General features: G+C 38.1%; 2 protein-coding genes and 1 long non-coding RNA gene across 7 annotated transcripts; 1 reads left to right on the top strand and 2 right to left on the bottom strand.

The window, feature by feature from the left end:
* Window positions 1-34,084: 34,084 nt before the first annotated feature.
* Window positions 34,085-75,171, bottom strand: LOC124094484 (uncharacterized). Its single transcript, XR_006852256.2, has 3 exons — window positions 74,992-75,171; window positions 62,010-62,115; window positions 34,085-36,988 (listed from the first exon to the last, which is right to left on the bottom strand). It is a non-coding gene; the product is annotated as an uncharacterized LOC124094484 (long non-coding RNA).
* Nfe2l2 (NFE2 like bZIP transcription factor 2) lies at window positions 74,618-102,656 on the top strand. Of its 3 annotated transcripts, none has more exons than XM_046447227.1 (5): window positions 74,618-74,809; window positions 99,180-99,446; window positions 100,092-100,181; window positions 100,397-100,585; window positions 101,089-102,656. In XM_046447227.1, the coding sequence occupies exons 1-5, from the start codon at window positions 74,765-74,767 to the stop codon at window positions 102,310-102,312; spliced, it is 1,815 nt and encodes a 604-aa protein (XP_046303183.1). In that variant the 5' UTR covers window positions 74,618-74,764; the 3' UTR covers window positions 102,313-102,656. The 3 variants fall into 3 exon arrangements, with proteins under 3 accessions (XP_046303183.1, XP_046303185.1, XP_046303184.1); XM_046447229.2 differs by lacking the exon at window positions 74,618-74,809 and adding an exon at window positions 75,222-75,360; XM_046447228.2 differs by lacking the exon at window positions 74,618-74,809 and adding an exon at window positions 75,717-75,976.
* Window positions 102,657-106,337: 3,681 nt separating this feature from the next.
* Hnrnpa3 (heterogeneous nuclear ribonucleoprotein A3) lies at window positions 106,338-115,788 on the bottom strand. 3 transcript variants are annotated; one of them, XM_046447231.2, is made up of 11 exons: window positions 115,599-115,754; window positions 113,686-113,808; window positions 113,449-113,595; window positions 113,158-113,368; window positions 112,759-112,848; window positions 112,580-112,675; window positions 112,406-112,486; window positions 111,778-111,918; window positions 110,908-111,030; window positions 110,751-110,818; window positions 106,338-107,971 (listed from the first exon to the last, which is right to left on the bottom strand). In XM_046447231.2, exons 1-10 carry the CDS (start codon window positions 115,668-115,670, stop codon window positions 110,766-110,768), a joined length of 1,137 nt encoding a protein of 378 aa, XP_046303187.1. In that variant the 5' UTR covers window positions 115,671-115,754; the 3' UTR covers window positions 106,338-107,971; window positions 110,751-110,765. The 3 variants fall into 3 exon arrangements, with proteins under 3 accessions (XP_046303187.1, XP_046303188.1, XP_046303186.1); XM_046447232.2 differs by lacking the exon at window positions 106,338-107,971 and adding an exon at window positions 108,701-110,658 and having other exon boundaries at window positions 115,665-115,788; XM_046447230.2 differs by lacking the exon at window positions 106,338-107,971 and adding an exon at window positions 108,701-110,658.
* Between the last annotated feature and the right edge of the window lie 338 nt (window positions 115,789-116,126).

The raw sequence follows: 116,126 nt of genomic DNA, 5'->3' as shown, positions 1-116,126 counted from the left end.
TATGTTCATTCAATAAACCAGGTAAGGAAGTAAATTCAACTAATTTGCAAGTCGTCAACAACAACAAATAGAGGTTTATAGCTATCTTAGACCTGGAAGCTGTAACAGTTTCTCATAACAGATTCACACTTTGGGTTTCAGTTCACATTTTAAAATGAGAATCTAGAGGTTTTCATTTGTCAATCTCTCAACTGAAGTAACTAACCTCAGCACATAGCTCCTCACACCCTCCATATTGTTCTAAGACAATTGCCATTAGGTCCCCCATAGTCTTGTCTTCAATGCCCATCTCAGCCTAAGGTTCAAGAGTATTAACTTTTTTAATATATTTATTCTTTTAGTTGTAGTTGGACATAATACCTTTATTTATTTAAAAAAAATTATTTTACGTGGTGCTGAGGATCAAACCCAGGACCTCGTACATGCTAGGCAAGTGCTCTACTGCTGAGCCACAACCCCAGCCCCTCAAGAGTATTAATTTTGTAAGCTATCTCACTACTACCGGCATGGGCTTCCAGAGTCCTAACTCTGAATGGTAATTGGCTCCTATTATCTTTAAGCATAAAGAATCTAGATAACCAGATTCTCCTCATTTCTCTAAGAGTCCGTTGTTTATAACTAATTCCCCATTACCAGTTTCTGCACATCAAGATTCCTAGTTGCAAGCATTAAAAATAATTCTAGGTGGTTTAAACAGAAAGGGATTTGTTGGGAATGTCTCACAAAATCCATGAGAATGTTTTTAAAACGGGCCAGAAAACTGGAACCAAAGGAGGCTAGCAGTAGAAAAATGAATCAAGGGTGACCATAAGAACAACCTAGTTAGAATGCTTCCAGAATTTGGTCAAGAACTATTATAGGAAGAATCTAAGTAGAATGCTCCTAGTGACCCTGTCATCTCCAGACATTCTCTTTTCCTGGATTATTACTGTCATCACTGGCTGTAAATAACTTGTTGGACCCTGCACCTTTGCTTCTCTCCTTCTGGATTCAGTGTCAGAATCCTTTAGTTCCTATATTGAGAAGAGTACTGGGATATTAGGTAATCAACACACACACACACACACACACACAGACACACACACAAGTCCTGGGAACGATGGGTGCTTGGTTTTGTTTCTGAATTTGCTATTCTGTTGTATTGGTATGTTTTTATTTTATTTTTTTGCCACTATGAGATTGTTTAAATTTTGGCTTTTTTATCATTTATTTTTAAATCTGGTAGTTCAAATCCTCTTCCTCCACAAAAGTTTAAGTCTTTTTTTCTACCTTAATTTTTCTGCATGAATTTTAGAATTCTTTTTGTCAAATATCCAAAATCATCCCATTGGGATTTTGGTTGAAACCATAGTATGAATTTATTCAGGGAATAATTTAAATTTTTATATATATGTTTGTTTTTTAAGTCGTAGATGGGCATAATACTTTATTTGTCTTTATGTGGTGCTGAGGATCTAATCCAGGGCTTCACACGTGTTAGGCAAGCACTCTACCACTGAGCTACTATCTCAGCCCAAAATTTACTTCTTTTTATCTGAAAACATGGTATAACTATTTAATCCTTGCTTTCTACTCTTGAGTAATTTCATAGATCTTTTCATATAGATTTAGCACATGTATTAAGTTCATGTTTTTGTTGTTATAGAAATTGGGATTTATTGGGGAATGGCCAATAAATTTGAGTTTTTTCCTTTGAAAAACTTTCAAGGCCCTCCTTTTGGCCCATGCAAAATCACAAGGTAATATTTACTGTGCAAATAGCTCTATGGTTCTAATTTCCCTATTAAGATGTAAATCCAGGCTGGGTATGTGGCTCAAACGGTAGCGCGCTTGCCTGGCATGCTTGCGGCCTGGGTTCGATCCTCAGCACCACGTACAAACAAAGATGTTGTGTCCGCCGAGAACTAAAAAAAAAAAAATATGAAAAACTTCTCTCTCTCTCTCTCTCTCTCTCTCAAAAAAAAAGATGTAAATCCATTGAGCTGAATTCTTCCTCGGTTTATCCAATTTCCATTATGGGATTAAACCTTAGACTTTGTAGTATAAGATTAAATTTGAAAGTTGTAAACATAAGAAACGTATTCCAGGGGAATAAATTCAGGAAAAAACTCAAGCAACAGGACTGGATAAATTGGAAGATAGAGGCTGCTGCACTAGTACCACAGTACCCCCTGGTGGACACAAGGAAGATTGGTTTTGTTTATAGTCAAGAATGGCTTCGGTCTCATCCCCAGGCAATTAGAATATGGAAATCCCTTAGTGGTCAATTAGGTCAACATCTCTGACTTTCAGATAAGGAAACTAAACAAAAGGGAGAAATTATTATCTCAAGCTCACATAACTAACCCAAGGCTAAAATCTAAGATCATAGCTCTCATTTTTTTCTCCCCCTCTCCATTTCTTTCTTTCTTCTGTTTTCTTTTTCAACATGTACTATGTATGTACTATGAAGCAAGATGCTAAGAAAAAAAAATTAATTTAGTCTTTATCTTCAAGTCTACTTTTCTTTTAAGCCTAATTTTTTTATAAATCTTCAGGGAATGAATTTGTTGGAGAATGACAAGAAAGCTATGCAGGAGAAAATTCTCTGATTAATCATCTACAAATTGACTTGCAATGTGATAGTTAATAGTTGAGATTTAACTAGAAATACGTTTGCAATTCTGGAAACCTCTTGGCCAGGTTCAGACCATTTTGTGGAGAGAGAAGATTTTTATTTTTAAGTACCAGGGATTGAACCCAGGGTTGCTTAACCACTGAGCCACATCCCCAAACCTTTTTTGTATTTTATTTAGAGACAGGATCTTGCTGAGTTGCTCAGGCCCTCGCTAAATTGCTAAAGCTGGCTTTGAATTCATGATCCTCCTGCCTCAGCCTCCTACGCTGCTGGAATTACAGGCGTGCACCACCATGCCCAGCTAAGACTTATTTTTAATTGACCTGCATTAACCTTTATCTTATTTCCTTTTTACAGATTCATAATTGTGAATTATTTTGCAAAAAATGAAAGATATTGAAGTGTTCAAGATATTGAAGTGTTCGTGTGTACACACCACCTATTCCCAAACATTATCATTTATGGGTACCACCTCGAGCAAATTTTTATTGAGGCCCTACATGTCAGGCATGTAGCAAGCACTGGGTTTAGTATGATAAAACGAACAGATACGATCCCACAGTTTCTGTTTTAATATAGTCTCCTATGTTTGTGTGTATAATTTTCTAAATTCTAGGAAAACTTTTTCCCATTTCACTTTGGCAAGTTATATTTTTAGGTTATAAAAATCAGGGAATATTCAAACATTTTCTAGAATTAATCTGCTACACCTTAAGGGGAACAAATAATAAGGACTAGGAACAAGATAGAACTGAATTTGAATACCTATTCTTCCCTTTATAAGCTATGGGACAAACTAAATAACTTCTCTGAGCCACAGTTGCTTCTATAAAATTAAAATAATGTTTCCCTTCTAAAGGGTGATTTTTTTTATCACATTTATTAATACATGAACAGAGACATTACTTCCTGAGTGAAAGCATAAATTATATATTCCTTTCCTAAAATGCAGAAAAGTTATCAAAAGAGAAACAATATTGTTCACTTCATTTTATCTAAAATAATTTTCCAGAATCAATATAGATAAATATTTATGGCCATGACATTCTGATTTTTTAAAAAAATAGATTGAAATGATTTAACAATGGATGCTACTGCAACAGCCTTTCTGTAAGGCTGTTTTCTTTTCCCATAGATCAGTGTGGTTTTCCTTCATAGAAATTAATCTATTATTTCAGTTATGATGAAAAAATGTGGTATCACCATTATTTATCTTTATAAGGAATCTTTCAGTAATTTGTATGTAAACTTATCACTTCCACATGTATAATGGTTACACAAAGACAAGAGTCATGTTTTACTCAGCTGTGTCTCCCCTCCCATTAGTACCTTACTTAAAGTTAGAGCACACTAAATATGTACTAAATAAAAAGACCATCTTCCAATATGCTACTCAACAAATCTGACTTGTGCTATAGGTAAACTTACTTTGTTCTCCCTAACAAGTAGCAAATATCAAACAAATCCCACCTCTATCATATTCCTGCTAGTAAAAAAAAAAAAAATACAGTACAGTCACATGCCACATGCCCATGTTTAGGTTAACAATAGATCACATGTATGACCAGTGGTCCTAGAAGATTATAATGAAGCAGAAATTTTGTGACATTGTCACTATCATAATGTAGTGCAGCACACTACTCCCTCATGTGTGATGATGCCGTACAAATAAAAAACCTACTGTGCTGCCATACAAGTAAAAGTGTAGTACATTATGTACAGTGCATAGTGCTCAGAAATGATAATAAAGGGCTATATTACTGGTTTATAATTTACTATACTATAATTTTATCATCATTTTAGAGGAAAATTCTTCTACTAATAAAAAAAATTACTATAAGACAGTACACCGTGTTAAGCTACAGCAGCCTCATACATCTGGTGTTTACCACAAGATACGTCAAGTAATTAACCTATACCCCCTAAGTTTGTGCAAGCACACTCAATGATGTTCTCATAATGACTTATCCCCATTGTTAGTGACTGTAGCTAAATTCCCCAATCCACTCAGCCCAAAACAAAGCTTAGAAAATGTTTGGACACAGAGAGAAGAAATAGAACAGGACCAGGGAGGACTGGTATGTTTGTGAATGCTGTGCATGCAGCAGGCCAACTTCCTTTCCCTCTTATAGTATCTCCTAAAGTATGCTCCTCACAACACTAATCTTATGAAAAGCCCAGGGTTTTAAGGTCAAGTACATTTGGGAAAGCTTACCCAGCACTTTGCTCTCTTAAAAGTTCACAGTGCACATTCATAAGTTAAAGACTATAAAGAAAACTGGCTAACACTGTTTTCTGTAGCAGTCCCCAAATTTATTTGTCCAACATTTCAACCATAGACATCTTGCAGAACAAGTAGGTTCTGCAGAACACAACAGACTTCAGGAAACTGTCCCTCTGTGTTGAAATGACTTTTTCTTCTCATTAATTCACAAAAAACAACAGTAACAAATGCCTCTATTTCATCTCTGAATCTTTCAATACTTGGAACGTGAGCATTTTTCTAGCAATGTTTTAGTTATAGAAAAATGAGGCCATGATGTGACAGTTAAAAGCTACCAGAAAGTTTACACAACTGGATTTTACATATTTAAGAGGTCAATTTGAATCCAGGAAATGGCTTTCCAGCAATGCCTAAAATATTTTTATAACAGTCAAACAGGTATCCAAATCTTGTTTTGTAACTGGGCAGGATGGATAGAGAGAAGAAAAGCATTATATGTTAGTCACCAGATCTCCCTGATGTTTTTAAAAGTTTTATACAAATACATATTTGATATCCATTTCCTCTTAATTCCATTTGAGGACTTCCAGTTTATTTTTGTGTGTTTTTAATTCTTCTCTCTAGATGGCACCACAGATGAAAAAATGACAGAAAAGCTCGCTCGGAGCAGGCTGGCTTTAGCAGAAGCAAACTGTCACCAACTGCCCTCCTCCAATTCATCTCTCCTCTCCTCTCCTCTCCTCTCCTCTCCTCATCCCTTCCCTACCCTTCCCTTCTTTCTTCTCTTTTCTCTTCTCTTCTCTCTCTGTCTCTTCTCTCTCTCTCTCTCTCTCTCTCTCTCTCTCTCTCTCTCTCTCTCTCTCTCTCTCTTTCTCTTTCTCCCCTTAAGAAACAGAACCTAAGGTATGATGGCTAAGGTATGATGGCTAACGTTTATCTTTTTCCCAAATAGATTTAATTGGCTATCTAGGGATGCAAAGAATTAATGACAACTGATAATCAGTGGATGAGGGAGCTTACCAGCATCTCTCACAGGCTAGCTGCATTTTCTCTATCTTAAAAATAATGTCAGCAACATTCCTAAGTCATGCAGCATACCATATGAGCATGATCACTTGCATCATTACACTGAGCATCAGATAGAGCCAAACACTGAGACACCTCCTTTGCTTTAAGTATTGAATTTAAGATCTGTATCATTCTCTTTACTGACCCTCTTGTCAACCCATGTTTTGAAGCCACTGTAAAGTGATCCTTGTGTCACTAGATGCTGCACTAAAGCTTAGGAAGTTAGCATGAAGGTAACACTTCATTAAAAGTGCACAATTTATAGTTGAATTAATAATGCAAGAGAAAAGGAGTGGAACAGACTTAGAAGACCTTTATACTTTATATCAGAGCCCCACTAGGGATGTTTTTTAAAACCTTACCCTTCAGTGGTTCATTGAATCTCTTCATTAAATAATAAAATGGGATCTACCAACCAAGATGTTCTCAAAAAAATCTGCTGACAGGGAAAAAAAACATAAGGAAGCTGGCCCCTGCAATGTATGGCATTTCAAGGGCTCCAGAGTACTCAAAAAACACTAAATTGTTCATGTGTAATGAACTGGACAGCAGCTAAAAGGTGACCTGTGCCTTTTAAACAGTAAAACAAAAAATCACCATGGGAAGATAGTCCATAAATACACCAACCTAAGTCCAAAATAATAAATTAGTGGATTTGGTTTATATTTAAGAAAAAAATCAATTTGCAATGTAACAGAGAATTTTTAAATTCTCTGTTGCTTTTCTTTCTTTTTTAATGAAAGTGATCATTCCAGAATGTAACTCTAAAATCAAATCTTTCCTTGAGTGAGTACCTTTAATAACTCATGTGGGTTGAAATTGAGTAATACTATGGTGGATCAGCCTGTCTTTCCCAAAGCAACTCCTGGTTCTCCAAGACTACTCAATGCTTTTTCCTGGGCTCCAAGTTTAGAGACAAAATCAAGACCTAAAATAAACAGGAAGAGAGGCATTAAGAAAGCACAGCACAAGGGGCAGAGAAGAAAGCTAGGATGTTAAATATCACCTAGCCCCAATCTGCATCCATCTCAAGAATCATGCCACCAAGGGCTGCTGACCAACAGCCCTCAGCTCTGAGTCTATCCCTAGAGTCAATCCTCAGATGATTTCTTCCAGAGACTCAGGAGCGTTGGAGTAATGGTACACCCAGGACAAAGCTGAATCCTGAGAGCTGGAATCTTCTCCTCTTCCCATTAATTTTCCTGTGTCCCTGCAGCCTGTCCAAACCACCATCCCCCATCCTTGATATGTGCTCAAGAGAAGGGCCCTTCCAATGAGCTATCTTCTTATGAATTTTCATTCTCATGTTTGACTCAATTTCCCTTTCTTATCTGTGAAAAAGTGATACTATAAGAAATAGGTGTTTGGTTTCTATCCTTAGTTCCTGACACACAAATTCCTAAAACCCTCAAAGTCTCCAGAGTTTAAAAAAAAAAAAAGTGTCTTTTGTATGGTAATGAAATGACTGGTTGCTGGGGCCCCGAGTAGTCTCAGAATGGAAGCTGGTCATGGTCACAGTAAAATCCATGCATGATTAGAGGATTGGGACTTTCAGCCTCACCCTCCATCTCTGGAGAGGGGAGAGAGGCTGGGGTTGAGTTGAGTCCCATGGCCAATGATGTAATCAATCATGCCTAGGTAATAAAGCCTCCATTAAAATCCAAAATACATAGTTTGGAGAGCATCCCTATTCCTGAACACATACAAGTACCTGAAGGGAGGCATGTGCCTCCCCAGTGCCTTACCCTGTGCATCCATCTGGCTAATCATCCATATCCTTTGTAATATCTTTTGTAATAAATGGGTAAACACAAGTGAAGTGTTTTCCTGAGTTCTGTGAGTCATTCTAGCAAACTGACTGATCCTAGGAGGAGGTTGTGGGAACCCCCAAAATAGCCAGTCAGAATATGACTAGCCTCTTGCAATAAGCATCTGAAGTGGGGGCAAACTTGCGGGACTGAGCCCTCAAGGTACATAGTGTCAGAATTCAGTTGAATTATAAGACACCCAATTGATATCCGCTGGAAAAAATTGGTTATTGGTGGAGGGAACCCCGTATATTTTGGTGACCAGAATTATTGTATAAGTTGAGTTTGTGAGAAAAAGAAAAGCAGTTTGGATTTTTCCTACATCTCTTCACTCCCATTCCTCCCAAACTGTTCCTCTATGGCCTCAGGAATCCCATTTCATCACCAAACCCTGAGACTCCCAGCCTCTTCACTGAACATTCTTTAGCTTTCTAGCACTAAGAACCCTAGCTTTCCCACAAGCATACTGTTTCCTCTACAGCCCTCGCAAGTGGAGGCTGCAGGGTTGTATCTTTCCTGTCATACAATCATTTCCTAGAGTCTTGAGTTCTCTGCCCTCTGAGTCCCAGGCTGCAGACTCATTATACCAAACTCCCTATTCCAGTTGTCATCTACTGGCCACCTGGTCATACCTCTTACTTTTTAAATCCTACCTTTCTTGGTTATTCTTTCTCATTTCTATTTTATCTTAAACTTCTTCCTCTCTTCTGAATCCTTCCTTCGTTCCAAGAAGGAAGGAAGGGAGGGAAGGAGGAAAGAAGGAAGGAAGGAAGACAGTCGCATTGCCCATTATCCACAGTCCTCTCTCCCCTTATCAACTGTACTTCTTAGAAAAGTCATCTCCATTCACTGTTTCAACTTTGTCTCCTCCCACTCACTCTCCAAAATTGCTCTCTCCAAAGTAACCAATGATCTCTGGGTAGCTAAATTCAAAGGACTCTTTTTGGTTCTCTCTTCATTGACCTATGTTAATATTTGACATATGTGCCTCCACCCCACCTTTCTTTTTTTTCCTCCAGGGCTGGGTATTGAACCCAGAGCCTCATACATGCAATACAAGCACTGAGCTACATCTTCAGCTCCTATTTTTAATTTTTTAAATTTGAGACAGGGTTTTACTAAATTGTCCAGGCTAACTTTATGCTTGCGTTTCTCCTGCCCCAACCCCTCAGTAGCTGGGATTATGGGCATGAACCACCACACCTGGCCTCCCTTCTTGATACTTTCTTTTGCCTGAGTGTCTATGGCACCATCTATAAACAGTCAGATATCTCACCAGCTCTGACCCTTCTCTGGAGATTCAGACTCTATTATTTCCACAGGTATCTTAAACTGAACTCATTTCCTCTTCAAAAACACTTCTCTTCCTGGATTCCTCCTGGAAGTGGCAAACACTAGTATGGACTTGTTGCTACATCTAGAAACTTGTGTATCATTCCTAACTGCTTTCTCTTCATCATCTCTCACATCAAGTTGCATCACCAATAGTCCTTGATCCTGTCACCTAAATACCTCTCCTACTCTGGTTTTTATCTCTTTCTCCTCTGTTCCCATCACCCTAAATCCATTTTCAGTCTTCCTTTCAAACCATTCTCCATGCAGTAGCCATGTGATTGTAATGCACAAGGAATCTCACAGATAAGAGTCTGTAAACACTCAGGTATGCAAAAAGGTAACTTTTATTTTTTTCCTGGAGTAAATTTGATTTCTGAATCTGAACCTCCAGCGTTTTTCCTGGCAGACAACTTAATCTAGGTTTTCTAAAGTGAGTTCACCAATTTTGTCTGTCAACTAAGATTACATAAATATTTCAGTTCAGAATTGATTTTCAGGCCTTCTTTCCCTTTCTTGCCTGTTAACTCTTAAAGGCTTCTCTGGCTGGGGCCCAAGGGAAGTGGGGAAGAGGATGGAGGTGCATGTGTGATTGGCTGCATGTTGTGATTGCAGGGTGAGGTAGAGGGAAGCCATCCATCAAGTGTAATCTGAGGTGGTCCTAATGCTAGTCTGAACTGCTAATGCCATTGTTGTTTATCCTCTCAACATAGCAGGGCCCAGTGTGTCCTCTGGGATATTGTATCCTGCTGATTCTGATAACAGGTGATGGGCTGGTTGGTTACACATATGGTGCTTTAGCTTCATCTGTCAGAGGAACAGCCACATCTCCTGCAACCCCAATAAGCAATCTAGGGACACCCCATCCTTTTGCCTAGCACATCATCTTTCACAGCAGGCCATTTCTTCTCCTTCACAGCACAGAAGGAAAATCCAATTCACATTTATGCATTTGCATGAATTGATTTCCTCTCACTGGTTTCATCTCTGAGTTCAAGTGCAAAGCCTTTCATGTTTAAGTTTTGCAATGTAGAGTCTGGATCTCTTTCAACTACAGTCCCTTCGTAATAATTAATATGTTTTCCCTTCTACTGACAAATGAGTCTGGCAGAATGTTTGTGTTCCTGTATGAGCATGCATTTGTGGGCATGCATTCGTTTGCACAAGTGTGTGAAGGTATAGGGTGGGGGCTGAGGTTCAGGCTGGAAATCCAGAGCCTGAGAAGAAAGATGAATGAAGAGAGTGTATTTCTTAATACTTCATATATCATCCCGTCATGTGTTCTTTCTAAATCACAAATCTAAACAAGTCCTTCACCTGCTTAAAGCCATCTGTAGCTTTTCACTGCCTTTAGGATAAAGTTTAAACTTTAAAACTTGATATACAAGTTAAGATCTGTCTGCAGATTACCTCTCCCATTTCATCTCCCTCAATTTCTTCTCTTATTTCAGTTCCATGCTCCCTCTTGCCTCTGGACTTTCTCACATTCCTAGAAGACTCTCTCCAACTTTTCCCTACATCTGGCTAATTCTTGCATGTTCCTCTGATCTCAGGTTAAATGCCACCTCCCCAGGAAACCTTCCTTGGCCTCCTTTTAAACCCTGACAAAATGTGCCCCTGATATGTGCTCTCATAATCTTCTCATGTCATACCACTTTTAATATTTATTTTTTTCCTTTGTTCTATCATTGGACTACAAATGCTTTTAAGGCAGGACTGTGTCTGTTTTGATCAGTGTCTACTCTCCAGTACCTAGCATGTGCTGACACCTGATAGGTGCTCAATAAGTGTTTGTTAAATAAAAATTAAATAAATGAATAAAAAATAAATTGAATGTGCAAGCCAGATATTAGCCAGCTTCATGTGGTGCTTATTACCTTGTAGAAGGACTCAATACTTTATTGTTTCACCCACAGCAAGTCAACTCCACAAAGTAGAGGTGGCCAATGTAGACTTGGCTGAAGATTTCATAAAGATAATGGTGGTTTAAATAGCACATATTTTTATTTATCTATAACAAGGCTTTTAGATGTTGGATCTTCCTCTTTTGACTTTCCCTTCCTCTTGCTCCCCACCTCCAACTAGTTCTCTACTTCCTTTCCCTAAGCAAATGTCACATTGAGAGGACTATAGAAGACCAACTGGAAATAGATGAGGCTAGTATCAGGCAGTACCATTTAGAAGAAAATTGAATGAGGCCAGACAGAAATGGTGGCCTGAACTAAGAAAATGACAAAATAAAGAGAGTGGGGTTAAGAGAAGTCTGGGGAGGCAGAAGAGAAAGGAAAGAGGATTATAGGGTTCATCTCATAGGAAAAATAGAAAAAGAAAGAAGAAAGAGAGAAGGAAAGGAAAGGGAAGGGAAGAGAGGAAGGAAGATGATGATGGTTGGAAGATGGAGAGAGTAGGGATTGAAAGAGTCATAGGATTAGTATTATTAGTAAGGGGACTAGGAAAGACAATTATGCTGAGGGGCCTGCCCTTCCAGCATTGATTGTGGGAATTTTGAGGGTTCAGAGAAACCCCTCTGGAGAGGGTTTCAGAAAACTGTGTCTGCTTTATTGCTCCACAAAAATAGCTTTTATAATGGGTATGTGCCAATTAACATAAAACAGTCACAATAGGCCAGAATCACAGCATACCATATTATAGGAGTCCAGACACCGAGAGTTTCAGGAACTGCCATGTAGGCTGAACTTGTACCGACAAGGGAATAACTTCTTGTCAAAGGAGCAAGGAAATGGTGCTTGTCAGTGTTCTGACAGCACTTCATCCCAAAACATAGCGTTCTATGTTAGAACTTCCCTGCTGCACAATGAGCAAGATAAGCATTCCTCCATGAGGGTGCAGAATCAGGCCCACCCACACAATTAAGTAAGGAAGAAAAAGTATAAGGGTTATTACCTCCTAAGGGTCTGAAGTTAGAAAACAAAATTGATATGGGCACTAGTCTACACAATTGTGTGATTTTTCTATACTAACTTGGAATGCCTATAGTAAGAGCTGAGAAAATAGGTGGTGGATTGATCCAAGATTTGGAATGTGCTGAGAAGATGGGGCAGAAGGATAAGAGGGAGAGGGATTGACAATGCCATGAAAAAAATATTCAAAATGATGAACAATGGCACTAGGCTCCATGGTGATAGAAGTGGGCCAGGGTGGTGCAGATAGATTGGGAGAGAAGGGGAGGGTCAAGAAACTGGACCTGGGAATATGGCTCAGTGGTACAGTGCTTGCCTAGCCTGTGTAAGGATTCAATCTCCAGCACAATGAAGAGAGAATGGAAGGGAAGGGATGTTTTGCTGTAATGAAAAATAAGTAAGAAAATTAGAACCCATTTTGCTTCTGTCTAAACCATATCCAGGATGTCTTGGGCTACCTCAGAATTCCTTGTCCAAATGCACCCACCACTACTTCCAGGGTCTGCCTAGATTTCTTATTTTGTAATAAGAAATACAAAAGGAATACAAAACAGAGAAGGGCCTATTTATGATTGAAGGGAATAGGAGTCCACGGGATCCAGGACCCAAGAGGAAAATAACTCCCCAAAAGGATAAGGTTTCCTTCTTCCTCTGAAGTGAGATAGGAGAAGAGGTGTCATCTTTAAGTATTTCTTGGTAGAGAAGAAAAAGGAAGAGGAGGGTGACATTGGAGTATTTTGATTTTTTCCATTAAGCAAGAAGGGAAAGTCATATGCAGAAGTGGGGTTGGGGCTGGAGGGAAATAGAAAAGATTTAGAAAAATAGCGGTGGGGAATATTACAGGAAAACAATTTTGAAAAATCAGAGAATTGCCTGGTAGTATCAAGCGCTCAGCTAGAACCAATAAGTTAATACTGTCTTGGATCAGATATTTAAATTTCTTCCAATAATATCTTCTGTTTGGGAGCAAAAACAGAAAGTATATAATGAACTTAATTCAGGGATGTTGACTAGAAAGACAGGAATGAATGAAGGACCAAGGGAATGAGGGCACCTATCAGAGCTATTGCTGAAATCATCAGCATGAGCAGATAATCGTTGGCACTATGAGAAGAGTGGAAGGCAAGGGAGCAGGGGTCATAAGAAAGAGGACAAACAGGAAGTTCAGTGGCCCTGATAAAAACAGCATTACGATCTTCCAGGTATTTTCTTCATAAAGTAAAGAGGTGAATGCCCCTTTAAATCATTAGCTAAATCTGGGCAGACTCTCAGGCAGGGCTGATCTGCTTTGCCAAGAATTGATAAACTTCTGTGACCCCTCCAGGGCAAGTGAGGTGTGCTCTACCATTCCTGTCTAGACAAGTTGCTCTGGCCTTCCTCCCTTGTGCTGCACCAAGCCCCAGGTATGTGCCAGGATTGCGTGTCTTGTGCTAATTACCACATTCCAGAATGTGGGGCTCTTGCTGGTTTTACCTTTAGGCTTTTAGAGCACCCTGCTCTGACCCTCCTTGGTTGTGCTCCTTACCACAGGGTGAGGAGACTATGGGCCCGAGGGGATGTAGCCACTTAGAACCCATTTTGCTTCTGTCTAGACCATACCCAAGATGTCTTGGGCTATCTCAGAATTCCTTGCCCAAATGACCCCACCACTACTTCCAGGATCTGCCTAGATTTCATCCCCAAACCCACCCTCCCCAGGGCAGACCAGGCTTCTGGTACGTGTAATCAGCCTGACTGTGGCCCAGGGTATCATATGTACAAAGACACACGGAGCACTGGGGTGCCACACGCATGCACAGAAGGCCCTTCTCAGCCAGGATAGGAGGACAGGGGACAACCTCAAGTTGGGGTCCTGCCCTCACATGTCTGGAGATCGTGGTGCAGAACTCCAAAGAATACAAGAATTGTACATTCACTCCTGGTCTTCTGGTCTTTAAGAAGACAGTTATCAAGGTAGGAAAACATAATTTGTTTTAGCAGTTTGATTTATAACTTTACCATAGTTATCGTTCACATGGAATATGGGCCTCCATTTGTACTCTTGCCCTTGGCCCAACAAATGTTAGGGAGAGGCTTGGCTCCTGCAATGTATTATTTGGCTGTCATGAAGAACAGCCCTTTGAAATTACCATTCTAAGTTTACTTGACATAATATTTAGGTCTGAATTGTATTCCAAGATAGTAAAAAGCAAAAATCCATTAAAAAAATCTGTTTGGTTTCTAAAAACATTTGGTAGCCTAAACCCTTTTCCCTACTTTTATATTGATTAATTTTTGTATTATTGATGTTATTTTCCCCTGTTTTTTTATTTAAATGATCTTTTGGTATCATTTGATACAGTATGTTTCCCTGTTTTTTAATGTTAATATTTAAGATACACATCTGAGTTTCGAATATCAGCTAAATAAACATCAGAATATATCTTCAGTACACTCCTTTTAATCTTAAGGATTATTGATCACACTTTTTCACAAATTGCAGATGCTTACTGTTAAATTCTTTCTGACCAGTTGAATCTTCCTTCCATTTGCCCCTTGACAAGCCCTCTACTACATCTAAATCTCAAAAGAGATGACCTTTTGGGAGAATCTATATGGTAGGACCTTTTCAGTAGAATTTGCCAACAAATCCCAAAGACTTATTTGGTTGATACCAAATCAGGAAGTAGGAGGCTCAGTTTTTGAAGATGGAAAAAGAGCATTTGTCTAAGCTAGAGAAAAATCTAAGCTCTTGGCTCAGAGAGCACATTAGACTGTTTGTGGACTGACACAAGGCAAGGTCATCTCACTTTTCTGTTCCTGAGCTTTGATTGCTTTAAAATGTAAGTGGGAGGCAGGAAAGGGAGAATTTATTTAGCTTACTGTTTCCCAAACTTAGTAAACTGTGGAACCTTTTTCTTTTTCAGCCTGGACTTGGTAAATGTTAAACTAACTCAGTGGTTCTCAACAGGGGTGTGTGTGTGTGTGTGTGTGTGTGTGTGTGTGTTGGGGGTGGGTGTGTGTGTGTTGGTGCCTTCACACCCCATGGGGACATTTGGCATTTAGCAATATCTGGAGACATTTTGGGTTGTCACACTTAGGGAGGCCATTTTAGCATCCTACAATGCTAGGACAGCCCTCCACAAGAAAGAATTATCCAACCCAAACTGTCAATAATACTAAGGGATTGAGAAACTATGAACTGTTTCTAAATCTTCTTTCAACACTAAAATTGGAATGGGGTATTTCCTGTTTTCTGAAGACACAAAATTTTATTTTTCTTTTAGTCAAAGTCAACTGTGGGTCTGAGTGTGTTTCCAGAACAATTTTCTTCCATATGTTGGCGCTGTATTTTAGTTCCTCAGTTCTTATGGCATCTTCTATCCATATGTGTTTCTACAATTGCCTTGGCAAGGCGAGAAGCATATAGAACCACATGCTGTAATGATTCTATGGATGTGATAGTGTCTCCCTGAGTTTTGTTTTTGTTAATGGGGATTGAACCCAGGGCCCCCTCATGTTAGGCAAGTGCTCTACCACTGAGCTACAACCCCAGCCCCCTTTTTTTCTTCAAATAAACAATTTTACTGAGTTATAATTTATGTACCATATAATTCACCCATTTAAAGCATAAAATTCAATAGTTTTAAAATATTTGTATATATGTGCAATTATCACCACAACTGAAATGTTAGAACATTTTCATTACCCAAAAGAAATTCTGTACCCATTAACAACCTCTCCCAATTTTCACCCAATACCCCTGTCCTCCCCGTAGGCAACTATTAATCTATTTTCTATCTTTATATATTTGCCTATTCTGGACCTTATATGTCAATGGAATCATATTAATATATGGTCCTTCGTCATTCTCTTCTTCACTTACCATAATGTTTTCAAGGTTCATCCATGTTGAAGTTTGTGTCAGTATTTCCTTTTTATTGCTAAATATTCTATTGTATGAATATCACATTTTATTTATCTGTTCATCAGTTGATAGATATTTGGGATATTTCTGTTTTTTAGGTGTTGAAAAGCAAAAATAACACTGCTATAATCAGTTATGTACAAGTTTTGTGTGGACATATATTTTAATTTCTCTTGGCTTATACATCTAAGAGAGGAATTGCTAGATCATATGGTAACTTCACATTTAGCTTTCTGAAAAACTTCCAGACTGTTTTTCATGCGACTACACCATTTTACATTCCCAACAACTATCGATGTATGAAGATTTCCATGTCTCCACGCTCTCACTAACACATACTATTATCTGTCCTTTTTTATTCTAGCCATCCTAGTGTATGAAGTGGTAGCTCCTTATGGTTTTGATTTGCATTTTCCTGAAGGCTGATGATGTTAAGCATCATTTCCTGGACTATTTGTTTCATCAAAAAAAAATTTACCAGAAGAAATTTTTAACATAAAAAAGGAAGCTTTATTTCAAAAATAATAAACAGTTTACAAACCAGACTTTGGTACAAAATGAAAGCATGCTCCAAGGAACAAAGAAAGGGGTTGACTACATAAAGTTCCTACCCAGTTCCTACTGCAGTCTGTTATATAAATGAGGGATGCAACTATGAAGGAAGCACTTGGTCCTGATAAGTTGGTCATAGTTCATTGGTCAGGTTCCAGTAGCAAAATAGGACTTTACGGAGGCTGTTTATCTTGGCAATTCAAACGAGAACATGCCCAGGCAAGAGCCTCAAAGTTTAGTTTGCAGTACTGAAAACACAGAGTGTGATCAGCCTCCATTCTAAATTTAGGCCCAATTAGCCACTTGGGACCCTTCTTAGAGATTCAGCTGTTCTTAAAGTTTACAGCATATCTTCTTTACATAAATGTCTATTCAGATCTTTTGCCCATTTTTAAATTGGGTTATTTGTCTTTTCATCATTTAGTCATAAGAGTTCTGTACCTCAAGATTCAAATACTATATCAAATATATTATTTAAAAATATTTTCTCCCACTCTATATAGTTTCTTGTTGGTATCCTTTGAAATGTAAAAGTTTTAAATTTTGATGAAGTCAAATTTATCTATGCTTGTTTTTGTTTCTTGTGCTTTCTTGTGTTGTCCTAAGAAACCATTGTCTAATCCCAATTAACAAAGACTTATGCCTATGTTTTCTTCTAGATTTTTATCATTTAAGTGTCTATATTTAGTTTTTTGATTCATTTTGTGTTAATTTTTATATTTGGTGTGAGGTAAACTTTATTATTTTGAATGCAGTATCCAGTGGTCCCAGAACCTTTGTTGAAAAGACTATTCTTTCCCCATTGAACAATTCTGGGATTCTTGTCAAAAATCAACTGACCATAAAAAATCATTGTGACAGGCTGGGGTTGTAGCTCAGTGGTAGAGGACTTGCCTAGCACATAGGAGGCACTGGGTTTGATCCTCATCACCACATAAAAATTAGTAAACAAAATGAAGGCATTGTGTCCACCTAAAAAAAATTTTTTTAAATCAACGAGAATGTGTATGAGCGTTTAGAAGGCCACTTCTCAGCTGGGCGTGTTGGCATACACCTGTAATCCCAAAGGTAGAGAGGCTGAGGCAGGAGGATCTCAAGTTTAAACCAAGCCTCAGCACCTTAGTGAGGTCCTAAGCAACTTAGTGAGACCCTGTCTCAAAATAAAAAATGCTGATGTGGCTCAGTGGCTAAGTGTATATGGGTTCAATCCCCAGTGCCAAATAAATAAATAAATGGTAGAGCACTTCTCTGATATATATGTAAAGGAATATGTTATAGATCACATCCCAGATTACTATGACTCTTTTAAATACAAAAGTTTTGAATACAAGCTACTTTAACAATTGTTTACTTCTTTCGAGTCAGAAAATTCTATCTGCGGCAAGAAGCAATCTTTCCCTTTGGAGGTATTTTACCCAGACATGAAACAAATCTAAATAAACTAGGGGAAGAGGATAGAAAAAGGGTCTTCTGATTTCTAGTTATGTATTCTAATTTCCCTTTTTGTGCTCATTTTTCCTTTCATCTGGAAGAGTAGTATTAATTGTGTGTGTGTGTGTGTGTATGCGAGCACATGCACGTGCATGCTCATGTGCACACACACGCTAGGATGAAACCCAGGCCCTCACACGTGCCAGGTAAGTGCTCAACCACTGAGCTACATTCCAGCCTTTTAACATTTTTATTTTGAAACAAGTTTCCACTAAGTTGCCTGGCTGGCTTCTAGCTTTCAATTCTCCTACGTCAGCCTCCAGTAGGCAGGAATACAGGCCTGTATCACTATGCCTGGCCCCACCATAATTTTTTGTACAATTGATAGAGATTGATCATTTCTCTAGTATTTGGGCCTAGAATATATTACCTGACTGAGAGATCTCTTAACTGCACTTCAATATGTGGAAAGAAATGAAACATAGGACTCTAATTCCACAAATAAGGTAGAGGGACTCTTTCCTCAAATGAGGTAAGGCTTAGAACGGGAACAGTTTTGGGGTTTTTGTTTTGTTTTGTTTTGCTTCTTTTCCCCCTTGATTGTGCTGGGCAAGCACTCCACTATCTCCAGCCTAGATAGAAGCATGTTTTTGCTTAAGATGGTTTGTGGAAAACCCAATTGATTCCAATTCTGGCTTATAGTATTATTCACTGTATTTTGTTCCTATTTATAATGATGCATGATAAACTTAATTGTGTTCCATCATTTATATCATTAATATTTCCTTTAGGTTTGAGTGCTGTGAAAAGTTCTCCTTCAAAATTGTACAGGGATTGAACTTGGCAGTGACTTGAGATAATTAATTCATATGTTGGTCGTTAGCAAGGTCCAGTAGTTAAAGTCTACTTTGAAGTAAGTTATTAACTCCAATAAAAAAAAAGCACTTTATCAACTTATTTACTCTACTTGACAGATGAGATAGGGAAGTTACTGACTGTATGACATCACCTCTGTACTTTTACCACTGAACACCAGGGTCAAGTGAACATCTAGGTTTTTCAAGGACATAGTTTAAATCTAGAATAAATCCATTAGGTTAGTGGGGGTGGCAGAAGGTGCCCTTGAATCACGTTACCTTTGTAATACTGTCTCCGTTTTGTAAAGTCCATTTTTGCTCTTTTCAAAGTCCTCAAACTTCTAAGCTAAAGACAACTAACCACAAGGCAGCACCCAGATTAACAAACAAAATATTACCAGCACCTCAAAGCCTCCTCTGCGTGCAAACTCTAAGAATTACTGCTCTAGTCAGAGCTCAGTTGTGACACTCTCCTTCCCCAGGGTCCCACCTTTCCCTTAAGGGCCAAAGCCTCATACTGTGTGAGTACTCCCAAATCTGAGAGCCTCACAAGCACCCTGAAGAATGATGTGACTTAATTTGTGAAAAGGGTCATGAAGGGTGTATCCATCATTTATATTCCTGGCGTACTCCCTAAACTGCTTAAAGCAAATGAATTCAGGTCCTGGCCAAAAAGGAGTGGAGATCAGTCATTGCCTGAAAGCACCAGCTTATTGCAGCACTCCAGCATATTCGCACAGAAGGGTGAATGAGGTGGATTCTAGTGTAATTACCTTTGTGTAATTGAAAACTAAATCACTGAGGACTGCATAGTTTAAATATCCATTTAAATACTTTCAATTTTATTGCACTTATTTTTGCAAGACATGCCACTACCAAATAGGCTATTCATTTTTCTAGTGGATTAAGATCTGAATAGGTACATTAAAAACTACCACAGCTCAAATAGATGCCCTCTTTTTCCAGAGATCATTAGAGAGAGTTTTTCTTTTTTTCTTCAATTCATCTTACAGGACCTGTAATAACACAAAAGAGATCAGATTTTCTGTGAAATGTAATTTAGACAAGTCTTTAAGTGGTAAAACAAACACCTGTGGTGCATTGCCTCTAGTCCTCAAATTTTTAACATGCATAACAATCACCTGGAGGGGTCTCATTAGAATGCAGATTCAGACTCCATGGGTCTTGGGGCCAAAGATTCTGTAATACTAACAAGGTCCCAAGTAGCTTGTGCTGCTGGTCTGGGTCACACTTTGAGTATCAAGCATGGGCAGACTGAAAGTTATTCAGCACTACTGTGAGCCTGGATCTGAGATCAGGTTCCTGGAATTTATAGAGTATTTCTAAGGTCCATTATAACTACAATTCCACAATGCAATAATCCCTTTTCACCTATTAAATAATTTTCTTTAGGTTTCTGATTCTCATTTAAATCTGTTATTTTAGGTGTTGTTCTTTATGGGGAAGCAGGTAAAAATTCTCATAGTTGACATGTTTTGTTTTTCAATCTCCTACAAATCTACCTCAATCCATGGGAAATAATAACATGGTATGGGCTGGGAGCATATGCTATATACTTGAGTCAGCAATGCAGGGCTTTGGTGAGATAAGCAAGTGTGAACTTGGGAGTATCACCAAAAGAAAGGGACAGCTAATCCTACCAGAATAAGGAGTCCTTCTATGAATACCTTATTCAGATTAGCTACAATTTGGAAGAGCGCACACCATGTAATAAAAACTAAAAGCATTGGTACTATTTACTTGTGAAGACAAAAAAAGATGAATGGCAATTGAAACCAGCACATCCTCTGAAGTAAATAGCTTTATAGTATGCCAGATTAGATTTAGCTTCACTCTAAAGCAAAACTTTCTCGTGATAATCATGATCTTAGGTGTAGGATTACCAATGGTAATTTTTCAAACATTATTAAAATCAGCCATAACCCCCTACTTGGTTGCCTTTCATTTGTGCTATAGTTGATTACCTATCTGTTGGGATTCAGTAAAGACACCACTCCAGATTTTGAATATTAGGAATCATATGCTTATAAAACCATTAGAAGAGCTGGAAGAACAGAAGTCGGAGGGCTGCCCTTAGGCTTCCTGCACAGACCTCACAGCTACAATTTAGAGGTCAGGAAGTGTAGAGACCACTACTGGCATAACAGCTACTTCTCACCAGTGGAAGTGGTGGGAAAACAGAGGCACAGAAAGTCTGGTTACTAAAAAATCACATTTAATGTAGGACATATAGCAAAAATTGCAATGAAGGGCTGGGGATGTGGCTCAAGCGGTAGCGCGCTCACCTGGCATGCGTGCAGCCCGGGTTCGATCCTCAGCACCACATACAAAGATGTTATGTCCGCCGAAAACTAAAAAATAAATATTAAAAAAGTTCTCTCTCTCTCTCTCTCTCTCTCTAAAAAAAAAAAAAAAAAAGTAGCAATTTGCCCTCCCATCAGCAACATATGAGGGCTCCACTTTAAAAAAAAAAATTGCAATGAAAACTAACAGGGAAAATAGCTTCTATATTCCTTTCTCTTCAAAATCTTACATCATTACATATGGTTAACAAAAATCTCAGTTGTTTACAGAATCATGTTAGCAGGGCAGTCTAAGAATGACAGTTGTTTTAACTATAAATCAAATTTTATTGAAATACAATATATTGGCATGAAAGTATACCCATATAACCATTCTGATTTTCACTTTCAGTATTCAATAAACTACACAGGATGTTCAATGCTTTACAAAGGCTATGGGTTAGATGTTTTTGTTTTGTTTTTTGTTTTTGGCAGTACTAAGGATAAACCTGGCGTAACTTACCACAACCCAGGGGTGCTCTACCACTGAACAACATACCCCCAACCTGTTTTATTTTTTTATTTTGAGATAGGTCTTGCTAAGTTACCAAGTCTGGCCTTGAACTTGCCCAGGCTGGCCTCAAACTTGTGATTCTCCTGCCTCAGTCTCCCAAGTCACTGGAATTACAGGCATACACTATCACACCCAGAATGTTAGATGATTTTTCCCAATTGTAGGCTAACATAGTGTTTTAAACACATATAAGGTAGACTAGGCTAAGCTATTGACATTCAGTAGGTTTCAACTGAATAGTATTTCCAACGTATGATGAGTATATCAGGATGTAACCCTAATCATAAGTCAAGAAACCTCTGTACAGAGTCCCCCCTTAACTATGGGTGATGTGTTACAAGACTCCCAGTAATACTGGAAACCATAGATAGTACCAAACTCTGAATATATTATGTACTTTCCTATACACACATACATAAATGTAATATCTTTTCATCTTATCACACTATAGCCTTAACTTTTGCCGTTTGATATGCAGTGGCAAAACTGCCATGAATTTCTTTGTCCTTCTTTGTCTTTATAATTTCACAGATAGAAGATTCATTCTGGGGCTGGGGATGTAGCCAGATGCTGATCGAGAAAGTTCTTAGAATGATCCCCAGCACAACAAAACAACTACAAGATTCATTCTTCCGTAGGATCTTAGCCTCAGCATAAGATTTTTTTGCTGTTTTTACTAAGTTAACAACTTTTATCTTTTCACATAAAGAAAACAGTTCACTGCTATTCTGTCATTTTCAAATTTCCAGCCAAACCTTTTCACTTTGGGACATCATTAAGTAAACTAAAGGTTACATGAACATAAACACTGCAGCACCATGACAGTCAATCTGATAACCAAGATGACAATTAATTGCCTAACAGGTGAATAGTGGATACAGTATAGATGCACTGGACAAAGGGATGATTCATTTTCCATGTGGGATGAAATGGGACAGTGGGAGCTTTCATCATGCTACTCAGAACAGCATGCAATTTTTATTTATTTATTTATTTATTTTTAATATTTATTTTTTAGTTTTTGGGGGACACAACATCTTTGTTTGTATGTGGTGCTGAGGATCGAACCCGGGCCGCACGCATGCCAGGCGAGCGCGCTACCGTTTGAGCCACATCCCCAGCCCAAGCATGCAATTTTTAAATGTGTTAATTGTTTCTGAAATTTTCTACTAAAAATTTTTGAACTGCAATTGACCATGAGTCATTGAAACCAAAGAAAGGGAAACATCAGGTAAGGAGAAGGTAGTTTTACTATAGTCTTACTACTAGTAGATGTCCCACATCCCTAATCAAAACTTGGTATTTTTCAATTTTCAGATTTTAGCCATTCTCTTGAAAGGTTAATACAATATATTGAAATTGCATAATCATTTTAGTTTTTATTTTCCTGATGTTTAACAATAAATGATTTTTCATGTTTATTTGCCTTTTGGATACCCTCTTCCTTGAAATGCCAGTTCAGATCTTTTGCCTAAATTTCTATTTTATTGACCTGTCTTTTTTGTTGTTCTCTGTAGTTTTTTTTTTTTTTTATACTGAATATGAGTCTGTTGTTGGGTATAGATGTTAAGAATGGCTTTTTCCCTATATGGCTTGTTTTTTCACTTTTTTATGCAGTTCTGTTTATCAGATGTTTTCCTTCATGGTTCACTTATTTTGTGTGTATTCAGTTTAACATATTTTGCCGACTCCAAAGTTATAAGGGTATTCTGTTTTCTTATGAAAATTTTATTGCTTTACTGTTTACATTTAGATTTACAATTCATTTGGTGTTGACTTTCATGTATGGTGAAAAGTAGGAATTGGATTTCGAGTTTTCCAATTCCTGCACCACTGTGATTTAGAGATGGGTTGAATATAGAAAGTGGTGAAAATGAATGCAAAAAGCCATATCTAGCAGAGTTAGGTGTTGTTTTTACACCATAAAACACATAGCTTCAGTCTGCAGATGTAACTTAGGGATAAAGCCCTTGCTTAGAATGTGTGAGGCCCTGGGCTTGATCCCTGGCATGAGGGGCATGTGGAGTAGCTCCAATTTGTGAATTTTTTCCCCCTTCAGTTTGGGGGACAGAAACCAGGGCCTTAGTACGTGCAAGGCAAATACTCTACCACTGAGCTATACTCTCAACCCTGTTATCTTTTTTCCAAATGTGATCTCCTAATACACAGGTGCTATGGTATATGCCTGTAATCCCTATGATTTGGGAGACTAAGGCAGAAGGATTACAAGTTTGAGGCCAGCCTCATCAACTTATTAAGACCCTCAGCAACTTACCAAGACCCTACCTCAAAATATAGAAAAGAAAAAAGGGCTGGAGACATAGCTCAGTGATAAGCACCACGGGGTTCAATCCTCTGTATCAAAAATAAAAATTGTTATCTTCTGTGATTCCCACACTGCATACTGGCACCAGTTCACCTCCTGCAGCTGCTTTGCCTCTTCTTTCTTATCCAGCCTCTTAGAATGTCATCAGTGCTGCCCAGAGCACTGTGTTCTTTTTTAGAAGTTATGGCAAGGATTGATCTACTTTCAAATAAATTAAAGGAAGAGCAGGGTTAGAGTTGGAGGAAAAGTGTGAATGTCAGAATACTTTTAAAGAAATGTAGCTGTGGACAGAGGGTATAGCTCAGTAGTACAGTGCTGGCCTGGCATACTCCAGGCTTTGGGTTTAATACCCAGTACCGCAAAAACAAAGAAATGTAGACTTTATTACCTATTCTAAGAAAGTAAATAGAAGGCATTGTTTTTAAAGGTTTGAAAAAAAAAGTTGGCTCTCCTAAATGAATGAAATAAGCTCATCATCCTGCTTATCACCACTTACAGGCATAACCGCCCCCTGTAGGGGTTTTTCCCCCTTTCGAAACAATTGATGTCTTCTCAATCTTATAAGAGAAGCTATGCAAAGGAGGAGGTTTTGAAACAACTTCCTAACTTCCCTACAACCAGATTTTCCCCCAAAGGGTCCTCTAGAAATTATGAGGAGCCTACTAAGACAATAAAATGTATCTGGAGTAAAGTTATTAACCACCTTGCGCCTGAATCCCTGCTCTTTCCTTTGACATTTAGATATATCCTTTGATTCACTAATAATAATAGCTGAAGTGGGTTGTGAAATATGACTTTTTTATTATCCAACTCAATTTCTATTTCATGTCCCCATATATCTGGGCCATTAGGAAGTCATTTCAGGGTATATTTATAAGTTGTATCACATAGTTTTAGGATTTAATTGCCAAGGACTCTGGAATGGGGCAGGCATCTTAGTCCTTAATTGGTTTATGATGATATGGCCCAAACTGATATACATTGTAGAATTCCCATGGCCCCTTTGTAGGCAGGGCCTTATATTGTTTGGGGGTTACTAGAAGTGTAACCACCTGCACAGCCCTTAGGATCTTGCCAATTCCTACTTGCCAGACAGTCTATCATTACTCTATGTTCATTGTCTTATTTAATCCACATAATAACCCTATATTATAGTTGCTGTTATTATTCACATTTTATAGATGAGGACATTTAGGTTAGGTAATATAGCCAAAGCCCTCGTATCTCATTAGTGGTGAACCTTTCGCTGTGGGTTGATTCTCTTTACTCTTTTGTGTGAATGCTCATTAATAATCCATTGGTCCACCCTTGCTCTGCCTCTCAGATTTTATACAAACCTCTTATTATCATCTCAAAGAATTCACCTTTACAAAGATCCATTACACGAAGGCATGTCATCTTAGTTAATCTTCTTCAATTCATGAATCAAATATTTCTGGGCACTGGGTATACGTTCTATACAAGTTCTGATGGCTGAATGGGATAGGGAGAAAAAGAAGTACAAGAATCATAGGAAACACAAAAGTTAATTTTTCTAAGTTATCTCTCTTATTCTAATGGAATTTAAGTTGGTTAGAAAGCTGAGTCTTTCTGTCACTCACCCATTGATTTGATGCTTAGATATATGAAAACCTGTTTTTGTTTTTGATGGCCCTTTCTTTTGGGTCACCTCCTAAAGTGTCATAAGTTTCCTTTTACACTCATCTAAAGGCTACCAAATCCAAAAAAGGGCCCATCTGTTACCACTTGTGTTCAATAGGTCTCAAGATTTAGTTTTCCTATTTGCTAAAACACTCAAGGCTTCTACTTCCAAGATGAAATCTTGAGAAATTTGGAAATGCTATTTAAAAGTAAATACAGCCTTAAAAGAGTTTATGAACCCTGTACCTAGCCACTACATGTAGTTTTTGTAGAAAAATTTTTCTACTTCTAAAAAAAAAAAATGGAACTCAATCTGGATACAAAACTTAGTTAAGAAACATGTTTCAAATTCCTTGCATTTCTTGTGTCTTAATCATTATTAACCTGGTCACTTAAAAGTAGAACTTCTGATTTATATTTTCTATAGTCTTTACTCTTCCAGACTGCAGCAGATGTTCTGTCCTAACACCTGTTCTTAATTTGAACAAATATGTGCTTCTAGCCAGTCCAGGGCAGAGAGAGCTCTCTGGTAGGGATTAAGACTTCAATAGCAGTGTTTTATCAAGTTCTAACTACACTTAAAAAAAAAAAAAAATCTGAAATCTCCTAAAAATTAACCCCTAATTGGCTGAAGGTAAGATGATCAATTATGGGAGCTAGTTTTCCTGAAATTTATCTTAGATTTCAATGACTATGACTTTAGTCCTAAAGAAGGGAAAACCAGAACTATTTTCACCATTCTTTTGGGTATGTCTGGCCAAACACTTCATGATCCTGATGGAAAGCAGAATGTCAAGGCTTCAAAAGAAAAGAAAAGGAAAAAAAAAAAAAAAACATTAAATTCCTAACTCCACAGAGTGGTAAGTTCATCTTGTTGCTTCCCTTCTAGGTTAAGAGTCATTTCAACAGGATGAGTTTCCTGTACACCTCACCTGTTGGAAAGGAAGAGTATTGAAGTGAAAGATAACTGTATACTTTGTCTTGAGCAATTTTAAAACCTCCATCCACCATGGTTCTGTTATCTGTAAATGGGGTCATAGTACCTATTTAACAAGGCTGTTGTAAAAGCACATGAGATATGTGAAAGTGCTTTATAAATTTTAAAGCTATACAACATTACAGATTTTTGAAAATTTATTTTTATGTTTCCTTTGATTTTTAACCTAGAATGTACCTGACCAACCATAATGACTACATTATATTTTAAAACCATTACTAGCCTGGCATGGTGGTCCACATCTATAATCCCAGCCACTTAGAGGCTGAAGCAAGATGATTGCAAGTTCAAGGCTAGCCCTCAGCAACATGGCAAGACCCTGTCTGGAAATTTTAAAAAATAAAAATGACTTGGGATGTAGTTCAGTGGTAAACAGTCCCTGGATTCAATCACTAGTACCTAAAAATAAAAAATAAAACCATCACTAAATCTCAGTGGTAGTGATATAATAGTCACAATAGGAAAAAAAAAAAAAAAAACAGGAGGGTGGAGTGAGGTGTGTTTGTGTCCATGCCATATACCAATTTTTCTATATGCTCCAAGGGGTTTGTGAAGGCTGCCCAGCGTTCAGAAGGAAAGGAGCACAGATCAGCTGGGGAATCTACCCAAGTGTCAAAGAATCCATATTAATCTTACTGCCAAAATAGCTGTCCATCCCAACCAAGTCATTTCATTATTTCTTAAAAAATAACCATTGGCTGGGCATATAGCTTAGTGGTAGATCATGTGCTTAGCATGTGTGAGGCCCTGGTTTGATCCCAAGCACTATTTTTTTTTTTTTTTGCAGTGCTAGGGATTGAACCCAAAGCCTCAAGCAATGTTAGACAAGTGCTGTACTACTAAGCTATACCCCCAGACTGCCCAGCACCACCAAAATAAAACAAAGCAAAACAAGTTTTTATTGCTAATACTTTTCAAAGATTTTTTTAGTTGTTGATGGACCTTTATTTTATTCATTTATTTATATGTGGTGCTGAGAATTGAACCCAGTGTCTCACACATGTGAGGCAAGCACTCTACCACTGAGCCACAACCCCAGCCCCATTTTTCAAAGAGTTTTAGAGATTTTTTTCTCTCTTCTGTAAAAGTAGTTAAGATTTCTTAAGGTAGCTGCTAAGATAAGAATCTGAGATAGCTTTGTCTTAAGAGACAAGGTGAATTCCAATTTGGAAATAATAATGACCTAGAACAGATGCCCCTTTCCATTTTCACGCCAATAGAATCTTTAGGCTGGACTCCACCTCTTAAAAAAATTTTTTTTTAAAAGCCAGGATATGTATGGACTCAGGAAGGGTGGAGAAAGGAAATGGAGAGTGACTCACTCCAGTTTGTGGAAGGATTAAGCATACACCTCCACAAGCCTGATGCTGGGAACTCCCACTTTAGAAGATGAGGCAGATCTTGACATGAAAGCAGTTTACAGTGTCTCAACCTAGAAAAGAAGCTAAATTCATTGTTAGCTTCTAGATTGCATAGTTAAAATGCAAGAACATGCACACCCATGCTTACTTGCTTACTGCAGCACTATTCACAATGGTTAAAATGTGGAATCAACCCAGGTGCACATCAATGGATGAATGGATAAAGAAAATATGGCATATATACACAATAGAATATTATTCATCCATAAAGAAGAATAAAAATCCCATTATTTTCAGCAAATGGATGGAACTGAAGGATATTAATTAAGTGAAATAAGTCAGACAGAAAAACAAGTACCCTAGCACATTTCAAAAGATGTTTCTGTCCTTTAATGTAGTAAATCTATTAAAGGCAATATCTAATAAACATTTTTAATTTAAAAAAAAAGAAAAACAAGTACCCCATGTTCTCTGTCAAATGTAGAAGCTAAAAATCGTGGACTTGAATGTAGAATAGTGATTACTACAGCTTGGGTTGGGGGAGAATGGATAAAGGAAAGCTGAATTTGATTAATGCATGCAGTATACATGTGTTGAGGCTAAGCTCTTTTAATATGTATGACTCATACATGTTAATAAAAATATTAAATAATAATAAAATAAGGTGTAAAAACAGCAAGTGCCTAGTATTTTCAAAGACCTTAACAATGCATGTATAGTAGGAGCTAAGTGGTGTGGTTCAGTGATAAAGCACTTGCCTAGCATGCATGAGGCCCTGGATTTCAACCCCAGTACTGCAAAAAATAAAATTAAATTAAATTAAAAGCACATTTTGAGGCAGGAATGTAGCTCAGTGGTAGAGTACCTGCATAGCATGCCCAAAGCACTGGGTTTGATCTCTAGCACTAGGGGAAAAGTATTTATATCATTTCAATTTTATAACTCTATTTTTAGGAAGCATTTAGGCATGTATACAAAGATTGAACTACTAAGCAGATCATCTGAGCTGTGTTCATCATACAGAAACAATAAAAGTAACCTAAGTGTTGAACAATAAGAGCTTAATTAAATACATACATACAATGATATATAATATAATATATGATATAAAATGTATATATAAAATATAAATGATATGATAAAATATCATATCATTGTATGTATGTATTTAATATATATGTAAATGTTTATTAATGTGATAGGATATCTAAAATGTATTAAGGACAAACAGATGACCAATCAATATGTGCTCAATGATTCCCTTTTAGTAAAGTAAATATGTGTATGCATGCTCTTCTGAAAGCTCTTAAAGGGCTTTGGGCTCAAGATGATAAATTCAATTCATACTTTTAAATCCCTCTTTAAGGGCTGGGGATGTAGCTCAATTGGTAGAATGCCTCACATGCATAAGGCCCTGGGTTCAATCGCCAGCACCACAAAAAAAAAATAAATAAAATAAAAAGAAAGGAAAAATCCCCGCTTACTCTCCAAATCCCTTTAAAATGATTTAAAACACACATATAGACAGTCACAAAGAACATAATTATAAAAGTGCAAAAAGAAATTCCCCTAAGTTCACCCCACCCTATCTCTTGTTCTTGACTCCATCTCTGGAAGTGGGAAGAATGCTGAGGAGTAAGAATGGGGAAAAAAGATTTTTACTTTTTATTTTAGCTTTTTGTGCTATAATATTCCCCCCTTATCAGCAGAAGATATGTCCCAAGACCCTTAGTAAATGCCCCAAACCTCATATAGTACCAAACACTATATACTATGTTCATTCCTATATACACATGCATATACAAATTTAGTGCCTTTTTTAAATTATTTTTTAAATTATTAACTTTTTTAATTAAATTATTAACTACTATGATAGTTTAATTTATAAATTAGGCACAGTAAGAGGTTAACAACATAACTATAAAGTAGAACAATTATAATAATACTATGCTAAAGTTACTAAAAACTTGTGAATTCTTTATTTTTGAAACTTTCCATTTAATCAGGAAGTAAAATCACAGTTAAGGGACAACTACTGTATTTGAATGTTCTCATTCTGACTATGTATTTTTCAAACTTTAAAAGTTATTGGTGAGGGGGGCTGGGGATGTGGCTCAAGTGGTAGCGCACTTGCCTGGCATGCGTGCGGCCCAGGTTCGATCCTCATGCACCACATACAAACAAAGATGTTGTGTCGGCCGATACTTGAAAAATAAATATTAAAAAAATTTTAAAAAAGTTATTAGTGAGACATTTAAATTAAAATATAAATTAAAATTAAAATTTAATTTTAAAAATTAAAATGGGCTGGGGCTGCATCTCAGTGTTAAAAGTGCACCTGGGTTTAATCCCCAGTGTGGAGGAAAAAGCTATTGAAGGCTAGATACAAAAGTAGGAATTCAGTAGCAGTACACTATTTTGCATTTAGCTTAAGTAGGATTCGCATTAATTGGAAAGGATAAAAGGCAAATGAGAAAGAATAAGGGAAAGAGAAAAAGAAGGGAAAAAAAGAGAAAGAACAGGAGAGCAAAAGAGGACATTTAAATGGTATGATGAGTTATGTTTTACCTCCCCTTAAATTAACATGAATTTAGCCAAAAATAAATCTGAAAGGAATGATGTAAATATGATCCATTTCTGGCCCCATGTGCTTTTCATATTTCAAATATCTGCTCATGCTGAATGTGACTCTAGTCTTAACAGAATCTTTTTTGTTTGTTGTAAATGTTTGTTAATAATTAAATAAAATGGCTTATAATTACAATTTTTCTTTATTGCTTAACACACAAAACAACATTCTATTTTGACACTAAGTGATTTGAGGTATTTTAAAGGATGATTCTTAGTGCTCTCTTTTGAACCTAGGGCCTTGCACATCTTAGACCATAGCTCTACCACCAAAATACATCCCCATCCTATATTCTCCTCTTAATTTAGTAATTAAGTCCCAAGGAGATGGAAAACCAGTGCAGAAATTAATAATCCTTGGTAGTATTGAGGTGTTTTTTACTCTCTCTGTGTCATCAGTTTTCTATTTGGATAATGAGGAAGTGTTCCTTTTGTAACAAGAAAACTCTATGTTGAGTATCCCTCATCTAAAATGCTTGAGACCACAAGTATTTCAGATTTCACAATTTTTCAGACTTTGGAATATTTGTACAAACTTCACCAGTTGAACATTCCTAAATAAAAAATCTGAAATCCAGAATTTAGATTTTGGAGCATTTCAGATTTCAGATTTTTTGATTAGTCAGATTCAAACTGCATTAAAGGGAGAAGTAAAAAGACAACATGTTGAAACAGTAGCTGCAGCTCTCAGTGTACTTTCCTCTGGCCTGTGTACACCCAGCAAATCTCAGTTTCCTTCTGCCGTCCCAAATGGAGCACTTTTTAGTGACAAAACACCACAGCATCACAATTTTGCACCAACTATTCACCCAGATACAAAACTCAATCTCACTCTGTGCCAAATAGTATTTGTCACTAGCCCCTCGATTGTTTTTCTCTTTTTTCTTGTATAAATGCTTCATGAATTAGAAACGTTAAATAGGCTACAATTTTATCATATAAATTAAAAAACCATCCAAGAAACTTTAGATAGTATAGAAGAACTCACATATGGATGATTAATCTGTGACTCTGCCTACAAAATTGAGCAATCAGGGTTGGGCTGCCCCCAAACAACAACTCTGAATTCCTGAAAGACAATCAGTCATTTCTCTCAGAAGCCTGTGGGTAAAACAGATCCTCTGGATCTTTTTGAAGACAAGGGGTAAGAAGCAGCTAAGTCTTTCCCACTTGTAGGGGGACCAAGCCCTGCAGAAATCTGTCCAGCCTGGGAGCCTAACCAGGTTGTGAGATTAATAGTCCCAATCAGTATTAAGTAAAAGGGCAAGACTGTATGTTCTCTGTGGAAGATTGACACTTGGATAGATGCATAGTTATAAGCAAGGGACCCAGTTTTAATACCTTTAATCTAATATGTTCTTTTAATTTTATATATTTAGAGTGGAAATAATACTGTTTATTCTGCAAATTAAATGAGAGGTTCCCTTTGGGCATACATAAGGAGTATGCTATCGTCCTAATGTGTAAGAAAGGATTTAAAACAGTATTAAGAAAGAAAAAACCCAAGCACGGAGTCACCAATCCTAGTGGCTTGGTAGACTGAGGCAAGAGGTCATAAATTCAAAGCCAGCCTCAGCAATGGTGAGGCGCTTAGCACTTGATGAGGCCCTGTCTCTAAATAAAATTCAAAATAGGGCTGGGGATGTGGCTCAGTGGTCAAGCGCCCCTGGGTTCAATCCCTAGCACCTCCTCCCCCACCCCCCACCCCACCCCACCCCCCCAAAAAAAAGAAAGAAAGGATAAAAAGTAACATATCCATAGCATAGTTGTTGGTCCTTTTAGTGTAGGAGTAGTGTCAAATAGTTGCCACTTGCCCAGTATGAAGCCTAGAAACATCTTCATGTTCTCCTTCAGCATTTTGCAACTTGTTAAATTAATACCTTGGCAACAAGAATAGCTTTTTTTTTTTTTTTTCAAGAAATCCATCTCTAAGAAAACACACACTTGGAAGCTATCAAAGACAATAAGCTTGCCTAGCTGGAGTGAGTCCATTGGCAGAGTTGGCATGGATCAGCCTTAATCCTTTCTCAGGGCACTGAAGCAAAGTACACAAGAAAGTACCTGTCAGGGGTTCCCAAGTGAATTCCATTCTGCCTGACCATCCATAGAAGACCATAACTACTTCCCCTGTCATCTGTTTTGTAGTAGGCCCTGAGAAAACAATTTAGAAGATCTCAAACTTTGGAATATTTGTACAATATTCCAAAGCACAGGTCCAGATAAAAACTCTGAAAATATTTCAGATTCACTGAGATGCTTCACAACACCCCTCCCTAGGCCTCTTTCTTTGTCACCTCCAAGATTTGAAACTTGCTGCTAAGCCACCACAGCAACCTCCTTCCCTGATATCACATTCACATTATCAAACTCAACACATCTTCTCTAGAACTTTCTTCTGTCCATTGCACCATTTTATCCAAAACTCTTAGGTACACTAAAATTTCCTTCCAGCTTGGATTGTGCTTGGCAATTCCAGTGCCAGCCCTACCCCTACCAAGCCTGCTGGGTTGGATCTATCCTGAATCTCCACACCACCCTCACCTAGTCCACTCTATCCCACTGTCTTCTTCACTCGCAGAAAGCCAAAATATAAATACTGCCATTCTACACCACTTTTTTGGTCTTTAATCAAATATTGTAGAATTTTGACATGTCTCTTAGAGTTTACAATATTTTTAATGATAAAAGAGGTAATTGAGGGCATATTTTATGCTCCTTCTGCCTCTTTATTCCTTCCCTTTCACTACTTCTGAGATAAGTATTAACTGGAGAGTTACCAAAATGATCTGGAAAGAATGAACTAGATGTACTTAGATTATGGAACCTGCCCTCTCAGTGGGGAAGAATTGGAGTCCTAATCCACCAGTCTAACTGTGATGTCCAATTTTAAGTGTTAAGCATTGAAAATAAGGACAGATATGAAAATACCAATCCCTTCGTGAGAGTCAGATCAAATGCAATCATGGATAGAAAAGTGCTTTGCCAACTCTAAACTATTTTTAAAGCAATCAATCATGTTAACAATCATTATAATGATTCTTTTCAAAGAGATGTAGCCAAGACTTCAATGAATGGAAAAGTCTGTAATCTACACTTCCTGCTGCTTCTCCTACATCCTATCCCTAAAGCCTGACACTTAACTGCCTTCTACCAAATCCAAATCTACTTCCCCTTCCTTACCCTACATTTCCTTATGGTGGAAACTTCTCCACTAGCTGTTAATCTCATTATCAGATCATAAAAATTCACAAAATGTGTGAATGAGGATTAATTATCTGGAATATAAATTTCAAAACTTGTTAATTGAAAGGATTTTATATTGATGGAATGTTGCATAGAAAGAAAAAGGAAATTGATTTTTTAAATTTCAGGTTTATCTTTCATAGTCTAAATGAACATATGGTAGAGTCAGCAAAAATGATACAAAATGTACAAAGTGTTCATAGGTGCATTATTCATAATAGTGTAACCAAATGTGATGGGTTTGCTTTTGGTGAGTACTGCTGCAGTCTGGCTGGGCACAAAATCACGAGCCACTCAAGCAGGAACAAACTTTATTTCTGAAACTCCCGCCAATGCCACGCACTCTCCCGGGAAATATGCCAAACCACACACGTGGCGTTCTCCCGGGCCACACTACCCCAACAGACAAATCCCTCCTCCGGAAATCCCTCCTACCGTACTTCCCCAACCAATGGGAACTCTCCGGGAATCCCGCTAGAGCTCCAAAGTAGCAGGCCTAGGCAGACAGCAGGGGTCTAATATCCATTTGAATGCAGATCTTAACATAATCATATCATCTCAATGGCTTGCTGGCGTTACCTTTCAACCAAAAATGCCATGCATCATTACTACTTGGCTATGGCTCCTAGCAGAGTACAAAGCCAAAAAGCACACCAGGAGGTAAGAGAGTGGAGATAGTTTATTGCCTGCATCAAGTAAGAAAAGCACTGGGGTTATCTGCAAAGCAGTGCTCTCCCCAAACAAAGGAAGCATGAGGATTTTGTTTGGGGAATCTATACATATTCATATAGGAAAGTACATGTGGTGGGGGACAACAGTTCTGGGCATGCTCAGTTCAAGGTCCTACAGCACATGTTTAAGAAGGAAAAATTACTGGACAGGAATGTTTCTGAGTATGCTTAGCTTAGTATAGACTGAGCCAAGTTTAATCTAGGTTGCCTAAAAGAGTGAGTCAGTGTGACTGGGTGACCTTGGCTGGTTCTTCCTAAGTTTTTCCAAGAGTTTTTGCTGCAACAAAAACAACTTTGAAGGGTCATTAACAGTCTTTTAAAGAAGTGGCAGTTTTCTCCTCTGTAAATGTAAAAGTGCCTGCCTTGCTTATTAGCTAACAATAGCCCCCAAACCAGAAACAATCTGAATGTCTATCAGCATTAGAATGGACATTATGTGATCTACTCAGATAATGGAACACTACAAAGCAAAGGGAATGAAAGAACAGAATTTTATGTAACCATATACATTAATGATAGCCATGATAGCCAGACACAAAAGAGAACACACTATGAATCCATGATGCTGCAAGGCAGGATAGTGTTTAAAAAAGGAAGGTGGTTAGAGTGACAAGGAAAGAGCCACAAAAGCACTTTGGGATGGCAATAGGTTCTATTCCTTGATTTGGGTCTTAGGTACATGGTATGTTGATTTTTGTGGAAATGCATTAATCTTTAAACTTCTATACTTTTCTGCATGCATGTTATACTTAAAAAGTTTACTAAAATTAGTAACATATTTATGGTAGAAAACAATAGGTATTTCTTAGAATATAAGAAATACTTAGTGTTAAAGAATTATTTTCAAAATAAGGCAAAATTATTACTACAGAGAAATATAAAATGAAAACATCGAATTTTTTATTTAAGACATTAATTAATGAGGGAATCACTAATATGCTAAAATCAATGGGAATTTGATTTATGAAGATTTATATTATCTACTAGACAAAATTAATTTGTGTTGGCATCACAGAAACAGAAATCATAGCTATGGACAGGAAGCATTTGCATTATTATCAATTTTCTATATATTAATCTTTTCTCTATGAAGTTGCAATATAGTCTAATCAAGGACTAGTTAAAGACATTGAAAGCAGGGCACAACCAGAGGAATGTTAGTCAGAACATGCACTAAATTTCAAAAACTTTTTTTTTTCAGTGCTGGAAATGAAACCCAGCCTGGCATATGCCAGCAAGAACCCTACCACTGAGCTACAATCCCAACCCCTCAAAGATATAAATTTTATACAATAGAGTAAAATTTAAACAACTATAATTCTATTCAGGGATACCTATACATACACAATTTTGTGGCATATTTTTAAATATTATGTAAGAATTGGCTTATATCTGTATCAAAACTTAATTTAATTAAACTTTAAAAATTTAACTGCTTTTATGCTGAATAGTGATATTTTCTTTGTTTCAAAAAGTTTCTGTTCACATTTCTGGTTATTTCCTTAACATACTTTTAGAAGGAAAATTACTAAATCAAAACACAATGATTTTTAAGATTTGTAGTACTTATTGCCAAATATTTTAGGAATACTTTGGAGCACACAGTTGGGTTGGAGGGTAGGAGGAAGGAAAACAAGCTGCTTGCCTACTTCAGGAATTATTCCCACCCATAAAACTTCCGCAAGTAGAATTAATGTATACATTCTTGCAACTATCCACCATCTGTCTTCTTCTCTTCTTTTGCTTTGGACTTCGAGCAAAAATCCAGTCCATGTGTGAGGGAAAAGCGTGGGTTAGCACAGCAAACCACAAAAATCTCAAATTCAAACCAAATCCAAGGGTACAAGAGGTCTCTCTGCACTGATGGTTTCAATCTATTAGGTTATAAGTCCCTTAAGGAATTTTCCAGAATCTAACTCAAGATTCACTTGCTCTATAGGATTTCCTATGATTATACATATTTTCTGATCTGTTTTGCCAGTCTTGATTTAAAGTATTCTATAAGCCACATATATTTTACTATGATACCTGACTTATTCAGTTATTCAATAGTATTTATCAATTTCCTACTAAGTGCCAGGTGCTGTGGTATAGTAGGCCTGAGGTAAATTGTGCACAAAACAATCTTATTCCTGTCCTGTGGGTTCAGAAAGTATGGTTTTCATATAATACAGTACATAAAATATACCCATACACATGGAATGAACATCATATATTTTAATGTCAGGCTGTTAATTATTTGGTTGTATCGGTTGACAGTTCTTAGTAGGTAGGTCTCTTCCCAAGTAGATAAGATGATCCTTGAAGGCAGGAGATTGAAGGCAGTCTTCAATTCTCTGGCATCCTCCAACGCGCTGAGTGCTTAATAGGCACCCAATAGAAAGCAACCCAGTTGAAACATTGGTGCCTCCCTCATATGCACATGATTCAAGCCTTCCTTGTAGCTCCTCAGTTACTCTTAGAATCTCTGTGGGAATAAGTAACAAATGATTGTGAAACATGAAATGACATGTCTGTGATAAGGTTACATTTTATATCATCACCAATAGGTGGCACCATCATTTTTCAATTATATTTTATATTGTTATAGCCCCAAATCATAAGTATTTATGGTGTTCATTCATTAGATGTTTATTGGACTCCTTTTGTGCGGAAGTTGCTCAACTGACTGCCACTAACGGAATTAAAATAAAGGCCTTGTATTTCCACTTTCAGGTTAATCCTTATTTTAAAAAACAACAACTAAACCTCGATTTATGATTCAAAAACAATTTCACAATTGTGTGTATATGTCCTCACACATGCCAATGCAGCCTAAAATCTGATTTTAAAAGGGAGAGAAATGTGATGGCACACACCTATAATTCCAGCAACTCAAGAGCCTGAGGAAGAGGATCACAAGTTCAAGGCTAGCCTAAACAATTTAGAAAGACTCTGTCTCAAAATAAAATGAAAATGGTTGGGGATATAGCTTAACGGTAGAATACCCCTGAGTTCAATTCCCAATACTAGGGGGAGGGAAAGGTGAATCAGGTGGGGAGGATACAAAATTAAATAAAAAGCACATCATAAAAATCTAGATTTTGGAGGGTCTATTGGTGGAATTTAATCTAAGTTGGTTTAAATTAGTTAAGACAAAATTTACTATTTCTCAATGAAAGAAACTTTGTTCCCTTTGGGAAGATAACAGAAATTTGATCCAGGCAGAGCAGAAATATTTCAACAGCTTCCAAGCCTGTACAATCCCATCTGGAGATAATAAAAAGTCCTGTTCCTCTGTGTTTATTTCAAGAAGTTCATTCCCTGGAACAAGCTGAGGTTACAAATGTAGAGTACTTGCTAGCTGAAGAGGGATGCCACTTGAGTGTTACTCAGGAAGTCTACACTGCCCTAGAGAACTCCTGAGATTTCTTAGACTAGGAAGAGGGAGGCCCCTTTGCCCTTCCTTGGAACATACCCTTTTCCACAGGCTGAGAGCATGAGGGCAAAAAGAGATGGAGAGTGGTGGGGCAATGGAGCTATAGTATTTGCAGCAAATACCATATAAAAGACACTAATTTACTCAGTAAGGAGAAAAAAAAGAATTTGTAATGAACTCTCTTCCTTTTCTCAGAACTTTAAAGTGACCTGGGTGTGGTGGCACATACCTATAATCCCAACAACTGGGGAGACTGAGGCAGCAGGATCACAAGTTGAAGGCCTGCCTTGGCAACAAAGCAAGACTCTCACAATAAAAAGAAGGGATGCTGGGGATGTAATTCCATGATAAAAAGCCCCTGGGTTCAGTTCCCAGTGCCACACAACCTACAAACAAAAACTTCTTTAAAGTATAATGGATGGCATTAGGAATCAGGGTTATTACCATCCAGGAGCTTCCTGTCTAATAAACCAAAATAGTGTCTCATGTAGTAGTAGTTAGAAGTCTGAACTCTGGAGGCTGACTGCATCTGTATCATTTGAACCCACTTACTTACCCTTGGATAAGGATGAACTCTCCGTGCCTCAGTTTCCTAACTTGCAAATTGAGGATAATAGTACAACTCATAAAATCAACAGGAGAATTAAACAAGATTGCATTAAGATTTGAACAAAGGAGAGCTGGGGGTGTAGCTCAGTGGTAGAGCTCTTGCCTGCCACACACAAGTCTCTGCATTTGATCCCCACCATCAGAAAGAGAAAGGGAAAAATGGTATTTATTATCACTCATACAAATAACTTCATACATAGATGAATGTTAGGTTCATAAAAAGGAGGTTTGAAAAAGAGCTATGAGAACTCAGAGACTAGAGAAGTAACTTCTAGTTAGGTGGGCAGGACAGAGCAGTCATTCATGGCTTTATGAAAGTGACATTGGAACTGAGCTTTGAAGAATGAGAATGATTAGGAAATTCAGGAATAGAGTAAAGGAGCCTACTCTAGGAAGATGGACTCTAAACTTAGGTGGCAAGGAAGGAAGCCAAAAGGAGTGGAGCGTTTGGAGCTCAATAAGAAGTTGAGCCTAACTGCTATGAAGGCTACATGGGAGGAAAAGAGAAAACATTTTGGTTGTAAAGAAGGGTTGGGATTATGAGCAAGGCATTATTGGACAATAGGGTTGGACTTTTTACTTTGGGCTGTAGGAAGCCACTGGAGCTTTCTGAGCGGGGAAGTGGCCTGAGCACCACCATACTGTCAGAACTGCATTGGTGGCCATGTGTTACATTCCTCAAGATGTACAAAATATGTAGAATCTCTAGGGGGAGAAACTTGAGTCCATTTGCAGGCATGTTGAGTTTAAAGTAGGGAGGCAACCAATAGTGACATCCCAGAGGCAGCTAGAAACGGGGACCTTGAAAGAAAAGCTCAAGGCCAAGATGATTTGCAGATGCCCTGCAAAATTATGCCAGTAGATAGAAAAATAGGAGTTTGAATGAAATGACCAAGAAAGAGCAGAGAAACGACAACAAGATGACCAAGGAAGTTGGGCAGGCATGCAGGTCTATAATCACAGTGACTGAGGAGGTTGAGGCAAGAGGATTGCAAGTTCAAGTCCCGCCTCAGCAACTTAGATTCTCTGTCTCAAAATAAAATTTTTAAAAGGACTGAGGCTGGGGCTGGGGATGTGGCTCAAGCGGTAGCGTGCTCGCCTGGCATGCGTGCGGCCTGGGTCCGATCCTCAGCACCACATACAAACAAAGATGTTGTGTCTGCCGAGAATTAAAAAAAAAAAAAAAAAGGACTGAGGCTGTAGTTCAGTAGTAAAGTGCCCATGGGTTCAATCTCTAGTACTATAAAAAAATGACCAAAGATGATATTGGGATATAACTTTAGGGAAAAGGAGAAGGAAATGGAGTTAGAGGGAAGACTTGGAAGAGCAGAAATGCAGAACAAAGAGACAACTTCAAGAAAGAAGAGAAAGTCATCAATTTTAAATGAGAGGATGAGAACAAAGAATGAGGGGGAATTATTAGATTTGGTATCTAAACGGCCATTGATGATCATTCAAAGAGCAATTTTAGTGGAGCGAGTCAACAAGAGGCTGGTTGAAACAAGCTAAAAAGAGAGGTAAGTAGTCAGGCAAGCCTGAATTCAAACTCCTTTCCCTGTGTATTAATCTCTGACAAGAGATATGCATGAAGGGAAATGTGACCTACCTTTACACTCCTCTGCAAAACATGTGAATTCCCTAACTCCCCCTAATGATTTTAGAAATTCAGAACAAATTTTAAATGAAGTAAAGCAATGAGGAGGCCCAGCTTTTATTTTAACCGCAAGCCCTTCTCACCCCACTAGTTAGGAATCTTTATGATACTTAGTTCAGTGTGATGGAAAATTGCTCAGGCTCAGAGAGCAGTGAATTGTAGTTGGAGACATTGCAGTATAACCAGTTCATCTAATTTCACTATCATCTGGACAGCCACAGACTGCAGCCGGAAATTAGATGGTGTGTTATATCCCGAATTGGGATTAGCAAGACTGGCTGGGCAGGGGCATTGGAACCAGGGGTACTGGTCAAAACCTTGCTCAGTGACTCATTTATGGTTTGGATGTGGTTTGTCCTCCAAGAGTTCATGTATTGGAAGCTTGGTCCTCAGTGTGGGGTGGGGGTGTTGAGGTGGTAAACCTTTAAGAAGTAGAGCTTAGTAAGAGATCATTATGGGCCATTCCTTGCTCTCTGGCTCCTTTTTCTAGTGGTGTGATTTCTTCTTGCTTGAAGTCCTGCCATTGTGACAACCACAACCATAAGGTGATGCAAATAAGGGGGCCAGAACTAGTGTCATTTTGTTTGGACTTTCAGCTTCTAAAACATAAGCTAAATAAACCTCTTCTCTTTATGAGCACCCAGTCTCAGGTATTTCTTTATAGTAACAGAAAATGGACTAATACAGTCTCCCTATGGAGTCTAGGCTCAGAAAGGACTGTATAGTTTTGTATTTACCTCCCGGACTGCCATATAGTACTACAAATTGGGTGGCTTAAAAGAACAGAAATTTGTATTCTTATAGTTCTAGAAGCTAGATGTCTAAAATCAAGGTGTTGGTAGGGTTGTTTCTTCCTGAAGTCTCTGAGGGTAAATCTGTTGTCTCGCCCTTTCCTAGCTTCTAGTGATAGGTGGCTATCATTGGTGTTCCTTGGTCATTGATTTATCACTCCTTCTTTACATCATTTTCTCCTTATGTCTCTGTGTCTTCACATGGTCTTCTTATATGGACACAGTCATGTTTGGCCCATCCTACTCCAGTATGACTTGATCTTAGTTAATTATATCCAAGTGGATATTATTTCACAATAAGGTCATATTCCAAGGTCCTGAGGACTAGGACTTCCAGGGGTGGAGCACAATTCAACCTATATCAGGCCTGATAATAGAAAAGAATAGAGGGAGAGGAGGAAGAATGGGGGCTGGTGAAAGTGGCAGGAAGTTCAGAGAGGAATTTCTGAACACTGGGGAAACTGCTTTTGACCTCAAATGGATCTGAGTTTGGGATGACTATATTAGTTCATAAATTAAATTATGCCTCTAACTTGAGACCATCTTGGGAATTGACTTGGTACTCCACTAACAGTCAGTGTAGGTGGACACAGTCCTCTGTAAAGGACTGATTAGAAGTGAGAGGCCTAAGTACTTGTCCTAAAGCTATGAGCTATGCAAAGCTCGTCATGTTTACATGGTTTGTTACTATTTGGGGTGACCTGGGGTTTGGGAAGCCGATAGAAGTTAAGGGAGCCTGACTCCCAGCCAACTCTTAAACCTCCAAGTTTCTAGCTTATCCTTTTATCATGCTGCCTTTTAAGATATATAAATATATTACTCAAACCTGTTAGTTGGAAATTGAACCAAGACTACATGATCTCCAGGCTCTCAGATTCACTTTATGCCTCTATGCTCACCAACAGAATGGTCTAGTATTTTGTAGTATAGTGGTTTGAGCATTTGAGGACAGCCAATAGCAGCAGCAGTCTGGTGTAAGTGAAATACACATACATTGCTGTCCTTAGAAGAGTGAATAAGAAGCTACACACAATATAATAACACAACCTGTGTTACAACCAGCTTATACAACTCACACACACTGAAAGATACATATTAGCCAGGCATGGTGAAACATGCCTATAATTCCAGGTACTCTGGGTTCTGAGGCAGGAGGATTACAAATTCAAGGGAAACCTTGGCAACTTAGTGAGACCCTGTCTCAAATAAAATTAAAAGGGCTGGGAATAGGAGATCGAAGATGGCAGACTAGAAGGAGGCTGCATTCTGTGTGGCTCCATGACCTGGGATTCAAGTAGTGGGAATACTGTTTCTCTGCGAGTTATTAGAGGATTCCTGACAGCTGCTCCCACACAGGATTCCCAGCCACTGTGCCAAGCAGGACCACCAGCATCAGCACCCACCAGGACCTCTAGCTGCCCACCCATGCAGGAATCCCAGCTGCCACTCCTACACAGGACCCTGGCTGCTGCCCACATGCAGGACCTCTGGCCACTACTCCCATGTGGACCCCCATCTACCAACATGGGGCTCCCTGCTTTGCCTCCGTCTTGGGACACTGCAACCACTGCCATAGTCCCCTACACGTAGTAGCCTGCACCTGGGGACAACACACAGGGTCTGGAGACAGCCACCAGCCACAACACTGCATGTCACAGAGCTGCACCTCTGAACACGCCTCCCAATGCCACCCGGGCCCTGCCAGACACAACACCATATATCTGAAAGCAGCCACCTCCATCTTGGGACATCTTTGTTGCCATCTTTAGTTGGGGCAACTTCCAACTCCTACCGGCTGGGGCCTAGAAGCAATATCAAGATACCTATAGTCCCCAGCTCCCTACTCTCCCCCTACAGCCGCTAACCTGGCATAGTGTTTGCGGCTACTGGCCAGTCCATAGCCAAAACAGTTCAGTCCTGAACTGCCAAAACAGCTCTCCACTATGGGTATGCAGCCCCCAGAGCAGAACCCACAAGACCTCTGGAGAGAAAGGTTCCTGATTGGGAAGTAGAAAGAGAGGGGTGAGTGAGATATAGTTTAGAGACTAAATTAGAGACCAGGAATTGTGAAGTCTACAGGCGATTTAAGGAGATAAGACCAGACACCCACATCACATGAGCAGACCCCAGAAGAGATCCTTGGGGTACAGTCTCCCATCAGGGAAGGACAAATGCTATCCACACCTCTAGGAGCTCTGTCCCTCAAGACCAAACCTTCTACCCTAATAACCTTCACCATCTGAGGGTAGAGTTACCAGCAAACAGCAGACAACCACACATATTGGATGAGAAGGGAAGCATCCTTGCAACTTCCTTCAAAAAATTTTTTCTCCCTTTTCTTTTTCTTTTCTCTCTCTTCTCCCACCCTCACATCAGCAACATCTGTGAAACCAAGTACTTTTCATGAATTAGGTTACTGAGAATATTATTGTTGCGTTGTATATTTTTTGATCTCCTATTTTTCCTTTTTTTTACTTTTCTTAACATTTATATTTGAGTTTTTTTGGTACTCTATTGTCTTCCCATTTACTTGTCTCCCCAAAATCACTTTCTCTCTTTCCTCCTGCTACTAGCCAACTTCTTTAGATTACTCTTTCATGCTTCCTAATATCTAATAACTATATCCTCACCTTCTATCTCCTTTACATCTCATCCTACACCCCACCTCCTGTTCTCTCTTTGTCCACCAGCAGAAACTGTAGATCCTTTTGCAAACTTATTGTTTATATTGTAGATAATAATTGAACTGTATATTGTGACAAAACCGTAAACATCTACAACTATTTGGTTTAAGGCTGTATATTGTTTGTATTGGGATCTGTTAATATTGTTCTCCCCATTAAAGGAGAGGTATTGAAACCCTGCAGAGACACTGTAACCCTATAGGGTAAAAACTGTAACACCTCAGATCCTCAGTGCTAGAAGGGAAGACACATGAACAACATGAAAAAACAAGGGAAAGTGCCCCAAACAAACCACAGTACTACATTGTCAGAATCCATGGCCAGCGCAACAGAAGAAACGACAGAAAAGGAGTTTAGGATGTACATAATTAAAATGTTCTGTGAATTAAAAGATAATATAAGAGAGCAAACACAGGCATCAAAATATCATTTCAATAAAGAGCTACATAAGCAAATACAGGAAGCCAAAGAACACTTCAATAAGGAGATAGAGGTTCTGAAAAAAAAAAAACAACAACAGAAATTCTTGAAATGAAAGAAATAATAAACCAAATTAAAAACTCAATAGAAAGCACCACCAACAGATTAGATCACTTGGAAGACAGGACCTCAGACAATGAAGACAAAATTTATAATCGTGAAAATAAAGTTGACCCTACAGTGAAGATGGTAAGAAACCATGAGCAGAACATTCAAGACTTATGGAATAACATAAAAAGACCAAATTTAAGAATTATTGGGATAGAGGGAGACATAGAGTTACAAACCAAAGGAATGAACAATCTATTCAATGAGATAATATCAGAAAATTTCCCAAACTGAACAATGAATTGGAAAATCAAATATATGAGGCTTACAGGACACCAAATATATAAAATCACAACAGATCTACACCAAGGCATATTATAATGAAAATGCCTAGCACATAGAATAAGTAGAGAATTTGAAAAGCCACAAGAGAAAGGAATCAGATTATACATAGGGGGAAAACAATTAGGACCGCTACAGATTTTTCAAACCAGACCCTGAAAGCTAGAAGATCTTGAAACAACATATACCAAGCACTAAAAGAAAACTGATGCCAACCAAGAATTTTCTCTACCAAAATTAATATTTAGATTTGATGATGAAATAAAAACCTTCCACGGTAAACAAAAGTTAAAAGAATTTAAAACTAGAAAGCCTGCACTACAGAACATCCTTGGAAAAATATTCCACTAGGAGGAAATGAAAAACAACAATGAAAATCAGCAAAGAGAGGTATTACACTAAAGGAAAAAACATTCAAAGGAAAAATGTAGTCAAGTTAAATAACAAAAATAAACAAGAATGACTGGGAATACAAATCATGTCTCAATAATAACCCTAAATGTTAATGGCCTAAACTTACCATCAAAAGACATAGACTGGAAGATTAGATAAATAAATAATAATAAAAAAAAAGAACCAACAATATGCTGCCTCCCACAGACTCGTTTCATAGGAAAAGACACCCACAGACTAAAGGTGGAAGGTTGGGAAAAAACATACCACTCTCATGGACTGTGGAAATAAGCAGGGGTTTCCATCCTCATATCAAATAAAGTAGACTTCAAGCCAAAGTTAATCAAAAAAGATAAAGAAGGACATTTCATACTGCTTAAGGGAACCCATACATCAACAAGACATAAAAATTATAAATATGTATGCCCCAAACAAAGCATCCACGTTCATCAAACAAACTCTTTCTCAAGTTCAAGAGCAAATAGACCACAACACAATAATTTTCAGTGACTTTAACACACTTCTCTCACCACTTGATAGATCTTCCAAACAGAAGGTAAACAGAGAAACTATAGAACTCAATAATACAATCAATAACTTAAACTCAACAGAGATATATAAAATATTCATCTATCAATGAGTGAAAACACTTTATTTTCATCAGCACATGGTCCTTATCTAAAATAGACCATATATTATGCCGCAAAGCAACTCTTGGCAAATACAAAAAAGTAGAGATACTACCCTGTAATCTAAAAGGTCATAATGGAATGAAATTAGAAATCAATGATAAAATAAAAAATAGAAGCTACTCCAACACCTGGAGACTAAATAATATGCTATTGAATGAACAATGAGTTGCAGAAGACATCAAAGAGGAGATTAGAAAATTCTTAGAGGTAAATGATAACACTGATACAACATATCAAAAATATCTGGGACACATGAAGGCAGTACTAAAAGGAAAGTTCATTGAATGGAGTTCATTCCTTAAAGGAAGACAAAGTCAACAAATAAATGACCTAACATTACATCTCAAAGCCCTAGAAAAATAAGAAAAAATCAACACCAAAAGCAGTAGAAGACAGGAAATTATTAAAATTAGAGCTGAAATCAATGAAATTGAAACAAAAGAAACAATTGAAAAAAATGATAAAAACCAAAAATTGGTCTTTGAACAAATAAATAAAATTGATAAATCCTTACCCATGCTCATAAAGAGAAAGAGAACGAAAACTCAAATTACTAACATCTGTGATAAAAAAGGAAATATCACAATGGACACTACAGAAATACAGAAGATAATTAGAAATTATTTTGAAAATTTGTATCCAATAAATAGAAAATATCAAAGGCATTGACAAATTTCTAGAGTCCTATGATTTGCCCAAACTGAATCAGAATTATATACACAAGTTAAACAGATCAATTTCAAGCAATGAAATAGAAGACTCCATCAGAAGCCTACCAACCAAGAAAAAGCCCAGGACCAGATGAATACACAGCTCTACAAGACCTTCAAAGAAGAACTAATACCAATACTCCTCAAATTATTTCATGAAATAGAAAAAGAGGAAACACTTCCAAACTCATTCTATGAGGCGATATCACTGTGATTCCAAAACCAGGCACAGACACATCAAAGAAAGAAAACTTTAGACCAATATCTCAAATGAACATAGATGCAAAAATTCTCAATAAAATTCTGACAAATCAAATACAAAAACATATCAAAAACATAGTCCACCACAATCAAGTGGGGTTCATTCCAGGGATGTAAGGTTGGTTCAACATACAGATTTCAATAAATGTAATTCATCACATCAATAGACTTAAAGATAAAAATCATATGATCATCTCAATTGGTGCAGAAAAGGCATTTGACAAAATACAGCACCTCTTCATGTTCAAAACACTATAAAAACTCGGGATAACAGGAACATATCTCAACATTGTAAGTTTTCTATGCTAAGCCCAAAGCCAACATCATTCTAAATGGAGAAAAATGGAAAGAATTTCCTCTAAAAACTGGAACAAGACAGGAATGCCTTCTTTCACTACTTCTATTAAATATAGTTCTTGAAACTCTAGCCAGAACAATTAGACAGATGAAAGAAATTAAAGGGATATGGATAGGAAAAGAAGAACTCAAATTATCACTATTTGCTGAAGCCATGATTCTATACCTAGAGGATCCAAAAAAAATCTCACCAGAAAACTTCTAATACATTAATTCAGCAAAGTAGTAGGATACAAAATCAACACCCATAAATCAAAGGCATTTCTGTATATCAGTAACAAATCCTCTGAAAGAGAAACTAGGAAAACTACCCCAATTACAATAGCCTCAAAATAAAATAAAATACTTGGGATTCAAAGAGGTGAAAAAGACCTCTACAATGAAAATTACAGAACACTAAAGAAAAAAAAAAATAAAGAAGACCTTAGAAGACAGAAAGATCTCCCTTGTTCTTGGATAGACAGAATTAACACTGTCAAAATGACCATACTACCAAAAGCACTAAACAGATTTAATACAATTCCAATAAAAATCCCAATGACATTCCTCAGAGAAATAGAAAAAGCAATCATGAAATTCATCTGGAAAAATAAGAGACCCAAAATACCAAAGCAATCCTTGGCAAGAAGAGTGAAGTAGGTGGCATCACTATATCAGACCTCAAACTCTACTACAGAGCAATAGTAACAAAAACAGCATGGTACTGGCACCAAAACAGACTTGTAGACCAATGGTACAGAATAGAGGACACAGAGACAAACCCACATAAAAACAGTTATCTCATACTAGACAAAGGCATCAAAAACATATATTGGAGAAAAGATAATCTCTTCAACAAATGGTGCTGGGAAAACTGGAAATCCATATGCAACAAAATGAAATTAAACCCCTATCTGTCACCAGCACAAAACTCAACTCAAAGTGGATAAAGGACCTAGGAATTAAGCCAGAAACCCTGTGCCTAATAGAAGAAAAAGTAGGCCCAAATCTTTATCATGTCAGATTAAGCCCTGACTTCCTTAATAAGACTCCTATAGTGCAAGAAATAAAATCAAGAATCAATAAATGGGATGGATTCAAACTAAAAAGCTTCTTCTCAGCAAAAGAAACAATCAGTGAGGTGAAGAGAGAGCCTACAGAATGGGGGCAAGTTTTTACCATATGCACATCAGATGGAGCACTAATGTCTAGTATACATAAAAATCTCAAAAAACCAAAAAAAACACAAAAAAAAAGAAAGAAAGAAAGAAAGCAAATGACCCAATCAACAAATGGGCCAAGGAACTGAACAGACACGATATACAATCAATAGACAAATGTATGAAAAAATGTTCAACATCTCTAGCAATTAGAGAAATGCAAATCAAAATTACTGTAAGATTTCATCTTACTGCAGTAAGAATGGTAGCTATTAAGGATACAAACAACAATAAGTGTTGGTGAGGATGTGGGGGAAAAGACACATTCATACATTGCTGGTAGGACTGCAAATTGGTGCAACCAATCTGGAAAGCAGTATGAAGATTCCTTGGAAAACCTGGAGGAACCACCATTTGACCCAGCTATCCCATTCCTCAGTTTATACCAAAGGACTTAAAAACAGCATACTACAGTGATGCAGACACATCAGTGTTTATAGCAGCACAATTCACAATAGCTAAATAGTGGAACCAATATAGATGCCCTTCAACTGATGAATTGATAAAGAAACTGTGGTGTAGATACACAATGGAATATTACTCAGCATTAAAAGAGAATAAAATCATGGCATTTTCAGGTAAATGGATGGAGTTGGAGAATATCATGCTAGGTGAAGTAAGCCAATCCCCCAAACCCAAAGGCTAAATGTTTTCTCTGATATGTGGATGCTGATCCATAATGGGAATGGGGTGGGGAGAAGCATGGGAAGAATGAAGGAACTTTGATTGGGCAAAGGGGAGGGAGGGGAAGTGAGGGGCAAGGGGGTTGGAAAGATGGTGGAATGAGATGGTGTGACTCTACTTTGTGTACAACCAGAGACATGAAAAATTGTGCTCTATATGTGTACTATGAATTGAAATGCATTCTGCTCTCGTGTATAACAAATTAGAATAAATTCAAAATTTAAAAAATGATAATTACATATTTTATGACCAATTACTATTAGATTCAAGTAATTTTTAAAAATATGTGTACAGGTTATAAAAAGGGGGGGGTTATGGATATTGTTCATTAGTAGAGCACCCCTGGATTCAAAACCCAGTACTCACCCCCTGCCAAAAAAAAGAAACACATTCAATTAAATAGAGAAGAATGGTTGCTTTGGTAAGAGGAAATAGTTTGGAAGGAGGGACAAATACTAGATAGATAGATAGATAGATAGATAGATAGATAGATAGATAAAATAAGAGAGGGACCTTGAAGAGACTAAAGAGGAGGAGGTACTTTGGAATAAGGAGTATAATTAATTCAATCTCCCAAACTTGAAGTTAAAAAACAATTTTAAAGGCTGGGGACTTGGCTGGGGTGAGGCTCAGTGGTAGAGCACTTGTCTAGTATGAATGAGGTCTGGGTTCCATCCCTACCACTGCAAAAAAAAATGGAAAGGAAGAAAAAATATTTTAAGTATGCAGAATGGGTTAAAACTGTGAATCTGTGGGCTAGGGTTGTGGCTTAGTGGTAGAGCGCTTGCCTAGCATGTGTGAGGCACTGGGTTCAATCACCCTGCCCTCTGGTACCATATAAAAAATAAAGAAATAAAATAAAGGTATTGTTTACATCTACAACTAAAAAAATAAAAATAAAAAACAAACTGTGAATCTACTAGGAGCAGAGAAAAGACATAAGCCCATCTGTTTGGCTATCCAGAATGTCAATTGTTGCAGAAGACTCTCAGTTCCTTCTTTTTATATACATATATTTTATTAGTTGTAGATGGACACAATACCTTTATTTTTTATTTTTATGTGCTGCTGAGGATCAAACCCAGTGCCTTCCACATGCGAGGCAAACACTCTACCACAGAGCTACAACCCCAGCCCTCTCAGTTCCTTCTTAAGAATCAAGCATACGAACTTGTCAGCCAGGGTCCTTGGTCTTGGAAGTTCTCACTCAGACAGCAGTCCACCACCTGTGATCTGGATCTCTGATTTAGAAGAGGATGAATTCTAGGGAAGGATGTTGGAGAGGAGTCCCATGCTGGCACAGCCCAGAGGAGTCTTTACACACACACACACACACACACACACACACACACACTGTTTATAGAGACTAGTTAAATGATTTATACTGTAGCACTGCAATGGGGTGAGACACACAAAAAAAGAGCAATCATATCTATATGTATTAATGTATATCATCAAGATATATTCCTAAGTGAAAAAAGCAGATTTCAGGAGCTGGAAATTTAGCTTAGTGGTAAAGTGCCTAGGATATAGAGGCCTTGGTTTGATCCCCAGAACTGCAAAAAGAAAAAAAAAAATTGTAAAATTGTGTGTGTGTGTGTGTTTTCAGATAGCAAAATAGGGCTGGAGGTGTGTAGCTTAGTGATAAAGGACTTGCTTGCCTAGCATGCATAAGGTTCTGGGTTAGATCCCTGGCGCCCCAGAGTGAGGGGTGCAGGGGGAACTATTGCCGTCTGGTGTTGTAGTTCAGTGGTAGAATGCTTGCCTTGCAGGCGTGAGGTACTGGATTTGATTCTAAGCACCACATAAAAATAATAAAATAAAGATATTGTGTCCATCTGCAAGAAAAAAAAAGTATTTGAAAAAACTATTGCAAACTAATATATATGGCATGCTATATTAATATTTTTAGAAAGAAATGGATCACATATGCACTTGCATACACAGTTGTTTGTTATCTACAACATATTTGTTATATATATATATATATATATATATATATATATATATATATATATATATATATATATATCCATAGAGATATATACAAGAAGCTGGAATTAGTGGTTATTTCTGTTGAACAGACCTGGAGGATGGAAGGTCATGACATTCATTCACAAACATTTAATGTTTGTGGTGGGTGTTATGAGCTATACAAAACTAAAGATATTGCTATCATTTCTTCCATCAAGAACATATGAAGGGGAGAAAGACATACATGGTTAACTACATCACAAGGCAAAAGCTGATTAGTGTTATGCAAAAACTGTACATACCTTTTTGTACTTTAAAATTTACTATAATCGGCACAAAATAATTTCATGATTTAAAAAAACCAACTTTATGTTAGAAAGCAACAGTTAAAAAGAGCTAAAGTAGGGCTGGGGATGCAGTCCAGTGGAAGAGTGCTTGCCTAGCATGCATGAGGCCCCAGCACTGTCAAACAACTAAATACAGCTAAAGTATCTTTGTACTTAAGGTTACCAATTTTCATCACAATAATGAAAATACTTATAGAAAGTGTACTAATGCCTTCTTTTCCTGAAGAGTAGTGACATTTATCTGAAGGTTATGTAACAACAGCACTTACCAGAGTTCAGCAGGATGGGAGTTTTGAGATTTCATTCAGTTATGATGTCAGATTTCCTGTTGTATTCGTGGCTCTTCATTCATCCTCTGTGACCAGTGGCCCAAGTCTGCATGACCACTGGGCAAGATTCTCTGCCACGGGTCAAAAGCCAGCTAACTGGTCCCAAAGAGGGGGAGTCTTTGTTAATGGAGAAATGAAATGCCTGGTTCTCCCTAGGGATCCTACCCACTGGCTGTGTTAGAATAAAGCCTTATCTAGGGAGAGGTGATGACCAGGCTTGTAGCAAAGGTAATTTGAAGCCCCAGGCCTCAAAGATAACTGTGTCTCTAGCCAGCTCTGAACAAAGAGAGTGTAGTTTCTGGGGAAAATACCACTACTGCCTGCATGAGCAGCTTCCAGGGTTGCAGTGAGGTTTCAGTCTCTGGGTACAGTCAATGGTTCCAACTGCTCTGGTGGTTTGAGTAGCAAATGTGTATGTATGCTGAAACCATTTGGGGAATGTGTGTAGCAATAAGCAAACAGGCAAAACCTACTGCTTTGAGATGTTTTGTAACAGCTGTGTGCTCCCTACAGAACAGACTTTCCTCATTACCTAGGTCCAGAGCATCCCCTGATGTTAGAATGCCAGGGCCCACAGAGAGTTTGAGATGAAGAGGGACTAGTACAAGTGGCCAACTAGATCAGGCAAGAAAAGGGCTCAGCAGCTGAGATGATACGTTCATCTCAGAGTATCATCTCAGAGTATCATCTTCATCAGTGCAGAGTACCCATACAGGTATCAACTCCAAGTGAGAGATTCCTCCAGCTTTCTAGGTGAATGTGCTTCCGCTGTGCAAGTCAGACAGACTTGAATGTCATCGTGACTTGTGCTTATGACATCTTTGCCCAAGAGGAGAACTTTTATGTTCTTTGTAATATGGAAGGAAAGATATTGACTGAGCCACTCCTTCATGCTTTGAGACATCTCATCTATATGTATATGCATACATACATAATACGTATAACTTCTATTACAGCAATATGTTCTATAATTATTATTTACTATAGTATGGTGTTAGGATAGGGTAGATAGGTTACATCAACACAAAGCCCCCAAAATATTATTGACTTGACATGATGAAAGTTTCTCATGCATCACGATCTAGTGTAAACTGGGAGCTTTCCCGGGTGATACCTCCAAATGGTGACCTGGGAATTCAAGCCCCATTGATCTTAAAAGGCCAACATCTTCAACACTGGCACAGGGGAAGAATAGAGTATATATAAGACCACACAGCAGGATCTGTGGCTAAGTCTGCAAGCACCACCCATTATTACTTCTGCTATATCCTGTCAGCCAGAATCCAATAATATGGCTCTATCCTAACTTTGCAACAAAGGCTGGAAAATGTCCTTTTTGTATGCCAGGAAGAGTAAATGAAACTGAAAAATATCTGGTCAGCCTTTGCTACAAGTTCCTACAGGTTGGAATTAACTAGTATTTTTTTCTAATTATGTTTGGCATTTGGTACTATTATGTAGGCTGCCTTGCTGCCTCAAACAGTACTCTGTGACATCCCTTTCCTCACTACACAACTGAATTGTCAGGAGAGGTTTTATTATCCACATTTTATGGGTGAGGATCTTGAGACTCAGGGTAGTTTCATGACTTGTCCAAAGTCACCCTCTAAGTGACAGAAATTTGCTTCTATCATTCTCAATTAATAATCTTTCCACTGCACCATGAGGCCATCCCCAGAAGTTCAAACCAGATGCAAAGATTTCAGTGTACAAACTCAAGTATGCAAGAAAGATTTACTTATTCCTTTGTCAATCAACCTAATGTATGTTTCAAGTCTGCACTCTATATTGGGAGGTGTCATTCATGACTTCCATCATTTCAGTATTTGTCTACCTTTACGAAGGTATCTATGTCTAGGGTGGGAGTGGAAAGGGTGGTTAGTGTGGTTAGGTAGTGCCAAGGTACTAGGAGATCTATTTGTTTTTTAAGTCTGGTTTTGGAGGAGGCACCAACCAAGATGTCTATGGTTTTTTTCTAGTCCTTCTTTACTGACAGTGTTAAGTCTGTGCCTCCTTTCAGTTCACAGTAATGTTCAACAGCTCCCTGCTACCTTGGGGCCCACTCCAGGTGTTGGGAAATTCCGTAGGCCATCAGCACACAGCCATTTTTCTCCCTAGGCTTGCTACCTCCTCTTAAAGTGAGGTAGTAGGGAAGGACCTACTCATGCTTTTTTTATCCTCTGGCTGTTCATCCATCTTTCCTCCCATTAGCAGAGGGAAGTGTTTCTAATCTTCCAGGAAAGCCCTACTCTCCTCACACCTTTTTCCTCCAGAATACTGTGGCTGTACTTCAAATCCTGTCTAGACCTCAGAGAGGTTTTTTAACATAACATACAACTCACAAAAGTTATGTTGTTCTTGTTTTGCTTTTTATCCTAATATATCATTCCCCCACCTTGAGGCAATGCAACAATGGCCTGCTGTCCAAGGCATGGAGGCAAGGAGGAGGGGCAGGGGAATACCAGGAAAAAACCATTTCTCAGTCACATGTGTATCACATGTAACTTCTCCAGGTCCTCCTTGTGAAGCAAATATCTGTGTCATTGTTCTGAATCTAACAGTGAAGAGAAGCACTGATGAGAGTTATTCCATTTGGAAACTAACAGATTAGGCTTCTCCTGCTGGATGCGTCTTTAAATCCCAGCTCCGTGCACAAACCTAAACCCCTATGGCTCCATCCTTCATGGCTTGATCCTACTACCTTGGTGATCAAGTTTTCAGTTAAGAATTGGGACCTGAAAACTTACAACCATGAAAGTCTGTCCATGGACAACTGACTCTTCTTTCTCTCTCCTTTTTTTTTTTTTTTTTTTTTGCAGTGATAGGAATTGAACCCAGGGCCACTATGCACATGATAGACAAAGTGCTCTACCACTGAGCTACATACAAGCCCTAATTAATCCTAAATGTGAAAACAATGATTTGTTTCTCTGGCTATTTAGCTGTTTATCACCTCCCCTGCCTCAGTTGTGAGCACATGCTCTGGAATAAGTCAATGGGGTAAGCAAACATGTTGGTGTGGAAAGACATCCACACTGATGAAGGGACAAGAGACAAGGAGGCATTATGTCTCAGATGAGAGGTCACACTGCTTATTAAAGCTGAAGGAACTTACACCAATTTATAGGCAAAGAGATACTTCCTTAAAGCAAAACCTTGTTTAAAAACAACAACAAAAACCGACTTTAAAAAAATCTAGTTTGTACCAAACCTTATAAAATGGATTTTTAAGATCATTTAAAAGCACACTAGGCTTTCAAAAGATGTTTGTTTTAAAGAGTACAGTTGGCTTTTAGTCAAAACTGAAGTTTCGGTAATGCACAGTAACAATTGTAATATAATTATTGGCCACAAATGCCAGGTGCCCAACCAAGCCTTTTCTACCATGTAAAGAGCCAAGCCAAGTAAAAATGCCCTGCCTAGCCATACCCAGAAGTTCAAAAGCTCAGTCTTTGTCATCAGTGAGGAATTAATTCAAAAAGCAAAGCCATTATTAGGAACAGCCAGGCATTCTGTTGTAAACACCTTTTGTTAATGCAAGTTGAGAACTGAACTTTCTCACATTTGAAAGAGGTTAGCTTGAGAGGGAGAGTTTAAGCCAAGCCAAGTTCAAAGCTCTTTTCTCTTTTAAATTTCTGACATCTGGGATCCACACAGTGGGAAGAACTGGCCTTGGAGTCAGCAGAATCCCCCTAGCCATCATTTGACTTAAGGACTATAGTGTCCCCTGTTGAACAGATTATTTTATCATCAAGGGTATAAACTGGAAAAGATTAAACATAGGAATGTTATAGGGAACAAAAATATAGAGACCTAAAGATGCACTTCCTCATTATATGTAAGAGAGTTATTTCCTAGAATCCTTGAGCTATAAAAAGCCCAAGAGCCTTTGCTTAAGTTAATAAATTGTATTTGCTTAGATGAAAATACTACAGCAAATCTTTTGTTTCCACTCTTTTTATTGCTTCCTGTTAGTTATTGAGAGAAATCCATTGTAACTTTTGTTGTACTCTGATAATGACAAGCCTGTCATATTTGTGTGAGCTTCACAATGCTTACACATTGTATGTGCATACAGTTAAGTTGAATAAGATGCGGTTGCTATAAACAGATGTTAATACTGAAGATGGGGCCCAACAGTAGAGCCAGATCGAAGGATAAAAGACCTTTCTGTGCTTTGCAACTGATTGTTTGGACTGGGAAAAGGGATGAAATTTCAGTTCTTCAAACCACCTGAAAAACCTATGGTATGAACATATTCTTTCTTCACCTGGGATTAAGAAGTTCCACAGTTTATTAAGGTAACCAGATTTTGTTGGTTTGTCCATGTCTTCTGTCCTAGTAGAGTTAGGCCCTCCTAGGTTCAGTTGATGAAGTCTAAAGATCCTGCATGCTTCTTAACTAGTAACGATGGTGGTGTCCATATAGCCAATGAGTGAGCAGGGACTGTGTGCCAGGGACTGTCTGACCACCTTCTATATCTTCTCTCACTTAGTCCTCCTAAGATTGGTATCTATCTACATTTCATACAGGAGGAAACCAAGAGAAGAAAGCTGGTTATCAGGCTGAACCATGTAGAATTGCTATTTTTGTAGATTGAAAAGGTCAAATATCAGTAAATTCATATGATTTAACCAACTACTTGCCCACTGTCATAAAGTTAGTAGGCGTTGATTCCAGGGTTGAACTCTCAACTTCTCCAGAATGATAGCTGCTTATTTGTATTTTTAGATGACAGACACAGGCTAGGAGCAAATGCATTAAAAAAAAAAAAAAAAGAGTGCTATCAATAGACTACTTCCTTTCTTCTGCAGTCTCTGGTTTCAACTGCTGACTTTATTCAGGTCAGAGTGTGAAAGCTGGCTCAAGTTAGACAAGACCGCCCTGCCTATGGCCTTTTCCTTCCCTGCTGCTGAAACCAGCCCATCAAACCAAACCAAATTTCCTGGTCTGGCTGCCCCCAAACCTGCCTGCCTAAGACTATCTTCCTCCTGGGGTGGCACAGAGCCACATACCCCATCCCCAGCAGAACTTCTCACCAGGAGAGCCACTTGGCTATGGCCACATCCTTCCTCCCTGAGCCATTGTTGAAATGCAGCTGTAAACCCTATCAACCTCTCTCCCATTAAGTTTATCAGGTTATGTGGACTCAGGACTTGGAGCAAATGAATTTTCTCCAGGAGATAGGCTGTAGATGAGCAAGGTCAGGAGCATGAGAACAAATCACAGACTCACAGATATGATAGTTACCTTAGAAACTATGTCAGCCAATCCCAAATGGATACAGCCAATCTTATTTTATAGATTAGAAAACTGATATTCAGGTGCCAAAGCCTAGGTACTTTGATTTTAGGGTGACTGGCCATCCTAGTTTGCCTGGGACTGGGGTGTTTTCTGGGGTGTGGGAATTTCAGTGTTCAAACTAGGAAAGTTCCTGATAAACCAAAACAAGTTAACCACCCTGTTGGACTGGCAGCTAAAAACTCTTTTGCCTCTCTGAACAGGTCAGGTTTCAGCAGACCCTTGCACTGAAGTCCCCAAGCTGCTTGGTACAAAAATTCTGGATAGGAAAATGACCATTAAAATGGTTTTGCTAAGCTGGTTCCCCTAAATAGTCTTAAGGCATAGACTTATATGGCACGTGGAAACATTGTATTGGATCTGACTTAAGACAGACCAAACTCTCAGCCTCTCAGGCCACAGAATTTGGGAGAGCTAGTTACATAGAGTCAATCTCAGAAAATAAGGCTGTGGTCTGGTGTATTCATTTCATGGAGATAAAGCCTTTAGGGAGAGCGTTGTTGCTGTCCCTGCTATGTATGGCGGCATAAAAGCTAGGAATGGAGAAGTACTTGGGAAGGAAACATATCAGCAGGGTACCACGTGCTACCCTTACTTCCTTTTTCAGAAGTTTTGTCATATTAATCCTGCAATAAGCAATCATCGTTGACTAACTCTGGACTTTTTTCCTTAAACGTCAAGCACCTAATTTTTAAAAATTTCTTGGTTTTACTTCTCCTCCTGGGCTACTTTGCCTCCAGTACTTGGTTGCTTAGCAGTTGTTCCCTCCACAGCCTCTTCTGCTTTCTGTACTGTGGGATCCAGGCTCCAAGTCATGCACTACACCAAAGAATACCAAGACTCCAGCCAGGCAAAACTGTCAGAAATGTTAATATTTTTTTCAGTATTCTTTTTCCTGCATGCATTCCTTTAAGCTACCCTGAACTCCCCACCTCCACCCCACCCTTACACATACCTTACAACATTTAATTTTTTCAATAATTCACCCTTGTTTTCAGCCACCATTGAAATGTCCTTAGTGCTAAAGTAACAAATTTACTGATCTGATTAATTAATCTCTGCAAATGGGGGTTAAAATTAAAATTCAGTTGGAAGTGAATCTCAGCTGTGACCAGTAGAATTAACACCCCTCCTGGGCTGTCTTAAAACTTTTCTGAAACTAATTCTGGGGGAGAAATTTTGGAGTTGGGGGAAAGGGAGGTAGCTGCAGGGAGCATAGTAGAGGATTATTTTGGGAAGCACTTTATGACAGGGGTTGACAAATTTAGCAAAGAAAAATACAGGAGGACCAGTCAACTTCAAGTTTCAGATAAACAACCATTTGTTTATCTTATTTGACTTATATGGCACATGGAAACACCATATTGTTGTTTATCTGAAATTAAAATGTAACTGAGGGTTCTGTATTTTGTCTGCCAGCCTCTCTGTAATCCATGATATCTCCCAAAAATGTAATCTACGAATAAAGAGCCAGGATTGCTATGGAGTCTGGAACAGTTTCCAAACATCTGGCAGAAAAAGAATGAGCCTATCAGGGAAAGCATCAAGTGGTGAAATCACTACCCCCAAAACCAGGTGTGTTGATGCAAGGGGGCATCTGAGGCAGGACTGAAAGGATCACTCTTGGAGACTGGCCAAGGTGCCAGGGAAGTGGGTGTGTTTTGCTGGATCCTTCCCAGAAGATATAGTGTCTGGTTCCTGGGCTGAAAATTGAGCCATGTGATATCCATCCCACTAAAACATAATTTTTAGGTCTGAGGAAAGAGTGAAAATGTTTTTAAAATAAGGTAATAAATAGAGGGGAAATTATGTTCAAGAAGCTCAATCCTAAAAGGGAGTTCAGGCTCAGGAAATGCAATTTAGGCCTGCTAACATCAGATCAGAAAAATGCTGATACTAGCTATGCAAAAATGTTCAAGATCATATAATTTTCTTTCATTTTTTCCCCCAATAAACAAAAGTAATGCCATTAACTTCAAGAAGATTACTTTTGCCACCCATAACAATCTTTTTGTTTTCAATTAATGAAGAGAGGTTGTCTTGTTTTCTGTTACTGGCATCTATACTGGATACATTCTGTCTGTGCCTCCAGATCTACTCCTTTACCCTTCCCTGTCCTACCATGGGCTCTAGGAAGCTGACTATTAGGAACTCCCTTTCCCTCTGGTTTCTGGTTAGGACCAGCTGTTGGAGACATGAACAAGGGATTGAAGGACCAGAGGACAGAAAGGTCAAAATAACAGAATATTGTTGAGGGTATTTATTTAAAATGTTCATAATTTCAACGACCTGATAGAAAGCACTCAGTAAAACAGGAACAGATGAATACTTCTTTAACATGATAAAACACACTTAGCCAGAGTTCTACTTGATGGAGAAATGCTACAGACTGAAGTTGGAAATAAGACAAGAGTGCTCACTGTCACTATTATTAGTAAAATTTTACTGAATGTCCTAGAAATCATAACAAGACAAGATAAAAACTTCAATGGAACTGGGGGTGGAGCTCAGTGGTAGAGCCACACTTAGCATGCACAAATCCATGGGTTCAATGTGAAGGAGAAGAAGAAGGAAGAGTAGGAGGAGGGACAAGGAGGAAGAGGAGGAAGAGAAGAAAAAGACTTCAAGTATAAAGTGGGAAAGGGAGAAAAATACTTCTGTTACTTACAGATGATATGACTATGTTTTTTCAACCCAAGACTCAACTGGAAAATTAACATAATAAGACAATTCAGTAAAGTAAAAAGATACAAAATTAATATAGAGAAACTGATAAATCTCATATATACAAACAATAACCTCCTGGAAGATAAAAAGATGAAGGACTTTATCTAATGTAGCAAGAAAAAAAAAGGAAAATACTTAGAAATAAATTGAACAAAATATGTATCAGCACTATATGTAGAAAACTTTAAAACTGGGGCTGGAGTTGTGGCTCAGTGGTAGAATGCTGGCCTAGCATACATGAGGCACTGGGTTCAATCCTCAGCACCACATAAATGTAAAATAAAGATATTGTGTCCACCTAAACTTAAGAGGTAGGACATTTATTAAAAAAAAAAAAGAAAGAAAGAAAAGAAAACTTTAAAACAAACACCCCAGAATTCAAATAATTTTTGAATGAGCAGAAAGACATATCTAGGTCTCAAATTTTCAAATTATTAAAAATCACATCTTTAAGTTGATTTAATATTTTTACTCAATCCCAATTTTTTTAATATTTATTTTTTTGTTGTAGTCGGACACAATACCTTTGTTTTATTTATTTTTATGTGGTGCTGAGGATCGAACCCAGGGCCCCGCATGTGCTAGGTGAGTGCTCTACCGCTGAGCCACAATCCCAGCCCTCGATCCCAATTTTTTTAAAAAATCAATTTATTTTCCTTTTAAACTTGATAATTCTCAAATATATATTGAGGTCAGAGGAAGAATACCCAGGAAATGTCTGAAAAGGAGAGAAATATATATGTCTGTGTGGGAGAAAGTGGAATTCTTAGTCCTATTAGATATTAAAACACAATAAAAAGTCTCAAGAGGGGCATGCCTATAATTCCAGCAACTCCAGAGGCTTAGGTAGGAAGATCACAAATTTGAGGCTAGACTCAGCAATTTAGTGAGGCCCTCAGCAACTTTGCAAGACTCTGTCTCAAAATAAAATATAAAAATGGCTGAGATGTGACTTAATGGTAAAGCATCCCTGGGTTCCATCCCCAGTACAAAAAAAAAAAAGCCTCAGTAATTAAAACAATGTAGAACTGGCCCATAAATGTCCACAGAGATTAACAAAACAGATGAAATTGTAGACCCAGATGCATACAGGATTTGAAAAGAGTGACATTGTAAATTACCAGGTATAACAGAGGGCTATTCAAGACATGGTACAGGTGTAACTGGGTAGCCATCTGGAATAAAACTGGATGTATGCTTTATACTGTATACTAAATTACGAAGACATCATACCTTTAAATACAAAAACTAAGTAACTAAAATTAGTAGAAGAAAACTATGAGAAAATTTCTTAATAACCTGGAACGTTCTTATAATTGTGACTCAAAGTCAAAAATTTTTCATGTGGGGGAAAAAAGGAGAAAGAGAGAAAAAGAAAAAAGAAACTTCACCATAATAAAAATCAGAAGATAAATGACAAACTGGGAAAAGTACTTCCAACTCATATCACATATATTAATATCTTTTATATACAAAGCACTACCAGAAATATGTAAGATTTAAAAACCCCAAAACCAAAAAGAAAAATAGACAATGAATATGAAGGTGGTCATTTATATTTTCCAAAATTTAAAAGTTTGATAGTTTATCTTATAAATTTATAAATGGGTAAAACTTTAACAAGGACAATTTGGCAAGATCTGTCAATCTGATAAGTGTACCTATCTTTGACCCACAACCCCTTTTTAAATTAATATATCAAATGAATGTACTTGACACATACAATGCCCTGGTAAACAGCTGGATTAAATAATTCCACAATGTATACATGTATTGTGATATCACATTATACCCATAAATATATGTGATTATTATCCGTTAAAAATAAAATTAAAAATTAAAAACTGACCTAGGTACAAGGTTATTCATTGCAGCATTACTTGCAATAGCAAGAGTGGAAACAACCCAATGTTTATTCATATGAAATGAGTTAAATAAATAGTGATTCATTCATGCAGTAGAATATTATGTGGCCTTAAAAAAATTTGCATAGGAAGAGAATGAGAATGTACTATGTACCGTATTGATATAGAAAAATCTCCAAGATATTTTTAATGAAAAATACAAGGTGTAGAAAAATATATATTATGTGGTACCTTTTATACGTAAAAGGAAAAAATAGAATATATATTAGTATTTTCTATATGTATTTGTCTGAAATTACTTTAAGAATTCAGTAATAGTGAATTGGGAGAAGAAAACAGAGGAGACCTATGAATGGAAAATAGTGTAGAGAGAGACTTTTTAATTCATTAATTATTATTGTAATTATATATATTTATGGGTACAGTTTGATAATTTGATACATATATACAATTTGTAATGGTAAAATCCAGATAGCATCTCCACTTTCTTAATTTTTTTTACCTTTTATATTTTCAAAATGTTTGAATAATGAATATGTATTTTAGCTTTTTCACCACTGTGAACAAAAATAAAAATCTGACAAGAACAATTTTATAGAAGGAAAAACTTATTTGACGCTCACAGTTTCAGTGGTCTCAATCCATAAACAGCGTACTCCGTTAGCTCAGGGACCACAGTGAGGCAGAACATCATGGCAGACAGTATGGCAAAGGAAAGCAGCTCAGGACCTGGTACCAAGAAGGAGAGAGAAAGCGGGGCGGGGGTGGAGATGGCACTTCACTCACCAGGGACAAAGTATAAACCCCAAAGGCAGCCTCAATGACCTACCTCCTCCAGATACATTCTTTCTTGCCTACAGTTATTTTCAGATAATCAGTGGATTAAGCCATTGATTAGGTTATACCTCTCATAACCTAATCATTTCACCTCTGAAGTTTCTTGCATTGTCTCACACATGAGCTTTTGAGGGACACCACATATCCAAACCATAACAGTAAGTATTATTATTAAAATATTAAATGTATAAAAAGTCATATTAAATAATCAAGTAATACACTAATATATAAGGTAGGAAGTAATGTCCCATAACGCTAAATCTACCACTCAAGAAAATCAATGCCAATAGTCTGCTATATACCTTAAGGGATTTAATCATTGAAAAGCAGATAAGAACTTTAACATTAAAATTATTAGGCAGAGAATGTACTGTTTTCTGGTTCCCTAAAATCATGTTCTGGCATTGACAAATACACTTAAAGACAAGAAGCTGAGATAAATGATCTTCCTCAGGCTTAGAGTGAGTCACTAAGCTTATATAACATATCCTGTCTACATTGTCTATATGTCTATATTGAATGGGTTTAATTTTATGTAAAGTTGGAATAGGAAAATAATTCTGAATTATGTAGCAGTTTGAAAGTGAATTGTAGAGGTCATTATCTCTAATGGGTTAAGTATTTTGTAGATTTGAAATTAAGACATTAGCATTCCAACAAATGAAAATGTTTATGCTGTCTGCTAATTATTGGCAGTAGTACTACAGAATTCAGCCAGCAAGGCTCCTTAGTTACAAACATAAAGAATTATTCCTTGTTTTCCACTGCCATTATTAAAAATATTTTTTAAATGGAGCCTTATATTCCATGAGTTACATTACAGAGATCTTCCTCTGGTCAAGTTCCTGCAAGTTGGAAAATTCCTCAGTAGGTAGAAAATGAGTGTTAAAAATATTTATCAACAAAAAGATATACAAGAAGAAATATTCAGCCTCCCCATTTCAATATAAATACCAAAGTCTCTTGCTAAACCAGTACTTGATATTTTCATACATGTGTCTTAATGAAGCACAACAAAACAATCACCCATCATCTCATAGCAGAGTGTTGATGTTGAAAGAAACCTTAGAAATCAGCACATTTACTCAAGCAATCATTCTGTCAACTAATTAAACTTTATTGTTTATGGAGTGTCTCTGTATAGATAAAGTTAAAAGTAATAGGACTGAGAAGATGAATACAGTCTCTAGCTCTTAAGGAGCTGAAGTCTAAGCCAACTCCTTTATTTTTATCTTGAAGAATCTCTCAGTGTCTCAAGTTCAGACCAGTATTTCTTTTCATTATGTCAAATATGCATTTATAAAAAGAACTAAATATTTTGTATTCGTAGATTGCCCATTATTATATCAGCATTATTCACAGTTTTTATTTTCAGATAATTGATTCAAAGGCTCTAATTACTCCTCATCTTCATAATTAACTTTAAATACATTATACCAGTTAGCCTCACAATGACCCTTGGACTAGGAAGAGTGAGGGTAAACAACTTTCCTAGGTTGTGTGATGTACTTGGAGCTAGTATGTAACTGTACCCAGATCTTCCCATCTCTAAGGCTTACAACCCCCATACACTAATACACAGCAGGACTTGTCAAAATGTAGGCTAGAGAAACTATAATTTGTATTAATACGGTAGGAGTATGTGATGGTCATTTGATTAAAAAAAAACTAAATTACTTCACAGAAAATTTCTTGGAGATAATCAAACTAAGTGTAAACAATGTATTTCTGCAAACACAACCTGTTTTTCTGAGGATCATGAAGACCAAGACGACAATGGTAACTAAGTTTTCTTTCTTGCTTTAATAGGATCAATGTATAGGTGAAGTTACTGTTTTTTCTCACTGTATTACTTTGGTTTTTCGACTTCAAATCTTCTTATAAGCTTACCTTTTGTTTGAACTGCTTTGCTGTATGTCTTTTGACTATCCGTTTCAAGTCTTTTATCTTTAAAGATATTGCAGTATTTTTACATTAATTATTTTTTTAAAAAGTTACCTTGCCTTTCTACTTTCAGACATATTATTGTAGCTGTCCTCATGACACACTCTCTTCTATTTAAGCCTCTGGGAAGCAAGGTATTCACTCTTCAGTGAATGAAGAATGCATAACTCTCTTAGAGAAGGGTACAACTTTTTAAATTATGAAGGTGATCTGTAGTAAAATAATAATAATAATAATAATAATAATAATAATAATAATAATAATAATAATTTGAGTAAGGTCCCATGATTCAATCTAGTACTGATTGGCAGTTAACTATGAAAACCTTGGACCATGGAATCAGGCCATAAAATTTGAATCATGTTCCTTAAGAGTAATATTCTTTAAATTCACCCATGAACTACTAGCAATAATATATAGGTCACATGTTTCTTGGGGCCCTTATAATTTCTCCTTTATGCATTTACAGATTCAGTCAATGGTAGAGGGTTAATGGTAAGCAGCAAGGTGGAAAAAAGAAAGCATTTTCCTCAAGCTTTCCTAATATCATTTTCTCTGGTCTCTGGTAGATCTCCCCTTGCTATGCTTAGAACCACTTACAACCACAAAAAATACAAAGATGCCATTTGCAGAAAAGGTAAAAAAAATAAACATATGAATATCTTAAATTGAATTTAAATGTAAAAATTATAGCATAGTTTATATAGCTTTATTATATCCCAGTAGCATAAAATTATGCTTCACCCTTCAAATTATGTCATATACTTAAGTGAGGTCAGTGGCAAAAATTATAGTGTAGATCATGATTCCTACAATGTTTAATTATTCACAAACCATTGGGAGGTATTTTGTGGCCTAGTTTTGTCCAGTGAAAAGAGCAAAGGTTTCTGCAATGAGCTAAAGCCAGGATTTCACATGAGTTCTGCCATGGAACCTTAGCTAAGTTACTGAATCATGGTGCTATGTAACTTTGGCCAAGTTCCTGAGTCAGTGAACTAGACTTTATCACCTATAAAATGGTTATTGTAAAGATTGGTAATGACATATATAAAGTATCTGGAAGTAGAGCTTTGTATATAGTCAGTGCTCAATAAACTCATTTCACAAGAGACACTTCACATAGTACACATAATTTTTTAAAAAATTGAATTGATAATAAGATCAAGTGTTGGTATTATCTGACCTTCCAATTGGAATGAGCAATTGAAAAGACATATTTACTGCTGCTGCCAATGCAGTACTTAACTCCAGGAGGCTATAGGATTTAAGCTTTAGCAAGAAATATTTCTATAATGTTCCTTTATGAAAAAGTCTTTAGTGAAATAAAACAAAAACCAAAACCAAATTTCTTCCACCTTATGAATCAGTATTGTCACAAAACACCTACTGCAATGAACTCATCAGGGTATTTATAGATGATTTTGGACAATTTAATTAAAAATGTTTATAGTAACAACTAGGATTTCAAAGGAAGAACAATTGAGGAAGAATAAGAAACAGGTAATGGCTGTTGCTTCTCAGTGCAGTCCGGGAAACATGAATGGGTCCATCAGTGCATGGTAGCAGAGGAAATTCTTTTTATTTTTTTCTTGCTAAGGATTGAACCTAAGACTCGGAACATGCTAGCACATGCTATACCACTGAATTACACTCCCCAGCTGCAGAGGAAATTCTGAGGTACCAGTTGAAAATAAAAACTTAGTATTTTATAGTTTCTGTTTTTAAGAACTCAAATTTTCATGAAGCTGCATATTTTATATTTTCTGAATATTTTATGTCATCTTACCATTAGCTAATGATATTTTCTTACCATAATTCCTCTTTGATTATCTAATAGCAAAGTTGTTAACAGTCAAGCTTATTGTAGAGATACAACTTCTCCTCTCAGACAATGTATAGAAAATATTACATTATACATTAAAATCATGGTGCCATAAAAAGATAACCAACATCCTTAGACATTAGGAAAATGCAAATTAAAGCCACAATTCTGTATGTATATGTGTATATGCATGTATATATGTAATTAGAATCTGTATAATATTGGAGATATATGTGTGTGTATGTATATGTATATATAATTGAAACAACGATGCCAGCTTGTTTTAGAAATGTTGGGGAGGATCTTGAACTCCAATAGACTGTTGATGGGAATGTTAAATGGTATAACCAACTTAGGAAAAAGGTCTCGCACATTCTCATAAAGTCAAACATATGCTTATCATATGACCTAGCCATTTACTTCAAAGAGAAAAGAAATGTTTGTTCATATGTACATGGGTGGTGCATGCCTGTAATCCCAGTTACTCAAGAGGCTGATGCAGGAAGATCACAAGTTTGAGACCAGCCATAAGACCCTGACTCAAAATAAAAAATAAAAAAATAAAAAGGAGTGGGGATACAGCAGCCCTGGGTTAAATCCCCAGTACCCCCCGCCAACACAGAGAGAGAAAGAAGAGAGAGAGAGTGCGCGCAAAAGAGACCTGTACATGAATGTTGAAAGCATTACTTGTAATAGCTAGAAAATGGCAACATTTAAATGTCCATCAACAAGTGCACGAATAAACACGTTCTGATACATTCACACAACGTAATACTATTTAATGAAGAGGAATGAAATATAAATATATATATATATATATATATATATATATATATATATATATATATATATAATGTAGATAAATCTCTATTATGCTGAATGAAAGAAGCCCGATAAGAGTCTTTATTATATGATTCCATTCATGATTAGAATATCAAACAATTCGTAGTTACGAAGTAGATCAGTAGTTGTCTGATGATAGGAAGCAAGGTTCTTCTTCCTAGAAGCAGAATTAAAATTGAGGCAAAAGCAAACTTCCGGCACGATGAATTTATGCATTATCTTGATTTTGGTGATGGCTTCATGAATGTGTGTTTGTGAATTTATGAAACTCTATACTTTAAATATGTGTCATTTATTGTATGTCACTTATACCTCAAAAAATCTGGGATTTTTTTTCTGTTTCCTTAAAGAAAATTTGCCTAGTAAGTGTGAAGCGCTGGTTTCAATCCCCAGCACCAAAAAGAAAGAAAGAAAGAAATATAAGAAAAAGTAATAAAAGAAAAAGAAATTTGTGTCAATTTTGCATAAAAGCTTAAAAAGAGAAAACTCTAGTCCTCTGCCAATATGCTGAATAGATCAACTGTCTTCATCTTTGTTACTTCCTTAAGATAGTCCATTATGATGTTTTATTACTGGACTGTAAGGACCTTGAAAACAGAATGTGTATTTAACTCAACTTGGTCTTCATTGAATCTTCAACATAATTCCCCTAAGTATTCAACTATTGTTTTTTTTAAAATGAATAATAAAATGTCTGGATTTGGGGGGGAGGCACTATTTTAAATACTTCTGCCCAAATATTCTAATTAACCTTGTATTTTTTTGGAAACATACCTTAGACATGGCACATTTTTAAGAACTTTAAAGTCAGTGACTGTTCAGCTACTTATCACTGGCTTGCCCATAGATAAATTATCTAGTATATTTGGACCTCAGTTTTCTCATTTCTAAGGTGGGGGTAATAATGTACCTGGACCTTTGGTTTTCTGAAACAATTAAATGAACAAATTTATGCAAAACACATGATCCACAACACACAAGACCCAGCAATCAACAAATATTTGTTGTATTTGTTTGGGTTGTTGTTGCTATTCAAAGCCCTAATATGTCATAGAGAAGTAAAAATCTGAAAATTAAGGTTGGGATACAGAGTAAGCATATAATAAGTGTTAGCAGAAAAAAAAGGCAAGTAAATCAATATATTATCCAATACAAATTTTTAAAGTTTATGAACTCCTGAAATTGAAATATTCTATCTTTCATCAAGAGAAAGAAAATGTGATGAATAGTTGCCTGAGTCCTCCCTGAAGTGAGGGATAACTCTAAACTGACATTAAAGTTAACCTGTAGGTTAGGCTTTTTAGATGCACACATCTAGAGGAATTTAATCTATTGGAAGAATTGCAAGGGTTGCAATAGCTTATAGTCTTGTCAGTATATTGTATGCCTTATTATTAGACCTTTTCATTAAAAGATAAAAATAGAATCCCTGCCATTAAGTGAAGGGGCTCAGGTTGGAAATGACCCTCCCAGCATTCACTTGGAAGTTTTTAAATTCAGAAATCCTGTTCTTGTATTTGTTTGCAAGTTTTCTCTCTAGTGAAAAATACATTATCATTCTGTCCACAGGGAATTAATTAAACAGAATGTGGAAAAATGTAATCTTTAGGGAGCTTTGCTACAAGTACTCTCTGCAAACACAGCACAAGCCAAGAGACTATCTAATGATACCTGACATGGAATGGACTAAGCCTGGGCATTGGATCCAGTGATTTTCAGATAATAATTTTCTTGAGCTTTAAGCAAGTCATTTTATTTTTTTGTCACTATCTGATTTATAATATTGGACCAAATCACATCACTTTGATTTGCAGGGAATATGAAATATATACAAAAATAATAATTATTGTTAATAAATTGGATTATTAATCCCTTTCAAAACCAATGTGCCAATTTACACTTTAGGTATGTCTCGGTATCAGATTTATCTGCAAAAGTCCAATTCAATTTGTTGTGTGAGAAGAATATAAAACTAGGAGTCAGGAAACATTATTCTACTTCTGGTTCCAGCAATAGCTAGTTCTGTTACCATTGTTAACCACTTGACCCCCCAGTTCCCTCAAATTAAGAAATAGTAGCTTAGATTAGAGTAGGGAGGAAAAATACCCGATAAGTGCCACCAATCCTGTACAATCCTGTAACTCTGTGCCCATGGTAGACATTGTTATTCAAACATTGACATTTTCTACCAAATTGGGAAACTGCTTCTGAATACTTCTCAGCAAAGCCTCATAGGCAGCTACTACCTATAGATCAGAGTTATCAATCCAAACAAAAATTACTTGCCATATCTGGGTCAGAAATCTTAAGTTTCCTTTTGATTCTAACATTATTCAAAGGGCAAATCAAAAGTCCATGGAAATAAAAAAAAATTAATTGTAGATGATAAATAACTTGGTGAATCTTATTTCTCTTTTCACTTCTCAGCCTTCAAGCATGTTATAAACTTTGTCTGCAAGGCTGGTTTATGAGGATGTTTTGCTCTTTTTTGTTTTTTAAACTTTTAGTTGTTGATGGACATTTATTTTAATCATTTATTTATATGCAGTGCTGAGAGTTAAACCCAGTGCCTCACATCTGCAAGGCAAGCACTCTACCACTGAGCCACAACTCCAGCCCTGTTTTGCTCTTTTGTTCATTGCATTTTTTTTAGAATTTATTTATTTTTATTGTTTTTTTAGAACCAATTAAATTTAGTTGGTTCTTTCTACATGACAGTAGAATCTATTTTGATATATTTATACAAGCATGAGATATATCTTATTCTAATTAGGATCCCATTCATTGCATTCTGCTTTTTGTTTGTTCAAAATGAAGTTTTTCTTCCCCTTAATTCTTTTATGTGCGTGGAGGGGGGAGTGCTGAGAATTGAACGTAGATCCTCACACATGCTAGACAAGTGTGTGGATTCACAATTGAGCCACACTCCAGTTCCTTTTCCCACTAATTTAAAAGTACATTCTGTAAAAGATTTGAATAATTAAGAAAAATACAAAGATGAAAGTGAAAATTATTTAATATTCTACTCCCAACACTAATATTCATAAATCAACTTTCCAGACATAGTTCTGTACCTAAGCATTTTTCTATGTTTTGTTTATTCTCCCTATAATGGCAGTGTTATATATGGAAAACTTTGCATATGATTATGAAGCTGCAGTTCTTAGTCTCTACTCATAAAATTTCTTCTTTGTCTGGGAACTACTATTCTGAGTGAAACTTTGCATATAATGGCAGTAAATTGGAAGAGGAAAGAATTTTCATACCCTTACCATAACTACAATTAAATGTGTGGATGAAATCTCTAGGCTCCACTCAAATAAATACAAGATGGAAAGATCTGCAAAGCATGTGAATGAAATTCAATTTGAAAATAAAATAGATCCAGTGGTTTGGGGGAAAGATAAGTATTCCTTCCCCACCCCTGCACCTTATCTCCATGATGCTGCTGCTGCTGCTGATGATTAAAATAATACATGTTTATTTAGTAAAATACAGACAGGCAAAAAATTATCAATTTACAACTAATTAGATTAATAAATAATTACCACTTGGGGGTACAGACAGCATTTTTCTTATGCAAAAATATTTATATATTTTTATTACCACTTGGGGGTACAGACAGCATTTTTCTTATGCAAAAATATTTATATCAACACACATAATTCAAAATAACTCTTTTTAAACCTCCATTTCTTTTTTCCTTTACTCACTGCATTGCAGTTCCTGAAGGGCACTGTTTCTATTATGAACAGGAAACTGCACCAGTTAAAACTGGCTTTGTAGATATGCAGCTCTTTATAGCTGTAGTTTGCATAGTGAGGTGTGCAAAGTTTACACATAAATTACTTTGGACTCTACTATACTGGAGTTCAGTTTATTCAATGGGCAGTTTTCTCCTGAAGTTCAAATTCCCTCAGCAGACAGTCAGCAAGAATGTTATATAACTGGTGTAAATGAAGTCTTATCAGGGTCAGAACCTTAATATGCATTTATATAAAAAATCTACTTAATTGATGGAATGTCTGTATTCTTTAAGTGTATTTTAATAAGGAGAATATCTCACTATCACCTATCTAATGGTATTATACTGATGTGTGACATGATGAGGTCATTTGCTTTGTATGTAGCAAAAAGTATGTATTATGGGAAAGACAACATCCTCATTGCCAGGGAAGTCAATTCTTTTCTACTGATCTGAGATGTTATTAAATCACCTTAAAACATGCTCACAGTAATGCTTAACAAATATAAAGCAGGCTGGAGACATCCTGCTTTTGCTATTCAATATATACTACTTTTGTTATCTAATGCTATGAAGTAAGCCATCTCAAAACAATTTATTATACTCCTGCACAGTTCTTTGGGTAGATTGGGCTCAGCCAGTCTTCCACTGCTTGCAGTTTCTCATATGTGGTTGCAGTCTGACATTAGCAGGGCTGGAGTTCTGTTTCCCGACTAGGTGGGCTAGAAAGTCCAAGATGCAGCGGGGTGGGGAGTGTGTGTGGGGTTGTGGCTCAGCAGTAGAGCGCTCACCTAGCACGTGCAAGGTGTTGGGTTCAATCCTCAGCACCACATAAAAATAAGTAAAATAAAGGTATGGTGTCCAACTACTATATATATATATATATATATATATATATATATATATATATATGAATGTGTATATATGTATGAAAAAAAGAAAGTCCAAGACATTCAAATATCTGGTCCTTGTGTTCACATAGCCTCTCTCTCCACTGGGAGTTTCATCCTGTGTGGCTTCTCCTTCATGAAGGTAGTCAGATTTCTAATATGATGACTAAATTCCAAGAGTATAAAATTGAAAGCTGTCAGGCTTTATTCAGGCTTAGGCTGGGACCTGGCATAGTGGCACTCCTGGCCTCCAATAACTTAAAGCAAACCCCAGGGCCATCCTTGATTCAACGCAGGGGTACTACTCATGTGCTTCAGTATTGGGAGGGGTGGGGGTTTTTTTGGTATCATTTTTGGAAATTTACTTCCCAATATGCTGTATGAAGTAAAATTTCAATTATAATTCCAAGAGTATGAATATTTTTTTTGTTCCAACAAGGGGTATAACTGAGGAGGAATGATAGAAGCAGCAGCCTTGGTTCTTTCTTGGGTCTCGGAACTTGACAGATGAGGGCAAGAGAAGCAGGTGGAACAATGGGTCACTGCATCACCGTTATCCAAACTTTGTGCACTCAGAAGGCTTCCTTCTTGATGCTTACCTTTCGTGAGATTTGGGGGCAAGGTATCACAGTTCTGACACTTCTCAAGCATGTGTGGAGAGCTGTCTGTCTTTTCAAAGACAGCAAAGAATTAATGAAAATGTACAGGGATCAGTAGAATGTGATACCAATTAGGGGAAAAATAGTAGGGCTAGGGGTGTAGCTCAGTGTAGAATGCTTGCTTAGCATGCAGAGGTTCTGGGTTGAATCCCAACACCACACACACACACACGTATGCACACACTCATGTAATTAAGAGCTTGGCAGTACATTGGCTCTCATGGACACCAGAAAAGGAGAGAAAAAAAGAGAACCTCTTCTTTCTTGCTCCCCTGGTGCTTCTCAACATGTAGTTATCTGTGCCCCCATAGCACAGAGTGCAAGTTTAGAGGGCAAGGAGGGCCGGGGTTCTCCTTGGCCCTCTTTGAGGAGACAAGAGGACAACTGTATTTCAATATTTTCAAAGACTGGGAACCTCCTTGGCATGGGTGGTCTGAGACTCAGATTTCCTTTTCTAGAGCTGAACCACCATTCAATGTCAAACAGATTTTCATGTTTTATTTTTCTTTCTTTGGCATGTTCAAACTTATCATATTCCTCTCCTCCCTTTGAAAATATGCACTCTACAGGTGCCTGAAATAATATACTCCCAGCAAATTGTAGTTTTGTAAAGGTAATGGTTATTTCATTCAGTCTAAACTCAGTGGAAATGTTGCTTAACAAGGAAGTACCAAAGACTTTATGAATGCCTTCAGGATAGCCACTGAGCATCTCCTACCTCCTGGTTAGCTGTCCACCGTCTCTGATGTAGTAGTTTTAATAAGTGACCTGAATGGTTAACAATGTACTGTTGTTTCCTTTGACCCCAAAACGTCATTTTACTATGATGTCTGCCTTCTTCGTATGAGGTTTTTGTAAATAATTTCTCCCAAACTTGTTTTCAGTGTGGGGATCATTTTGCAGGATTTTTACCCAACAGCTGAGGTTTAATTCAAGTTGGAGAAGCCTGCTTCAATTACAAGTAATTACACTTCACTTATCTAAAAGAATATTTGAACATGTAAACCTACATGTAATTCCTGGGCGTGTCAAATTATGCAACCAAGGGAAAGTAAGCTCTTGCAGGGTTCTTTTTTGCGGGGGGGGGGGGGGGGGGGGGGGGGGCTAGGGGCGGGGCGGGCGCAGGGCGGGCGTTGATCTGCTACAGTCAGGTTTTGAATGAAAGAGTAAAACCACTGTTGGTACTATCTGCTTCACCTGGTTTTGAATAATTCCGAGAAGCTAGAAACTGCAAAGTAGGCTTGCTCCAGAGTTCGTGTGTTGATGTGTAAGAGAAAAAAACCCAAACCATCTAGCCTCTTTTAAAACTTGTAGGAATTCACACTATTCTTGTTTTCGAATACTTTGTTATCCGTAGGCAATGATTAATTTTTAAATGTTTTAAATATAAAGACGTAATACATATTCACAGTAGAAAAACACATTTAAAGCAAAGAGAAAGAAAAATAATTCATTATTTTACAACTATTAATACATAAGATACCATTCTTCATCCCTAGGCACAGGTTTTTACAAAACAGGTCTATACTATATCAATCATTTAAAAAAAATTGTAGTTGTAGGTGAACAGCATGCCTTTATTTTTATGTGATGTTAAAGCTTGCATCCAGTTCCTCACCCATGCTAGGCAAGCACTCTGCCACTGAGCTACAACCCCAGCCCCTCAATCATTTTATAACTTTATATATTTTTTAACTATATCGCGAGTACTTGAAAATTCCTAAAATTTTGGCGTGTTGTCCTGTTGAAGGACGCCATCTGTGGTTTGTGCGTGCTTTGAAGGGAAGAGAAAGGTCTTCGCGTTCCCGCTCAGCTCTTGGTGGGCAACCCTGACCCACCCAAACACCATTCGTTTGCCCTCGGCAACCGGAGCTCAGAGAGTGCGAGCGCAAGGGAGTAAATCGAGGGCGTTCAGGGTGACTGCGAGCACGAGCTCGCAGCGTGGCCCACACCTCCCCTGGGCAGGGCTCTGGCTCCAGCTCCGGAGCGGACCGAGGGCCAGAGGGCAGTTGGCGGTACGCACCGCCGCGGTCCAAATCCTCGGCCCCCGCCTCTGGGCTGGCGCCACATTTGGGCGGTGGGGTGAGATAAAATGGGCAAGGTTCTGCAACTCCAAATCAGCGAGGCGCAGCTCCGATACCGGCGCGTTTACAGGGGCTCCGGGCGTGTTTGTTCCAACTGTTTAAACTGTTTCATGCCAGAGCCCAAGCCACCTTCGTCAAACAATTCTTAATCTCCCGGGCAAGAGGGCCGCCCTTCTATGCGGGGAAGGGCAAATTGAGCGCGGGGACCCGGGGTCGAACACTACCTCTCCTCAAGCCGCTCCAAAGGACCCCAGCCCGCCGCCCCTTCGCGCCCCCGGACACCAAGCTTCTTGCGTCAGCCGGGGCGGGGGTGGGGGATTTTCTGCAGCCGCGCCGCGGGGGAAGGAAGGGCCCGGGATCTTGCCCCGCCCTCAGGGGGCGGGAGGCGGAGCGGGCCAGAGGGCTGGCCCGCAACTCGGGACGAGTAGCCGAACGGGGAGTGCCGAGGGCCCCCAGGAGCTGCCGCCGCCGCCAGTGCTGCCCTGTCCGCGCCGCGCTTTGGCAGCCGGGACAGGGTCGCCGTCGAGGAGCCCCAACGCAATCTCCAGCTCAGCATGATGGACATGGAGTTGCCGCCGCCAGGACTGCCGTCCCAGCAGGTGCTCCCTGGCCCCGGGGCTCCACGTTGGTGTCGGGACTGGGGCTGGGGCGCGAGGGAACCACGGCTTGGGAGGGACAGCCAGAGCCTGGACTGCAGCGGCCGGACACTGGAGCCGCTGCACGACCCTTGAGTCAGTGAAGGGAGTGGGGACGCCGCCGGACGGTCAGACCGTCAACGTACCTGCGGCCCCTGAGGATGGCTGGGTGGAAGTGTGGGGAGAGGTTCGGGGGCTGTGCCAGCGTGTGTGGGAAGAGGAAGCGTCTACGTCCGCTCCCTGGCCCTCGAAGCTGGGACCCCGAACCCTGGCCTGGTCCTCGAGTTTGAGCGGCCCAAGAGGCTGCGGGGCAGGAGGGGGCGGACGCTGGCAGTCTGAGCCGGCGCGGCCCGGCCCTTTCCGGGGCTGCGCGGCTCCCCAGACTCGGAGCCGGCAAAAATGTGCCTAGTCACGGGGCCGCTCTCGGGGGAGCTGAGGTCTCCTGCTGGTGTAGGCCTGGAGCCCCTCCTCTCCCGCCGCGTCCCCCTAGCCCCCGGGCCCCACCACTTAGGCGGGTACGGGCTGTGGCACCGCGCACTCACCCCGCTGGGCCGTCTGTGGGCGCTACTTTGCCAAGTAACCTAACCAGTGGATCCATGGGATCACGCGTTGGAAGCTTTGATCTAGAAAACCCAATCCCCGGAGGTGGGGGGGAGTCACGAAGTGCCCTGCGCGCTGGAATCCCTCGACGTGCGGCCGGCGGTCTGGAGGGGTGCCGCGCGCGTTTCTTGGCGCTCTTTTGGGTCAGGGGAGAGGTTTGGGCTGGGAACTCAGGGTTGGCCCCTTGCACCGCAGCAGAACGTGAGGGCCAGTCCGCGGACTGTGAGGTTTGAGTGGGCAGTGACCGGGATTTCTTGTTCGGGGTGCGGTGCCTCTCTGTGTCGATCCTAGCATTCGTGGCCTTGGCCTCAGTGACAGTGGCCGGTTGGCTGTCACGGCGGCCCTCAGTTGGCCCTTTCCTGCTTTATAGCGTGCAAACCTCGCCGCGCTGGGGCCAAGGGACAAGTTGGAGCTGTTGATCTGTTGCGCAATTGTTATTTTCCCCTGGGTGGCTTTGTCTTTGGATTTAGCGTTTTAAAATTGCAATTTCAAAATGTATAAGGCAGGGTATTCTGTTCTGTGCTGTCAAGGGTAAGAGTTGTGAGTGTAGATTAGAATTTCTATTGCTTTTAGCCTGTTACTAAATTTTTATTCCTTTCAGCTATTTATCCCATGAATCCTTTATATTTTTTATTTGAGAATTTGCCTCCTCAGTTTCTTATCGTGTTACCTTTTCTTTGTAAGGGCAGAGGATGGGATACTGGTGTTTCATAATATTTTGATATTGTTTTGTACATTATTATAAAAGTAAAAAAAGTTTCTGTTCATACTTTGTAGGAACTTTTAAAAGAAGATTGTTCTTTTGTCAATGGTGGGGATAATTGAGTTTGTAGGGGGAAAAATTTATAGGACAGTAAATATGTTTATGCTCTTAAATGTAGAGTTTGAGACTGATCCTGAAGAGGTTATGTAAGCTTTTAGGTTACTGACAGCTTATTAATTGTACATTTTTTTCCTTTTAAAATTATTTGTCTTGAACTTTTCCTCCCAGAAATGGTTGCGATCGTATTCTCCTGGTTCTGGTTATTAGGAAGAAGTATATTGTACATTATGATTTTTTGTTGTTCGTTAGTAATCAGTAGGAATGTTTGAGGAAAAGATAGATGATGTAAATGAACTTTGGTTTTTAGTATTTTTTATTTACTGTGTAGTATTGCATTCCATATACAGAAGTGCATAAAATATGTACTCCTTTCTCATAAGTACGAATTTTTCAGTTATGTTTGCAAAGATGGAAAATTGGTTATTTTTATCAAACACATCATTTTGCATATTTGAAGACAATGAAAAAATGAAGTAAAATTGAGAATCAGTTTCATGTTTATAATTGTGATTCATATTAAAATCATTTCAGTAAGAAAGGTTTGAAGAGTCAAAGATTTGAACAAAAGGGTCAAAGAAACTATCCAGGTGTGAAGTGGGTATTAGGTATTAATGGTATTACAGGTTTTCACTCTGCAGAGGATGTGTTGAGAAACAAAATAGTAAGAAGAGCCAGACCGATTCTATATCTTCATTAAGTAGAGAGAGAACCATCAGTTATTTTTCAAGAGTGTCTTGGAAAGATAAAGCACTTTTGTAGATGAGGGATGAAGTTGATCTTGGGTTAGACTGATAAGATTATATTTAAAAGTCAAGCATAAAAACAGGACAAGCTTCTCATCTCTTGAATGAATGTTAAGCAAAGAACAGTCTGACTTTAGATATGTGGAAAATCTCTTGGGACATTGTGGAAGCCCACAGGTAGGAGGATAACTGCACAACTCACATCAGTCTCTCTGCATTAAACATAATAAGGGCCATTTAAAAATATCACTTATTAACTTGGGTCCTTAAAAACATTGCTGGGAGGGATGGGGATATAGATCAGTTGGTAGAGTGCTTGCCTTGCATGCATGAGGCCCTGGGTTCTAATCTTCAGTACCAAAAAAAAAAAAAAAACCCAAACATTGCTGGGAAACCAACAGCAACAGGAGAACTCCCAGTCTTTTTTTAGGGCTATGGAAGCATTGTAAGCCAAATGCATCATTTTTCTTAATATTTATTTTTATTCAAGATGACTTACACTTAACAAAGCTGCATGAGAAAGGAGTCTGTGACTACAGAACAGATGCTTTTTTTTTTTTTTTTTAAGCATATCCTTCGTTCTGACTGAAAACAATTATAGGGAGTTTTATATATATATTTCTTTTTCACTTTTTCTTTAAGCCAGGTTAACCTTTCCGTGTTTAGGAAGAATTTGGCACTAAGATGATAACAGATTAAGTTATTGGACACCTCTGTGTGCTAGGCAATATGATAATTGATTCATAAATAATTTCACAGTGACTTCATGGGAAATACTGTTATCTCCAGTTTCCAGGTTAGGAAAGAGGCACAGAGAAAGGTCCAGTACTCTAAAGTGACCCAACTGTTGAGTGGCCCAGAGAGGATTCAAATCTATGTAGTCTGACACAGAGCTCAGAATCCCCACTTTCAATTCGAACAAAGAGGAGTTAACCTTGAAGCAGGAGGAAAAGCCCACCCTTAACAAATCGATAGATTAAGAAAAACTAGCAGAAGAGCCTGGAATGAAAGATTCATATTTGCATCTTTCCCACTTACCATGGAGCGAGGTGGATCTTGTTAATTTCAGTGAGAGAGAGTATAAGCCATCAATGAAATTGCAGCCTGTGATCTTTTTCAGAAACAAACCTAGGTAGATTTCATTAGAGAGGCAGGACTGTTTTAATATACTAATGGTTTTATAAGGCAGTTTCAACAGTGTTTGAGATTCTGCCTTACGTTTTTCAGTGACTGTTTTCCTTTTTTCTTAATCTCAGCCTTTGCCTTTGTTGGTTGGTATATTCTCGTATTCCATTGGCTCTTTTGTTTTGAAATAGTGATCAAAAATAAGTTTGAGGGGGCTGGGGTTGTGGCTCAGTGGCAGAGCTTATGCCTGACATGTGTGAGGCACTGGATTCAATTCTCAGCACCGCATATAAATAAATGAATAAAATAAAAGGTTCGTCGATATATAAAAAAATTTTTTTTAAAGTTTGGTAGTGAGGATGGTGAAAAGTGTGATTGACAGAGTTAAATCAGGTTTAAGGAAAGTGGGTAAAATTGGGGCAGGGGGTAGGAATTTGAGTTGAAAACAGCTAGCAGAAACCTGCTGGCTCAAACACTAATTCCCTGTTTTGGCACTTCTGAATTGAAGCAAGCATAAGGGCTCAAGTCTGTTTAGTTTAAGTTTACTTAGAGCTTTGAGAACAGTACATTTTAAAATTAAACACTTTATTTCCTAGTCCTTATTGTTAAGCAAAGTGTTTTCAGAATTATGACCTGATTTGCCTGAATCGAGCATGCTGCAGAACTTATGATCCATGGATGATTTATTTGTCTAAAAGTTGATGGGGGTGAGTCCCCAGGGTGTTTACCTGGCCCAGCCACTTCTGAAAGTTGATTGAAATATGTTGGACATCAGGGTAGAGGAAGCAGGTTTATTAGATGCAGTAATTAGCTTGTCTTTGTCTATGACTGTAAAAATGCATCTGTATTTCAGGTTTACTATAAAGTGAGGAATAGAGGTTGTGTGTGTGTGTGGTGTGTGTGTGTTTGTTTTTTGATACTGGGGACTAAACCAGAGGCACTTTACCACTGAACTACATCCTCAGCCCTTACAGTTTTGAAACAGGTCTCACTAAGTTTTGTAGGCTGGCCTCAAACTTGTGGTATTCCTGCCTCAGCCTCCTGGATCACGGAGATTGCAAGTGTGCGCCACTATACCTGGCTATAGTTTATGTTTTGATGATCTGATTTCTAGAAATTACTGAAATTTTTTTGCTACTTACTTTTAAATAAGTATCAGCAAATATTTATTAAAAAGACTGAGATATAGGCCAAGCCTTCTTCAATTGATAATGGTATGTTTTCTGGATATAAAAGCAAAAATATATTCCAGTATATAATATTTATATTCCCAAACAGTGTTGGAAAATACAAATAATATTCTTACACTAAACACCCCTACAAAACAAAATAAGACTGTTAAACAAAATCCCGCCTTGTCTAAAATTTGATTTTGCTGTTTGAGTGAGCCCCTGCCACAATAAACACCTTTTAGCTATTTGTATTAATTTTAAGAACTCTTGAGGGTAGGAAGCCCTTTCAGTTCATTGTTTTCACAGCATGTATACCATAATACCTAGGTGTTACAAAGCTTCATATTTGGAAATTTTTGTGTACTTTAACATGTGAGTTTGCCTGGGACTATTGTAATGGTGGAAGACATATCCAAGATATAAGTCAGATTTGGATCACCAAGTCAGTCTTTCAAAGTACCTGTGGATTGTTGACTCTTGAATGTTTTTATAGTCCATCAATAGTTTGCATTCTGAAGAATTTGTAAAAAAAAAAAAAAAAAAAAAATTCCTTGGCAATGTTGAGTGGTCATTCCTTTTTCGTAAGTTTGGTGAGACTTTGAGCCTGTAGTATCCCTAGTACACTAAAAAGATCTGACCTTTTTGAATAAAAGGAAAATGATTGGGTAGGAAAAGAAAAACATCAGATTGCTTTGACTTTGATGCCTCCTGAGTGTAGCTCTTTTTTTCCGTATTACTTGGGCAGTTCTTTTTAATGGCCTTTGAAAATCTTTCTTGATTCTTGTCTTACCTGTGTATCTAGGATTTTTTATTTCTCTACAGCTGCATTTTAATCTCCTTGAGAGGTGGACACACAATTTAAGTGAGGGATCATTCACATGCCTTATGATTCACCTACTTAAGCTAATTCAGTGGTTTAGTATATTCATAAAGTTATGGAATCATCACTATAATTTTTATCATCAAAAGAAAACCCTATACTCATCAGCATTCACTTCCCATTTTCTCCAAAGTCCCTTAGCCCCCGGAAACCACTTATTATTATTTTTTTCTCTATGGATTGCCTAGTCTAGATGTTTCATATGAATGGAAACTTACAACATTGGTGATATCTGCCCTTTGTGTATGGCTTCCTTCACTTAGCATAATGTTTCCAAGGTTCAGCCATGTTGTAACATATATCAGTGAGTCTTTCTTTTTATTGCTGAAGATTTCATTGTATGGATAAACCATATTTTAGTTATCTACTCATTTTAGGTGATGGACGTTTTAGTGATTTCCACTTTTTTGTATTTCTTTTTGCTTCCTATAATAGTGGTTCTTAAGCTTTGCCATATTAGATTTACCATCAGTATTCAAGTACTGATGCCCAGACTGTGTTCCACATTTTTGGATTCCCTGGGGGTTAACTTGGGCATTGCTGTTTTAAAGTTTTCCATGGGATTCCAAGGTACAGTCAGGTTCTAAAGCCAGTGCTTTAGGGGACCTAGCTTAGGACTTGGTACCCATTGAAAATATCTATATAGTAACTTAGCAAAGCTGATGCCTTACTTAAATCATGAAAATAAGTTGGTCACTGGCCTTCACAACTTTATGATTGCTGCCTAAATCTGGGAGGTGTATTTCAAGGTGCTTGGTGAATGTTTGAAATTCAGTAGATATAACTTGAGCTCTTTAAATTCCTCGCGAAGATTTCAGTGATAATCTTATTATAAAAAGGTTTTCCCCCAAGTGAGTCAGTAGAATTTTTCCTTATTTTCTTGGGAATGTGGCCTGTGGGTAGATTACTTGGGGATAGCATATAGAAAAGATTGGATGGAATACTCAGAAACTGGGATTGGGTGTTGTCTGGAGGCCAGGCCAGGGCACTGCCTGCCCTACTCTAGGGCTCTGCATTCCTGGGCTTCCTTATTGTCGTCCTCTATTGCAAACAAAACCTGTAAATCTCCTAGGCAACTTTTAGCAACTCCAGTTTTTGGAGTTTTATCTGCCAAAAAAAGTAACTATCACTTGTACTTACCTGTATGGTGTTTGAGCTTACATATTTGGAACTGGGGGTTAACCTCCAAATTGTGTGCATATTGTATGTATTGGAGGCAGGGTACAGCACAGTAGTTTTGCTTGAGAGACTTGGGTGTGGTGTGTTACCTTCTGAAGCTGACTTAGCCCCTGCCCTGTATACTGTCTTTGTAAACCCCCACCACCACCACCAGGTTGCCAGATAGAGCTTTGAGGCCCAACTGTCATCTTCTCCATCACCCTTTGGTGGGGTGTGTGTGGTCACCTCAGAAAGCTGCTGAGCTTTTAAAAATTCTACTGGCAGTAGCTTGAAATTCTTTTAATATGACCTTTTTATTTCTTTAATATTTCAAAACTATGTTATTCTTTTATTTGTTCTTGTGACTTTTGTATCAAATGATTTCTGTAATAGGTGTTTAAAGGTCCTCAGGACAGAAAGATTTCATTGTTAACATTTATTCTTATGCAGTGCAGACTTATATTTTCTTGAATAATTTTTCCCATTAAATGCCTTTTCCTATCTTGTCAGGAATATAACTGGCAGTAGAGGTGGGTTAGTGCCTCCAATGTCTCTGAGAGAAATGACCTGAATTTGAGGTCTGTACTGACTGTGTGTACAAGGGGGCTGGCCCACTGATAAAGGTGTATGGAATTGTCCTTTGTTTCAGCTCTGACAGTTCTTTCTCTGCTCTGCTTAGGCACAGAATTAAACTATTACTCGTGGATGCAGAATCCAACCCATTACTTGCCTAAGAGCTTAGAACAGAAGGGGAAATGAATACAGTGCTTTGTTGATTCCTTTGTGTAGGACAGGCACAGGGGTGTGACTGCTACTTTGGGCTCTCAAGAGTTTTTAAAGAGCTGTACTCTTTGTTGGTTTGTTTTGTAGCCAGGGACCTTTGCTGCTGTGACTAGAGAGTGTTGAAGAACTATGGATTTTTTTTTTTTTAACCTAGTCCCCCTCCTGCCCTTTTTGACCATTAAAATCCTGGTAATGAAAATCATGAAGAATAAAAATTATTATATGTTACTTGTGATAGAAAGAATTACCAAGTTTGGAAGAAAGTGTTTTTGTTCTTGGTAGTCCTCAATGAAACATAACAAGATATACAATCTCAAAGGACTGGAATGGGATGAGTTAGTTTCTGCTGCTGGGTAGGCCCCACTGACAATGTATATGTTGTTGTTCTCTTGCTGATTCCCAGATTGAGAATGGCCTGTGGGTCCAGGGTCGTCATTCTTCAGACAAGAGTTTGTACTCTCTAGAAACTTCTTTACCAGGCTCTATGTTTGGGGGAATCCTCAGGTAGTGGCTTCCCAGCTGTGATCTAGGGACTACCCCGCCCCTTGCACAGGTGGGGTGAGGCATCCTAAGGAAAGTGGGGCAACCTCGTATCTCTTCTCATTGACCCTGACAAGTAAAGTCTGATCTCCAGAGAGGACTCTGTAGGACTCTGGCTTTTATGTCCCTCAGGTTTCCAAAGTTCACTTGATAATGGTATAATTGTGCTATAAATTATAGCTCAGTGATTGTATGTGCTACAAAATATAATGGAGATTAAGGAAACAATTATGATTTTATTTTGGTTCATGTTACCAACTCACTGCCTGTGTTGTGAAGAGAACTGCTTTCCAACTCCCAGCCCCTGCATAATTCTTTTTTTTTTTTTTAATTTTTAACATTTTTTATTTTTTAGTTTTCGGCGGACACAACATCTTTGTTTGTGGTGCTGAGGATCGAACCCGGGCCGCATGCATGCCAGGCGAGCGTGGTACCGCGTGAGCCACATCCCCAGCCCCTGCATAATTCTTTTAATGGACATTTCAAGACACATTTGTTCTCTTAAAACATCGATTTTATTGTTACCTTGAAAGGGGTATGTGGAAGGGGTATGAGATGATAATTCTTAAGATCTAATACTTCAGTAGAGTACCTACAGGCTAATTTTGAAGTACTCTCACTGGGAGTGAGGTTAAATAATTTTTCTACAACTAATAGTTAGGTCATAAATTATATAAAACATGGTACCTTCAGTTCTTAAGTAATTTGAAGTCTTTAACTGGAGACACCTTAGGTATACATGAAAATACTGAATTCAGAACCAAAATAATGTACACTTATTCATTCCACAAATATTTATTAAATGTGCATTTTAGGAAACTTTTAGGGCATGAAATTGTTGGATTTAAAAAAACAAAAACAAAAAAATGGTACTATGGATTGAACCCAAGAGTACTTTGCCACTGAGCTACAACCCCAGTCCTTTTTTGAGATAGTCTCACCGGGTTGTAGAGGCCGGCTTCAAATTTGCAGTCCTCCTTCCTCAGTCTCCTAAGTCATCGATTTTACAAGTGTACATCACAACACATGGCGTTAAGTCATTTTAACCTCCTAGGATAACAGCAGATACTCTTCAGTCAAGGAAGTGTATTTATTTTTCAGATTGCCTAATTAATCTATCCCTTTGACTCTTTGCACACATGAATTTTAGGGTGTTTTTTATTTCATAAATAGTATAAATTAGTTAACGTCTCTATCTCCTCAGCCTAGGGTATGAATTCTTCTAGGGTAGAGACCGTATTTTACTCTTTTTGGTAACTCTGACATCTAGTACTTTGCCTGTTTACTTAATAGTTACTTAATAAACATGAGAGTGAGTCTGCTAACTGCCCACTAGGAGGTTGGTACTTAATAAATACAAGCTAGTATATGATATATGACAGGGCCATGACAGTGCTACATGAGAAAATGTCACCTCCACCTGACTTACAGAGGACATCCTAGAGGAGGTCACATTTTCACTAGATTTTATTTTTTTAAACGGTGATTATTTATTTATTTTTCTTATATTTTTATGTGGTGCTGAGGATGGAACCCAGTGCCTTACACATGTGAGGCTGGCACTCTACTACTGAGCTACAGCCCCAGCCCTCACTAGACTTTATTTTTAAGCCAATAGATATCTTTTGGCTCAGACTTAGAGATTTAAGTGAAGCCCCAGGAATAGGAGAGGCATGAGCCAGAAGGTAGGCTGAAAAGGATGGATCAGGGGTGTCTGGAAGGCCTTTGGGGAGCATGTGCAGTGTTTCAAATTTATACAAGGTGTCTGGAAGCCATCAGAGGTTTTGGAAAGTTTATGGTGAATAGGAAAATGAATGTGGGGGGGGCGGTCCTGCTATGTAGGAGTGAGTATTCTTATGGCTTAGAGGGCTGGACATCAGCGTGTGTATTGAGAATCTGCCATTGTAAATAAATTTCACCTCTGCTGCCATTAAAAGGGATCTTTTAAAGGAGTGAAATGTATTTTCTCCTTTTGGTCCCACCATAAAATCACTTATGCTCAGCCTTGCATGTTCCACTGTTGCTATGTTTGAGCAGGAACTTATCTGCCAGTGTATTCATTCCATTGATGGAAGAAGAGAAAAAGCCAGCTTGAAGTTGCTGTTCTGCTTTCAGAAGATTCTTTTCTTCCCCAAGATAGTGCACAGGGACTCTTTTTGCCCTTCTCTAAGATCAAATTACTATCTTCAATCCACTGTAACAGTCTTTTCTTGGTTTCCAGTCCCAATAGTTATCACTGTTCACCCAAGGAAAGAAAAAAAACAGACAAGTGTCCTTTCTCCTGTGGGTTCTGTCTGTGAGCCTCAAGCAAGCAGATGTGGAGTCTGCCAGTGGTGACCATGGGAGCCACATGCTAAGTACTTTAACCATTTTTGTCCTGTGCAGTCCTATTACACCCCTAGGTAAGGAGCATCTTCCTGTTTTCTAGGTGAAGAACTGAGGCCTGGGGAGGTTATGTAGATATTATTGTGGGTTGTGTTTAGTGTCAGCACCTTTATATTATGGATATCTATGCACAGTGTTCTTCAAATTAAGGAAGATAAAAACTTGGCATGGGATCTAGCACAAGGTACTAGTGCTAGTATTCAGCAAATGGTAGCTGTGATTATTCTTACTATTATATTCCTTCTTTTTCAGGGATTTTTGAGCTTTCCACAGCCCACTTGAAAAATATCCCTTCTCAAATTCTAGCTGTACAATGGCATAAACATCCATGCCCTGTTTTGCTCTTTGCTATATGCTTCTCATTCTCCTGTGGTCTTCCCTACATATATCCTGGCCTGAAGAGAGGGCCTATATCTGGAGACTGGGCCTCCTGAAACAGAAAACCAACTCCTGGCCAGGCCTTACACATACCCCAGCTGAGCAGAGGCCCTACCCACAGCCCAGGCTCTTCTAGGGTCACTATAAGCCCATACACTGGATTCCCTGTCTTTGTGAGGATTGTTAAACCATCTCATAGAACCCTTTCCCAGACCCATGCCTTACTTATGGCAAAATTTTTCTCTGGGGTTCTGGGCCTAGAAACCCAGTGTCCGTAGGCAATTTGTATGGACTGAAGTTATATGAACAGGAGTTTGGGAACTGGCAGTTCATTCGCAGAAGGCTAAATCCAAATCTGTCTTCTTATCTTCCCCCACCCATCCATCCATTCTTTAAAGGCTTTAAAATATTTTGTGATAACTACCTCAGAATAGCTTTAACCTTAAAAAACAGGCAGAGCAGTGAAGGGAAAGAGAAAACCTAAGACCCTTGAGGAGATGACAATAGCTGGAAGGTTTTTACATTTACAACCCTTTGTCACCATTGCAAATTCTGGTACATAAACAAATTAAGATCTCATTTTCTATTTTTTATGTAGTGGCTAGACCCAGAAACTTTAAAAGTAGATGCTTCTCAGGGTCATTTGGGAGATGCAATGGGAGATGGATTTATTAATAGCATTACTACCTCACCCTGTGGTTGTCCTTTATGTTTTTAAGAGGCATTCATATACTTTTTCAAATGAAAAACTATTCTGTGAGGACTGATATTGTCTTGGTTTCCACTGTGGGGACCACAGTGAGGTTAGGTGGTAGCCATAGGCACCTTGTACAGCTGGTTAGCAGCAGAGGCCCCATGTGGCACTCATCTCTCTGGCAGCCTTCTTAGAGACCTAAGCTATTCTGAAGGAAAAGCAAAGCCTGTGTTACTGGAGTGGATCAGAACTCTGGTTCTGTAATATAACAGTGCCTGCATTGGATGTCACTGTCTCTATGACGGAGGTCTTCAGGCACAAGCCCCACACCCCTTTCCTTTCTTTGGAATGTCAGTGATGGAAATGCTGCACACCTGGGTGGACTGGTGTGCATATACAAGGGTTTTGGAATAGTGTTGAGCACATACAAATTATGTGATAAATGGGTGTCATTACCATTATTATCTGGACTCAGAATTTTGACACTGTGATCCTTTATTCTCAGATCTCAATGTGAAGCCTTAGTAGATAAGTCCCCTACATAATTAGTGAGTTAATTGAAAAGATTACCATTAAGGAAAAGATTTCTACATTAATTTTAATAGAATAATATATATATGTGTGTGTGTATATATATATACACACACACACACACACACACACACACACATACATACGTACACACACACACATCAATGATAATCTTTTTAAGAGGTACACATTGCTTCTGGTGATGAGCAATAACAGTATAAGGTATTGTGCATTTTCAAATGTATATATCTTAAAGTAGTTGAAACTCAAGTTAATTTACATATCTAGCAGAAATAAATACTAAGTACCTGAGGCTCTATTTCTATCCATCTTCAGATGACCTTTGTAGTAATCTTTCCTTCCTTTTCCTTTCCATTCCATTCTGGTGCTAGGGATCAAACCCACAGGCAGAGGCTCTATCACTGAGTTACATCTCTGACCCTAACCTTTGTTGTAATCTTGTTAATTGTGTGATATTTGGATCTAACATTGCTGAATAACATAAAAACACTCTGCTTAATCATTATGAGCCAGCCCTCAGACTCATACCAGCTTTTAAAGTGAGGGAGGTAGCTTTTTTCAAATTGTTAGCAGTGTAAATACTACCCAGTGTAGTTTGGAAGGGCTAATGTTTCTAGGATATTCATTGTATCCTTAGGAAGTAATTTGCCAAGCAAAAGAGTTTGGTTCAGTAGAATTCACTCCTATAGAGTGTGGAAGGCTCACTTTGTAGGGTGTTGCAGAATTGCACTGTCCCAACAATGTAGTCACAACCAGCCATGTGTTGCTTTGGAGTGCTATGTGGACAGTGCCACTGAAGAACTGAATTTTTGGTACCAGGGATTGAACCCAGAGGAGTTTTACCATTGAGTCACATCCCCACCCCTTATTTATTTATTTATTTGTTTATATTTTGAGACTAGATCTCACTAAGTTGAAATCCTGAGGCTGTCTTTGAACTTGTGATCTTCCTGCCTTAGCCTCCCAAGCCACTGAGCTGCTGAGGTTACAGGTGTGCCGCTATGAGCCTTGCTAAAATTTAAATTACTATTTTTATTATTTATTTATTTTTTGCAGTACTGGGAATTGAGCCCAGGAGCAGGAGTACTCAACCACTGAGCATCCCCAGCAATTTTTATTCTTTATTTTGAAACAGGGTCTCTCTAATGCCCAGGCTGACCTTAAACTTGTGATCTCCTGCCTCAGCCTCCCCAGGAGCTGGGATATCAAAATTTGTATCACTACATCTAGCTAGTATAATTTTTTTTTCTGTTAAATATGCCTTTATTGTTTTGGTGGGACTATACACATGCTGTCACATTAGGTAAGATTTGTTGTTATGTGTGTTGAGTGTGTCACTTATAGTATCTCAATAATTTTTATAATTTTGGTTACATGTTCAAATAAATTTTTGAATATATTGGGTTAAATATGTTATTAAAATTAAATTCAATTTTTTTTTTTTTAGCTAGGCTATTAAGAGTGAAATTAGGTGTGTGGTTTGCATTATATTTCTATTAGTGCTGCTTTAGAGCATCTTACAAGTAGCTAAAGTTAGCCCTTTTTTTTAATATTTATTTTTTTAGTTTTTGGCGGACACAACATCTTTGTATGTGGTGCTAAGGATTGAACCCCCGGCCACACGCACGCCAGGCGAGCGCGCTACCGCTTGAGCCACATCCCCAGCCCCAAGTTAGCCCTTTTTTTAAAAAAAAAATTCAAAGTTAGTTTTTAGATTTATATTTTAGGCATCATAGAATCAAAAGCATTTAGAAGGCAACATTTTAAGGATCACTGAATGAATCTAGCCCCAACCTTTTGCAGATGAGGAAATCTTGGCCAAAAATTTATTTATAAAGTGATATGACCTAGTCTCAGGTAGGTGCTCTTGATAGCTTATTGCTTTGAATCCTGGATTTACTTGACACTGGAATCCTAGTACTGCAAATAATTTAAACTACTACTAGGTCCAAGCTGAAGAAAGTTCCTTTAAAAAGAAAATTGTCCTGGAGCTGGAGAATATCATGCTAAGCAAAATAATCCAATCCCCCAAAACTAAGGGCTGAATGTTTTCTCTGATATGCAGATGCTAATTCATAGTTAGGGTGTGGGTGCACCAATGGAAGAATGAAGTTATTTTAGGTAGAGGGGAGTGAAGGGAGGAGAGGGGCTACATGGGAAGGAAGGATAGTAAAATGAATCAGACATTATTACCCCATGTACATATATAACTATATGACCGGTGGGATTCTACATTATGTACAAGCAGAAGAATGAGAAATTATACTCCACCTATATATGATGTATCAAAGTGCATTCTACTGTCATATATAACTAATTAGAATAAAATTTATCCTAGATGAGCTGGGTGCAGTGGTGCACCACTGTAATTCCAGCAACTCAGGAGACTGAGACAGGAAGATCACCAGTTCAAGGCCAGCCTCAGCAACTTAGCAAGGCCCTAAGCAACTTAGGTGAGACCCTGCCTCAAAATTTAAAAAACAAAAAATTAAAAATTAAAAAAAAATTTTTAAAAGGGCTGGGATGTGGCTTAGTGGTAAAGCGCCTCTGCATTCAATTTCTAGTACCAAAAAATAAGAAATCATAGGTGGTAAGAAATTTATTGGGTGGTATCCCACATCTCACAGTGGATAGACAGTATGATGAGTTAGGTGTTTGATGTATATTTTCGGGGGCAGTTGAAGGATAGTATAATGGCAGTTTTATGAGGAATGGCAAATAAATTCAATATTCCCACATTTGTCTGAACATTTACTTGAGAAAACTCTATACAACTAGTTTTCATACTTTAACTTTTTCCAAGTCATAGATTTTTAGTTAGACTCATGGCTTTTGTCCTAAAGGAAAGAGACTGAGATTTCTAATTCATGTGTTTGTTTATTTACTTATTTATTTGGGGATACCAGGGATTGAACTTGGGGTCATTTAACCACGGAGCCACATCCCTAGCCCTTTTCCGTATTTTATTAGAGACAGAGTCTCAGTGATTGCTTAGCGCTTCGCTGTTGCTGAAGCTGACTTTGAACTCACAATCCTCCTGCCTCAGCCTCCTGAGCTGCTAGGATTACAGGTGTTTACAGGTGTGCACCACTGCACCCAGCTCATGCGTTTATTTTTTATTAAGGGCTGTCTGAGATCATTTGAAAGGGTGGGCCTGTTTTTATGATATTGTTTTCAGAACTGGTTTTAATGAATAGTCCATCCACAACTACAATGAACAAACTTTAGAGCAGACTGGAATTTAATTATTTTGGGGGGCACAGGGAGGAAAGGGAGGTGTTAGGATTCACTGAATGGTGAAATGATTTACATGGGTATGTTCCTCAGTTTGGAGAGGATCTGTGACTGCTGCAGATGGCAGCTGATGAGCCAGGAAACCTTTGACACTTTACCTTCCTTATCTTGGCTTCCTCACACTTGGTAGTTTGAAGATTAAATGATATAATGATACAAGTGAAAGTGTTTTGTGACCTTAAATCACTGCAGATGTCAGGCTGTCTTTCTCACAGAAGCTGAGAACTGTTGCTTGATTCACAGCAAGTCTTGGGGAGCCCTTGGATGTGATCCTATCTGGTGGTTCTCAAGGGTCTACACGCATTTGGGGCCACCTTTGCTCTTGGTAGGGAAAGCTGGCAGCCAGGCAGTGGAGATGACTTGCAGGGTTTAGGACTTGGGAGTCTCTTACTCCTGTTGTGTTAAGCAGAGCCACAGTCTTTGAAAACCAAACTGTATTCACAGCTTGTGGATGGGGGAAGAATAGTTTTGTTTGGAAGAATGCAGGTCAGACATCAGACATTTTCTGATAACAGGGTTTCATGGGCCATTAATTTGGCTCTTAAGGTTAAATTCCACACAATATTTTTAAGGTCTGTTTTCAGAAAGATCAGTGGATTAGAGGGAAGGAAACGGGAAGGGGAGGAGAGGTAGACAAGGGAAAGTACTGGGGATTGAATTAGAGTAAATTATATTCCATGCTTTTGTAATTTTGTCAGAATGTAAACTAATTTTATATATAAGTAAAAAGAACTATTAAAAAAATAAAAAAGTATGTTTTTAGAATAATTCCTAATAGTTAAATGAGTTTTTAAGTACTAGAAATTATAATAAAAAAAGTCTAAATTGAAATCTGGCTTATGTTAGATAGCTAGATGAACCCTCCTGGGGTCTGTTCAGGCAGGTGAAACCTCTAGCTGGTTGCCTACTTAACTGGCTATTTTTATAAACCTGGACTGTAGTCTCCAAAATCACTGTTGGCTCTTTTTATAATCAGTTATGTGTTCTAAATGTAATTTAGTGGCCAACAGACACCTGTTTCTGAGACACATCCTTAGAAAGAATGTCTTCTTTTTTCCTTAAGTTTATCTTGTATATTAGAAAGACTGAGGTTGCTGATTGGACTGTTGTGCTTTCAGTGTTCCACCTGTTGGGACTTTGTCCCACCTGCCTTACCTCTGTATGTCATAGGCTTTGTTTCTTACTTTTGTAAGTAAGCTGCCAGCTCAGAAAGCACAAACCAAGGTTAGCTGGCTGGACTATGGCTAGGCACAGATTGGTGGTTAAAGAAGTGCTATTTGCAAGCCGACATTTCTGCAGGGGAAGTTTATTCTTGTCTTTGGCCTCCATTTTGTTGTTAAAAGATACTGGGAATGGTCCAGTTTTGAAATGATTATGGAACACAGGAGACCTGTACGTTAATTTTTTTATTTTTTATTTTAATGCTGGGGATTGAACCTAAGGCCTTGTGCATGCTAAGCATGTGCTCTACCACAGTTGTACCCCCTGCCCAAATATGTATTTATTGAGTGGGTACCACAGGCCAGTATGATGTAAGATGTAAAGGGCACTTGAGTTGGAAAAGGTAGGGAAATGGGCACTCCACATTACCAGTAGGAGTGTAAAAGGCACAACCTTTGTATAGAGCTGTTTTGTATTTGATAGATACTTCTGTCATAATTTAAAATGCATGTACTATTTGACCTAGCATTTCCACTTGTATTTATCTCACAGATATCCTCAAACACATATGAAGTCATTTATGTACAAGGATATTCATTGTGGCATTATCTGTAATAACAAAAAGATTAGAAGCAGAGCACAATGGCACATACCTGTGATATCTGTAATCCTAGGAACTCTGGAGGCTGAGGCAGGAGGATGGCAGGTTTGAGGCCAGACTGGACAACTTACAGGGACCCTGTCTCACAATAAAATAAAAAGGACTAAGGATGTGGCTCAGTGGTAGAACACTTGCCTAGCATGTACCCTGGGTTCAATGTCCAATACCATGCCCTGCCCTCCCCCAAAAGAAACAAAAGTTGAATGGGGGGACTGATTGTTACACTATTGAGTCATTTGTTATTATGGTACATTATATGACAAAATGCTGACCATTATAAGTAGTGGGATAACTCTATGACCTGAACGATCTCTGGAATATATTAAATAGGAGTGCAGGGTAAACGGAACCTTGTGATTGTAGGCTGTTTTGTATGTCTGTGTGGACATATAATGGCATGTTTCCCTAAGGAAACACAAAATACAAGTGGTTGCTTTTGAGGAGGGTAACTTGGAGATTACTTTTTTGATCTTTCTTCTTTTTAAATGTTATACCTATACATGTATTTTTCCTTTTCAAATATATTGTCATGCCCAAAAGGAATTTAGTCTAATCAGAGTATTGTAATAAAACTGTTGATAAGAAATATAAATAGTATAGGGTAAATATTGGCTTTATAGAAGATCGTTTCAGTGCTGAACTTCCTGTGAGTTGGTCTGATCTGCGTCTAAGACTCCTGGGTCAGTCAGGTCCAGGGGTTCAGAGGGCTAACTTCCACATCTTAATTTCCTGCTTGGGGGATGGAGGTATGGGACTAAAACTAGAGTTTCCAGACCTTGTTCTGCTGGGGTGTGAATGCATTGGAGCCCGAGTATGGGAAGAACTCCCTCAGACTCTGAATCTGAAGTTTGGTGTTGGAGTCCTAGCTGTGGCTGCTTGCTGAACACATGTTTGGGACAAGTAGCTCCAACCCCAGAGCCTCAACATGCTCATGTAGAAATGAAGATTATACGATACTGATCTCCTTCCCTCACACTAAAACTCCTGTAAACTATGAAGTGCATTTAAAAGCAAAAGTGAAGCAAAGGTGTATCTTTTTCTCTCTGACAAATAATTTGGTAGGAGTTGTAAAATTAGAGAATCAGAAAAGGGATAGTGTGAGAAAGAATCCTTTGATGTTGGACTGTAAGTTATTTCACCCTCTAAACCTGTTTCCCTGTTCACAAAATGAGAGGCGCTATTTGGATGATTCCTATGGTCCCTTCCAGAAGCATTCCTTGACTGTGTGGCATAAACAGTAATTCCCATGCCCCATGCCGGCTAAGATGAGTCATGCTGACAGAAAAGTTCAAGTGCATGGAGGAAGTCTCTGAGTCTGAGAATTTCCCTTGCGCTGGAGAATCTGAGCCTCGGGTGGGGGTGTCAGTGGGGGAAAACACTACCACCACCAAGGGAGACAAGAACACAGAAACAGTGTGGAGATGTGTTTATTTTTATGTGTTCTCATCACCTCTGTAGCCTCCTTTCCTTTCAAATGGGTAGGAATGTTCATGTAGTCAGGACTGATGTACTTTATGGCAGCTGTCGTCTCTGTGAGGCCTTTCTGTGCAGGGTTAGTGGTACTTCCTCTCTGCTACCTGGGCTGCTCGTGCATTTTATCCTGTTGTCTCATAATAAGGTCAGAGACTGTCTCTTATTTATCTTTATATCCCTGGCACCTAGCATGGCTCCTGGCACCTTACAGGTGGCCTGTAAGTGTGTAAGAGAGGTGGGTAGATGGATTAAGGTATGTGCAGTAATATTGTTGATCTTGACCATCACCTTTTGTAAATACCATCATTGTGGAAAACTGAGGTTTTAACCATTGATTACTATTTTAAGAAATATTTTATACTCGGAAAGTTTACATTAAAAAAGTAAAGTGTTTTAATGACATCTTTAAAATGAAAGCTAAGTGTTAGCCTATAATTATTAACATATAATATGGTAAAAATATATATATGTATCAGTAAAATTCATCACTCCCATCAGTGTCCCTAACCACTGCCACATCAAACAAGGTCTCTGACTGGCGTGACATTGAGTGCTCGGCCCCCAATCCTGAGTGACTGTCCTGCTTTTTACTTTTTAGCTAATATTAAGTAGCTAAATATGAAAAGGATAGACCCTGAAGGGTGGGGGTTTTGTTGTTGTAATTGTTTTACAAACGCAGGACCTCAAAATAGGGTAACGGTGACTTTGGGAAATTTAGAAGTGGTGGAAGTTTCTGTAAAGAGCCCCTTTGGTTTGAGTTTTTCTTTATGGAGACACCCCTGTAAAAGGACCCAGGAGACAAGCAACACAGCTGCTTGACCTCCATTAGAGCTGCCTGGGTGGTCCATGTCCAATTAATTTCCATGTAGGTTAGATGAAGTAGGTTAGGGCGTTGGATGTAATGTTCTCCAAGGTTGTTGGTAACATGGGGTATACATGTGTATTTTCCTATAGGATCATTCAGATAGTAGTGGAACGTCTATCCAAGTGTGCCTTTCATACGTGGAGGATAGACTTCCAAAACTGAATGCTCAGTATAGCTCACTCAAAATATCCTCAAAGTTCTTTGTCAGTTCAAGCCATTCTCTTGGCAAAGAAGTGACAATCTTTGTATAACCCCTAAGAAGCCTAGCAGCAGGATCTTGCTCCAATACAAATAACCAAAACCAGCCCTGTTGGGACTCAGCTGTGAAACCTCTCACTGAAAAGCTGGAGCTGTGCAGATTTTTTAGCAGATGGGGTCACCTACTATTTTGGAAATTAACTCTTCTGATTTCTTTTTGACTAAACTACATATGTTCCTCTTGAGAAAAACCACTTTGCAGTTTTGCTTTATCTTTGCATCATGCTTTAGAGTTTATAGACAAGGGTAATGGGTGAGAGTTCCAGTAAGCTGCTTGGATCATATTTCTTAGATTGAGTCATTGCTGAGAAACTTGTTTGTGAACAGGAAGCAGGCACATGAAAATGTCCGTGTATAGTAACCTGCCAGTCTGAGGAAACTGGACCACTCTAGTTGAAAGACACAAGAGGAGAAGGATAGTAATGGCTCTACAATCCAGGGAATGGCACATAGTGACCTTGCCTTTTAACTTATTGAATAATCTATCTCTTGGTGTGAATTCGGGAATTTTTATGTGGGTAAAATATCCCTAGCTAGCTGTTGAAGACTGAGGAAGAATTCCTGAGTAAGATTTCTTTACAAGGAAAATTTGGTTTAGTGGTAACTCTTAAGACCTATTAAGAATTCTGCTGATGTATTACAACTGGTTGCTAGATCAGTATTTTTTATAATTGTGCTATAAGTAGAAATAAACAGAGCAACATTTCTACTTAGCTTAGATGGCTTTTTGTCTCCAACATTCTCTTAATCTATATTTATAATCATTTTATAATTTTAATTATCTACAATTATTGTAGCAACACAAGCAAGAATTAGCAAATCAGTCTTGTAAAAACTCAAAAGTATTTGAATGTGGACAAACTACAAAGAATGACCTGCCATCTGTACTTTCTTTTTTGTTATTTTGGATGATCTAGAATTCTAAGAAAACAATTAGCACTGCACTGTGTATCTTGTAATGCCATGAAGGACAGAAGCCCTAGAAAAGTATATAGGTACATAAATATTCATGAAATATAATAGTCTTCAAAAGAAGTATTTTAAAACCACTTCTGCTTGGTATCATTTTAATAAGCATTAGGACTGCAAAGTAGAACCTTGTAAATTAGGATCTTTTTTGTTGTTTAATGAATTCCTCAATATTCAGGCTTGCCCTAAATTTTCTTTTCTTTGGGTGGGGTGGGACAGGTACCAGGGATTGAACTCAAGGGCACTCACCCACTGAGCCATATACCCAGCCCTGTTTTGTGTTTTATTTAGAGACAGGGTCTCACTCAGTTGCTTAGTGCTTTTGCTGAGGCAGGCTTTGAACTCATGATCCTCTTGTCTCAGCCGGCCCCCCGGCCATTGGGGCCCTCAATTGTTTTTGTGTAATTCATTCATACAATAGAGTATGATCCGTGTTCTGTCTAGTTTTGTTTAAAAAAAATAATTTGGGCAGTGTCTATGGGAAGAAAATACTAAATCAGATTTAACTTTTAGGTGAATATTCACCTGGGCATAATATAAAAAAATGAAATCTGTGAAAGAAAAAACAAAGAGTAACTGAAGATGCTATCTAAATTCTGCTTTCAAAGTTAGCAGTAAGGATCTGTTTTCATTGTGTTTACTAAATAATATGTACTTTTTTTAGCACTTTATTAGTGAAATTCATTTTTTTTGTTTTGTTTTTTGGTACTAGGGATTGAACCTAGTGGTGCTTAACCACTGAGCAACATCACCAGCCCTTTTAGTTGTTTGAGACAGGGTCTCACTAAGTTGCTGAGACTGGACTCAACCCTCCTGCCTCACCCTCCTGAGTAGTTGGGATTACAGATCACATGCATTTATTCTTAGAAGAAAAGAGTGCCACCACTTTCAGTCAATTCTCCAAAGGAAATAGGATGTGAGCTTCATGTACACATGTGTAAAACATACCATTTTAGTTTTCAAATACCATTCCAGAGTTTGTTTATTGAATAGTTTTATTTAAGGATGGTGATCATGTTATTTGTGCCTTATCTTTTCTGATATTTTGGATGACCTGAACATGATAAATGCTATTTGTTCAAAGTACTAAAATTGGCTTGCAGAAAAACATTTTATGTGGATTCTGTATTCAAGGCCTTTCTTATTTGTTTATCCTAGTACAAAGATAATTTCCCATAAAACCTGTGAAAGATTATACAGATGGCAAATGATGATGAATACATTTTAAACATGAATATTTCCATTAGGCCAGATGGTGATTTACCATAAATTGTCCAACAATTGTGTTTCTTATTGTCTTCTTTTTTGTAAGCCACACTTGCAACATAATTTACAACACACTCAAATTCACAAAAGAACAACAAAAATTCAGACTCTTTTAAGTGGCAGACAGGATTTGCTCCATAGGCCACATGAAGGCTCATAGCCAGCACTTCTATGGCCCTTGGGAAGCTTTTTCATCAGTTTTAAGGAAATAACACTGTGGCTATCCTCCTCTGGGCCTTGTTAGGAGGTCAGGCACTTGTACTTCTTCAATCTTATGCTTCTGTGCAGACGAGCAATTTTAGTTCTTCCTCAGTCCTCGTTTGTTACGGGCTCCACCCTGACAATTATTTCCTTTTAGACGATGTGCAAGCTTTGCAGAGATGGGTCGTTTGTGCAGTTAGTCATGTGCCTGGTCACACGGCTTCTCATAGGAAATGCTCACTGCCTGTTTGGTCAGCACAGAGCACAACACTGAGCCTGTGGGTCTTCCCAGTGTGGGCTAATAAACTCCTGTTCATATTAAATGTAAAGCTTTCAATGTTTCATGCAATAGCAATCTACAAGCATTTTCCTTCTGAAACATGGGAAAATTAGAGTAACAGCATGACGTATTAAGGATGGGAGGAGAAAATCACTGTTGCTGCATTCTAAACTTGGTTAGAACATCTGTTTTTAGGAAACCAAAAGTAATTGCTTTAAAATTAAGCTTTAATTTTTTTCTTCAACTACAAAGTTAAAAGCACAGAGGAAAACCTCTTAGAACACTTTGATAACATCTGTGTGGGTGCCATTATAATCCCTACCCTAATGAACATAATGTTTGTTCTTTGAAAACCTTTTGGTTGCCTTCATAGTGGAGATGGAAAGCTAGGACTATGAGAGCTGCTCAGCCTCCCAGGATCTACCACTGTTTCAGATCATTGCCCGCGACAGGATGTTCTACAGCTGATCCAAATGATGCTTTCTGTTGTATTTTTCCTGTTGATAAGGATCCATCAAGTTGTCCTTTTCTGAATGTGTATGGGAAATTAAAAATAAAAGCATACTGAATAAATTCGTAGTGCACTGAAAGGTAGTCATAGCAGGAATTAGGTGGCAGAACTGTTTGTGAAAAAGGTATATATAAATGTACATGGGGTCCCCACCACCCAACACCAGAGTCACCAAAAATAATATTCACCAACACAACATCATCCAATTTGCTTCATATTAAGGTGCCTCCATCATTTTTATTTACATGTTGCACATGTTTAGTAATCAGTTTCAGACATGCCCTGAGGAAGGATCAAGCAGCTTCACTGCTTCAAAGATACTATACATAGTTTTGGGAAAAGTTAAATTGTTCATTTTGTCCGTTTAGACAGCCCGAATGTTATTCCAGGCTCTCATTAGATAGGTCCCCAGCTTCATTAGTATCTATTGACCTGAGTCCAAAGTAGTAGAGCCCATTGCTATCAACATACATAACGTTTGTACATTTTACACTTTAATGCAGGATAAAATAATATTAATCATAACTAAAACCAATTGAAACTTGTAGACATCTGGTAGAAGGGCGAAGTGGGCAAAAAAAATAATGGGGGGGGGGGAATCAATTCTTGGTGTGATCGCCACTGTGCTGTCTCCAGGTCAGGTGACCTGATCCTGCTGTGTGGGGTAAAAATAGTCTCAAGTGTTCACTGAGGAAGCAGCCATGTTATATTTTTGTCCTTTCAAGTAGAGTAGAGCTCTAGACCTCTACTGGGCAGGCACGCTGACACAGCCAGCCCTAAGCAGAACTGAGGCCTTTAGGGCCCCAGTTCCTATTGCTCAGGGCTTCACTTTTCCATTCTCAATTTCACTTTGATATAGGTAATTCATTAAATGAAACTGCTATAAATTTTCTGTTTAGACATTTCCCCCAAACTAAAGTTACAAATCAGAAAAACTGCTTTTGATACATTTTTCATTAGGAAAAAGTGTTACTAATTCAAAATAACCATCCCCTGTTTGTAAGATTGTTCCCAATCTTAAAACTTATTCATTGTAACAACAAAACCCACTAGTGTGTACAACTATAATCTACCAATAACAAAAATGTGGGAGAAAAAAGGTACCATCAATCTTTCTTGTAGAGCAATGTTTTTTTTTGCTTTGTTTCTTGAAAAGTTAATTAGGGGCTGAGTGGTAGAACATATGCTTATTAGTATGTACAAGATCCAGGGTTCACTCTCTAGCCACCACCCCCACCACACACAGTATTTAGAATTTCTCAGGAAGGAGGCTAGTAGACAGTCAATACCGCTTTCCCAACTTTTCTGTAGGCAAAAGGTAACCCTTCCCCCTTTAGTCCTCTCTACACCTTACCAGTGATTCAAACTGTCATTAGACGGCATAGGTTGGTTGTTTTAGTGAATAGGTTCATTGAGTCAAAAGTAACTGCTTTCCTAGAACACTGGATCTTGTGTTCTCACTTGAGTTTTGTAATCTCCCCCACCATCAACCATGGCATACTGTGAATTAACCTATGTGGACCATCTTAACCATGATCTCTCCTTTTCTGCTTTAAACATAGGACATGGATTTGATTGACATCCTTTGGAGGCAAGATATAGATCTTGGGGTAAGTCGAGAAGTATTTGACTTCAGTCAGCGACAGAAGGAGTATGAGCTGGAAAAACAGAAAAAACTTGAAAAGGAAAGACAAGAACAACTCCAAAAGGAGCAAGAGAAGGCCTTTTTTGCTCAGTTACAACTAGATGAAGAGACAGGTGAATTTCTCCCAATTCAGCCAGCCCAGCACACCCAGTCAGAAACCAGTGGATCTGCAAACTACTCCCAGGTACAGAGTACTCAGTTTGGGGGAAAGTATATGGCAGGGTTTAAGGGAAGAAACACTGACCGAGGAATGAAAATATTTGGATTTGAGTTCCAGCTCTGCCTTTAACTATGTTTTTGTGACCATGTCATATTAACTTCCAAATCACAGCCTTCTGATAAATTCAATACTTAACCTGTTGTAAGATTAGTAGGACATAAATCACATGAAAGAACTTTGTACATTGGAAGTACTGGCAGTACTAAAACTAGCCATAGTCATTGCTTACGGTATTAGGGCAAACAATGTTCTATATAAGTGAAGAATATTCACATTTTTATCTGAAGCTCAAAAAAGGTTAAAATTTGCCTAGATCACTTAAAAAATTAGGGGAAGGCTAAGGGTGTAATCAGTGGTAGGGTGCCTGTCTAGCATTTCGGAGGCCCTGGGTTCAATCCCTATCACCACTACCAAAAATAAAACAAAAATGAGGGAGTTAAGATTTGAATCCAGGTAGTCTGGTTTGAGTCTGTGTATCAAACTGATTTCTGAACTAAGCAATTAACTAGACTGTAAACATTTTATGAACATTAATCATGAATATTTAGCTTGACAATGGAACATTTAACAATTTTTTTCTTCCTTTATGCCTTTCCCTTTTTAATCCAGGTTGCCCACATTCCCAAACCAGATGCTCTGTACTTCGATGACTGTATGCAGCTTTTGGCAGAGACATTCCCATTTGTAGATGACAATGAGGTATAAAACGTTTGGTTAACAGCAAAACTCTATAAATAAGTCCTTTCAATGTGTATTCATTTAAAAGAAATAATAAAATTGGGGTCAGAAGTTGGTAAATAGAAGTACAGAACTGCAGCTCAGCTCATTCTATTTGTATGATAGTGCCTTGGAGACTGCTTATCCACTGTTGGTGACATACTCATGTAGATAAATAAATGCTTTGTCAATTTTAGGTTTCTTCAGCTACATTTCAGTCACTTGTTCCTGATATTCCCAGCCACATCGAGAGCCCAGTCTTCAATGCTCCTCCTCAGGCCCAGTCACCTGAAACTTCTCTTGATGGAGCCATGGCTGATTTAAACAACATGCAGCAGGATATTGAGCAAGTTTGGCAGGAGCTATTTTCCATTCCAGAATTACAGGTAACTAAGATACAATGCAGTACTGAAGATGTACCATTAAATTAGTCATTCTGATTATTATTTATATGCCATCTATTCATAGGAAGGATTTGAAAATGCTTTTCAGTTGGTCGTAAGAACTTCCCAGGTTCACTTAACATGCACTTTGTTAATGGGCTGTTATAGATCAGATCTATAACTCTTGAAAATAATACATACGCTTAGGTGTATACATCTATTGAAAATGGACATTAATCTCTGGATTATAGAACGGAAGTTGAGGTAATCTGGGCATGGTGGCGCAAGCCTTTAATTCCAGTGATTTCAGGAAGCTGAGTCTGGAGGATCACAAGTTTGAGGCCAGCTTGGTCAACTTGGTGAGATCCAGTCTCAAAACAGATTTTAAAAGGGGCTGGAATGTAGGTCAGTGGTAGCATGCTTACACAGCATGTGCAAGGCCCTGGGGTCAAACTGGAAAAAAACTTAATACTGGTTCATATAGTGTAAACTTCTTTTCCATGCAGTGTCTTAATATTGAAAATGATAAGCTGGTTGAGACTACCACCGTTCCAAGCCCAGAAGCCAAGCTGACAGAAATCGACAACAATTATTTCTACCCATCCATCCCCTCACTGGAGAAAGAAGTAGGGAACTGCAGTCCACATTTTCTGAATGCTTTTGAGGATTCCTTCAGCAGCATCCTCTCCACAGAAGATCCCAATCAGTTGACAGTGAATTCATTAAATTCAGATGCCACATTAAACACAGATTTTGGTGATGAATTTTATTCTGCTTTCATAGCAGAACCTAGTACCAGCAATAGCATGCCTTCCTCTGCTACTGTGAGTCAGTCACTCTCTGAACTTCTGTATGGACCCATTGATGGTTCTGACCTATCACTCTGTAAAGCTTTCAACCAAAATCATCCTGAAAGCACAGCAGAATTCAATGATTCTGACTCTGGCATTTCACTGAACACGAGTCCTAGCATGGCATCACCAGAACATTCAGTGGAGTCTTCCATCTATGGAGACCCACCACCTGGCTTCAGTGATTCTGAAATGGAAGAGTTAGATAGTGCCCCTGGAAGTGTTAAACAGAATGCTCCCAAAACACAGCCAATACATTCTGGGGATACAGTGCAACCTCTGTCACCATCTCAAGTGCACAGTGCACCCGTGCATGATGCCTACAGTGAAAACACACCAAAGAAAGAAATGCCTTTAAGTCCTGGTCATAGAAAAACCCCATTCACAAAAGACAAACATTCAAGTCGCTTGGAGGCTCATCTCACCAGAGATGAGCTTAGGGCAAAAGCTCTCCATATCCCATTCCCTGTGGAAAAAATCATTAACCTTCCTGTTGATGACTTCAATGAAATGATGTCCAAAGAACAATTCAATGAAGCCCAACTTGCATTAATTCGAGATATACGTAGGAGGGGTAAAAATAAAGTGGCTGCTCAAAATTGCAGAAAAAGAAAACTGGAAAATATAGTAGAACTGGAGCAGGATTTAGGTCATTTAAAAGATGAAAAAGAAAAATTACTTAAAGAAAAAGGAGAAAATGACAAAAGCCTCCATCTACTGAAAAAACAACTCAGCACTTTGTATCTTGAAGTCTTTAGCATGTTACGGGATGAAGATGGGAAACCTTATTCTCCTAGTGAATACTCTCTGCAACAAACAAGAGATGGCAATGTATTCCTTGTTCCAAAAAGTAAGAAGCCAGATGTTAAGAAAAACTAGGTTTGGGAGAATATGACATTTTCTGAGCTAGTTTTTTTTTTTTTTTTTGTAATACTAAAAGCTCCTACTGTGATGTGAAATGCAGAAATATACTTTATAATTCTATGCAAAATTATAGCCAAAGCTAGTATAGAAGATAATATGAAATTTAAAAGCATTAAAATATCAGTACATTGAATCAGTGATTTCACTTTTAACTATAATTTCTTAGGACACCATTTGGGCTAGATTCTGCATAAGTGTAAATACTACAAAACTTATTTATACTGTTCTTATCTCATTTGTTACATTCATAGATTTATAAGATATGACATCTGGATAAAAGTAAATTGTTGCAAAACTAACCACTATGTACTTTTTTTTTTTTTTTTTTTACAAATACTGTATGAACAAAAAAAAATACATTTTTTATATTCAATTGTTTAGCTCTGGCAAAAAGCAACTTTTAAGAGCTGATACTAATAAAGGAATATTACGACTGTTAAATAATTTCAGTTTATTCACAACATTTTCCATAAGTCAATCATCTGATACACTTGGATGACCTTGTTATGATTTTAAAAAAAAATGTGGTACTAAGGTTTATCAAGACAGCGGCAGTTCAACAGCAGCTGCATCTCAAACAAGGGAAACGTTAAAGTCAAAATTCCTGTTCTCCTAGAATTTGCATTCTAGTAAAGGAAGGATAGCAAACATAATTTATTATGTTAGAAAATAAAGGTCCTGCTGTCCAGTGATAGCCTGAGACAGGAGGATGACAAATTCAAGACCAACCTGGGAAAAAACCTTGGGAATGTCAGCATTTGTGTTGCAACCTAAAACAGGGTAGGACACAAAACTACCTTGAGGTTGCAACATTTGAAGGTGTGGAAAAGCAAGATTTTTGATAAAAGATTGAACACATGGAGTGAGTCTAAAGGTCAAGAAGTTGGGAGAGAACGCATTGTGGCCGGAGAGGATGAGGGATGGGACACAAGCCTTGTAAGCCCTCACTTCAGCCTAAGAGCTTACTGGCTACAGTAAGCAGGAATATATTCAAGCACTGATTGTGCTAACATCCTCTAAGAGCAACTAAGTACTAGATTCTGCATCTCAAAAAAATATAGAGGAAAGGACTTTATTATAAATGGTATTGCCCAGGAATGGAGTAAACTAGAACACAGGTAAATGGGAACTGGCTCCCATTTGGACACCTTTGAATATTAGACATGGAGGCCTTACCAAGTCCTTTTAAAAATGCATTTTCAAACCATTCCTGGCTTCCATTCAGTTCATCTAAGGTACTGTACGTGATGTTAAGTATTTTTGACTCAGGAGACTCAAAGCAAGCATTAAATATCAATTACTCATTTAAAAGTTCACATGTGGTGGTGCACACCTGTGATTGCAAGTTCAAAGTCAGCCAGAGGCATTAAGCAACTCAGGTGAGATCCTATCTCTGAATCAAATATAAAATAGGGCTGGGGTTGGGTGCCCGTGTTGAATCCCCAGTACCAAAATGAAGGAGTTCTATTAATCCACCAGGAGCAAGCTAGTGCTCCACCACCTCTGGAACCAGATAATCCGAGTTAGTTCCTATAATGACCTCCAGCCAACTTTCTTCAGCACTCAGGTTTGTTTTATCTGTAAATTTCAGTTTTATCGCACATTAAAGCTGGTGTTTTGAATACTTTTCTGATTTGGATGACTTAAGATCAGGATTGAAAATGACTTCAAGGAACAATAGATCTGGGATTCAAATACTGTGTCCTGAATATTGTGCTGTCAAATAATTTCCTCTGGTGGTGGTAGCAGTGGTAACTGATGGACGCCTAGGAGACTTTTCCAACCTCAGAACAGTGAAGTATTCATTCTTACACAAAATTAAGTGGGGGTTCATGGCAAGAATGTTAGCAGCAGACCCATTTGGAGTGCCTGTAGTTGGTTGGTACTTAGTAATAACTGTCTTCTTCCACTTAGCTGCATCCGCTGAGTCCCAAAATACTTTCCCAGCTCATACAATATAATCATAGTACCAAAAGTTGCAATTGAATTAGTACTTAAAATACTAATTCAATTGCAACTTATTTAAAATTTCTAGTAGAACAAATCCTAAAACTTACTTGAACTATTCGTAAGTTCCATTCTGTAGTTTAAGAATGTATACCTTTTGAGGCATTAATGCCTATCATTGTTCTAGACATACTAGTTGCTTAACTTCATGTAAATGCCCTTTTCATTCTGAGATTTCTGAAGCCTGTTTCACTTATGTGCTAGGTGGGAGTGTGTTCGAATTTATCTCCTATGCCCCTATTTTTGCTATTTGAAGATACTGTCAGATCAGTTTGTTCATATGAATTAGTACTACTGAAGAACTGAGGAGGAAAAAAGATTTTTTCAATCTCAGATGAAAAAAAAATGTCTAAGACACTGGCATACCTAGTCACCCATGAAAATTTCAGGCATGCTCAGTATAGATTAAGGCAGGGTCAAGCCAAGTGGCCAAGACTGGCTTTGAACTTAAATGCTCCTGCCTCAGCCTCCTTTGCTGAGACTCCAAGTGTACAATACCACACCTGGACAGAAAACACTTAGAATTGACAAAACCACAACATTCTTACAAACCAAAAGATAGACACTAGGTTAAGCTCTTTAAGATCATTTTCATGTCATATTTCAGGATGGGTGTTATATTCCTTTTACATTAAAAAAAAAAGCGCAGCAGTATATGAACACCCAAATAACTTCTCTAAGCTCATGATACTATTAAAAATCTGATAAGCAAAACTTTATGTAAAAAACAAGACCAAAAACCCACTTTCAACACCTACTAAATGACAGATTAACTTCAAATATGCAGCCCATCAAATATTTACATTTGAAGGATATAAGGTTACACATTTGTTGACAGAAAAAAGCAATGCAATGCATTGAAGATTGAAATTACCAAATTAAAAAAAAAAAACTACCTGTGCTGTAACCTTCAGGTAGCCAGTTAACATTTGACAAAATTTTTTGACAAGTCCTTTAACAATTAAAATGAATGTAATGGCTATAATCGTTTTTTTGCAAAACACCAGTCTTCAGAAAATAAGTGATAGAAGATCCAAATGTTATCTCCTGATGTTTTGCAGTTAATAAAATTTAATCTTATTGAGAAAATAAATGTTATTTAGGGACTCAAGTATTAACATGAAATAAGGTACACAATTTTAAAATTACTTAACTGCAGAGAATATTAAGCCATTGCACATGCTAGGAAACCATTGTGAACACAAGCAAAATGTGTTATAATTCTGCTACTAATAGCCACAAATCCTCGTCGGACTTCTATTTACAAGGTATTTTACTTAAAAATGTACTGAGAAAATATCAACAGCTGTTAAACCTAGAAATCCAAATTTGCAATGCTACTAAAAAAATTATGAAAACCATATCCCATATTATCAAGCCATACATAACCACATCCATTTCACTTCAACTCGGGTTAAAACTGCAGCAGTGTAGTTCAACACCAATTTTAAGGAGGGTTCTTTCCCCAACTTGCCCTCACCAGAAATATTCAACTTACCAACTTCAAGACACAGACAATTCTAACATCTGGAAATATTTCTGCTGCACCCAACCCCCTTTTCTCCCAGTTTGTTCATTGATTTACTTCCTTAATTAATCCTTTCTTCTCCCCCCAGGTTCAGATTTCTCATTCTGTGACTTAAGTGAAGCAGCAAGAATTGTGGCAATACATTTTTAACGTTTTGAGAATACTTCTTCTTATATATCTACTTCCCAGTTATATTCCATTTAATAAAAATACACATCTTAGGGGCTAGGGAAATGGCTCAGTTGGTAGAGTGCTTACCTTGTTGCATGCACAAGGCCCTATGATCAATCCCCAGCACCACACACACACCACCAACAAAAACCCCACATTTTTAAAGACAACTTTATATAAAAGGCTCATTTCATGTTTACTGTTTTATTACTAAAGTTATAACATTCACCTATAGCATTTAAGTTACATGAACTTCATGAAGTGACGAAACACACACATTTCTAAAAATATTTTAATGAAAAATTTCTTTCTGTAAACATTTCATTATACTACAAATTAAACAGTTGAATCCATTACAGACCACCTCTGAAGTCTTAAAAATCAGAAAACATTGAAACTTCAAAAGTAATTGTGACTATTTAGATAAGCTAACAACCCTTACATTACCCCTGCACATTAGCATGCTTATTCACTACTTTGTGACATCAGTTACTGGAACTGTGAGAGATACTGTCATTAATTAGAAATATTCCTAATTGTGACTTTTACCAGAACTCTTAAAACCAAATTTATTTCTATTTAGTCCCTGAACAAATGGATTTTACCAAATATCTTTTCCCATAGGACACAAGTTTAAGTAACCTCAGCTTTTAAGAAAGGAATAATCTGCAAGTTTAATATCAGTGTGAATTTTGCCTCAACCATTTCCCATTTAGTTAACAATTTCCTTACTTTGTTTATTGTTGTTACAAGTTAAAAACATGGAGAGGCTGGGGTGTAGCTCAGTGGAAAGCTCTTACCTATCATGCAGAAAAAAAGGCCCTGGGTTCCAACCCCAGCAACACCAAAAAAGGAAAAAAAGACAATATGGAATTTTCAGAAATGACAGTGGAACTACATTTTTAAAAAAGTCCTTTTATTTCATAAATGAACTGGAAAGAATGCTTTTAAAATGTTTCCTATCTTATTAAATTTATTCTACTAAACCATGTTGTGAAGTAATTTTACCATTAAGAGGCTGTTACCTTTCACTCAATTCTATGAATTATTCTGTCCTAATTTAGATCAGAGCCAACATTTTTTCGTAAACCTTATGGCAAACTCACTACTCCCATTCATGAAGGAAATCAACTCACGTCTTAGAAACTAGTGTTTTGAGCAACTGTCCCCCCTGAAATTGTTATTCTATTAAAAAGTAAATTAAACCTCAAATTTTAACAAGCCCTATTATGGCAGCAAAAAATAGCCCTTATGTACAATCAGCAACTGATCTGAATAGTAACCAAATAATTCTTTGGGAAAAGAGGTAATTTCATTTGTTTAATTAGGCCTCCACTACTTCTAGCTAAGAGTAACGAGAATGAACAAAACCAAGCTTATCCTATTTGTTCAAATAATTCCCTGAATTTATATGCAAGAGAACTTATACATGAGGCCACCTGAATGAAGAAAACCATACCACCTGGTAATGCTGTAAATTCATTTGAAGGTATTTTTCCTGGCGTGAGGATTGACAACGCATCGGTCATGTTTGTTACAAAAACTGTTTCCACGAAAGTATTTTCCCTTACCAAAAACTGACTTGAACCTAAAGATATTAATGAATTGTATACATGAAGGGGCCACATCTGCATCAAGATGAACACTTGTGGCCATTTCAGAATTTTAAAAATTGTCCTAGGTTTAACACATGTTGAACGTGGTACCAAGTTTTCAGCTTTATAATTTTGCCAATGTACCTACTAGAAAGGGGATGAAATTTCAAAATATGTAATATAGATTTGTAGGGAAATAAATGGTGTCATCAAATTTTACTGTGAGCTACAAACCTTACCCAGCCAGAAACCTTCGTATTTAAGATGGTAGGAAAGACATTCCTCATTTAGGCAAGTAGGGTTCTCATTCAACCTGCAAATCAAAAAGATTACTCTTACCTTGCTTTACAAAAAATTACTCTTTAATTAGTGAAAAAATTCAAATTCAAGCCTTACCTAATCCTTATTGCCCTTCCTTGCAGGTCTAAATGCTAGACCTAGTGACTGTGGCAACTATCTCATTGATGTTCCAAAAGGCGAAGAGCTCCTTCCTGCTACTTTCTTCCGATATTTCAGTTGTAATAAGCAGATTTAACTAGCTTTTGGAAAGTTGCTTACTATCATCATAGTATCTTATGCCTTCACTTCTCAGTAGTTGAAGCTCTTGCTGCTGCCTTGTCATTCTTTATTTATGCTGACTTGTCCATACTCAAAAGGCTGCTGAAGTCCTGTCTTAGTCAGTTTCCTTTGATCCACATTGTGCTTAAAAAGCACATCTTAGGTCCTTTAAAGCTGGTTAAATCGCTCTCCTCATGGCTTACTTTTCCACACTGTTCACAAAAACTAAGCTAATACAACTTATAAACAGGTCACATACACAGATTTCACCTGCTTATAGGTTGCAAACATTGACTTACTGAAAATGTATTCACTATTAAACTAGTTCCAGAACATACAAAGTTCGTTAACAGTACAATTAACCTCATATGCCATTAAAGGATACTGTCAAGGTTGTGTCAAACAATTTTTCACAAACATAAAAACAGAAAATGTTAATCTCCCCCATTCTTTCAACCTTTATTATGTGAATAAAAAAACTTGAGACAATTTAGCTCAATTTTAATAAAATGTTTCCCAAGCATTAGTTTGACCAGGTACCCAAGGTTTAAGTTATGAACATTGACAGTGTCCATTTATATAACCACACTTGAAGTTATTAAGGACTTAACCATTTTCTAATATTAGCCTATTTTCTACACTGCTTATTCACATATGCCCATTAACAAATGGAATGTTGTCTGTTACATTTATTGGTTTGTGAGTGTTTTCTGGAAAACTGCAGTATCTGTGAAGACCGATTTCCATGCTGGCATTGCATGCATCCAAATATTAATAATGCACAGAGGCACAGAATTAGAGCAACAAGAGAGCATATTCAAACACTAGCACGCCCCATTCCCCTTTTTATTGCTTGTTTTGCTTAGTACTTTTAAAACCAAGTAAAAATCTTGAATTCAATGTTCAACTACCAAAGAAAGAATAACAGCAGGGCACATACTTAGGGCTTGAATGAAATTTTAAGCACTAGCTGGCGCAAAACAGTAAACATTGGTTTTCGTATATATGACCTTGTTATCATCTGTAAGTCTTCTCAATCATGGTCTTCCAAACAAATTGATAACTCACACCAACATAATTTAGGTTGAAATATACATAAAGAATAACAATGTGTTCTTTGGGAATTTAAGAAAAAACTCAGGCTATCCAAATTTGGAATTCAGGTCTTTGGGAAGTGAGAAGCTTGTACTAAGCAACTGTGCTACATTTCTGCTGCATTGAGTTATTTTCAACAATTATACCTAAACTATCCTTGGTTTTATTCAGCAAAATGTATAGGGCAAAATCAGGAAAGCATGCCAGCCAATTGAGGGTTCAGTAGCATGATTTTTATTCTCTTGCTATGAAAGCTTTATCAAGGGGGGAAAAGTTAAACCAAGGAAAATAAATCAAGATATATGGGCCTCATGTGCTTTAAAAAGAAAACAAAACATAAGCAGATACCCACTTATTTGCTCCAATGTAGCAGGCTTAGTGGACCTTATCTTAAAAAAGTTAACAATGTTTTTTTAAGCTGGGAGGGGGAGAACATCCACTACCCTTTTTCAGAATTTAAATAGAGGGCGGCAGACATCCTTTACACCCAAAAACTATGGCAGCAGTTTAAATGTGACCAAGGTAAATGTAGAACGGAGATGTTCTAAACACAGCTAGGACTCGGCAAATCTAACACACTAAAATCATGATTACATTGTGAAAGAAAATGCACAAAAACCAAATAGGAATTTTGAGATTTTTCATTTGAAGATAATCTTAGTGCTATTAAATTCACAAATACGCTAATTTAAATACCCAATCCTATTTATCTAAAACACACATTTCAAACATACAAATATCTATTCTCTCCACATGTCAGCGCCCATTCATATCATGGTTTGGAAATGGGGAGAATAGATTCCCCTTAAACTGCAAGTCAGCAGGTGTTTCTTTACAGTTAACTTTAGCAAAATTCATACAAAATAGTAATTAACAATGATCTTCTTTACTGTTAACTCACAAGGAAACACCTTCAGAACTGCATTTTGTTAAAGTTTCTGTACTAAAATGTAGAAAAACTGAACTACACAAATATTGAAAAGTTAAAAATTCCTTAATTTTTTATTCCTGGTACCACTACCACAATTTACAGGGCAATATACCTGATGTAATGAAAAGAAAAAGAAAAAAGACAAAGCTACAACAGATAAAAGACCTCAGGAATGTACATCTAATTGACACTACATTGCATTAATCAATAGCTGCACTTTTTGCAAACTGTGGCTATGACAGTCCTGAACAAGAAGGGTTTCCTGTTTAAGCTGCAGTAACTTTTCTGACTATGGATCATCGTTCCTTCTGTGGCAGATTTTTACAGTTCCTCTAATGCATTTGGGACGACTGTCTCAAAGTAACCTGCAGCTTTCCTGACAACTCCTCGCTCTCTCTCCTGCTAAGAACTGTAGCCTGTTGAATAATACAGGATAAAAAAATTATTACACTCAGTGAACAGTTCCACATATTCTTTATCATCATGATAAAAACTTAAAGATACCTACCCTTTTCTGCTGTTTTTAAAACCTTCTGCTACCATATCCACCACTTCCACCACCAGATCCATAACCACCTGAAAATACACATGTAGAGTTTTCAAATATATGTAAAATTTTAAATTAAAATAGTTCTGAAAAGAGTTTTTATATAAAGTATATTTACCACCATAGGGACTGCCAGAGCTTCTTCCACCAAAACTGCCCCCCTTCATGGGTCCATAATTTGATTGCTGTTGTCCACTGTAATTTCCAAAGTCATTATAGTTCCCACCACCACCATAGTTACCTGAAATCACAAAAGATTTTTATTGGTGGCTTACCTATACAATAATTATTTCCCCATTTTAATTTATGTAACTTATCTTGACAATCATGGTAGCCCTCTCTGCAACTCACATCCAACTCTTACATCCAAAGAGATTTTATAGAGCTACCAGACTACCTCTACTAGTCTCCTAAGCAAACCCTCAGATCTAGATAGCAGGGCATGTTTCTAAATAAACTGCCAAATGTCAGACTATTACAGGAACATCTACTTAGATTCTATATATATTCTCTCATTCAACACCATCAAAACTTTCATTGTTCAAAACTCAGTGATTCTGATAAAGTGTACAACTTTTAAAGTGACACAAATACCTTCTATCAGAACTCACTTTCACTAGTAAATTCCAAAACACTGCATTTCTAACAAAGTTATATAGTATCGTGGAATGATGATTCAAACTTATTACATTATGCATTTATAACCTATCAGGATTCAAAGTATTTTTGCTAAACTATACCCAAAACGGCATCTTGAGTCTGGGAGTATTCAATCTGCAGATCCCATTTGACCAATTCAAAAGTGCCTGAGAGTTAAATTGGATGGAATACATTTTACCAATATACTAATAGCCAGCAAAGTTAAGGAAACTGTCTACCTATTGATTATTTTCCAATATTACAGTTAATCGAATGTTTATCACTTTTTTGAAACATCTGTAATGAAACTATGTAATTGAATTGAGTATTTACATAAAAGTTAACTTACCACCACCAAAATTTCCTCCTTCATTGTAACCATCATATCCTCCTCCACCACCATATCCACCACCTTGGTTTCCATATCCTGGTCCACCACCACCATAACCTCCTCTACTACTATAACCAGGACCACCACCATAGTTGCCACCTAAAAAGATAAAATAAGGCCACACAAAATAATCACAATTGATGGTCAAGGTATTGAATTCAGGTTTTATATTACAGTTAAGTCACTGGCCAACAAACCAATGAATAAACACTAAAACCTGGCAATACCTGGTTAATAGTGCAGCAACAATCTGGGCTAGTAAGAATTAAGATGAATACTTAATTACTTCTTGAAACGAAAACTGTTTTCATTTTTTAAAAATTCACTTAAAAAAATTTCAGGGAAAAGTTTCACTAAAATTCTATCTCAACTGTCAAGTACAATACATCTTACTGGCCAAAAGGAACATAATGTTTAATCTCCAAGGAAAAATGTTTTTCTATGGCACTAGTCTAAAAATACAATTTAATAATCAATCCATTTAAGTCATGATTAAATTACACAGTATAACATTTTAGATACATTTTAAAGAAGGTAGAGAAACAAAATCAAGATATCAGACATTAAAAGACAAATAAAAACTTACCATCACCTCCAAATCCATTATATCCACCATCACCTCCTCCATAACTACCTCTGCTGCCACCACCTCCACCACCATAGCCTCCTGAGGAAATGTAAGATTTGACTTAAGTTATGTATTTAATTTCTATTAAATTTCAGATACACATGTAATTAATGTTAGTAAGTATACCCTTACCTCTTCCACCAAAGTTTCCACCACGGCCAAAGTTACCTCCACCACCTCCAAAGTTTCCTCCACGACCCATAAAGTTGCCAGATCCACCTCCACGACCTTGAACACAGGCAAAGAAGTTCTTTAAGAATCTAACAAAAACCCCTCACATTTACTGAGTATGTATATATGATCCTACTTACCTCTTTGTGATCCAGCTGACTGCATCTCTTGTTTAGAAAGGGCCTTTTTCACTTCACAATTATGCCCATTAATAGTGTGGTATTTCTGAACTAATTTTTTAATCAAACAAACAAAAAAAGTTATTTTATGTTTGGCAAATCATATGTAAACGATATCCTGTGTCATTTTGTAATTAATTAAAACATTGCCAAGAAGGTAGTTGACTGAGTGGGGATGAGGGAGCATTCTGGGATGTAAAAATAGTTCGATTATCATGCTTGTTACACAAGTGTAGGTGCTTCATGAAAAGTAAACTGTACATTTCATAGGCTATTCAACACAAGATTACAGCAATTTAGCAAAGTTAGTTCACAGAAGAAACCATTCGTTTCCTCAAATTCCAATAAATTGTTACTTACCAACAATTTTGTCAACTGTATCATGATCATCAAAAGTTACAAAAGCAAATCCTCTCTTTTTCCCACTCTGTCTGTCTTCCATAACTTCTATGGTTTCAATCTTGCCATACTTTTCAAAGTAATCTCTCAAATTATATTCTTCTGTATCTTCTTTAATACCACCAACAAAAATTTTCTTCACTGTTAGATGGGCACCAGGCTTTACAGAATCCTACAAATAAAATATGCTGAGTCAAAAAAACAAAACTTTCACAACTTCACATATTACAAAACGTGTTATTATTAAAATACCTCTCTAGAAACAGCTCTCTTTGGTTCCACTACACGCCCATCAACCTTGTGTGGCCGAGCACACATTGCTGCATCCACCTCTTCAACACAAGAGTAAGTCACAAAACCAAAGCCCCTGGAACGTTTTGTTTGGGGGTCTCTCATTACCTACAAAATAAAAATTTGAAAGCACTGAAATATACCTTCACAGGCCCTCCACCCTCCCTTTCCTAAACCTTTGTTTCCCTAGTAACTTACCACACAATCTGTGAGTGTGCCCCATTTCTCAAAATGTTCTCTTAAACTATCATCTGTAGTTTCAAAGCTCAGACCACCAATAAACAGCTTCCTCAATTGCTCTGGTTCCTTTGGATCGTGGCCCTGAGAAAGTCAATGTTTTAATTATTTCTTGCAAAAAGCTAATTTTTTAAAAGTTCAAATCTTCAATCTACAAAGTAGTAAAAAATAAACACCTGCAATATTTGGTTCAGTTAAAAAGTCTGACTAAAATGATAGCAAGGAAACCAGCCTTTCAAATACAAAATCACTTCAACTAAATTAAGTCATTAAGTCCAAGAGGACAAATCCAGAACCCAAAATTCCTTAACTTTAAGCTACAACTGTTAGGTTATTTTAGAAGTTGCCAATGAGAAGTCATTTTCTGTAAACCTTACGTGTTGGAGAAACTGTCCAATACATGCCATTTCAAATATTCAGTCAGCACAACAAGAAGCATTTAATTTTTAGCCACAAAACTATGTAATACAACTTTGAAAGTTGCAAGCAGCAATTTAGAGAACCTGTGTCATGAAAATCGGTATTAAAACAGGCACCTCCCAAAACCTTAGAAAAGAACCCACCACGTATCTTTCTACAACCAGTTTGTTATACAGTGCAAAAACTATGCATTTGCCTCACACCAATATATGATTAAAAAAAAAAAAGCATCTTTAGTGTGACAACAAACTGTCAAGTGGGACTTACAGTAAGTATATAAACTGGAGCACGAAACATATTGAGGGTTTAAAAACAAATTAAGATGTGGCCCGACTTTGTTTTAAAGATTTAAGGAATTACACGAAATGTCATTTAACGCATGCACTCACAATCACATCCTAATGTTTTATAGAAGACAAGGTATTTTAACGTGAAGAGGTTGTCACATGCTAAAAAAAATGTTAAGTGACTAATAGCCTAATGCACTAATTTACTGACAATTTTCTCAAGTCTTTAATACATTTGATTGATAACATATTAAGTCCACAAAAATCAAAATTCAAATAACCGAAAACACATGAACTTAACTTCACTTGCAGTCCTAAAAACTCAGAAAAACTACAACTAGAATCAACCCAAAGAGAAAAACGGATGTCAAAAAATGTAAATTCCTATTTAACATCTACTCTCAAATCCTCCAAAGTACTGCATCCACATGGCGATTTAAGTAGTTATACTTTGTTTAGCAAAATTAGCAGATTGAAAAGAATTTTAAAGCAGCGAACTTTTCAGATATCTCGTTATTTCCAATTTGATACTGCGAAGAACAGGCCAGAGAATTGATAAACTCTCGTCGCCGAAGAGGACCTGTAAAAGCCTAGAAAATTGCCGGCAGAACTTCAGCGAAAGCACTGCGCCCCGAACCTCGAAGCCATCTGCGGCATTTCTACCGGGCCGCCTCCTGACTGCTCCTCCAATCCCGCGCTCCTTCTCAGCGGCGCAGCGAGGCGGCGGCCATTGCGGGCCAATGCGCCATTTCGTAACGCGGCAGCGGATCAATGTCAATGTGGCCGCCGCCCGCCTGCTCGCTCGCCCGGATGTGCGGGCTCGTCCCCTCCCCCCACCGCCTCCTCCCAACCGCTCCTGCTGAGGCCCGCCATGCCGCTCTCGGCCTCGAATCCGAGGCCGCGCAGCCGGCGGACCGGTCGCCCGCCCGAGGTCCCCCCAGCCACGCCTCGCCTCCGAGGGCCTCCTCTTGTGCGGCCGAGTGAGGGCGAGGCAGGCGAGGGGCCCCGAGGAGGCCTCCCAGGCCCGCTCCCCTCCCCCTCCCACCGCTCGTCTCAACGCAGAGCGCGGGACGGCCAACCTGGTCCACCCGGCCTCCCCGCTCCCATCGAGCCAGGCCTCCCCCATGCCGGCCACTACCCGTCAACCCCCCACTCTCCCCCTAATACCTCCTCCCCCCGGCGGCGGCGGCGACGGCCGGAGTCGGGCTGGGGGCGACCGGGCGGCGGTTTTACCTCCATTTTGAGACCGGACTCGCCTCTTCCAACTCGAGTTCAATATGGGACCGAGAGGAAGAGGCGGGGCCAGCCGTCACGTGACGCCCTTTCCGCGCGCCGCCGGCTTGGTGGGGGAGGGGCGGCGAAAGAAAGGGGCGGGGCCAAGCGGGAAAGAAGGGGGACTGGAGCAGAGGGTTGGCGGGAGGAGGGCGGGGGGCGGAGGCTCGGCGGAACGCGGGAGCGCGCGCGCCTTGCTAACTTCCAATGCAGCACAGCCTTTGCCGCCGTTCGCGCCCTGGCGATTGCCGGCACGTCAGCTTGGGCTGGGCCAATGGCGAGCGCCCACGTCGGGAGAATGCCTCGTGACCGCGCGTCACCGGAGAGAAAGGCCATTTCCTTTCTTCTTGCGCCTCTTTCCCCTCCCCCATGCAGACTTCTCGGTCTCCATTTCCGAATTCATTCCAGTCCTGTTTCTGAACT

This window comes from Marmota monax, unplaced genomic scaffold (assembly GCF_021218885.2).
Source record: "Marmota monax isolate L192 unplaced genomic scaffold, Marmota_monax_Labrador192_F-V1.1 WCK01_AAM20220418_F8-fsc00007, whole genome shotgun sequence".
NCBI classification, from domain to species: domain Eukaryota; kingdom Metazoa; phylum Chordata; class Mammalia; order Rodentia; family Sciuridae; genus Marmota; species Marmota monax.
The sequence above is the reverse complement of the archived record's forward strand: the minus strand, read 5'-3'. Positions and strand labels throughout refer to the sequence as shown.

Bases quoted from the DNA above. Each gene is read 5' to 3' on its own strand.
- Nfe2l2 (XM_046447227.1), top strand. From the start codon at position 74,765: ATGATGGACATGGAGTTGCCGCCGCCAGGACTGCCGTCCCAGCAG. The intron at 99,447-100,091 runs GTACAGAGTACT...TTTTTAATCCAG, and splicing joins GATCTGCAAACTACTCCCAG to GTTGCCCACATTCCCAAACC. The intron at 100,586-101,088 runs GTAACTAAGATA...TTTTCCATGCAG, and splicing joins TTTCCATTCCAGAATTACAG to TGTCTTAATATTGAAAATGA.
- Hnrnpa3 (XM_046447231.2), bottom strand. From the start codon at position 115,670: ATGGAGGTAAAACCGCCGCCCGGTCGCCCCCAGCCCGACTCCGGCCGT. The intron at 113,369-113,448 runs GTATTTTAATAA...TTTTATTTGTAG, and splicing joins AGAGAGCTGTTTCTAGAGAG to GATTCTGTAAAGCCTGGTGC. The intron at 112,487-112,579 runs GTAAGGGTATAC...ACATTTCCTCAG, and splicing joins TGGAAACTTTGGTGGAAGAG to GAGGCTATGGTGGTGGAGGT.